Below are 144,179 nucleotides of genomic sequence, written 5' to 3'. Positions count from 1 at the left end.
AGCTGTCTCCAAGTATGATACATCCAAGGGGCAGACTGTGCAGGCACCAGAGTCTTCCTGAGGCATATCCTGCTCTGAACGATCAGCCCCTGCACAACAAATCTTCCACTGCAGAAAAGTCCAGTCCTCACAACCAGTGAGCCCAAGGGACAGTCCCTCACACTGATGTACAATTATCAACGAAGGCTCAAATATAGGAGGATGGCACACACAAAGGACACACCTAGAGTGCATTGCTAGGTGACCAGAAAGATTGCGCCACTGAGCCCCACAGCATACCTACTACATAAGTCAACTCTACTAAGACCGGAAGACATAGCAACCCTACCTAATACATAGAAACAAACTCAGGGAGGCAGCCAAAATGGGGAGACAAAGAAGAAACATGTCCTAGATGAAAGAACAGAAACATGTCCTAGATGAAAGAACAGAACAAAGCTCCAGAAAAAGAACCAAGCAAAATGGAGATAAGCATCTATCAGATGCAGAATTCCAAACACTGGCTATCAGAAGGCTCAATGATCTCATAAAAATGTAGATGGAAACCATAAAAAAGAACCAGTCAGAAATAAAGGATACAATAACGGAAATGAAGAATATATTACACGGAATCAACAGTAGATTAAATGAAGCAGAGGATCCAACCAGTAATGTAGCAAACACCCCAATGAGAACAGCAAAAATAAAAAAAAATCCAAAAAAACTGAGGAGAGAAAGGGCCTCCAGGACAATATTGAGCATACCAACATTCACATTATAGGGGTATCAGAAGGAGAAGAGAGAAAGCAAGGAATTGAAAACCTATTTGAAGAAACGATGACAGAAAACTTTGCTAAACTGGTGAAGGAAACGAACATACAAGCCCAGGAAGCATAGAGAATCCCAAGCAAGATAAACTCAAAGAGGCCAACACCAAGACACATCATAATTAAAATGCCAAAGGTTAAATACAAACAGAGAATCTTAAAAGCAGCAAGAGAAAAGCAGTTAGTTACTTAAAAGTGAGCCTCCATAAGACTGTCAGCTGATTTCTCAACAGAAACTTTGCAGGCAAGAAGGGAGTGGCAGGAAATATTCCAAGTGATGCAAAACAATGACATACAACCAAGATTGCTCTACTCAGCAAGGCTGTCATTTAGAAATGAAGGACAGATAAGAAGCTTCCCAGAAAATAAAAAGTTGAAGGAGTTCATCACCACCAAACCAGTATTACAAGGAATCTTAGGGGGACTTCTTTAAGATGGGAGGGTGATTAAGGATGGGTGAAAGGGGAAGGGATTAAGAAGTACAAATTGGGGGCCAGCCCGGTGGCGCAGGCGGATAGAGCTCCATGCTCCTAACTCCGATGGCTGCCAGTTCGATTCCCACATGGGCCAGTGGGCTCTCAACCACAAGGTTGCCAGTTCAATTCCTCGAGTCCCACAAGGGTTGGTGGGCTCCGCCCCCTGCAACTAAGATTGAACAGGGCACCTTGACCTGAGCTGCCGCTGAGCTCCCGGATGGCTCAGTTGGTTGGAGCGCGTCCTCTCATCCTCTGCCGGTTTGACTCCCACAAGGGATGGTGGGCTGTGCGTCCTGGAACTAGCAATGGCAACTAGACCTGGATCTGAGCTGCGCCCTCCACAACTAAGACTGAAGGACAAAACTTGAAGCTGAACAGCGCCCTCTACAACTAAGATTGAAAGGACAACAACTTGACTTGGAAAAAAAAAGTCCTGGAAGTACACACTGTTCCCCTTCCCCAATAAAATCTTTAAAAAATAAAAGAGAAGTACAAATTGGGTGTTATACAATAGTCATGGGGATATAGATTATAGCATAAGAAATATAGTCAACAATATTGTAATAACTAGATAGGAATGGCAGCAGTGGTGCGCACTTTTTGAATTCTCCGTCGGATCTTATCAGAAACGGGAAGCTTATAACCCATCAAAGGACTCTCTGCTCATCACGCAGAACAGCGAAGAGACTCGCGCAAGGATTACTTGCAGGTGGGGAAAATTGGGCGAGCAGCGGAAGAAGGAAGGGAGCAGAGTGGAGACGTGCCGCACCTGTGGCGGTGGGGACACGGGGTGGAATCGCGGTCCACACCTGTGCTGTGGGGACTCGGCGGCTGTAGAAATTCGGCCCACACCCTTGGGCTGTGGAAATCTGCCCCACACCTGTGCCTGTGAAAATCCAGCCCACATCCACGGCTACAGATATGCAGGAGATTCCAAGACGGAGGAGAGCGGAAGCCAGGAGGTGGGCGCTTTGCCCTGCGTCCCACAGCGGACCTCTCCCGCCACGGGGGCAGCATATCCAGCATTTGAGGCAATAACTTCAGCTGATACCTCCAGTTAAGCCTTAGGCCGGACAAAGGACACAAACTCCATCCATACCTGGGCCCCTCCCCCTGCTCTTCCAACCCTACCCCCGCCTTTCTAGAGACTTGATCTGGCCCCTGCACTAAGGAGCAGTGGCAAATTAAAGAGGAGCCTTGGTGCTCGGGCTCTGGGAAGACAGGCGGGCGGCTCTGGCCCAGGGAGGAGGCTGGGAGGAGTGTGGTTTTTGCTGGGCTGGGAGAGGGGAGAATCCTCCGTCCCCAGCCACCACCTTTTGTGGCCTGTGGGAAGAGTGTAAGACAGCGGAGCTGGGAAAGAGAAGACCCCTCCTTCCATCCCCAGCCCCCACCCTTTCTGGCCGGTCTTGGGCGGGGCAACCACATCCACAGCTGCAGAGATGCAGGGGTTCCCAGGACAAAAGAGAGAACACAAAAGCCAGGAGGCAGACTCTTTATCCTGCGTCCCACAGCAGACCTCTCCCGCCGCAGGGGCAGCATATCTAGCATTTGAGGCAATAACCACAGCTGATAGCTCCAGTTAAGCCTTAGTCCGGACAAAGGACACACACTCCATACCTGGGCTCCTCCCCACGCTCTTCCAATCCTACCCCCACCCTTCCAGAGACTGGAACTGGCCCCTGAACTGAGGAGCAGTGTCAGATTACAGAGGAGCCTTGGCACTCGGGCTCTGGGAAGACAGGCGGGCGGCTCTGGCCCAGGGAGGAGGCTGAGAGGAGTGTGGGTTTTGCTGGCCTAGGAGAGAGGGGACTCCTCCGTCCCCAGCCACCACCTTTTCTGGCCTGCGGGAAGGGTGTGACACAGCTGGGCTGGGAAAGAGAGGACACCTCCTTCTGTCCCCAGCCCCCACCCTTTCTGGCCTGCCTAGGGCGGGGCAATTACATCTGCGGAGGCACTCCCAGGGATCAGCAGTAAGCTGCAGAGAAGCTCCCAGCTTTCAGTAGCTGAGAAATCTCTCGCCCGCCACACACACACACACACACACACACACACACACACACACGCACACACACACACACAGGGAAGAGGTGCCCTAAGACTCAGTAGAACTGGACACAGGGCTGGTGGTGCTACTCTCAGTGTGCATATGTGCAGGCAAGGGCAGAAACTGCACTGGCTTTGTAAAAACTACCGTCCAGATCCCTCAGCCCCACGCATCTAAAGCTGCAGTCCCAACATAACTCTGGGCACCAGGTGACCGGCTCTGCCTGCACAATACGCAGGGGACTCTGTGCTACAGCAGAGGACAACCTGGAGATTACTTGGTGGGCTTAAGCCACGACTGGCGCTGCTCTTTGTTCTGTTTTGATTTGTCTTTATATCTTTGACATCTTTGCCTGTGTTGAGAGGGGGTTGTCGATTGTTTTTTACATGTGAATGTATTTGATTTTTTCTTTGTTGTTGTTGTTGTGCTTGGTGATTTGCTTTGTTCTGAAATTGCCCTACCAGGGCCCAGCTTAAGAGGCACAAGATTCAACATACCCAGAGGCCAACTCCATACCAAAAAAGAGTACTACTGGGTTTGACCTACAAGTGACAAACCCAGAGGGGATTCTTTACAGTCACAAGAGCCCATAGAGGCTAAACCACATTTAAGCGGTCAACCCTCACGCAGCAGAACACCCTGCGGTGGGCAGAGCCAAGTCTCACAACTAGTCAGCCTAGGAGTTAACCCCACCTACTCACAAGCGAAAAGCAATTAAAGATCTTCTTTAACAGGACAATATACACAACATAAGAGTTACTTTTGGAGCACACGCAGAGGAGAAGAAGTAGTGCAAGTCAAATATAAAGGACATTTATTACATACTAATCCAGCAAGAACTAAGAACTCCAGGGCATCTACCTAATACATCGAAGCAAACACAGAGAGTCAGCCAGAATGAGGAAACAAAGAAACATATCCCAAATAAAAGAACAGAAGAAACCTCCAGAAATGGAACTAAATGAAGCAGAGGTAACCAAACTATCAGAGACAGAGTTCAGAATACTGATGATAAGAATGTTTAAGGAGCTTAGAGAGGACATCAAGAAGGATGTAGAAATCATAACGAACAACCAGTTAGAATTAAAGAACACAATTACCGAAATAAAGAACTCACTTGAAGGAATTAACAGCAGGTTAGATGAAGCAGAGGATCGAATCAGCGACTTAGAAGACAAGTTAGCAGAGATCACCCAAACAGAACAACAGAAAGAAAAAAGAATAAAAAACAATGAAGATGGTTTAAGAGACCTATGGGATAACATCAAGCGCAACAACATGCGCATCATAGGAATACCAGAAGGTGAAGAGAAGAAACAAGGGATTGAGAACATATTTGAAGTAATAATGTCTGAAAATTTCCCTAACCTGATGAAGGAAACCAACATACAAGCCCAGGAAGTGCAGAGAGTTCCAACCAGGATAAACCCAAACAGGTCCACTCCAAGACACATTATAGTTAAAATGGCAAAGATTAAAGACAAAGAGAGAATCCTAAAAGCAGCAAGAGAAAGACAGAGGGTTACATACAAGGAAACTCCCATAAGACTATCAAATGACTTTTCTGCAGAAACATTGAAGGCCAGGAGGGAGTGGCAGGAGATACTCAAAGTGATGGAAAACAAAGGCCTACAACCTAGGTTGCTTTATCCAGCAAGGCTATCATTTAAAATTGACGGAGAGATAAAGAGCTTCCCAGAAAAGAATAAGCTAAAGGAATTCATTACCACCAAGCCAGCATTGCAAGAAATACTAAAAGGACTTCTGTAAATAGAAGAAAGATGAAAACAATCTAACCACAAATTTAAAATGGCAATAACTATGTACTTATCAATAATCACTTTAAATGTAAATGGTTTAAATGCTCCAATCAAGAGACATAGGGTGGCTGAGTGGATAAGAAAGCAAGACCCTTGTATATGCTGTATACAAGAGACTCACCTCAGATCAAAAGACACACACAGGCTGAAAGTGAAGGGTTGGAGTAAGATATTCCATGCAAATGGAAATGAGAAAAAGCTGGAGTTGCAATACTTATCTCTGACAAAATAGACTTTAAAATGAAGAAAATATTAAAAGACAAAGATGGGCACTATATAATAATAAAGGGATCAATTCGACAAGAGGACATAACCCTAGTAAACATCTATGCACCCAACATAGGAGCACCTAAATATATAAAACAGATATTGACTGACATAAAGACAGAGATCAACAGTAACACTATCATAGTAGGGGACTTCAACACACCTCTGACAACAAGGGACAGGTCTTCCAGACAGAAAATCAATGGAAACAACAGCCTTAAATGACACATTGGACCACTTGGATTTAATCGATATTTTCAGAGCATTCCACCCCAATGCTGCAGAATACACGTTCTTCTCAAGCGCACATGGAACATTCTCCAAGATAGACCATATGTTAGGCCACAAAGCAAGTCTGGATAAATTTAAGAAAATTGAAATCATACCAATTGTCTTCTCTGACCACAGTGCTATGAAATTAGAAATGAACTACAGGAAAAAACTGGAAGACACACAAATTCATGGAGGCTGAATAATATGTTACTAAATAATGAATGGGTCAAGCAGGAGATCAAGGAAGAAATCAAAAGATATCTCGAGACAAACAAAATGAAAATACAACGACCCAAAATCTATGGGATGCAGCAGTCCTAAGAGGGAAGTTCATAGCACTGCAGGCCTACCTAAAGAAACAAGAAACATCACTAATCAACAGTTTATCTTCACACTTAAGGGATCTGGAAAAAAAACAACAAAATAAGCCCAAAGGGATACAAGGAAGGAGATAATAAAGATCAGGAGTGGAAATAAATGAAATAGAAACCAGAAAAACAATACAAAAGATCAATGAATCCAAGAGTTGGTTCTTAGAGAAGATAAACAAAATTGACAAACTTTTAGCCAGACTCATTAAAAAAAAGAGAGGACCCAAATTAACAAAATCAGTAATGAAAGAGGAGAAATGACAACAGACACTGCAGAGATACAAAAAATTTTAAGAAATTACTATGAGCAACTGTATGCCAACAAATTTGACAACCTGGGAGAAATGGACAATTTCCTAGATGCGTACAACCTTCCAAGGCTAACTCAAGAAAAGACAGAGAACCTGAATAGACTGATTACCACCAAGGAAATTGAATCAGTAATCAACAATCTCCCAACAAACAAAAGCCCTGGACCAGATGGCTTTATAGGTGAATTTTACAGAACGTTCAAAAAAGAATTGTCACCTATTCTCCTCAAACTCTTCCAAAAAATCCAGAGGGAGGGAAGACTCCCAAACACTTTTTACGAAGCCACTATCACCCTGATCCCAAAATCAGACAAAGACACCACAAAAAAGAAAACTACAGGCCGATATCTAATGAACATAGATGCAAAAATCCTCAACAAAATATTAGCGAACAGAATTCAGCAATACATTAAAAAGATCATACACCATGATCAAGTGGGATTCATCCCTGGTATGCAAGGGTGGTTCAACATCCACAAATCAATTAATGTGATACACCACATTAACAAAATGAAAAATAAAAATCATATGATCATATCAATAGATGAAAAGCATTTGATAAAATTCAGCAGCCATTCATGATAAAAACCCTTAAGAAAGTGGGAATAGAGGATCATATCTCAACATAATAAAGGCCATATATGATAGACCCACAGCTAACATCATACTCAATGGGGAAAAGCTAAAACCATTCCCTTAAAATCAGGAACAAGGCAAGGTTGCCCACTTTCTCCACTTCTATTCAACATAGTGCTGGAAGTTCTAGCCACAGCAATCAGACAAGAAAAAGAAATAAAAGGCATCCAAATCGGTAAGGAGGAAGTAAAACTGTCATTATATGCAGATGATATGATACTATATTTAGAGAACCCTAAAGACTCCACCAAGAAACTATTAGAGCTGATAGATGAATTTAGTAAAGTAGCAGGATACAAAATTAATATTCAGAAATCAGTTGCATTTGTATATACCAATAATAAAACATCAGAAGGAGAAATTAAAAAAGCAATTCCATTTACAATTGCTCCAAAGACTATAAAATACCTGGGAATAAATTTAACCAAAGAAGTAAAAGATCTGTACTCAGAAAATTATAAGACACTGAAGAAAGAAATGAAAGAAGATACAAATAGATGGAAACACATACCATGTTCATGGATAGGAAGAATTAATATAGTTAAAATGTCCATACTGCCTAAGGCAATATACATATTCAACGCAATTCCTATCAAACTACCAACGACATTTTTCACAGAAATAGAACATATAATCCTAAAATTTATATGGGACAACAAAAGACCCTGGATATCCTCAGCAATCTTGAGAAATAAGAACAAAGTGGGAGGTATAACAATACCTGACTTCAAATTATACTACAAGGCTACAGTAATCAAAACAGCATGGTACTGGCATAAAAACAGACCCATAGATCAATGGAACAGAATAGAGAGTCCAGAAATAAATCCATGCCTATATGGCCATTTAATCTATGACAATGGAAGCAAGAATGTACGGTGGGGTAAAGACAGTCTATTCAATAAATGGTGCTGGGAAACTTGGACAGACACATGCAAAAAGATGAAGCTGGATCACCTCCTTACACCACATACAAAAATAAATTCAAAATGGCTTAAAGATTTAAATGTAAGATCTGAAACCATAAAATTCCTAGAAGAAAATATAGGAAGAAACTTCACAGACATTACCCGGAGTAAGATTTTTACTGATATATCCTCACTCAGGGAAGTAAGAGAAAAATAAACATGTGGGATTACATCAAACTAAAAAGCTTTTTCACAGCAAGGAAACCATCAATAAAACAAAAAGGGATCCTACTGCATGGGAAAAGATATTTGACAATGATATATCTGATAAGGGGTTAATATCACAAATTTATAAAAAAAACTCCCTGAGCTCAACTCCAAAAAAACAAACAACCCAATTAAAAATTGGGCTGAGGACATGAAGAGACGTTTTTCCAGAAAGGACATACAGATGGCAAACAGACGTATGAAGAAATACTCAACCTCACTAATCATCAGAGAAATGCAAATAAAAACCACAATGAGATACCACCTCACCCCAGTCAAGATGGCTATCATCAATAAATCAACAAACAACAAGTGCTGGCGCGGATGTGGAGAAAAGGGAACACTTGTGCACTGTTGGTGGGATTGCAGATTGGTGCAGCCCCTATGGAAAACAGTATGGAGGTATCTCAAAAATCTGAAAATGGAACTACCTTATGATCCAGCAATTCCACTCCTAGGTATCTATCCGGAGAAATCCAAAACTCCAATTCAAAAATCTTTATGCTCTCCTATGTTTATTGCAGCACTATACACAATAGCCAAGACATGGAAACAACCGAAATGCCCATCGGTAGATGACTGGATTAAGAAACTGTGGTACATTTATACAATGGAGTATTACTCAGCCATAAAGAAGAAAGAAATCTTACCATTTGCAACAACATGATGGACCTAGAGAACATTATGTTAAGTGAAATAAGTCAGACAGAGAAAGACAAATACCATATGATCTCACTTATATGCGGAATCTAAAGAAAAGAATAAGTGAATGAACTAATCAGAGACAGTTTTGGAAACATGGAGGAAAAACTGAGGGTTGCTAGAGGGGCAGGGGGTGGGGATAAGGGGAAGGTGAGAGGTTTAGAAAATAGTCGCTAACCTCAAGATGGCCATGGGGTTTTGAAAATTAATTTGGGGAACGTACAGAGGGATAGTGGATGGGGGAGGGGGCTTTACACAGTGAGAGGGATATAAATGATAAACGTCTAAGTTTTGCTTTGTCTTGTGCACCTGAAACTAATTAAAAAAAAACACAAAAAACTTAACAACCATTTGTAATAAATTAAATAAATATACATATATGCATCTAAAAAATATTGTAATAACTAGGTATAGTGCCAGATAGGTACTAGATCTATCAGAGTGATAGAAGGGAAGGGGGTTGGGGTCAGGGTGAAAAAGGCGAAGGCATTAAGAAATACAAATTGATAGTTAATGCAATATGGGGAACATAATCAACAATGTTGTAAAGATCATGTACAGTACCAGAAGGGCACAGGACTTATCAGGGGGATCACATCATGGACTGTGTAGATGCCTGACCAATGCACTATACCCCTGAAGAGCTGAAGTAAAATAATATTGAATGTCAACTATAACTAAATATATATGTATATATAGTCATGGGATGTTAAGTACAACATAGGGAAGATAGTCGATGGTATTGCAACAGCTATGTAAGATATCAGAGGGGTAGTAGCTTAGAGGTTGGGTTATCACTTTATGAGGGGTTTAAATGTCTAACTATTACATTGCTTTGTACACCTGAAACTAAAAATAAATGTACAATAAATAAATAATTGCAATAACCACAATTACTTTTGCACCAACCTAATATTTATTTTACAAAAAAATCCTCTCATTTAAGGAAGGGAGGACTCTGTGACTAACATTTCTTAAAGGTCTAGTATGTGGCCGACATTTTCTATATTTTATCTGATATTCTCCATAAAAATCCTGTTAGGCAGGATTTTTGCTACTTAGCAATATCTATTTCCTTCGTTATTATTTTCTACTTATATGCCCATATGACAAAATATTATATATATGTAAATATAATAATAAATGTAAAATTAACTATCCATGAAAACACTGCATTGATGAAAGGACTGGGGATGAAACGAAATAGTCACAGCCAAACTCTGTCACACCTCAACAGTCACCAGTGCAGGGAGCAACCTAGTGTTACAAGGTCAAGTAAGCCACCACTGCCCCTTTCCTCCCCACCTACTCCAGAATCATCCCCATATCCAAAATCTCATGATGGACAATGGTTGGATGGAGGGCAAGGCCAACCTGAGAGACTATGTGTATTCTCAAGAGGACAGAGAGTGCTGAACTAGGTAAAGCTGGGTGTAGTTGGATCCAATGAAGATGACCAGATCAGTTATACAGATATAAAGACCCTACATAGTTTTGCTCAGCTGAGTGCATTAGTGAGGAAATTTTGGCACCACTGTGCTAGAAGGTAATCAAATTGGAATTCTTAGTTTAATGCTTAATGTATAAGTTCATATTTTCTAGCAGAAAGTTTATTGCCTTTTCGTTGTGGAATTTCACCCCTTCACTTTAAACTAGCACATTGTACTCAAGCTTTCTGCAGAACCATTTCTGTTCCCAGTGCAGGAAAATGGATTGTCTCAATGGGAAAACAAAGATGCTTTGTATTCAGCCATATTAATTTTGAGAGTTAATAGTCAGACTGCTTTTTTTTCTGTTAAAAGTCCCTTAAATAGGAATGAAGGCAACCTAATTTCCTTCTCTAATTTGTATGATCTGAATTTATATTACCCCAAACAAGTACATTATCATTTAACCTTTCATTTGTCATTACATTACAATAAAAATATTTATTTCAAGAACAATCATTCAGTAGAAAATTATGTTTTTGAATGCCTCCTGCTTAGTTTTGAATAGATTTTGGAACTGGTAGGAGTTTTTTTTTGTTTTTTTCAGAGTCAAATAATAAATAGGTTTCTCTCTGCATAAACACTGTCCGTGCATTAGCAGATAAAACTTTATCAATGAAGGTAAAAGGTGTCCTGAGTCTTTCACATTTACCAGATTTTTAGAATAGTATTCAAGGCTCATCAAAGGCTGACATTCTGTATTAAAGACAACGGATTGATATTTCCAACTTCACTCTGTGAACTTGTAACTGAGATTTACATGAATAACAGATTCGTTATTCCTAGTTATTTCCTGTAAAATGGTTTATGCCCTGATTTCCTGATCTATGATATGCAGATCATAATTCCTTGCCAAAAAAATGGGACTATGTTCATTATACAAAAGCCTATAAACCGAGAATCCCTGTTCAACACAAGGAAGTGATATTTACACTACATATGGAAGGTCAAAACTAAGAACTGGACATCATCAAAATGGCGCGTGAGGTGAGCCACTGTGAAGCTCCCCTGGAATTTAAAACCAATCGAACAACAATAACTCCACAAATGACTCCCTGCACAGCACACAGGCAAGACGAAGAGGCCCACTACTAAATTCACTTAAAGGTGGGTGAATCAGGCTAGCAGGGGAGGAGGAAAAGGAGAAGTGCGGAGACGGAGCCGCGCGGGTGCAGGCCACAGACCTAGCTCAGTGCTCCGAGCTCGCTGCATCCTGGAACGACCGCAGCTGCGGGAGAGGGAAGAACTTGGATTGCTACGGCTCCGCTTATGCCCCGCAGGGCTGAGGGGGCAGCATATAATACGGCTGAACCCAACGCTCATGGCAGAGACCTCGGAGAAAAGACTGAGGGAAGAAGGCTGAAAACAGTGGTGTAAGCCCTCAATGCCAAGCAGAGAACGGAACTCTCAGGCACTGAGACTAGCCGCCCCCTCCTTACCCTCCCAGAGTTCGCCCCTCCCCCACTTGCCTGCTGCTAGAAGTGAAACAGTTGTAGTGTCAGACAAAAAGAACAGAATATTTGCTGTTCTGAGAACTGTGGACCACAGACACAGATTCGCAGCCCAACTAGCTCCAGCAAAGGGGAGGGAGATATGGAAGCAGGACCAGCTATGGTGGTGGTCACCGCCATTGCTCTGGGCCACCTTTCACAACTCACCCTGCCCCTGACCCCCCTATCTGGGTGGATAAACGCAGGAGTAAACAGAACTGCTGAAACATAAGGGGCTCTGAATCTGGTGCAGGAAGGCTTTGGAACTTCAAAGCTCTCCCCATATCCACACGGACACTGCGCCCTGTGACCCAGGTGAACTATTAACAGAGGAGAAGCCTGTCCCAGGGAATCCCCCCGTTGTATGAGAAGCTGGAATAGTGCAGAGAAAACATAGCACTACCCTGTGAGAGAGAAAAAAAGGCTGCAGTCAAAAAAAATTAAAACATTCTATCAACAATTACTGGAAAACAGAAGAAAGACCTCTTCCTATCACCCTGTTGCAGAAGCCACTCCTGTAGATGTCTAGGAAGAGAAATAATAAACCAGTAATTGCCATGAATAACCAAGTAAACAAGACAGCGCAGAAGAAAGTGAAAAGTCTCCAGAGGAACTTAAAGATAAAGAAATATGTGACTTAAATGACAGAGAATTCAAGATTGCAGTTCTGAAAAAACCAACGAGATGCAAGAAAACACAGAAAGGTAGTTTAATGAACTCAGAAACACAATCAAAGAACAACATGAGCATTTTATGGAAGAGATTGAAATTTTAAAAAAGAACCAGAGAATTTCTAGAGATTAAGAACTCAATAAGTAACTAAGAATGAAATAACCAACTTAGGTAGTAGAGATGGAGAAAAGAATCAGTGACAGATGGAGGAAAGAATCAGTGACATCGAAGATAGAAACCTGGAAAAGACACAGATGGAAGAAGAAAGAGACTTGAGACTTAAAATATATGAAAGAACTCTACAAGAACTTTCTGACTCCATCAGAAAGAGCAATATAAGAATAATGGGCATACCAGAAGGTGAAGAAAGAGAGAAAGGAACAGAGAATATATTCAAACAAATAGTTGATGAGAACTTCCCAAACTTGTGGACAGAACTGGATCCTCAAATCCAAGAAGCAAATAGAACACCTAATTACCTCAATCCCAACAGGCCTTCTCCAAGGCACATTGTATTGAAGCTGTCTAAAAACAAAGACAAAGAAAGAATCCTCAAGGCACCAGGGGAAAGAAGACGGTAACTTACAAAGGAAAGCCCATTAGATTATCATCCGATTTTTCGGCACAAACACTACAAGCCAGGAGGGAGAGGAACCAAATATTCAAACTATTGAAAGAGAGAAATTATGAGCCAAGAATAATATACCCAGCAAAGATATCCTTTAGATATGAAGGAGGAATAAAGACCTTTCCAGACATACAGAAACTGAGGGAATTTTCTAATATACAACCTGCACTACAAGAAATACTAAAGGAGGCTGTTCTACCACCATCAACAGGAACAATTTGTGGCAACCAAAACAAAAAAAGGGGAGAGTAAAGACCTGAACGAGAATATGGGAATGGAGAAAGGAAGCATGCCAAAGAACATGGAATACTCTAAATATCAAACTTTCTTTTACATAAACTTAAGGGTAACTACTAAAAAAAATCCAGAACTGAAATATATACTGTAATAAAAGAAGAAACAGAGGGAAACATCATAGAATACCACCACACAGAAATAATAGACAACAAAAAGGCAAAGAAACAATGGAGACACAGCCTTACCAGAAAACTAAAGATAGAATGACAGGAAATCCTCACATATCAATAATCACCCTAAATGTAAATGGACTGAACTCACCAATAAAAAGGCACAGAGTAGCAGATTGGATCAAAAAACTAAACCCAACCATATGCTGTCTCCAAGAGACACATCTCAGCTACAAGGACAAGCATAGACTCAAAGTGAAAGGGTGGAAATTGACACTCCAAGCAAATGGTACCCAGAGAAAATCAGGTGTAGCCATAATGATATCAGATGAAAGAGACTTCAGGGTGAAAAAGATAACAAGAGACAAAGATGGACATTTCATAATGGTAAAGGGGACTATAAAGCAAGAAGACATAACAGTCATCAATAATTATACCCCCAATCAGGGAGCACTGAAATATACCAAGCAACTACTAACAGAACTAATGGGAGAAATTGACCAAAACACAATTATACTACGGGACTTAAATACATCCTTGACAGCTATGGATAGATCATCCAAACAGAAAATAAATAACGAAATAGCAGCTCTAGATGACACATTGGATGAAATGGACATAATCGACATATATAGAGCACTTCATCCTAAAATATCAGACTATACATTCTTTTCTAGTGTACATGGAAAGTTCTCAAGGAAAGACCATATATTGGGACATAAAATCAGTCTCAGCAAATTTAAGAAGTTTGAAATCATACCAAGCATATTCTCTGATTACAAGGCTCTGAAATTGGACATCAACTGCGAAAAGAAAGCACAAAAAACACAAACACATGGAGATTAAACAACATACTTTTAAAGAACGACTGGGTCAAAGAAGATATTAGACAGAGCAAAAGATACATAGAAACAAATGACAATGAAAATATATCCTACCAAAATTCTTGGAATGCAGCAAAAGCAGTTTTAAGAGGGAAATTTATATCATTACAAGACTATCTCAAGAAACAAGGAAAATCCCAAATAAATAGCCTCATGTTACACCTTAAAGAACTAGAAAAAGAAGAACAAGTGAAACCCAAGGTCAACAGAAGAAAAGAAATAACAAAAATCACAGCAGAACTAAATGAAATAGACAAGAAAAAGACAATAGAAATAATTACTGTGACAAAGAGCTGGTTCTTTGAAAAGATTAACAAAATTGACAAACCCTTCGCTAGACTCACTAAGATAAAAAGAGAGAAGACACTAATTATCAAAATCAGAAACAAAAAAGAGGAAGTTATCATGGACACCACAGAAATACAAAGGATCATCCAACAATACTATGAGGGACTGTATGCCACCAAATTCAATAACCTAGAAGAAATGGACAAGTTCTTAGAAACATATAGCCTTCCTACCCTGAACCATGAAGAACTGGAAAATCTAAACAGACCGACCACCAGTAACGAAATTGAATCAGTCATCCAAAACCTTCCCAAAAGCAAATGTCCGGGACCAGATGGCTTCACCGGTGAATTCTAGCAAACCTTCAAAGGGGATCTAATACCAATCCTGCTCAAACTCTTCCAAAAAATTGAAGAAGAGACAGTACTCCCTAACTCATCTTATGAGGACAACATTACCCTGATACCAAAACCTGGTAAGGAGAACACAAAAAAACAAAACTACAGACCAATATCTCTGATGAACACAGATGCAAAATCCTAAACAAAACTCTAGCAAATCGAATACAACAATGCATTAAAAATTATTCAACACGACCAAGTAGGGGCACAATGATGGTTCAAAATCCCCAAATCCATCAATGTGATACACCACATAAACATAATAAAGGACAAAAATCATATGATTATATCAATTGATGCAGAAAAAGCATTTGACAAGATGCATCATCCATTTATGATTAAAACACTTAATAAAATATGTATAGAAGGAAAATACCTTAACATAATAAAGGCCATATACGACAAGCCCTCAGCTAATCTCATAATTAATGGTGAAAAATTGAAGCCCTTTGCTCTACGTTCAGGAACACGACAGGGCTGTCCCCTATCACCTCTGCTTTTCAACATAGTGTTGGAAGTCCTTGCCAGAACAATCAGGCAAGAGAAAGAAATAAAAGGCATCCAAATTGGGAATGAAGAAGTTAAATTGTCACTCTTTGCAGATGACATGATGCTATATATAGACAACCCTAAAGACTCCACCAAAAAGCTATTAGAAACAATCAACGAATACAGTAAAGTTGCCGGCTACAAAATCAACGTACAAAAGTCCATTGCCTTCCTATATACTAACAATGAAATCTCAGGAAAAGAAATAAAAAAAGAATTCCTTTGGCAATTGCAGCAAAAAGAATAAAATACTTAGGAAAAAACTTAACCAAGGATGTGAACGAACTATATGCTGAAAACTACAAGACATTTTTTAAAGAAATTGAAGAAGACACAAAGAAATGGAAAGACATTCCATGCTCATGGATTGGAATAATCAACATAGTTAAAATGGCCATATTACCCAAAGCAATATACAGATTTAATGCAATCCTCATCAAAAGCCCAATGGCATTTTTTAAAGAAGTAGAACAAAAAATGATTAGATTTGTTTGGAATCACAAAACACCCCGAATAGCCAAAGCAATCTTAAGAAAAAAGAACAATACTGGAGGTATCACACTCCCTGACTTTAGCTTGTACTACAGGGCTACAATAATCAAAACAGCATGGTATTGGCAGAAAAACAGACACATAGACCAATGGAATAGAATTGAGAACCCAGAAATAAAACCACATAAATATGGACAGATAATTTTTGACAAAGAAGCTAAAACATACAATGGAGGGAAGACAGCCTCTTCAATAAATGGTGCTGGGAGAATTGGATAGCCACGTGCAAAAGAATGAAACTGGACTGCTATCTGTCACCATGTACCAAAATTAATTCAAAATGGATCAAAGACTTAAGCATAAGACGTGACACAGTAAATTGCATAGAACAAATCATAGGTACTAAACTTATGTACCTTGGGTCCAAAGGACATTTTATGAATTTGACTCCAAAGGCAATGGAAGTAAAAGCTGAAATAAACGAATGGGACTATATAAAACTTAAAAGCTTCTTCACAGCAAAAGAAACCATCGACAAAATAAAGAGGCAACCAACTGAATGGGAGAAGTTTTTTGCAAACATTGCCTCCGATAAGGGGCTAATATCTAAAATATACAAGGAACTCATGCAACTCAACAACAAAAAAACAAAGAACCCAATTAAAAAATGGGCAGAGGACCTGAAGAGACATTTCTCCAAAGAGGACATACAAATGGCAAATAGACATATGAAAAAATGCTCAACATCACTAATCATCAGAGAAATGCAAATAAAAACCACAGTGAGATATCACCTCACCCCAGTCAGAATGGCTATCATCAACAAGACAAATAGTAACAAGTGTTGGAGAGGCTGTGGAGAAAAGGGAACCCTCATACACTGTTGGTGGGAATGCAGATTTGTGCTGCCGTTATGGAAGGCAGTGTGGAGGTTCCCCAAAAATTGCAAATGGAATTATCATATGACCCAGCAATCCCTCTCCTGGGTATCTACCCAAAAATATCTGAAAATATTTATCCATAAAGGCATGTGTGATCCAATATTCATAGCAGCTTTATTTATGGTGGCCAAGACATGGAAACAACCAAAATGTCCTTTGATAGATGAATGGATAAAGAAGTTGTGGTATATGTACACAATGAAATACTATTCGGTGGTAAGAAAAGATGATATAGGAACATTTGTGACAACATGCATGGATTTTGAGAGTATGATGCTGAGCGAAATAAGTCAGACAGAAAACGCAGAGAACCATATGATTTCACTGATATGTGGTATAGAAACCAAAAACAACAAAAGAACAAGACAAACAAATGAGAAGCAAAAACTCATAGACACAGACAATAGTTTAGTAGTTACCAGAGGGTAAGGGGGGGTGGGGGGTGGGAGATGAGGGTAAGGGGGATCAAATATATAGTGATGGAAGAAGAACTGACTCTGGGTGGTGAACACACATTGGGATTTATAGATGATGTAATACAGAATTGTACACCTGAAATCTATGTAATTTTACTAACAATTGTCACCCCAATAAATTTTAAAAAAAAGAACCATTCTTATTTGAGGAAGGCTCTTGGGGGCCAACCCACGTGTCCCCATTTTTTCCTTGAGTGTTATATTTATCCTTAGTAGTTCTGACTTTTTGTTAAACATTTTCATTAACCGCCATAATAACTTAAACAATTAATAGAAATAAACCCTCTTCTCTCCTATGTCAGCTTCTTTGTGTTTCTGCTCTTAATTTCATTTCCTTTTTCTACTTCTGATTCTCTAATTGATATCTTGTTTATATAAAGATAATCATAAAATAATAATCAAATCTCTCTTTAGTCTTTTGAATTTAGCTTATCTGGTTTTAAATGTCTTATATTCCTTCGATTAATATTAGTTCATGATAGAGGATAAAAATAGCTGATTTGAGGAACACAATTTTTTCCACGTGATGTTCAATTTTTAAATAGTTGCCAAGATCTACAAATTGGAAGATTTCATATATAAATATAGCTCCCTGGCTTATCTTGAAAAAAATGAGGTTTGGCCACATGGTGCCTACATTTTTACATTCCCTCAAGAAAACACCTGGCTGGAGTTGATAGCAGTTTTCCTCATCCCATTCACCACAGTTCTTACCACTCCCTATTGTATAACTTGCCACACTGACACATTAATTTCTGTTTTACAATTATTGTTATTGCTTTTCTTACAGTAAAGAGAAAATGGAAATAGTTCTTGCCTCCACTTAATCAATCAAAAGTGGGGGGGGCATGAAAAGTGCTGTTAATTCCAGAATAATGGAGGGAGAGCATTTACCTGTGGAAGCCAAGGCTCTTCACATGATTTTCATGTACACTTGCTTCCATTATTTACATTATCAGTGTGGCCCCCAGAGGTCTTTGATTCTGGCCTTCTTGGGGTTAAAAGTTTTCCATGTCACATCATCAATGTGCCACACACTCATTCTGAGGAGACTATAATAAATATGCACATTCTAGAATCTTTAAGCAAGTAAAGGAGAAGCATATTTCAAGCAACTTTTAAATGACATTAAAATAATATTTAATGAGATATAATGAACTTTCATTTGCCATATTTAGTGCTGTCATATTTTCTTGTCAGAAAAAATGGTTATATTATTTCTGATGGCAGGCCACAATGGGGTATCTGAAGATAATACACATTAAATAAATTCAGCTCTGTTACCTCTGGTCATGATATTTTCCTCTGACCCAGTGAGTGAAATTATTTGGGGATGGCATTTTGATCATGCCAGCTCCCTTTTAGAAGTAGATACTGGTTTGGACTAGGAAACTCTAAAACATACTTTGCCTCTTTTCAGAGTGGTTTGCTTTATGCCATTACAAAAATTGTGTTGCAAATAGTCAACATAACTCTAAGTGCCTAAAAGCTTAAATAATGAATTTAATGGATTTGGATTGTAGGTAACAGAAGCAACTCCTGCTGTTTTTTACATTTGTAACTTTTATTTGTGAACCATGGGAAAGCATTAACTTAATGGCCTCCTCTCAAAATTTCAGATATTTTATTTGTCCATATTCTCTGCTGGTCCTTGTTCATATGCAACCATTTGGTAATACCATGAAAACAGGTTTATTTGTTTGTCCATTTTTTGATCAGTTATGCAAGGTAGTATCAGCTTTGGTTTAAAAGTGAACACACAACTGAAATTCTACTCCTAGGTATATACAGAAAAGAACTTAAAACATGTATTCACATGAAAACTTACACATGCATGTTTATGGCAACATTATTTATAATAACCAAATGATGGAAATAACCCGAATGTCCATCAATGGATGAACAAATTAAGTGTGGTATATCTGTGTAATGAAATTTCATTCAGCTATGAAAAGTACTGATACATGCTGTAACATGGATGAACCTTGAGAACATTATGCTAATGAAAGAAACCAGACGCAAAAGGTCACATATTGTATGGTTCCATTTATATGATATGTACAAAATAAGCACAGCCATAGAAACAGAAAGTAAATTAGTAGTTGCTTAGGGGTAGGGGAAGAATGAGGGGATAGGAGAGTGATAGCTAAAGGGTACAGTGTTTCTCTTTATGATATTGAAAGTTTCTAAAATTGACTATGGTAATGGTTTCATGTATCTGTAAATATACTAAAAATTATTGACTTGTATACCTTAAATGAGTAAATTGTATGATGTGTGAGTCATATCACCACCAACTGTTACAAAAACATAAATTTTAAAAAGAAACACATAAGCTACTGGTTTTAATCACTTAACTTTCTTCTTTTTTTTTAGCAGTTAAAAAGTTAATTTATTAAGGTTTTTTTGTTAATTTATTGGGGTGACAATTGTTAGTAAAATTACATAGATTTCAGGTGTACAATTCTGTATTACATCATCTATAAATCCCATTGTGTGTTCACCACCCAGAGTCAGTTCTCCTTCCATCACCATATGTTTGATCATCACTTAACTTTCACTTCAAGGAATACTTGTGTCTACCATGTTTAAGTTTTCAGCTTGACACCCAGTGCAACTCCAGCAAGGCAGAAAGTTTTGTTTGTTTTGTTTACCACTATATGTGCTAAATCTAGAACAATTCCAATAAATTCCCTTTTGAGCACCATTGGTAATTCTCCCCTTAAAATCATTATCTGCCAGAACATGAGCTTCAGGGTGGCAAGGATTTGTATCTGTTTTCTCCACTGCTGATTCTTCTGACTTTGAACAATGCCTGGCATAAAGTGCACACTTAACAAATATTTGTCAAATAAATATACTGCTTCTTCTGTATCTGGCTCAATGGAAAACTCTGTGTAACAACCAACCAGGCAGTAGAATGGTGGGAGATGAAAGAAAAGAAATTAGCAATGAACAAAAACCGATCATTCAAAGAAGAAATGGCAATCAAATGTGTGAAAAGTTTTTCAAACTTCCTAATAAAATAATTAAAATAATACTCTCTGTGCACACACTGAAACTAAAGCTCCTTGTCATCACCGCACTAAGATATTAGTTTATGCCTCCCCTGCAGACACACAAGTACAGCTGGAGAGACGGACAGAAGAGACAACATGCTTAATGATGGTGGAGGTGCAACAAGGATGGTCCAGATAGCTGACTCTCCTGATGGAGGGACTTGTTTGTCACAAATCTCATGCATCAAGGTGTTCTCCACTCCTTCCCCATTAGGGTGTGTGTGTGTGTGTGTGTGTGTGTGTGTGTGTGTGTGTGTGTGTGTGTCTGCTGTGGAGTAAATCAAATCCAGGTCTTGGAAACCCACTTCAACCAGACTTCTAACCTCTAATCAGACATCTGTTCTTCAGGTAAGATTTGGTTTAGAAAAGGTCCAATCCTGATGTTCTAGAGTAGTCTACTTATTGTTATCCTCATTAACAAAAGGAGGAGACTGTGAAACATGGAGGGGACAATGAATCATAAAGCTGATGTAAAAAGTCATAGAATGTGAATATCCACCACAAATCCAGGGCTTTTATATGTAATTCAGCTGGGGAATGGAAGGTACAGTGAACTCTCCAAGATTATGCAGATAATTAATTGGAAAGGAAAGTCTGGAGCCAGATTATCAGAAATAAAATGTATCTAATTCCTCTGCACAGTGAGTCAGTACATTTATATTGTTGCGGAATCATCTCCCCAAATCCAGGTTCGAGTGCCATGCACAGGTAAAGCCAAAACATTGAGACACCGGTGCTTGGAGATAGAGAAAGGTTTGTTTGATTTGGCTAAAGCCAGAGGACAGGATAGCAAGATCTCTCAAATCCATCTCTCCCAAAAAGTATGCAGCTAGGGAGTAGGGGAGGAGGAATTCCGGGGAACTAAGAGAGAAGAAGTCTGTTTTCCTTTAGTTACAGATGATGCTTTTTTATATCAGATTCATGGGCATCAGGAGCTGGTCACAAATCCCTTGAAGATGTTCTTTTCTTCTGCATTACAAACTCAAATTCTCCTTGAGACTCTGAAGTTGTCTCCTCCTCCTTGACAAAGAAACAGTACATCAGCAACACAAAATTATATTGTGAGAACAAGGGCTACTGGATTGAAGAACCAAGATGCTGCGAAATATCTCATAATTGTGTGTCAGTAAGTTATTGTTAAAGCAAAAAGCAGAAACTAGATATCTTGTGACTATCGCCATTTTGAAAGCTATTGTTGTTTTGTGCCTAACTAGTTATGTTTTTCTGTTATCTCAAGAAAAGTGCAGTTATTTTCTTTCTTTAATTTTTTAAAAATTACAGCTGACATTCAATATAATTTTATATTATTTTCTTTAGATTCCACATATAAGTGAGATCATATAGTATTTGTCTTCCTCTGTCTGACTTATTTCACTTAGCATAATACACTCTAGGTCCACCCATGTTATCACAAATAAGATTTTATTCTTCATTATAGCTGAGTAATATTCCATTGTGTATACAAGGTCCTACAATTAAGTTCGCAAACTTGTTACAACGTTGCTAACTTTCTTTGATATCAGAGGGATTATTCATTATGAATTTGTACCAACTGGACAAAAAATTAACCAAGTTTACTATTTGGAAGTGCTGAAAAGGCTGCATGAAAAAGTTAGACAAAAACGACCTGAACTTTTCACCAACAATTCATGGCTCTTGCATCACAACAATGCACCAGATCACACGGCACTGTCTGTGAGGGAGTTTTTAGCCAGTAAACAAATAACTATATTGGAACACCCCCCCCTCCTGATCTGGCCCCCAATGAATTCTTTCTTTAACCGAAGATAAAGGAAATATTGAAAGGAAGACATTATGATGACATTTAGGACATCAAGGGTAAAACAAGGTCAGCTCTGATGACCATTTCAGAAAAAGAGTTCCAACATTGCTTTGAAGGGTGGAGCAGGTGCTGGTGTCAGTGCATAGCTTTCCAACGAGAGTACTTCAAAGGTGACCATAGTGATATTCAGCAACGAGGTACATAGCACTTTTTCTTTTGTTAATTAAAGTTTATTGGGGTGACAATTGTTAGTAAAGTTACATAGATTTCAAGTGTACAATTCTGAATTACATCATCTATAAATCCCATTGCGTGTTCACCACCCAGAGTCAGTTCTCCTTCCATCACCATATATTTGATCCCCTTTACCTTCATCTACTACCCCCCTCCCTCCTTACCCACTGGCAACCACTAAACTATTGTCTATGTCTATGAGTTTTTCTTTCTCATTTGTATGTCTTCTTCTTTTGTTATTTTTGGTTTATATATCACATATCAATGAAATCATATGGTTCTCTGCTTTTTCCGTCTGACTTATTTCGCTTAGCATTATATTCTCAAGATCCATCCATGTTGTCACAAATGGACCTATTTCATCTTTTCTTACCGCCGAATAGTATTCCATTGTGTATATATACCACAACTTCTTTATCCATTCATCTATCGAAGGACATTTTGGTTGTTTCCATGTCTTGGCCACCATAAATAAAGCTGCAATGAACATTGGAGCACACGTGTCTTTATGGATAAATGTTTTCAGAATTTTGGGGTAGATACCCAGGAGAGGGATTGCTGAGTGATAAGATAATTCTATTCAAAAATTTTTGAGGAACCTCCACACTGCCTTCCATAGCAGCTGCACCAGTCTGCATTCCCACCAACAGTGTATGAGGGTTCCTTTCTCTCCACAGGCTCTCCAACACTTGTTACTATTTGTCGTGTTGATGATAGCCATTCTGACTGGGGTGAGGTGATATCTCATTGTGGTTTTTATTTGCATTTCTCTGATGATTAGTGATGTTGAGCATTTTTTCATATGCCTATTTGCCATTTGTATGTCCTCTTTGGAGAAATATCTCTTCAGGCCCTCTGCCCATTTTTCAATTGGGAAGTTTTTGTTGTTGTTGTTGTTGTTGTTGTTGTTGTTGTTGAGTTGCATGAGTTCCTTGTATATTTTGGATATTAGCCCCTTATTGGAGGCACTGTTTGCGAAAATCTTCTCCCATTCAGTTGGTTGCCTCTTTATCTTGTCGATGGTTTCTTTTGCTGTGCAGAAGCTTTTAAGTTTCATATAGTCCCATTCATTTATTTTAGCTTTTACTTCCCTTGTCTTTGGAGTCATATTCATAAAATGCTCTTTGAACCCAAGGTCCATAAGTTTAGTACCTATGTTTTCTTCCATGCAGTTTATTGTGTCAGGTCTTATGCTTAAGTCTTTGATCCATTTTGAATTAATTTTGGTACATGTTGACAGATAGCAGTCCAGTTTCATTCTTTTGCACGTGGCTAACAAATTCTGCCAGCACCATTTATTGAAGAGGCTGTCTTTTCTCCATTGTATGTTTTTAGCTTCTTTGTCAAAAATTGTCTCTCCATATTTATGTGGTTTTATTTCTGGGTTCTCAATTCTATTCCATTGGTCTATGTGTCTGTTTTTCTGCCAATACCATGCTGTTTTGATTATTGTAGCCCTGTAGAACAAGCTAAAGTCAGGGAGTGTGATGCCTCCAGTATTGTTCTTTTTTTTAAGATTGCTTTGGCTATTCGGGGTCTTTTGTGGTTCCAAACAAATCTGATGATTTTTTGTTCTATTTCTTTAAAAAATGCCATTGGGATTTTGATGGGGATTGCATTAAATCTGTATATTGCTTTGGGTAATATGGCCATTTTAACTATGTTGATTCTTCCAATTCATGAGCACGGAATGTCTTTCCATTTCGTTTGTCTTCTTCAATTTCTTTTAAAAATGTCTCGTAGTTTTCAGCATATACGTCTTTCAAATCCTTGGTTAAGTTTAATCCTAGGTATTTTATTCTTTTGCTCCAATTGCAAAAGTAATTGTTTTTTGTGTTTTTTTTTCTGAGATTTCATTGTTAGTATATAGGAATGCAATGGACTTTTCTACGTTGATTTTGTAGCCAGCAACTTTACTGTATTCGTTGATTGTTTCTAATAGCTTTTTGGTGGAGTCTTTAGGGTTTTCTATATATATAGCATCATGCCACCTGCAAAAAACGATAATTTAACTTCTTCATTCCCAAATTGAATGCCTTTTATTTATTTCTCTTGCCTGATTGCTCTGGCAAGGACTTCCAACACTATGTTGAAAAGCAGAGGTGATAGGGGACAGCCCTGTCGTGTTCCTGAACATAGAGCAAAGGGATTCAGTTTTTCACCATTAATTATGAGATTAGTTGAGGGCTTGTCATATATGGTCTTTATTATTTTAAGGTATTTTCCTTCTATACCTCTTTTATTAAGTGTTTTAATCATAAATGGATGTTGTATATTTTGAAATGCTTTTTCTGCATCAATTGATATAATCGTATGATTTTCCTGCTTTATTTTGTTTACGTGATATATCACATCCATGGATTTGCGTATGTTGAACCATCCTTGTCTCCCGGGGATGAACCTCACTTGGTCATGATGAATAATCTTTTTAATGCATTGTTGCATTCGATTTGTTAGAATTTCATTTAGGATTTTTTCATCTGTATTCGTCAGAGATATTGGTCTGTAATTTTCCTTTTTTGTGCTCTCCTTACCAACTTTTGGTATCAGGGTAATGTTGGCCTCATAAAATGAGTTAGAGAGTACTGTCTCTTCTTCAATTTTTTGGAAGAGTTTGTGCAGGATTGGTATTAGATCCTCTTTGAAGGTTTGGTAGAATTCACTAGTGAAGCCATCTGGTCCCGGACTTTTGCTTTTGGGAAGGTTTTGGATGACTGATTCAATTTCACTTGGTGATCGGTCTGTTTAGATTTTCCAGTTCTTCATGGTTCAGCCTTGGAAGGCTATAGGTTTCTAAGAACTTGTCCATTTCTTCTAGGTTATTGAATTTGGTGGCATATAGTCCTTCATAGTATTCCTGGATGATCCTTTGTATTTCTGTGGCATCCGTGATAACTTCCCCTTTTTCATTTCTGATTTTGTTCATTAGTGTCTTCTCTTTTTATCTTAGTGAGTCTAGCCAAGGGTTTGTCAATTTTGTTAATCTTTTCAAAGAACCAGCTCTTTGTCACATTAATTTTTTCTATTGTCTTTTTGTTCTCTATTTCATTTAGTTCTGCTCTGATTTTTATTATTTCCTTTCTTCTGCTGACCTTGGGTTTCATTTGTTCTTCTTTTTCTAGTTCTTTAAGGTGTAACATGAGGTTATTTATTTGGGATGTTTCTTGTTTCCTGAGATAGGCCTGTAATGATACAAATTACCCTCTTAAAACTGCTTTCGCTGCATCCCAAAAATTTTGGTAGAATATGTTTAAATTCTCATTTGTTTCTATGTATCTTTTGATCTCTCCTCTTATTTACTCTTTGACCCAGTCGTTTTTTAAAAGTATGTTGTTTAATCTCCACGTATTTGGGGTTTTTCATGCTTTCTTTTTGCAGTTGATATCAATTTCAAAGCCATGTGATCAGAGAATATGCTTGGTATGATTTCAATCTTAAATTTGCTGATGGTGATTTTATGTCCCAATATATGGTCTATCCTTGAGAATGTCCCGATATATGGTCTATCCTATACAGTAGAAAAAAAGTATAGTCTAATGCTTTAGGGTGAAGTGCTCTATAAATGTGAATTATGTCCATTTCATCTAATGTGTCATTTAGGGCTGCTATTTCATTATTTATTTTCTGTTTGGATGATCTATCCATAGCTGTCAATGATGTATTTAAGTCCCCTAGTATAATTGTGTTTTGGTCAATTTCTCCCTTTAGTTCTGTTAGTAGTTGCTTGGTATATTACTGTGCTCCCTGATTGAGGGCATAAATATTGATGACTGTTATGTCTTCTTGTTGTATAGTCCACTTTACCATTATGAAATGTCCATCTTTGTCTCTTGTTATCTTTTTCACCCTGAAGTCTGTTTCATCTGATATCATTATGGCTACACCTGATTTTCTCTGGGTACCATTTGCTTGGAGTGTCAATTTCCACCCTTTCACTTTGAGTCTATGCTTGTCCTTGTAGCTGAGATGTGTCTCTTGGAGACAGCATATGGTTGGGTTTAGTTTTTTTGATCCAATCTGCTACTCTGTGCCCTTTTTATTGATGAGTTCTGTCCATTTACATTTAGGATGATTATTGATATGTGAGGATTTCCTGTCATTCTATCTTTAGTTTTCTGATAAGGCTGTGTCTCCACTCTTTCTTTGCCTTGTTGTTGTTGTGTATTATTTCTGTGTGGTGGTATTCTATGATGATTCCCTCTGTTTCTTCTTTTATTACAGTATATATTTCAGTTCTGGATTTTTTTTTTTTTGAGTGGTTACCCTTAAGTTTATGTAAAGGAAAGTTTGATATTTAGAGTATTCCATTTTCTTCAGCATGCTTACTTTCTCCATTCCCATATTCTGGTTCAGGCCTTTACTCTCCCCGTTTTTATGTTTTCGTTGCCTCAAAGTGTCCCTGTTGATGGTGGTTGAATAGGCTCCTTTAGTGTTTTTTTTGTAGTGCAGATGGTTTATTAGAAAATTCCCTCAGCTTCTGTATGTCTGGAAACATCTTTTTTCCTCCTTCATATCTAAAGGACATCTTTCCTGGGTATACTATTCTTGGCTCATAATTTCTCTCTTTCATAGTTTGAATATTTGGTTCCACTCCCTCCTGGCTTGTAGAGTTTCTGCTAAGAAATCTGATGATAATCTAATAATCTTTCCTTTGTAGGTTACCTTCTTCTATTCCCTGGCTGCCTTGAGGATTCTTTCTTTGTCGTTGACTTTTGACAGCTTCAATACAATGTGCCTTGGAGAAGGACTGTTGGGGTTGAGGTCATTAGGTGTTCTATTTGTACTTGTATTCGAGGATGCAGTTCTTTCCACAAGTTTGGGAAGTTCTCATCGACTATTTGTTTGAATATACTCTCTGTTCCCTTCTCTCTTTCTTCTCCTTCTGGTATGCCCATTATTCTTATATTGCTCTTTCTGATGGAGTCAGACAGTTCTTGCAGAGTTCTTTCATTTATTTTAAGTCTCAAGTCTCTTTCTTCTTCCATCCTTGTAATTTCCAGGTTTCTATCTTCGATGTCACTGATTCTTTCCTCCATCTGGTCAACTCTACTTCCTAAGCTGGTTATTTGATTTTTAATTTCTTCTATTGAGTTCTTAATCTCCAGAAATTTTATTTGGTTCTTTTTTAAAATTTCAATCTCTTTCATAAAATGCTCATGTTGTTCTATGATTGTGTTTCTGAGTTCATTAAACTGCCTTTCTGTGTTTTCTTGCATCTCTTTGAGTTTTTTCAGAACTGCAATCTTGAATTCTCTGTCATTTAAGTCACGTATTTCCATATCTTGAAGTTCCTTTTCTGGAGACTTTTTACTTTCTTTCTGAGCTGTCTTGTTGCCTTGGTTATTCATGGCAATTACTGATTTATTATTTCTCTTCCTAGACATCTACAGGAGTGGCTTCTGCAACAGGTTGATAGGAAGAGGTCTTTCTTTTGTTTTCCAATACTTGTCGGTAGAATGTTTTATTTTCTCTCCGACTGCATCCTTTTTATCTCTCTCACACGGTAGTGCTATGTTTTCTCTGCACTATTCCAGCTTCTCACACAATGGGGGGATTCCCTGGGAGACGGGCTTGTCCTCTGTTAATAGTTCACCTGGGTCACAGTGTGCAGTGTCCATGTGGGTATGCGGAGAGCTTTTGAAGTTCCACAGCTCTTCCTACACCAGATTCATAGACTGCATGTTTCAGCAGTTCTGTTTACTCCTGCGGGGATCTGCCCAGATAGGTGGGGCCAGGGGTGGGGTAAGTTGTGAGAGGTGGCCCAGAGCAATGGCGGCGACCACCACCACAGCCGGTCCTTCTTCCATGGCTCCCACCCCTTTGCCGGAACTAGTTGGGCTGCGAATCTGTGTCTGTGGTCCACAGTTCTCAGAACAGCAAATATTCTGTTCTTTTGTTCTGACACTGCTACTGTTCTGCTTCTAGCACTGGGCATGTTGGGTGCAGGCGAGTTCTGGGAGGGTTGGGAGGGGGCGGGTAGTCTCAGTGCCTAAGGATTCCATTCTCTGCTTGGCTGTGATGGCTTAAACCACCGTTTTCAGCCTTTTTCCCTCAGTCTTTTCTCCGAGGTCTCTTTCGTGAGTGTTGGGTTCAGCCGTTTTATATGCTGTCCGCTCAGCCTTATGGGCCATAAACAGAGCCCTAGCAGTCCGAGTTCTTCTGTCTTCTGCAGCTGCAGTAGTTCCGGGATGCAGTGAGCTCGGAGCACTGAGCTAGGTCTGCGTCCTGTGCCCACGTGGCTCTGTCTCCGCACTTCTCCCTTCCCTCCTCCCCTGCTCGTGGGATTCGCCCACCTTTAGGTGAATTCTGTAGTGGGCCTCTTCATCTTGCCTCTCTGCTGTGCAGGGATTCCTTTGTGGAGTTATAGTTGTTCGGTTTGTTCTAAATCCAGGGGAGATTTACAGAGGCTCACCTCATGCCGCCATTTTGATGACGTCTAATTTGATGTCCTTAATGCACAGATATATATCAATTTTGTAATTCAGAAAAGTAATTGAGATACAACTTTCAAAGCAAAGGAAAAATTTTGTTATGAATTGGTTCTCACAGCTAATGTTATAGAAATATTCACTTGGAACAGTACTTAGTACATACACTATGATCTCATTTATTGTTGATAATACAAGTACCTGCTATAAAGCAAATGTATCTCAAAGATATGACCCAAAATATAAAATATGCACACACATTCTTCTCCTCCCCCCCCCCACACACACATACACAGAAACTCCCTCAGAGACACACTATCGGCTCTCTTCATCTGAGACAGGGGTGGAACTTCCTGTCAAGAGCTAAGAGAACTAGACAGCATCTGATTCTGCAGGAAGGCCTGCCTGTGTCATTCAAGCCTCCAACAAGCCTTATTTGGTGGGTCAGGCCAGAAGCGCCTCCCTCCCCAAATCTTTACATAACCTCCTCCGATATTGAGAGATGTAGTTCTGAATCTGACCAGGAGGTGGCGATAACCTCAATATACGTACTACTTTTGCTGCAATAGAAAAGCGTCGATTTCTATAAAGAGAAACACTAGTAATCGGTGTGACTTTTTAATGACAGATTATGAAACACTATGTATGCTATGATACAAAATATACTGAAAAATGTGTATCGATAGGAAAATGTTGAAAGAGTGTATGCTTTTTTATTTCCTGATGATGACTCCTAAATTTTTGTACCTCTCTTGCTAATTCATTCAGGAAATATTTATTCAAAGGAACAGACACTTTCATCTGATTTTGTTGCATTCATATACAAAATGTCACTATGTACAGAGTAATGGTTTAGTGAATTATCTGGCTAAGCTCTATGTTTAGCTCCTTGCTCTGCTTTTTGTCTATCTATTTGTCCCATCTTTCCAAGCTGGGTTTGTGATCCATGAGTTTGGGGAACTTTATGGCCACCTTTATCAGAAAAGTTGCCACTGGATATAGTTGACTAAGACCCACAAAACCTTACAGAAGAGCCAGTCAGAGGCAACTAAATTGGGCAAATATTTATTGAGATCTAATCATGATCTGGACACAGACAATTCTCATAAGAGTGGATTACCGTGCAGCACTTTCTGACAGAACAGAGTGGTAGGTTTCTGGGAGACTTTTGGGCTTAACTCACCCCTGGGAGGGTGAACCATCCAATTTAGAATCTCTGTTGTCCTTCTTGCCCAATGTCCTCTCTGAAAAGGGGAACCAATTTTCTGCTTCAAGTCGGAGCTCCCTTCCCAAGGGCAGAGGAAATTCTAAAGGGGTGGAGGGAGGTAAAAACAAATAACATTATACATGCACTTCTTATGTCCCATGTGCTTCCCCGTCTTCTTAATTGCTTTCTGAATGTTAATATCAGATAATCGTTTTTCCTTTGTCCCTTAAAAGGCAAAACACTCATAGGGACAAAGCCAGTACTTTGGCTTCTGGAGAATTCTCTTAAGTCAGGAGACCTCTCTGGGTCCCAATGACAGACCTAACCCAGTAACTCTGTGACAACTTTGGGTAAATCGTTTCACCACTTTATGACCTCACCTATCTGACTATCACCCGCCCTGTCTCTCGAAAATTCTGGATTGTGCAGGACAAAAATGAGCCATATATCATAATCAAGTCCGTGACTGTAGGGAATCAATGTATGGTAGTTTGGTGCTAATTATTGCCAATTGTACAGGCCGTGGACTCATTATCCTGGATACTGCTCCAGTTTTAGGAGAAGGATGTGAAAGTACTTTTAAAGCCCCCTCAATTAAAGTTTTTGGTTATCATTTTACTGCCAAGTAGAGCCCCATTAAGCATTGTATTTAGAGTTCACTCATGTTCCCATCAAACCAAAGCATATCCTTTGTTTTCAGAGACACAATGTAGCTGTTCTCCCATATTATCTATTGTGTCCTCCTCTTCTAAAATGGAGGGCCATTTTCTATACTCAAGTGATAATAAAGTAATGAGGTGTAACTCTGTCCTTTCTCATCAACACCAGAAGTAAAAATGTACATCAGGATTGCTCTTCAAAATAGTCCTCCATTCCCATGAAGACATACACCTGTATAATGAGATTATCATCAATCAAAACTTTAGCAACTGGCTTTACAAGCAATTTATGATCCTCAAAAGAACACCAGGGTCATTATTTTATAGTCACAGCCAATACACTCAGGTTTTGCTTTATTTGTTCCATAAATTTTTGTCTAGTATAATCCCAACTCAAAGCCAAAAAATATTTTCTCTTTCCTGAACATTTCCAAATAAATAGACCCTGTATTACTCTATGTACATCTATGTATGATATTCTTTTATATAAAATCGATGATGTATAGTCTCGTTTTTTCATATTATTTTCTTATTCTAGAGGCTTCTTTTAGAGTCCAGTTCCCAAAGTATTTAGGGGCATCTTTGCACATTGTTTCCATTTAACATGAGAAAGGAGGCAGAGAAACACAAAGCTGAGAAGTAGTAGACAGTATGAAATAATAAATTATAGGAATATAAAATAGAGTTTGTGGCAATGACATCCAATTCACTTATTTACACAAATGGCAAAATGGAGCCCAGGAAGTTTCAATCACTTGCTTGAGATGACAGCTAATGAACGAAAGAGGAAGGACTAGAACCTATGTATCAGAAATAAACATGTATTTCAATTTTGTTACACATTAACACAATAAGAAAATACCCCCTCTTTATAAATGTGGGATTTACAGCTGAGGCTCTGTGGTATACTGAAAGATACATGGAGCTGACATTCAGGACACTTGTTTCCATCTCTGTTTACCCACTTGGAGAATGGCCCAAAACAAGGTACTTCATTTCTCTGTGCCTTAGTCTCTTAATCTGTTTCATGGAGTGAGGAATCACAGTGCCACACACACTGCAGATGCTCAGAGTTCTCTGAATTCCCTAGCAGGCAAAAATAAAACACCCACGTGAATCCCTGCCATGAACTAGGGTGAGGCTTGCTTAAAAGAGGCCCTACCTCTCAAGGAGATGTCAGTCTCCTTCAGGTGCAGGATTGGTATGTGTACAACCCTGAGAGTAAGTGTCCCTTTAAATTATGTGCCCAAAGAGCCTCAGTCACCTCACTAGCTTCATCCTAGCCCTGGCCCTGGTTGAGAGGACTATAAACAACAGTAATGGCTAAAATTTACTAAGCACTCACTATGTGCTGGACACTATGCTAAAAATGTTTCACGTGTTATCTCTTTAATTCTTCCTTACCACCATGTAAAATAGGTAGTAGTATTATGCCCTGTTTTGAAATAAGGAAACAGGGGCTTAGAAGGTTAAATAACTTGTGCAAGATCAAACAATCAGTTGTTGGCAAAGTTATGGTGGTGGATTGAGTACATCCAAAATCCGTATTACTAACAACTTACACACAGCATTATTCTCTTATAGAAACGAGTTTGAAAGAAGAAACGTGACTTGAATGTCATTGCAATTCAATGACCTGAATCTCAATGCAAATATCCCTCAAACAGATCCACTGTTGTGCTTTGTTCTTCTGTATCACCTTGTGTTTCCAGGATTCAATGGGAAACTTCTCCAGAATTAACCTAGAGAGTGAAACAAAGGGAAAGAGCTTGATTATTTTCTTAGTGTGTCATCTGTATCATGTACATATGGTAACAATCCTTTATATTAATGATTGTAGGGCTGCAATATGCCCCTGTGCTAAGATACCTAAGCAAAGAGTCACATGAATTAGCTGGTACCTGAGATGGTGAAGGGTTCAGGCAGAAGTGTTAGTGTTGCAGTTTGGGAAGGTGAGGTAAGAAGAATGTACATAAATTTGTGTAATGTCTACTATATGGGAAAACCATTATATTTCATCTCCTTTATTCCTAATAACCAGCATTCTAGGTAGCTAGTATTATCACCATTAGTAAGGTGAAGAAGATAAGACTCATAGGTTAAGTAACTTGCCTCCAAAAATCTCCAGACTTGTGACAGAGGAAAGAATCAAAGCCTGTACTATCCCTAAGACCCAAGATCTTCCCACAGTGACCTGCAGCTTCCTATCTTTTGAGTCTAATTGATCAGGGGGGTGGAATTTACCTAGAGATGGTCAGGATGGTGAAGAATGCCCCCCAGTGCATTTTCAAACATTAGCTTGTGTTGCCTTATAAATCAGAAAATCTACATGGAGATTAATAAATACTTACTGAGAGCCAGAAATCTCACAGGGAATACTACTGGCATTAAAATGCGAAAAAATTCAACATAATTATTATAGAAATGAAAATAAAAATAAATAGATATAAATTTATAATATTATGGCTATATGATCTCATTTCTGCTAAGGAATATAAAATTGTATGTGTATCTATATAATCTGTTGATATATCTAAGTTAATATCTAATCAGCAAGGAAAAATATCTGAAGGGCACATAGCCTGCTAGCAATAGAGGTTTCATGTAGTAAACAGCTGTGAGGTAAGAGAGATAGAGGTTAAATTTGGCCTTCTAATAATGTATTGTTATATTGTTTCATTTTACTTAAGTAACTGCACATTGATTTCATAAAATGAAAAAATAATTGTGTTGATACTTTCAACACAGAGAAAACTGTTGGTTTTAAACTAAATCATAAGATTAATAATGTAAAATATATGTATTAATATTATAAAGTGTTCACAATCTACTCTTCAGTGGGAAAAATATAAATACAAGCTATACAGTAAGATCTATTATTTCAAAATAAATGTATGTGTAAATTATGTTAAAATATATGACACCAAATATTTACACACACACACACACTCACACTCACAGTTCCTCCTAAGATGGTACTGGGGCTACCTGTTCCTCCTCTCTCTAGTCTGAGGCAGTGGCTGAGTTCCTTAGCAATATTCTTTCTCTAAAAGGCTTCCAGAAAGGTCTGTCTGGTTGGTGGAGCTCCTTCATTCCCCAACTTCTTGTTCTATGATATTCAAACTGCAACCTTCATTAATGTCGGTGGGTATTTTTCTAAATTTTATTGAAAAGAAAAATGACTTTCTAATAATAAAAATCAACACTACTTTAAAAAGTAGATTATGGAGCAGATATATAATGCAATCCCAATCTACGTATTTCAAAAGATAAATATGGATGGAAACACTTTGAAGAGATAAACACTCAGTTTTATTTTCTGCTGTCTCCAAAAGTCTGCCATTTTTTCATTCATTCTTTAACTTACTCATTAATCCTTCCATTTACCACATAGTGTTTGAGTGACCCCTATGTGCCAGCCACTGCCAGCGTAAATCTCTGCCTCCTGACCTCCTCTTTCCTGAGCTCCAGAACTGTAATAGTATACACTTCACTAGACCTGTCCAGTGTTAGTGTTCACCTGTACACACATGACCAGGCTTGGACATCATATCACACCAGCATAAATCAAAGAGTCCAGGTACCCTGGAAGACAGCCCACTAAAGGGAAGGGGAAGGGAGTAAAGACATCCTGATACATTGAGTATTTCAGCTATCTTCTCAGTCATACATTCACTTGTTTACATGTTAATGATTTGTTCCTTTCTCCTGATTGGAGCTCACTGCCAAGATGGTGTAAAAAGAGTTAAAAGATGAGACAACTCTTGAGAAGTCTGATTCTTGGTTTCTCTCATGGGCATGAACTACAAAGTCAGGCACTTTCTATAACTGAGCGATTAAATTTCACACAGTTTTCTGGACATGCCCGACTGCTGGGTAGTGAATTTCCACACAGGATTTCCCCAGGGATGAACCAGGTTATAGAGTATTTCCTGACTGTTATATCCAGATAGGGTCTCACATTAGCCCTGCCTTCTCTTTACCCAGCTAATTCTTCCTTATCCCTAATGTCCCAGCTTAAACAGCACTTCCTGTGAGAAGCCTCCCCAGCACACTCAAGACCAGTCAAGTACTTGCACTATCTGCTCTGCTCCCATCGCATCCTGACTTTCCCTATCATAGCTGCTATAATACTTCATCATTATTGCTGGCTTCACTATCTTCCCCTTTAAACTTCAAGCTCAAGGAGGAAAAGGACAATGTCTGGTTTTGTTTTATTTTTGTTACTATTGTAATGTGTCACACCTCTAATGCTTCATGTCTATATTTTTTAATTTAAGTTCAAAAATGATGTGGATTCTTAGTGATAATTTTTGCTATACCAAAGAATATACTCACCTCTTTACAATTTCTTTTTTTAAATTAAAGTTTATTGGGGTGACAATTGTTAGTAAAGTTATGTAGATTTCAGGTGTACAATTCTGTATTACATCATCTATAAATCCCATTGTGTGTTCACCACCCAGAGTCAGTTCTCCTTCCATCACCATGTATTTGACCCCCTTTACTCTCTTCTAGTATCCTCCCTCCCCTCTTACCCTCTGGTAACCACTGAACTATTGTCAGTGTCTATGAGTTTTTGTTTCTTTATTTGTCTTCTTCCTTTGTTGCTTTCAGTTTTATATCCCACATATCAGTAATCATATGGTCCTCGACTTTCTCTGTCTGACTTATTTCGCTTAGCATAATAATCTCAGGATCCATCCATGTTGTTGCAAATGGCACTATTTCATCTTTTCTTATGGCAGAATAATATTCCATTGTGTATATATACCACATCTTCTTTATTAAATCATCTATTGAAGGACACTTTGGTTGTTTCCATGTCTTGGCCACCATAAATAAAGCTGCAATGAACATCAGAGCACAGATATCTTTACAGATAAATGTTTTCAGGTTTTTTGGGTAAATACCCAGGAGAGGGAATGCTGAGTCATATGATAATTATATTCTTAACTTTTGAGGAACCTCCACACTGCTTTCCATAGCACTTGCACCAATCTGCATTCCCACCACAAAAGACCCAAAGCAATCTTAAGAAAAAAGAATACTGCTAGAGGTATCACACTCCCTGACTTAGCTTGTACTACAGGGCAACAATAATCCAAACAATGGAATTGGCAGAAAAAAACAGACACACAGACCAATGGAATAGAATTGAAAAACCAGAAATAAACCCACATAAATATGGACAGATAATTTTTGACAAAGAAGCCAAAAATATACAATGGAGAAAAGAAAGCCTCTTCAAAAAATAGTGTTTGGAGAACTGGAAAGCCACAAAAGAATGAAACTGGACTGCTATCTGTCACTGTGTACCAAAATTAATTCAAAATGTATCAAAGACTAAATGTAAGACTTGAAACAATAAATCGCATAGAAGGAAACATAGGTACTAAACTTATAGACCTTTGGTTCAAGCAGGTTTTATGAATTTGGATTCAAAGGCAAGGGAAGTAAAAGCTAAAATAAATGAATGGGACTATGTCAAACTAAAAAGCTTCTGCACAGCAAAAGAAACCATCGAGAAAAGAAAGAGGCAACCAACTGAATGGGAGAAGATTTTTGCAAACAGTGCCTCTGATCAGGGGCTAATATTAAAAATACGTAAGGACCTCATACAACTCAACAATTAAAAAAAAAAAATCCAATTGAAAAATGGGCAGAGGACCTGAAGAGACATTTCTCCAAGGAGGACATACAATTTCATTATAATTTAATTTGATTTTGATAATACCAAATAAGTTTCCACATGCTATTAAAATTACAAAGGCACGTGTGCTTATATCAATGAGAACCTTACAATTTTTGATTGATAGGCCTTCGTTCTTTAATTTTATGTTTTATCTTGTAACACCTATCCATGAAAGGCAAAATGAATGCGAAACATAAAAAGAACATAATACATTTTCTTAAATAAACAATGGTGAGATGAATGATATTCAGTTTCTATTGCTAAAGAAGGTATTTCATGTTTGCATTTAGAATAGATCTTGCTTGTTTTTGAGTTTGTCCTATTTGTGCTCCTGGGTAATTTTTGAAGCCCACCTGGGTAATTTTAAGGCTTTTGTGAATAGACCTTGATGACTAGTTTGATGTGTGTGTACATGAGTGCTTATGAATGTCTATTTGTGTGTTCCTAGAGCAATTATCTATGTTTCCATACACCCCTTCGTTGATAGATATCTTTTGTGCTCTCTTTATCCTTCAATAAATTTACATTTGTAGTAAAGACAAAAATCAGGTATTTAGGTTGATGAATCTTATTGTTTCCATACTCCTGTGCACATACTTAACTATTTCCTTAGGGTACGTTTTAAGACATGGAATTGCTGCCTCAAATGGCGTACTCACACTTAATTTAATTCTCCACCTGCCACCCAGAATAGTTGTACCAATTTAAAGTCCATAAACTGGAATTAAGTGAAAAAAAGCCTCAGGGAAGTGAGGAGCATGGCTGTACTGATGTCCTGCTGGGAATAGCAGGCCTTGGATTCCACTGAGCAGCAGCTTTAAGGCCACAATAACAGTGAATACACCTTAGAGTGGTCAGTAGCGGTAAGAGCACAGGACTTGGAGTTAGTAGCCCTGGATTACAGTTGCAGTTTGGTGAAGAATATATAAACCTGTTTTAAAATCATTGCATTATCATTATTATGAGACAAAGTGTAACCTCAGGCCAGCATCACATTTAGCCAGAGTTAATCCAAGATCTCATTGAGCCAATGTGTGGATCAGCTGCTCTCCTACCCCATCTCTTCAACAGAAGGAGACTGTTCTGTCCACTGACCACAAGTAGTTTCTAAAAGAAGGATCCTGGTCTCTTTATTGCCTTAACTCTCATTCCCAAAGATTCCTTGATAAAGAGAAAGATACTTGGACTTTGCAAGATGCTGCAGATGCCTGCTTTGAATGCTTAGCACCTCTCTTGAAACCTAAAAGTTGGTATTTCTGTGTTTTGGTGTACAAGAGATAGAAGGGCTCAAACAAATGACTTGGGCAGAAATTGTTGATTTTGGTGCTGGATTGGCCTGACTGGGTGTCCAAGAGAAACCTCTGAATAGTAAAATTTTTATATAAGAGTCGGATGACTGAAGCAAAAAGCAATTCCAGACACTCTGTCATAGACCCTGGAAAGACTGAGCCATTTTTTTTCCTACTTGAACTTAAAATCTTCTTTCTCTTTTTTCAGCAAATATAGTTTGGTACAGCGGAGTTCCTCTGAAAACAGTATAACTCAGCCAGATGCTGTAGAAAGCAGCCTGCAAAAGCAAGTTTGTTCCATTGAATTATATGAGAATTTGTGAGGGGTAGACACAGGTATTGATTGCATAGTAGTGTTTGGTCATGAGGGTTAGACTTTCACATTTTTCTTTGAACAATCTTAGAGGAATTGAATTTTTTTACAATTGCCATCAACATTTATCACAGTTTAATTATCGTATATTACTCTTTGTAATTTGTAATTAAAAATTAAGTTTTAAAATGATCAAGATATAAAATAAGAGGGAAAATTAGGAGAAAAAGCATTACCATGAACTAGGTTTTACACCAGTCCTCTCTAACCTTTGTTTAAGTAAAATTTCAGTGTCCACCAAAATGCCATTTTCTAGTGTTTAACTTTTTATGTTTTTCCATAGACAAATTGTATTAAGCTATCTCTAGTTATGGCTTTCTGAATAAATGAATTACAAACTGGCTATTCTTATTACTTAAAGATCTTTTTTTAAAAATTTATTTTTTAAATTTATTGGGTGACAATTGTTACTAAAATTACATAGATTTCAGGTGTACAATTCTGTATTACATCATCTATAAATCCTGTTGTGTGTTCGTCACCCACAGTCGGTTCTCCTTCCATCACCATATATTTGATCCCCCTTACCCTCATCTCCCAACCCCCAACCCCCTTACCCTCTGGTAACCACTAAACTATTGTCTGTGTCTATGAGTTTCTGTTTCTCATTTGTTTGTCTTGTTCTTTTGTTGTTTTGGGTTTATATACCACACACAGTGAAATCACATGGTTCTCTGCTTTTTCTGTCTGACTTATTTCACTCAGCAACACACTCTCAAGATCCATCCATGTTGTCACAAATGATCCTATATCATCTTTTCTTACCGCCGAATAGTAATCCATTGTGTATATATACCACAACTTCTTTATCCATTCATCTATCGAAGGACATTTTGGTTGTTTCCATGTCTTGGCCACCGTAAACAAAGCTGCAATGAACATTGGAGCACACGTGTCTTTATCTCTAAATGTTTTCAGATTTTGGGTAGATACCCAGGAGAGGGATTGCTGGGTCATATGGCAATTCTATTCGTAATTTTTTGAGGAACCTCCACACTGCCTTCCATAACGGCTGCACCAGTCTGCATTCCCACCAACAGTGTATGAGGGTTCCTTTTTCTCCACAGCCTCTCCAACACTTGTTACTATTTGTCTTGTTGATGATAGCCATTCTGACTGGGGTGAGGTGATATCTCATTGTGGTTTTGATTTGCATTTCTCTGATGATTAGTGATGTTGAGCATTTTTTCATATGTCTATTTGCCATTTGTATGTCCTCTTTGGAGAAATGTCTCTTCAAGTCCTCTGCCCATTTTTCAATTGGGTTGTTTGTTTTTTGTTGTTGAGTTGCATGAGTTCCTTGTATATTCTGGATATTAGCCCCTTATCGGAGGCACTGTTTGCAAAAATCTTCTCCCATTCAGTTGGTGCCTCTTTATTTTGTCAATGGTTTCTTTTGCTGTGCAGAAGCTTTTAAGTTTCATATAGTCCCATTCGTTTATTTTAGCTTTTACTTCCATTGCCTTTGGAGTCAAATTCATAAAATGCTCTTTGAACCCAAGGTCCATAAGTTTAGTACCTATGTTTTCTTCTATGCAGTTTATTGTGTCAGGTCTTATGCTTAAGTCTTTGATCCATTTTGAATTAACTTTGGTACATGGTGACAAATAGCAGTCCAGTTTCATTCTTTTGCATGTGGCTATCCAATTCTCCCAGCACCATTTATTGAAGAGGCTGTCTTTCCTCCATTGTATGTTTTTAGCTTCTTTGTCAAAAATTATCTGTCCATATTGAGGTGGTTTTATTTCTGGTTTCTCAATTCTATTCCATTAGTCTATGTGTCTGTTTTCTGCCAATACCATGCTGTTTTGATTATTGTAGTCCTGTAATACAAGACAAAGTTAGGAAGTGTGATACCTCCAGTATTGTTCTTTGTTCTTAAGATTGCTTTGGCTATTCAGGATCTTTTGTGGTTCCAAACAAATCTGATGGTTTTTTGTTCTATTTCTTTAAAATATGCCATTTGGATTTGATGGGGATTGCATTGAATCTGTGTATTGCTTTGGGTAATATGGCCATTTTAACTATGTTGATTCTTCCAATCCATGAGCACGGAATGTCTTTCTATTTCTTTGTGTCTTCTTCAATTTCTTTCAAAAATGTCTTATAGTTTCCAGCATATAGGTCTTTCACATCCTTGGTTAAGTTTATTCCTAGGTATTTTATTCTTTTTGCTGCAATTGCAAAAGGAATTGTTTTTTGTATTTCTTTTTCTGAGATTTCATTGTTAGTATATAGGAAAGCAATGGACTTTTGTGCGTTGATTTTGTAGCCAGCAACTTTACTGTATTCGTTGATTGTTTCTAATAGCTTTTTGGTGGAGTCTTTAGGGTTTTCTATATATAGCATCATGTCATCTGCAAAGAGTGATAATTTAACTTCTTCATTCCCAATTTGGATGCCTTTTATTTCTTTCTCTTGCCTGATTGCTCTGGCAAGGACTTCCAACACTATGTTGAAAAGCAGAGGTGATAGGGGACAGCCCTGTCGTGTTCCTGAACGTAGAGCAAAGGGCTTCAGTTTTTCACCATTAATTATGAGATTAGCAGAGGGCTTGTCATATATGGCCTTTATTATGTTAAGGTATTTTCCTTCTATACCTATTTTATTAAGTGTTTTAATCATAAATGGATGTTGTATCTTGTCAAATGCTTTTTCTGCATCAATTGATATAATCATATGATTTTTGTCCTTTATTTTGTTTATGTGATGTATCACATTGATGGATTTGCAGATGTTGAACCATCCTTGTGCCCCGGGGATGAACCCCACTTGGTCGTGATGAATAATCTTTTTAATGCATTGTTGTATTCGATTTGCTAGAATTTTTTAAGGATTTTTGCATCAGTATTCATCAGAGATATTGGTCTGTAGTTTTCTTTTTTTGTGCTCTCCTTACCAGGTTTTGGTATCAGGGTAATGTTGGCCTCATAAAATGAGTTAGGCAGTACTGTCTCTTCTTCAATTTTTTGGAAGAGTTTGAGCAGGATTGGTATTAGATCCTCTTTGAAGGTTTGGCAGAATTCACTAGTGAAACCATCTGGTGCTGGACTTTTGCTTTTGGGAAGGTTTTGGATGACTGATTCAATTTCGTTACTGGTGATTGGTCTGTTTAGATTTTCCAATTCTTCATGGTTCAGCCTTGGAAGGCTATATGTTTCTAAGAACTTGTCCCTTTCTTCTAGGTTATTGAATTTGTTGGCATATAGTCCTTCATATTATTCTTGGATGATCCTTTGTATTTCTGTGATGTCCGTGATAACTTCCCCTGTTTCATTTCTGATTTTTTTAATTAGTGTCTTCTCTCTTTTTATCTTAGTGAGTCTAGCCAAGGGTTTGTCAATTTCGTTAATCTTTTCAAAGAACCAGCTCTTTGTCACATTAATTTTTTCTATTGTCATTTTGTTCTCTATTTCATTTAGTTCTCCTCTGATATTTGTTATTTCCTTTCTCTGCTGACCTTGGGTTTTTCTTGTTCTTCTTTTTCTAGTTCTTTAAGGTGTAACATGAGGTTATTTATTTGGGAGTTTTCTTGTTTCTTGACATAGGCCTGTAATGAGATAAATTTCCCTCTTAAAAGTGCTTTCGCTGCATCCCAAAAATTTTGGTAGGATGTGTTTTCATTGTCATTTGTTTCTATGTATCTTTTGATCTCTCCTCTAATTTCTTCTTTGACCCAGTCGTTCTTTAAAAGTATGTTGTTTAATCTCCATGTATTTGTGTTTTTTGCCGCTTTCCTTTTGCAGTTGATATCCAATTTCAAAGCCTTGTGATCAGAGAATATGCCTGGTATAATTTCTATCTTCTTAAATTTGCTGAGGCTGATTTTATGTCCCAATATATGCTCTATCCTTGAGAATGTTCCATGTACACTAGAAAAAAATGCATAGTCTGATGTTTTAGGATGAAGTGCTCTGTATATGTCGATTATGTCCATTTCATCCAAAGTGTCATTTAGGGCTGCTATTTCATTATTTATTTTCTGTTTGGACGATCTATCCATAGCTGTCAATTATATATATATATATATATATATATATATATATATATATATATATATAATTATATATTATATAAATTATATATATATATAAATTATATATATATATATATATATATATATATATATATATATATATATATATATATAATTATATATATAATTATATATATATATATATATACATATATATATCCCCTAGTATAACTGTGTTTTGGTCAATTTCTCACTTTAGTTCTGTTAGTAGTTGCCTGGTATATTTCGGTGCTCCCTGATTTGGGGCATAAATATTGATGACTGTTATGTCTTCTTGTTGTATAGTCCCCTTTACCATTATGAAATGTCCATCTTTGTCGCTTGTTACATTTTTCACCCTGAAGTCTGTTTCATCTGATATCATTATGGCTACAGCTGATTTTCTCTGGATACCATTTGCTTGGAGTGTCAATTTCCACCCCTTCACTTTGAATCTATGCTTGTCCTTGTAGCTGAGATTTGTCTCTTGGAGACAGCGTATGGTTGGGTTTAGTTTTTTGATCCAATCTGTTCCTCTGTGCCTTTTTATTGGCGAGTTCAGTCCATTTACATTTATGGCAATTATTGATATGTGAGGATTTCCTGTCATTCTATCTTTAGTTTCCTGTAATGCTCTGTCTCCATTGTTTCCTTGCCTTTCTGTTGTTGTCTATTAGTTCTGTGTGGTGGTTTTCTATGATGTTTCTCTTTGTTTCTTCTTTTATTACAGTATGTATTTCAGTTCTGGATATTTTTTGAGTGGTTACCCTTAAGTTTATGGAAAAGAAAGTTTGATATTTAGAGTATCCCATTTTCTTCAGCACGCTTACTTTTTCCATTCCCATATTCCTGCTTAGGCCTTTACTCTCCCCCTTTTTATTTTTTGGTTGCCACAACTTGTCCCTGTTGATGGTGTTTGAATAGCATGTTTTAGTACTTCTTGTAGTGCAGGTCGTATATTAGAAAATTGCCTCAGCTTCTGTATCTCTGCAAAGGTCTTTATTCCTCCTTCATATCTAAGTGATATCTTTGCTGGATATATTATTCTTGGCTCATAATTTCTCTCTTTCAATAGTTTGAATATTTGGTTCCCCTCCCTCCTGGCTTGTATCGTTTCTGCTGAAAAATCTGATGATATTCTAATGGGCTTTCCTTTGTAGGTTACCGTCTTCTTTTCCCTGGCTGCCTTGAGGATTCTTTCTTTGTCATTGATTTTAGACAGTTTTAATACAATGTGCCTTGGAGAAGGCCTATTGGGATTGAGGTAATTAGGTGTTCTATTTGCTTCTTGGATTCGAGGATCCAGTTCTGTCCACAAGTTTGGGTTGTGTTCATGGACAATTTGTTTGAGTATATTCTCTGCTTCCTTTTCTGTTTCTTCTCCTTCTGGTATGCCCATTATTATTTTTGTTTGTTTGTTTTTAAGATTTTTTATTGGGTAAGGGGAACAGGACTTTATTCGGGAACATTGTGTACTTCCAGGCCTTTTTTCCAAGTCAAGTTGTTGTCCTGTCAATCTTACTTGTGGAGGGTGCCGTTCAGCTTCAAGTTGTTGTCCTTTCAGTCTCAGTTGTAGATGGCGCAGCTCAGCTCCAGGTCCAGGTGCTGTTTCTAGTTGCAGGGGGCACAGCCCACCATCCGTTGTGGGAGTCGGACCAGCAACCTTGTGGTTGAGATGATGCATTCCACCTAACTGAGCCTTCCGGGAGCTCAGCGGCAGCTCAGCTCAAGGTTTCGTGTTCAAGCTTAGTTGCAGGGGGCACTGCCCACCATCCCTTGCAGGAGTCGAGGAATCGAACTGGCAACCTTGTGGTTGAGTGCCCACTGGCCCATGTGGGAATCGAACCAGCAGCCTTTGCAGTTAGGAGCATGGAGCTCTAACCGCCTGAGCCACGGGGCCAGCCTGCCCATTATTCTTATATTGCTCTTTCTGATGGAGTCAGAAAGTTCTTGTAGAGATCTTTAATTTCTTTTAAATCTCAAGTCTCTTTCTTCTTCCATCCGTGTCGTTTCCAGGTTTCTATCTTCGATGTCACTGATTCTTTCCTCCATCTGGTGAATTCTACTTCCTAAGCTGGCTATTTCATTCTTAATTTCTTCTATTGAGTACTTAATCTCCTGAAATTTTATTTGGTTCTTTTCTTAAATTTCAATCTCTTTCATAAAATGCTCACGTTGCTCTTTGATTGTGTTTCTGAGTTCATTAAACTGCCTTTCTGTGTTTTCTTGCGTCTCATTGAGTTTTTTCAGAACTGCAATCTTGAATTCTCTGTCATTTAAGGCACATATTTCCATATCTTTAAGTTCATTTTCTGGAGACTTTTCACTTTCTTTCTGAGCTGTCTTGTTGCCTTGGTTATTCATTGCAATTACTGATTTATTATTTCTCTTCCTAGACATCTAAAGGAGTTGCTTCTGCAACAGGTTGATAGGAAGATGTCTTTCTTTTGTTTCCAGTACTTGTTGGTAGAATGTTTTATTTTCTCTCCGACTGCAGTTTGTTTTTTCTCTCTCACATGGTAGTGCTATGTTTTCTCTGCACTATTCCAGCTTCTCACACAATGGAGGGATTCCCTGGGAGACAGGCTTCTCCTCTGTTAATAGTTCGCCTGAGTCACAGGGCACAGTGTCCTTGTGGGTATGGGGAGAGCTTTTGAAGTTCCAAAGCTCTTCCTGCACCAGATTCAGAGCACATGTTTCTGCAGATCTTTTTACCCCTGCAGGGATCCGCCCAGATTGGTGGGGCCAGGAGCAGTGTGAGTTGTGAGAGGTGGTCCAGAGCAATGGTGGCGACCACCACCACAGCCGGTCCTGCTTCCACAACTCCCTCCCCTTTGCCAGAACTAGTTGGGCTGCGAATCTGTGTCTGTGGTCCACAGTTCTCAAAACAGCAAATATTCTCTTCTTTTGATCTGACTCTGCTACTGTTCCATTTCTAACACCGGGCATGTGGTGGCAGGGTGAGCTCTGGGAAAGTAGCGAGGGGGCAGCTAGTCTCAGTGCCAAAGGCTTCCATTCTCTGCTCGGCAGTGAGGGCTTAAACCACCGTTTTCAGCCTTCTTCCCTCAGTCTTTTCTCTGAGATTTCTGCCATGACTGTTGGGTTCAGCCGTGTTATATGCTGCCCCATGAGCCCTATGGGCCATAAGCAGAGCCCTAGCAGTCCAAGTTCTTCCCTCTTCCGCAGCTCCGATAGTTCCAGGATGCAGCAAGCTCGGAGCACTGAGCTAGGTCTGAATCCTGCGCCCGCGCGGCTCCGTCTCCGCACTTCTCCCTTCCCATCTCCCCCGTTCGCACGATTCCCCCACCTTTAGGTGAATTCAGTAGTGGGCCTCTTTGTCTTGCCTGTCTACTGTGCAGGACGACCTTTGTGGAGTTATTGTTGTTCGATTAGTTGTAAATTCCAGGGGAGCTTTATAGAGGCTCACCTCACACCACCATTTTGATCTGGAAGGCAAATAAATTTTAATAAAAGAAATAAATAGAATTGGGAATGGCTATAATAGAAAAAGAAACTAACATACATTTCTATTATGTAGGAAATACAGTATATTGTTTGTTATATTCAACAAAGCACATGAAATTGCAAATATTCAGTCATTTTTTACCTATAGAAACAATTTAATATTTTTCAATCTAATAGAATGATTTGTGTGTTAAGTTGAAAGAAGGGGACAATCTTCACCTTTTTTTCTGTTGAATTTTTTTCTCCCCCTCTTCTCTTTCTGGATAAAAGTAAACACCAGGAAAGCACATAATACATGTATCTCTGGTATCCTTTTAGCTCCAGAAAGACTGTGTGAGTACAAAGCTACAGTGATAGATCTGCTAGGCAAGATGCTAGAGACTCAAGAGTCCTTCCTGGATTCTTGGACTGGAAGCATCAGTCATCATAGGACCTTGGGTGAGTCACTTCTCTGCTAGCCTGGACTGATCACACAGATGAAATGGGGGAGCTTACACAGACATCCTGGAGTGCTATGGAAACCCATAAGACAGAAAATTGGCAAGCACTCTGGGTTCTCAACCTTAAGGCCAAATAAATATTTTAATAGAAATTAGTTTTCAGGAATAACAGAACACTACACAGTAGGCACTCAAATGGCAATTATTTATGAATTGTCAACAAACACTTGTAAAACACAAAAGACACACAGGTTAACATGGATCCTGCCCTCTACAGAACTAAGGAAACTCGTGTGAACTGTACCTGCTAGTGTGTTATGAGCTTTCCATGTGCTGTCTCCTTTAATACTTGAAGTAAGCCTATGAGGCAATATTTATTATTTCAGTTCTTCAGATGAGCATTCTTACATTTCATTCATTGAATCTTACAGAATGTAAGTGGCAGAGCCCAGAATTCACATCTGGCCTTTTTTTTCTTTGAACATCCACTTTATTTTTAAATTAAATTTATTGGGGTAACATTGGTTAATAAAATTATATAGGTTTCAAGTTAACAATTCTATAACACATCATCTGTATATTGTGTGGTCAGCACCGGAGTTAGTTCTTCTTCCATCACCATATATTTGACCCCCTTTACCCTCTTCTATCACCCCTCTTCCTTTTCCCCTCTGGTAACTAGTACTAAGCTTGTCTGTGTCTATTAGTTTTTATTTATTTGTTTGTTTTGTTCCTTGTTGCTTTCAGTTTTTTATCACCCATATGAGTGAAATCATATGTTTCTTGACTTTTTCTGTCTGACTAATTTCACTTAAAATGATAATCTCAAGATCCATCCATACTGTCTCAAGTGGCAGTATGTAAATTGGTGCAGCCACTGTGGAAAACAGTATTAAAGTTCCTCAAAAAACATGAAGAGTAGAATTACCATATGACCCAGCAATCCCTCTTCTGGGTGTCTTTCCCAAAATTCTGAAAACATGTATCCGTAAAGATTTATGTACCTCTATGTTCATTGCAGCATTATTCATGGTGGCTAAGGCATAGAAACAACTGAAGTGTCCTTTGATAGATGATTGGATAAAGATGTGGTACATATATGTAATGGAACATTACTCATCCATAAGAAAAGATGAAATATGTCTGGCCTTTTTATTTCCCCAATCTACGCTCTTTCCTCACCAGGACATTGGCATGGGGCTAATCACGTTATTGGAGTGTCCAACCCTTGACCTCTTAGCCCAATGACAAACATGATGTGTCTGTTATCAACACCACCAAGAAATCAAGAAACGTTGAGTGAGTGTTTGTGGGTATATGACACAGCATGTAGAGGGAACAACATGAGTAAGGAAATGGAATTTCAAGGGAATGTTTGGCCTGCTTGAGAACTGGATCTGAGCTGCTAGGGCTGGACACTGCAGAAAGGTGTTCTTAGGACTAGGATGATCCCATCAGTCAAAAAAATCCAACTATGTATCTCCGGCAACAGTATAGCACAACTGAAAGCCAAATCTATAAAAATTATTTGAAACGTTTTTCCCTTTTTAAAAAATTAAATTTATTGGGTTAACATTGGTTAATAACATTATATAAATTTCAGGTGTATAATTTTATAATATGACATCTCTGTACTCGATTGTGTGCTCATCACCCAAAGCCTAGCTTCTTTCTGTCACCATATATTAGACCCCCTTTACCCTCTCAGTCCACCTCCACCTCCTTTCCCCTCTCATAACTAACCATTCTGTTGTCTGTATCAATAGGTTTGTTTGTTTTGTTTGTTCATTTGTTGCTTTTTGTTTCATATCCTACATGAGTGAAATCATATGGTTCTTAATGTTCTTCACTATCAGTTCATACTCATAAATTTGTTCAAAAATTAAAAGCAGGGCTGGCCCTGTGGCTCACGCGGTTAGAGCTCCAAGCTCCTAACTCCGAAGGTTGCCGGTTCGATTCCCACATTGGCCAGTGTGCTTTCAACCACAAGGTTGCCAGTTCAATTCCTCGAGTCCTGCAAGAGATGATGGGCAGCGCCCCCTGCAACTAAGATTGAACACGGCACCTTGAGCTGAGCTGCCGCTGAGCTCCCGGATGGCTCAGTTGGTTGGAGTGTAGGCTCTCGACCACAAGGTTGCCGGTTTGACTCCCACAAGGGATGGTGGGCTGTGCCCCCTACAACTAGCAACGGCAACTGGACCTGGAGCTGAGCTGCACCCGCCACAACTAAGACTGAAAGGACAACAACTTGACTTAGAGAAAAAAGTCCTGGAAGTACACACTGTTCTCCAATAAAGTCATGTAAAAAAAATTAAAAGCAAATTTTAACATAAATAGAACTAAATATGGGTCAAATACTCCATTGGGTCTTTACATCTACCTAGAGCAGATGGGCAAAAATTTTTTTTCTTTTTTTTTCAGATGGGCAAAATTTGAAGGAAAAAGCTTTCTCTTTGTTGCTACCCTCTAGCTCAAATTGCAGATTGAATTTTTTCATCAGAATTGTGGAACATGTCTTCCTTGTTCCTCATAAAACTCCCTTGGATTAATAATAACAGGCTGAGAGATGAAAACTTCACTAGTGATAGGGTATGAGGTGCAGTGCTTATTTCTGCAGCTGTCTGGAACAAGTCCTGCTGCTTATTTCTCTGTGTTCCTGCCTAGAGCAATTCTGTGTCTTTCTTCTTCTTTGTTGTTGCCATTCTCTTCAAGTTTCTCTTTTGTTTTCTAATTCAGCCCTTTGTGAAAGAACTTAAGGCAAAATTTGAGTAGATACAGAAAATCATATTTTGCCTGGTTTCCTTGGCAGTTCTGTGCAATATGTCCTTGATGTCAATCTTGGTTAACTGAGGAGTGGACCCATAAAATGTTGATAGACATTATGGTGACAAGCTAAGACATCTGGCTGATGGCACATAACATTATAGAGCTCTAAGTCCAGGAATAAAAGGGAGAGTTTAAGGTCAAAAAAGTGGAGTTTCCAGGAAGCCAGTATTTGAATTCTGACTCTTCACTTAAGCAAAATGCAGTGTTTATTTGTTTTTCCTTATCCAGAGTATCCCCCATCATTCATTCACTTATCTCTTTATTTGTTTTTATGTTATTCCCAACCAAGTACTGAAAAGCATTCAGTACTTTTCACTGGAGATTTTGCTGACATTTTGCCGATACGTTTAAGTTGCTAGAACAACACTTGTATGTTGATATCATTTTTCTTAACAAATGCAAGGAAAGAGTCCAAAATACAAAATAATCACTGAGAGAAAAAGACCTTTTTATTCCCTCATTTCTTTTTCAAACTCACTCCTATAAACAAACAACTGCTCAAAACAATCCTGGCAGTCAGAGACATCATTTACAGACATTAAGCTCCAGACCCACCACCACCTGTCCCTGCTGTGACTCATAATGTAAACATAGACCCTCTGTGTAGCCTGTTTCCTAGAACTTTAAAGTATAACTCACAGCTGGCGTCTCCCTTCTGAGAGGCCCCTGTATGTGAGAGGCCCTTTCATGGAGTGAGCCAGAGAGCCCGTGTTCCAGCAAAGCCTTGCATGAATTTACAATCTTAAGAGTCTCTACAGACTTATTATTTTCTCCAAATGTAATGGTACATTCTGAAGCACGATCTTTCCCAGATACCTATAATGCCCTAAGGGACATCCCCATAATCCACTTCAAGCTTCTGCCAAAGATCTGACACCTTCTCCTCTCTCTCATCCAGAGGTAATCATGCTTTCCTCTCTCCTAGACATTTGTATTCTGTTGAGGTGTCCCCAGGCCTCAGTCATCCATATCTGTGAATTAGATGCTGCTTTCCTCAATGACAGAATGATCACATTCCGTTTCCTGTCATCCAGATTTGATACTGTGTATTTTTGCTTATTTATTTTTAAAATAGCCTTCAGAAAGAAAGGTTATATAAATCTCCTAAACCTATTGTCCCTGGGAAGATTTTAAGTCATTGAGAATGAAGATACGAGTCCCCAGGTTTGTGTAAACAAACCGGAAAAATAGAGGGTGGACAAAAAGAACAGAAGACCTAATATAGAATTTGTCAGATTGACCATGGAGTGGACCTACTGATAGAATCACATTGCTTGTTCTAGCCCAGGGATTGGCAACCTTTTTTTTTTTTAGTGAAAATCCAGATAATAAATATTTTGGTCTTTTGGGGCCATGTAGTCTCTGCCTCGATTATTTAATTCTGCTATTGTACTGCTAAAGTAGCGTGGAAGTGTTCTAATAAAACTTTATTTACAGAAACATAGGGTGGGCTGGATTTGGCCTATAGGCCATAGTATACAAATTCCTGATATAGCAGATGGTATAATCTATAAGTACATGTCCCCGCATATCCAAGTAATCGATATTCAAATCCTAAGTGTTGGTTAAGAGTTGGGGCTTTTATTCTTCAATTTAGTACCTATCATCTCAGTGATTAATGTTATAAATGTTATTGGAGTTGATGTTGCAATTCCATAAGTACTTTTTTCATAAGTAAATTATTAGAAATATCCCGTGGAAGCTGTAATCATGATCTCTTCACAAGTGGAGAGAAAGTGTTTGGAATACTAAAACGTAATGGAAAAAGAGGAGTTTTCATTTCCTAACACTTGGCACCACTCCTATAAATAACTCTTCAGTGCAGTAACAACACTCAGAAGTAATATTCCAGCCACCTGTTTCTGCTGCTACTGCAAAATGCAAACATGAATAACCTTTAGATTCATTTTCTAGTTGGCAGTATTTTTGTCTCCTTTTAAACTACAAATGTAGTTAATATTATGTTAATGTTAGAATAGAACCTCAGATTTTGAATGTTAAATGAAAAAGAAAACAAAATTAAGAAATAGTAATGATAAAAATTTATTTTGTTCCTTCCATTTATTTCGGGATTAACCTAATCATGCTACTATAATTTTTGCTCTTAAGTTAGGGAATCCTTCCTTTGGCATTAAACCCACTGGCTGCTATTTACATACATATTACTTGATTTTTACTTTTTACCTTTACCTTTAGATTGGTATTCCAAGTTAGAGGGAGGAAGTTTGTTTTAACAGTCACCCAGAAAGATGTTACCCCCTCTTTATTCTTAAGCAGGTCTTATTTTAGACTTAAGTATCCACTGATTATTTTCAGTCTGAGCACATTGTCTACATTGGGCCAGATAGATACCCAGCTCTTCTCTTATATCACTTTGCCCTAATTTTTTGTAGCTGGGCCTACATTCTGGGGTGTGGAATCTTCTACAGTATGAGGACATTGTTACGGGGAATCTTCTGGTCTCCAAATCTCTTGTCTAAGAAGGTATCTGCTGAAACATCTCTATCTCATCTGTCGCTTGGTCATCTGTTTATACCAGTGGCCCCATGGGTATTGATATTAATCATCCCACACGCATAGTCCTTTGCAGCAAAGTTCTGCCTACCGTTTCTGTACCAGGCTTCCTCTGATTACCTAGTAGTCTTTCTCACTACAGTCCTGCATTTATCCAAAAGGATGTTGTATAGTCTTGTACCTCACTATGGTCATCTTCCCTTGCAGACACCCTTTCCTTAAAGGCCAGAGATCCAGAAAATCTTAGATATGTTTGGTTCATTTTACATCTCCTTTCCCTCCCCCTGAATCTTTCCTAAGTTCTGCCACCTCATAAGTCATACTTATGCCATCCATTTTAGTTTTCTTCCAAAAATATCTTTCTACATTTTCCCTAGGACTTCTGATGTCTGTTTTTATCCCATGCCTCCTAATGTGCTTCCTAGTTATAGCTCAGATTTTGCTCAGTAAATGCAAGTGCATTTCAGTCCTGCCACCATGTGATTATTGCTGGTTCTCCTTGGTTGGAGGAGTGATACACAAATCCTTCAGTAATATGTAGTGATTATGTCCATCTTTAGTTCCAGAGCTGGGTAATAATCAATATTGCCAGTAAATTATTATTATTAAATTCTTGGGTTGTAAGCTTTTCTCCAAATTATTTTGGGATTTAGGAAAGCACCTCACTGTAGCTCCCATGTATTTATATTACTCTCCTTTTAAAAGTCTTCTTTTAAAAATGAAATAATTGATGAGGAACACGTGAGCAGTTCCATCATACTGGGTGAGGAAATGGTTGTGTATTCCTAGTCACTAGAGTCAGAGTTTGAACAAGTATTACTCTAATTACCTTTCTTGTTACAGGTTTTCTTGTTACAGGTCTGTGTTCAATCCAAAATCTCTCAAAGCATGCTCATTGTCGTCCATCATGCTAGTTTCCCTTGCAGAGGCCCTTTCTTGCAGAGGAAAGCAGGACATTCTGACAAGGCTGATTTAATGCAGCTGTTATGCCAAGTCTGCTTTAAAATGTCAGTGTTGAATGTCAAAAGACTGTTTTTGATTACCAAGCTATGTACGCAACAGCCATCCATGACCCTTACCCTATTCTTGAACCTTTCTCTCTGAGAACAGACCAGCTTTTCTTTTAACATTTTTCACTTTCAACGTCTGTGGTCAGTAAGCCTGTGGGACCTGGGGCTATTTTTCAAGCACTCTTTATTCAGTCAGCTTCTCAGCGGAAACTCTGACATGGTATTTCCCCCATCATTTGCATCTTCATGAGACCACTGGCATTTCTCCTGCCTCTAATATACATAGTCTAAGGGGTTACACTTTCCTTTTTTTTGGACACATTATTATTATTTAAAGTTCATACTTTACTCATATTTCCTTAGATTTTCCCTAATGTCATTTCTCTGTTCCAAGATTCTATCCAAGATACCACATTATTTTTAGTTGACATGTTTCTTTAGGCCTCTCTAGACTGTAACAGACAGTTTCTCAGACTTGCCCTGTTTTTGATGATGACTATGGGGACAGAGCCAGGAGTGCAGTTTCCAGGCTCTCAGCCTCACTTGGAAAGGGGCTGGCTCAGGTAGTAAATGGCCATCAACTGTGATTGGATGGCGATCAGCTGTGGCTAGTTGGCTGTCAGCTGTAACCAGTGAGCCATTGGCCACTAATATAACTGCTGTGGCTACGCTAGCAGAAAAATGGGGGCTAGCAAGAAGATGGTGGCTGATCCTGCAAGCGCGGATTGCAGAGAAGTGGATGCCACCAGCGAGAATATAGTGGTATGACTCCCCTATCTATGGCTCCATGCGTGTTCCTTTTTGGCCTCCCCATATCCTGCGCTCTTATGTGGGGAGCGGGAGCTGAGACCCTGCATAAGTCCCTGCATGACAATGACGTTGAGAGTTTCAAAGAGTATTGGAGAGGCATTTTGTAGAATATCTCTGAATTGGGTTTTCTTTCTTATCATTAAACTGGAGTTACAAGTTTTGGGGAAGCATCCTGTGGGGACAGAGCCAGCAGTGCAGTTTCCAGGCTCTCAGCCTCACATGGAAAGGTGCTGGCTCAGGTAGTAAATGGCCATCAACTGTGATTGGATGGCCATCAGCTGTGGCTAGTTGGCCATCAGCTGTAACCAGTGAGCCATTGGCCACTAATATAACTGCTGTGGCTACACTAGCATAAAGTGGGGGCTAGCAAGAAGATGGTGGCTGAGCTACCAAGCGCGGATTGCAGTCAGCACAGTGGATTGCAGTTACCAAGTGGGGTTGATTAGTTGACAGAGAAGCAGACAGCAGGTTGCAGGTCGTGTGGCTCCTGTTTCCTGTGTCTCCAACCCAGCTGCCAGCGAGACTATAGTGGTATGACTCCCCCTTTTGTGGCTCCGTGGGTGTCCCTTTTTGGCCTCACCATGTCCTGCATTCTTATGTGGGGAGTGGGAACTGAGAGCCCACCTGCCACCCTGCATGACGCATCCACAGAGGTAAGTTGTCATTCTCATCACATTAGAGCACGAAAGAGTTCATGCTACCAACATGACATCCTTATGGATATAAACCATGATAACCTGGCTGAGGTACTGTTTATCAGGTTTCTCCACTAGAAACTTACTCTTTTTCATTAGTTGGACTTTTTCTACAGAGTAAACTTGGTTATTCATCCCCATTTGTTTGTTTGTTTAATCACTTATTTATGTAAGTCTCTGAGCTCATGGATATTTCTTTTATATTTTACATTATAATCCAATACTATGCTATTTATTTTCCTTCAAATTGTTCCAGCTAGGGTTTCCGGGAGGGAATTCCTGCCCATTCTCAGGATTTTTTTTTCCAAAGTTTATTGGGGTGAAAATTGTTTGTAAAGTTACATAGATCTTAGGTGTAAAATTCTGTATTACATCATCTATAAATCCCATTGTGTGTTCACCACCCAGAGTCAGTTCTCCTTCCATCACCATATATTTGATCCCCTTTACCCTCATCTACCACCCTTCTCCCCCCTTACCCTCTGGTAACCACTAAACTATTGTCTGTGTCTATGAGTTTTTGTTTCTCATTTGTTTGTCTTGTTCTTTTGTTGTTTTTGGTTTATATACCACATATCAGTGAAATCATATGGTTCTCTGCTTTTTCTGTCTGACTTATTTCGCATAGCATTACAATCTCAAGATCCATCCATGTTGTCACTAATGTTCCTATTTCATCTTTTCTTACCACCGAATAGTATTCCATTGTGTATATATACCACAACTTCTTTATCCATTCATCTATCAAAGGACATTTTGGTTGTTTCCGTGTCTTGGCCACCGTAAATAAAGCTGCAATGAACATTGGAGCACACGTGTCTTTATGGATAAATGTTTTCAGATTTTTTGGGTAGATACCCAGGAGAGGGATTGCTGGGTCATACAGTAATTCTATTTTTAATTTTTTGAGGAACCTCCACACCGCCTTCCATAACGGCTGCACCAGTCTGCATTCCCACCAACAGTGTATGAGGGTTCCTTTTTCTCCACAGCCTCTCCAACACTTGTTACTATTTGTCTTGTTGATGATAGCCATTCTGACTGGGGTGAGGTGATATCTCATTGTGGTTTTGATTTGCATTTCTCTGATGATTAGTGATGTTGAGCATTTTTTCATATGTCTATTTGCCATTTGTATGTCCTCTTTGGAGAAATGTCTCTTCAGGTCCTCTGCCCATTTTTCAATTGGGTTGTTTGTTTTTTGTTGTTGAGTTGCATGAGTTCCTTGTATATTTTGGATATTAGCCCCTTATCGGAGGCACTGTTTGCAAAAATCTTCTCCCATTCAGTTGGTTGCCTCTTTATTTTGTTGATGGTTTCTTTTGCTGTGCAGAAGCTTTTAAGTTTGATATAGTCCCATTCATTTATTTTAGCTTTTACTTCCCTTTTGGTTGAGTCAAATTCATAAAATGCTCTTTGAACCCAAGGTCCATAAGTTTAGTACCTATGTTTTCTTCTATGCAGTTTATTGTGTCAGGTCTTATGCTTAAGTCTTTGATCCATTTTGAATTAATTTTGGTACATGGTGACAGATAGCAGTCCAGTTTCATTCTTTTGCACGTGGCTATCCAATTCTCCCAGCACCATTTATTGAAGAGGCTGTCTTTTCTCCATTGTATGTTTTTAGGTTCTTTGTCAAAAATTATCTGTCCATATTTATGTGGTTTTATTTCTGGGTTCTCAATTCTATTCCATTGGTCTATGTGTCTGTTTTTCTGCCAATACCATGCTGTTTTGATTATTGTAGCCCTGTAGTACAAGCTAAAGTCATGGAGTGTGATACCTCCAATATTGTTCTTTTTTCTTAAGATTGCTTTGGCTATTCGGGGTCTTTTGTGGTTCCAAACAAATCTGATGATTTTTTGTTCTATTTCTTTAAAAAATGCCATTGGGATTTTGACGGGGATTGCATTAAATCTGTATATTGCTTTGGGTAATATGGCCATTTTAACTATGTTGATTCTTCCAATCCATGAGCACGGAATGTCTTTCCATTTCTTTGTGTCTTCTTCAATTTCTTTCAAAATGTCTTATAGTTTTCAGCATATAGGTCTTTCACATCCTTGGTTAAGTTTATCCTAGATATTTTATTCTTTTGCTGCAATTGCAAAAGGAATTTTTTTTTCTTTTTCTGAGATTTCATTGTTAGTATATAGGAATGCAATGGACTTTTGTACATTGATTTTGTAGCCAGCAACTTTACTGTATTCATTGATTGTTTCTAATAGCTTTTTGGTGGAGTCTTTAGGGTTTTCTATATATAGCATCATGTCATCTGCAAAGAGTGACAATTTAACTTCTTCATTCCCAATTTGGATGCCTTTTATTTCTTTCTCTTGCCTGATTGCTCTGGCAAGGACTTCCAACACTATGTTGAAAAGCAGAGGTGATAGGGGACAGCCCTGTCGTGTTCCTGAACGTAGAGCAAAGGGCTTCAGTTTTTCACCATTAATTATGAGATTAGCTGAGGGTTTGTCATATATGGCCTTTATTATGTTAAGGTATTTTCCTTCTATACCTATTTTATTAAGTGTTTTAATCATAAATGGATGTTGTATCTTGTCAAATGCTTTTTCTGCATCAATTGATATAATCATATGATTTTTGTCCTTTATTTTGTTTATGTGATGTATCACATTGATGGATTTGGATGTTGAACCATCCTTGTGCCACTGGGATGAACCCCACTTGGTCGTGATGAATAATCTTTTAATGCATTGTTGTATTCGATTTGCTAGAATTTTGTTTAGGATTTTTGCATCTGTATTCATCAGAGATATTGGTCTGTAGTTTTCTTTTTTTGTGTTGTCCTTACCAGGTTTTGGTATCAGGGTAATGTTGGCCTCATAAAATGAGTTAGGGAGTACTGTCTCTTCAATTTTTTGGAAGAATTTGAGCAGGATTGGTATTAGGTCCTGTTTGAAGGTTTGGTAGAATTCACGAGTGAATCTGTCTGGTCCCGGACTTTTGCTTTTGGGAAGGATTTGATGACTGATTCAATTTCGTTAAAGGTGATCGGTCTGTTTAGATTTCCCAGTTCTTCATGGTTCAGCATTGGAAGGCTATATGTTTCTAAGAACTTGTCCATTTCTTCTAGGTTATTGAATTTGGTGGCATGTAGTCCTTCATAGTATTCTTGAATGATCCTTTGTATTTCTGTGGTGTCCGTGATAACTTCCCCTTTTTCATTTCTGATTTTGTTAATTAGTGTCTTCTCTCTTTTTATCTTAGTGAGTCTAGCCAAGGGTTTGTCAATTTTGTTAATCTTTTCAAAGAACCAGCTCTTTGTCACATTAATTTTTTCTATTGTCTTTTTGTTCTCTATTTCCTTTAGTTCTGCTCTGATTTCTATTATTTCCTTTCTTCTGCTGACCTTAAGTTTTGTTTGTTCTTCTTTTTCTAGTACTTTAAGGTGTAACATGAGGTTACTTATTTGGGATTTTTCTTGTTCCTTGCGATAGGCCTGTAATGATATAAATTTCTCTCTTAAGACTGCTTTCGCTGCATCCCAAAAATTTTGGTAGGATGTATTTTCATTGTCGTTTGTTTCTATGTATGTTTTGATCTCTCCTCTAATTTCTTCTTTGACCCGGTCGTTCTTTAAAAGTATGTTGTTTAATCTCCATGTATTTGTGTTTTTTCCTGCTTTCTTTCTGCAGTTGGTATCCAACTTCAAAGCCTTGTGATCAGAGAATATGCTTGGTATGATTTCAGTCTTCTTAAATTTGCTGAGGCTGATTTTATGTACCAATATATGGTCTATCCTTGAGAACTTTCCATGTACACTAGAAAAAAAATGTATAGTCTGATATTTTAGGATGACGTGCTCCCTATATGTTTCAATTATGTCCATTTCATCTAATGTGTCATTTAGGGCTGTTATTTTATTTTTTATTTTCTCTTTGGATGATTTATCCATAGCTGTCAATGATGTATTTAAGTCCCCTAGTATAATTGTGTTTTGGTCAATTTCTCCCTTTAGTTCTGTTAGTAGTTGCTTGGTATATTTCTGTGCTCCCTGATTGGGGTCATAAATATTGAAGACTGTTATATCTTCTTGTGTAATCCCCATTACCATTGTGAAATGTCCATCTTTGTCTCTTGTTACCTTTTTCACCCTGAAGTCTGTTTCATCTGATATCAGTATGGCTACACCTGATTTTCTCTGGATACCATTTGCTTGGAGTGTCAATTTCCACCCTTTCACTTTGAGTCTATGCTTTTCCTGGTAGCTGAGATATGTGTCCTGGAGACAGCATGTGTTTCAGTTTAGTTTTTTTTATCCAATCTGCTACTCTGTGCCTTTTTATTGGTGAGTTCAGTCCATTTACATTTACAGCGATTAATGATATGTGAGGATTTCCTATCATTCTATCTTTAGTTTTCTGGTAAGACTGTGTCTCTATTGCTTCTTTGCCTTTTTGTTGTTGTCTATTACTTCTGTGTGGTGGTATTCTATGATGTTTCCCTCTGATTCTTTTTTTATTATAGTATATATTTCAGTTCTCGATTTTTTTGAGTGGTTACCATTAAATTTATGTAGCTAAAAGTTTGATATTTAGAGTATTCCATTTTATTCAGCATGCTTATTTTCTCCATTCCCATATTCAGGTTCAGGCCTTTACTCTCCCCCTTTTTATGTTTTGGTTGCCACAAATTGTCCCTGTTGATGGTGGTCGAATAGCCTCCTTTAGTACTTCTTGTAGTGCAGGTCGTGTATTAGAAAATTCCCTCAGCTTCTGTATGTCTGGAAAGGTTTTTATTCCTCCTTCATATCTAAAGGATATCTTTGCTAGGTATGTTTTTCGTGGCTCATAATTTCTCTCTTTCAACAGTTTGAATATTTGGATATTTGGTTGCACTCTCTCCTGGCTTGTAGAGTTTCTGCTGAGAAATCTGATGATAATCTAAAGGGCTTTCCTTTGTAGGTCACTGTCTCCTATTCCCTGGCTGCCTTGAGGATTCTTTCTTTGTCGTTGATTTTTAGACAGCTTCAATACAATGTGCCTTGGAGAAGGCCTGTTGGGATTGAGGTAATTAGGTGTTCTATTTGCTTCTTGGATTCGAGGGTCCAGTTCTGTCCACAAGTTTGGGAAGTTCTCATCGACAATTTGTTTGAATATATTCTCTGTTCCCTTCTCTCTTTCTTGTCCTTCTGCTATGCCCATTGTTCTTACATTGCTCTTTCTGATGGAGTCAGAAAGTCCTTGTAGAGTTCTTTCATTTCTTTTAAGTCTCAAGTCTCTTTCTTCTTCCATCTGTGTCATTTCAACGTTTCTATCTTCGATGTCACTTATTCTTTCCTCCATCTGGTCAACTCTACTACCTAAGGTGGCTCCTTCATTCTTCATTTCTTTTATTGAGTTCTTAATCTCCAGAAATTCTATTTGGTTGTTTTATAAATTTCTATCTCTTTGGTAAAATCTTCATGTTGTTCTTTGATTGTGTTTCTGAGTTCATTGAACTGCTTTCCTGTGTTTTCTTGCATGTCGTTGAGTTTTTCTCAGAACTGCAATCTTGAATTCTTTGTCATTTAAGTTACATATTTCTATATCTTTAAGTTCCTTTTCTGGAGATTTTTCACTTTCTTTCTGAGCTGTCTTGTTGCCTTGGTTATTCATGGAATTACTGATTTATTATTTCTCTTCCTAGACATCTACAGGAGTGGCTTCTGCAACAGATTGATAGGAAGAGGTCTTTCTTTTGTCTTCCAGTACTTGTTGGTAGAATGTTTTATTTTCTCTCTGACTGCAGGCTTTTTTTGTCTCTCACATGGTAGTGCTATGTTGTTTCTGTACTATTCCAGCTTCTCACCCAATGGGGAGATTCTCTGGGAAATGGGCTTCTCCTCTGTTAATAGTTTGCCTGGGTCACAGGGCACAGTGTCCGTGTGGGTATGCGGAGAGCTTTTGAAGTTCCAAAGCTCTTCCTGCACCAGATTCAGAGCCCATATGTTTCAGTAGTTCTGTTTACTCCTGCAGGGATCCACCCAGATATGTGGGGCCAGGGGCGGGCTGAGTTGTGAGAGGTGGCCCAGAGCACTGGCGGCGACCACCTCCATAGCCGGTCCTGCTTCCACAGCTCCCTTCCATTTGCCGGAACTAGTTGGGCTGCAAATCTCTGTTTGCGGTCCACAGTTCTCAGAACAGCAAATATTCTGTTCTTTTCATCTGACACTGCTACTGTTCCGTTTCTAGCACTGGGCACGTGGGGATGGGGCGAGCTCTGGGAGGGTAGGGAGGGAGTGACTATTCTCAGTACTTAAGGTTTCCGTTCTCTGCTCAGCAGTGAGTGCTTAAACCACCGTTTTCAGCCTTCTTCCCTCAGTCTTTTCTCCAAGATCTCTGCCATGAGCGTTGGGTTCAGCCGTGTTATATACTGTCCCCTCAGCCCTGTGGGCCATAAACGGAGCCCTAGCAGTCCGAGTTCTTCCCTCTCCGGCAGCTGCGGTAGTTTTGGGATGCAGCGAGCTCGGAGCACTGAGCTAAGTCTGTGTCCTGCGCCCTCAAGGCTTCTTCTCCACACTTCTCTCTTCCTTCCTCCCCCACTCCTGTGATTCGCCCACCTTTAGTTGAATTCAGTAGTGGGCCTCTTCGTCTTGCTTGTCTGATGTGCAGGGAGTCCTTTGTGAGGTTATAGTTATTCAATTAGTTGTAAAATTCAGGGGAGATTTACAGAGGCTCACGTCACACCGCCATTTTGGTGACGTCTCCTCCATAAATTTAGAATATTAATACCTTATCATATGTATTATTGGCAAATATCTTCTCCCACTCAGTAAGATGTCATTTTGTTTTGTTGATGGTTTCCTTTGCTGTGGAAAACATTTTAGTTTGATGTAGTCCCATTTGTTTATATTTTCTTTAGTTTCCCTTTCACAAAAAGATATATCAGTAAAAATATTACTAAGAGTAATATCTCAGAGTTTATTTCCGATATTTTCTTCTAGGATTTTTAGGGGTCAGTTCTTATATTTAAGTCTTTAATCCATTTTGAGTTGATTTTTGTATATGGTGTAAGAAGGTGAACGAGTTTCATTTTTTTGCATGCATCTGTTCAGTTTTCCAAGCACCATTTATTGAATAGACTGTCTTTATCCCAATGTAAATTTTTGCTTCCTTTGTCATGCATTAAATGACCATATAGGCATGGATTTATTTCTGGGTTCTTTGCTCTCTTCCATTGATTTGTGTGTCTCTTTTTATGCCCATACCATGCTGTTTTGATTGTTATGGCCTTGTAGTATAATTTGATATCAGGTAGCGTGATACCTCCAGCTTTGTTCTTTTTTCTCGGGATTGCCATGTCTATTCAGGGTCTTTTATGCTTCCATATAAATTTTAGGATTACTAGTTCTAGTTCTGTGAAAAATGCCATTGGTATGTTGATAGGGATTGCATTGAATCTGTAGATTGCTTTGATAGTATGGACAATTTAACTACATTAATTCTTCCTATCCATGACCGTGATGTTTGTTTCCATTTATTTGTATCTTCTTTAATTTCTCTCTTCAATGTCTTATAATTTTCTGAGTACAGGTCTTTTACTTCCTTGGTTTAATTTATTCCTATGTATTTTTTGATGCAATATTAAATGGGAATATTTTCTTTATTTATCTTTCTGATAGTTCAGTATTGGTGTATAAAAATGCAACCCATTTCTGAACATTAATTTTGTATCCTCCTACTTTAGTAAATTCATTTATCAGTTCTAGTAGTTTCTTAGTGGACTCTTTGGGGTTCTGTCTATATGTCTCTATATAGTATCATGTCATCTGCAAATAATAATAACTTCTACCTTTCTTGTTTGGATGCCTTTTTTTTTTCTTGTCTGATTGCTGTGGCTAGAACTTCCAGAACTATGTTGAATAAAAGTGATGAAACTCGACATCCTTGTCTTGTTCCTTATCTTAAAGAGAATGCTTTCAACTTTTCCCCATTGAGTATAATATTAGCTGTGGTTTGTCATATATGGCCTTTATTATGTTGAGATATTTTCCTTCTATTCCCACTTTGCTGAGAGTTTTATCATAAATGGATGCTGGATTTTGTCAGATGCTTTTTCTGCATCTATTGATATGACCATATGCTTTTTATTATTTGTTTTGTTTATGTGGTGTATCATGTTAATTGATTTGCAAATATTGAACCAACCTTGCATACCAAGAATGAATCCCTCTTGATCATGGTGTATGATATCTTTAGTGTACTGCTGAATTCAGTTTGCTAATATTTTGTTGAGGATTTTTGCATCTGTGCTCATTAGGAATATCATCCCATAGTTTTCTTTTTTAGTAGTGTCTTTGTCTGGTTTTGGAATCAAGGTAATGATGGCCTTGTAAAATGTGCTTGGGAGCTTTCCTTCCTTCTGGATTTTTTTGCACTACTTTGAGGAGAATAGATGTTAGTTCTTTTTTGAAAGTTTGGTAAAATTCACCTGTGAGGCCCCCTGGTCCAGGATTTTTGTTTGTTGAGTGCTTGTTGATTACTGATTCAATTTTGTTGGTAGTAATTGGTCCGTTCAGATTTTCTGTTTCTTCTTGGTTCAGCCTTGTGTGATTGTATGCGTTTAGGAATTTATCCATTTCTTCCAGATTGCCCAATTTGTTTGTATATAGTTGCTCATAGTATTTGCTTTTTTTCTTTTCCTTTTTTTTTTTTTTTTTTTTTTTTTGTATTTCTGTGGTATCTGTTGTCACTTCTTTTTCATTTCTGATTTTATTTATTTGTGTCTTCTCCTTTTTTTTCTTGATGAGTCTGCTAAAAGGTTTGTCAATTTTGTTTATGTTTTAAAAATACCAGCTCTTGGTTTCATTGATCTTTTGCATTGTTATTTTAGTCTCTATTTTGGTTATTTACACTCTGATCTTTATTATTTCCTTCTTTGTGCTCACTTTGAGCTTTATTTGCTGTTCTTTTTTTCAGTTCCCTTAGGTATAAAGATAGACTGTTGATTTGAGATTTTTGCTTGTGTGTTTAGCAGGCCTGCATTGCTATGAATTTCCCTCTTAGGACTGTTTTCACTGTGTCCCATAGATTTGGGTCACTGTGTTTTCATTTTTGTCTCAAAGTATCTTTTGATTTCTTCCTTGATCTCATTGTTGACCCATTCATTATTTAGTAGCATGTTATTTAGTCTCCATGTGCTTGTGTGTTTTTCAGGGTTTTTTTCCTTGTAATTGACTTCTAGTTTGATACCATTTTGGTCAGACAACACGCTTGATATGATGTCAGTCTTCTTAAATTTATTGAGACTTGTTTTGTGGCCTAATATGTGGTCTATCTTGGAAAATGTTCCATGTGCACTGGGAAGGGATATATATTGTGCTACTTTGGGGTGAAATGCTCTAAAAATATAAATTAAAGCCATCTGGTCTAGTGTGTCATTTAAAGCCACTATTTCCTTGTTGATTTCCTGTGTGAAAGATCTCTCCATTTGTGTCAGTGGAGTGTTAAAGTTCCCCTACCATGATTGTGTTACTGTTCATCTCCGCCTTTATGTAAGTCAGTTATTTGCTTTATATATTTAGGTGTTCCTATGTTAGGTGCATAGATGTCTACTATGGTGGTGTCCACATGTGGGATTCATCCCTTTATTAATATGTAATGTCCTTCTTTGTCTCTTATTATAGTTTTCATTTTCAAGTCTGTTTTTTCCAATATAAGTATTGCTACTCCAGCTTCTTTCTCATTTCCATTTGCATGAAATATTTTTTTCTGTCCCTTTACTTTCAGTCTATGTATGTCTATTGATCTGAGTCAAGTCTCTTGTAGACAGTATATGCATTGGTCTTGTTTTCTTATCCATTCAGTTACCCTATGTCTTTTGATTGGAGCACTTACTCCATTTACTTTTAAAGTGATTATTGATAGGTAGATACTTACAGTCACTTTACTATTCATATATTTGAGCTTCATTTGTTTTCTCCTTTTTTCTGCTTAAAGAAATCCATTTAACATAGTTTGTAATACTGGCTTGGTGGTAATGAATTCCTTTAGCTTTTTTCTTCTCTGGGAAGCTCTTTATTTTTCCTTCAATTTTAAATGATAGCCTTGCTTGGTAGAGTAGTCTTGGTTGTAGGTCCCCATTTTTTTTATCACTTTGAATATTTCCTGCCACTCTCTTCTGGCCTGCAAATTTCTGTTGTGAAATCAGCTGATAGTCTTATGGGAGCTCTCTTGTAAGTAACTAGTTTCTTTCTCTTGCTGCATTTAGGATTCCCTTTTGTCTTTACCTTTGCCATATTAATTATGAAGTGTCTTGCTGTGGACCTGTTTGGGTTCATCTTGTTTGGGACTCTCTGCACTTCCTGGACTTCTATGTCTCTTTCCTTTGCCAGGTTAGGGAAGTTTTCAGTCATTATTTCTTCAAATGGATTCTCAATGCCTTGCTCTCTCTCTTCTGGTTCTGGTACTCCTGTAATGTGAATGTTGTTACACTTGAGATTGTCCCCCATTTTTAAAATTCTTTTTTCTTTTTCGTATTCTAATTTGGTGTTTTCTGCTACCGCAACTTCTAAATCATTGATTTGATACTCTGTTTCATGTAATCTGCTGTTGATTTCTTCTAGTGCATTCTTCATTTCAGTTATTGTATTCTTTATTTCTGACTGGTTCTTTTTTATGGTTTCTATGTCCTTCTTTATGCTTGCTATCTCTTTGTTGAAATTCTCACTAAGTTCCTTAAATATTCTTATAGCCAGTGTTTCAAACTCTGTCTCTGGTAAGTTGGTTGCCTCCATTTCATTTAGTTCTATTTCTGGAGGTGTCGCCTATTCTTTTATTTGGGACGTGTTTCTTTGATTCCTCATCCTGGCTGCCTCTCTGTGTTTGCCTCTATGTATTAGGTAGATCTCCTATGTTTCTCAGTCTTTGTTGGGTGGCCTTATGTAGTATGAGTCCTGTGTGGTCAAATGGCACAGTCTCCCTGATCTTCTGTGTGTGTGTGTTCCAGGAATATCCCTTGAGTGTGTTGTGTATATTCTCCTGTTGTAGTTGAACCTTGATTGCTTTTGGCACATCAGTGGGTGGGAATGACTCCCAGACTGAGTGTCTGTGAGGATTGGCTATGCCCATAGTGTATGAGCGGCTGTGTTGGGGCTGACCCCTTAGAGGGGATTTTGCCTCCATAAGATCTTGTGCCTGTTGAGACCCCCCTTTGACTGTGCCACTTCTGGGGCTAACCAGCTAGTGCTCTGATGTGGTCTGAAGCTGGCTTCTGGGTGTGTGCTTTCTGGTGTCTCTTGGAAGAGGCTCCCATCAAGGCCAATTTCAACTTTGCATGTTACCGGCTTGAGGTTACCTAATATGAGACACAAAGCTATACGTGCTTAGCTGCTGCCTGTGCTGGACCTGGGGGCGTGTGGGGGTGCCCTCACTGTGAACCGAGGCCAGCTTCCACCAGTGGTGGGCCTCAGGCAGCTTAGCAAGACGCCCAGGGCCCCCTAGGCCTATTGCTACCTGCCAACTGCCCATAAGACCCAGCTATTGAAAGAGCCTCCCTAGGTACATGGATCAGGGTCATTGACCTGGTGTTCAGAGTACCCTGGCAATATAGCACTAGCTTGGTAGGGCGGAGTCCCATGGAATCATGAGATGTGGCTGGTGGTTATTACATAGTTAATGCAGATTCCATTCTTATGCCAGTTTCTGGCCTGTGACCACTTTTCACAGTACCCTGAGAACACTGCAGCCAGCCACCGCTTGCCTTGGTGCAGTCCCTGGCCTGTGACAACTATACAAAATGCCCTTAGAACACCACAGCCAGCAACCTTTTACCTCAGGCTCACAAATCTTTGAGAGCTGCCCAAGAGTGGTTGCAGCGCAGGTTTTGGGTCACTCTCCACCACCTAAAGCTCGCCAGGCTTTCATGGGCCATCTACCATTGCAGAAGGCTTCCACTGCTTGTGGGGCAGGTCTAGCCACTCAAGTGCCGTGACTGCCCTTGACAATGCAACTCTAGGTGGGCAGGGTAGGCTTCCAGGGAGCTAACGAGTATGGTTAGTGGTTTCTACAAAGTTGATCCTGTCTCGGCTTCCACACTAGTGCTGGGCCACAACCACCCTGCAAAAATGCCCTGTGAACACCACAGCCAGCCACTGCCCACTGCAGGCCTGCAGATTGCTGAGAGTTGCCCAAGAGACATTGCAATGCAGGTCTTGAGTCACTGTCCCCCAACAAATATTTCCTGGCCTCTGAGGGAGTTCCACCACTGCAAAAATGCCTCTGCAGCCTATGGGGTGGGACCAGCAGCCCAGCAGTCAACAATGCCCCAGTGATGTTGCACCAGCTGTGTGGGGGTGGGAGGTTGGGAGGACGGGGACTCAAGGCGCCACCAAGGTGGTGTGCTTGTGGGGACTTTGCCCAACCAATGCAGTCCCAGACTTGGTCCTTTGGAGGAGGGCTCAACACTGAAAGCTGGCACCCTCCTGTAGGCAACGTGTGTCAAATTCCACACAGGAACAACAATGGCTCCTCTCCCTCCACCTCTTGCCTCTGAGGCTAAACAATTCAGTCTTTCCCCACACATCTCTGGGCCTCCTGAGATGTCACTCCTTCACCACAGACCAGGTAAGTGTCAGCAAGCAAGTGAGTCTGTGTGTGGGCTCCACAAGAGGGCATCTGCATTTCCAGCCGCCTCCTGTCTCACCAGTATGGACAGACAGAGTCCTCGTGGATTTTCACTGCCAGATGTTGTGTTTGCTTTTATTGTCTTTGTTTGTGGTGTCAGATTCAAAAAAATTATCACCAAGACTGTAAGGAGCTGACCACTTATGTTTTCTTCTAGGAATTTTATGGTTTCAGGTCTTTAATGTTCAAATCTTCAATCCATTATCAGTTAATTTTTGTGTATGGTGTAAGATAGTGGTCCAGTTTCATTCTTTTTTCATGTGGCTGTCTAATTTTCCCACCATCATTTATTAGAAAGACTGTCCTTTCTCCATTGCATATTCTTGGCTCCTTTTTCATAAATTAGTTGTCCACATATGTATGGGTTTGTTTCTTGGCTTTCCATTCCATTTCATTGATCTATGTGTCTGTTTTTATGCCACTACCACACTGTTTTCATTACTATAGCTTTGTAATATAGTTTGAAATCAGGAAGTGTGATGTCTCCGGCTTGGTTCTTTCTCAAGATTGTTTTGACAATTCAGGGTCTGTTATGAATTTACACTTTTAATCTATTTTTTTCTCTTATTTGCTGAAGTAATGTCAATTCTTGAAAATGGCTTTGGATACACTTTATACTTCACAAAAGTATGTCCTTAACCTTTTAAAACATATATAATTTCTCTGTAATTACACCTTCACCTGTACATTGCATGGATCCATAAAATAATTTACAGCATGTTAAATTTATTGGGTATTATATAACTGAGGCTTCCATTAATAGACCCTAATAATTTCTGATGAAAATATATTCTCATTTTAATTGTTTATTACACAAATAGTACATTTTCATTATAGAATATTTAGAAACACATAAAATCAGAAAGGGGAAAATCATTCTTTTCCACTTCCCAGTTAAACACATTATTAATATTTTATGTATATATTTCATTAATTCAAATGTACATTTACATATATTTTTAAAAACAGTTACAGATTTATTGCAAGATATTTTCCCAATTAATATAATTTGGGTATAGTATTGTCAATACAAAGAAATTTTCTTTATTCTCTTTAGATCTGTGGAATATTTGATAGTTTGAAAGTACTATACTTAAATATAACTATCCTTTCTCCCATTTGTAGACATTTGGTCATTTCTGTTTTTTTACAATTTTTTTCTCTTTTCTAATTTTTCTTCAATTTCACTCTTCTAATTTTTCAATATTATAAATATTGCTGCAATCAATTTTGTACAAACATGCTTGTATATTTAAAAGAGGATTTTGTAGGATAAATTATTCAAAGTGTAATTTCTGAATCAAATTTTATGAATACATTTCATTGTAGTAGATAGTGCCAAATTATCTTCCAAAAAAGATGCAGCAGTTTACATGCCTTCCACACAATATGAAAATGCCTGTTTTGCCACATCCTGCATGACGCTGGCTGTTATTTACATTTTTCATCTTTGTCCACCTGATAGATACAAAAGTAATTTTGTTTTCATTTGCAGTTTTTGAATTATTAATGCTATTTAGCATCTCTTTAAATTATTTTTTTCATTAGATCTCTTGTTCATTTCTTTTGGCCATCTTCCTGGGAGGAAATGTAAGAGATACTTACATATTAAATATATTAACCCTCTGCCTGTAATATAAGATGCAAATGTTTTATTACTGTTTTTCATATGTCCTCCAATGATGGTTTAAGCAACACATAAAGTGTTTTTTACTTATTTATTTTCTAATTAAAAAACACATCTTGTACAATATTTAACAATACATTGACATACATTCAAAACCGGTGTTATCAACTTCCAGATTTTGTAGTGTTTTAACAATCCCTATATAAAAGTGAGACTGGATCAAAAACTGGTGGTGATCAGAATGAGTGCCACACTAATCTTCTGACAGTCTCTGGGTGAATATAAGCCCACTGGGCTCCTGATTCATATTGATTATTAATTCCCTGCTCAGTCACTTCCTAGCTGGATGGCCTAAATCAAGGTACTTAAATTTTTAAAGTCGTAGTGTCTTCATCTACATAATGGAGATAATAATATCTATGTATAAAAGTTGTAAGAAGAGATGAAATTTAGGTGCCTCATAGATGTTGCTTTCCTTTCCCCCATGCCATCTTCCCTCTTTCCTAAGGTCATTGACATGTCTGAAGACCATGCTGACTGGAGACCATCTAATATACATGACCCACAGATCATGTTTCTTAGTCCAAGAGTCAAGATTGTAAATCCACTGTTGATATCAAGAGATGCTTATTCATTCAACAAATACTTATTGACCACTATGTGCAAAGTACCATTCTAGATGCTAAGGGTACAGCAGTTAACAAAATGGAAGAACATCTGCCCTCTTAGAGCTTATATTCTAACCAGGGGAAAATGCAATAAATAAATACCTATTTAATATGTTAGAGAGCAAGCCACTTTAATGTAGTAGCTCACAGAGAAAATTATGTTTTGTGGGATCAAACTATTCAGAGGGATAAGCATAGCACCTAATAAACATGATTCTATAAGCAAACAGAGTTGTGCAGTAGGTGTCTAGACAACTGAACCTACTAAAATATTTGTCTGCATACTTCTCTTATTTTACTCTTGCTCTATGAGTATTCATCCATTCATGCATTAAAACATATATATTGAGAGCATACAGTGTAGCAGGCACTGTTTTAGGCAAAGAAGATATACAAAAGGGATATATATATATATATATATATATATATATATATATATATATTCCTCATCCATCTGTGTGTTATTGTCTATTGTCTAGGGTAGGGACAGAAGGTAAAACAAAAATTTTAAAGTAAAAAGCAATAACTACTATAAAGAATATGAAACAAGGTAAAAACTGGAAAGTAACTTTGGGCTCCTTTAAGTTAGATGGTCAGGAAAACATTATCTGAGAGGGTGACATTTAAACTAAGCCCTGAATGACAAGGAATCAGCCAATTGAAGATTTGGAAGAAGAGGGAACATGAAAGGAACAAATATGCAAAGGCCACAAGGCAGGAAAGAAAAAGCCTGTGCATATAGAAAATAATGAAAGGAAATATACCAAAAACAGTAGTGATCAGTGGGTGCTGGGCTGAATTGTTATGTACATTTTCTTGACTAAACTTGAGCATGGTTTCTAGATAAGAATGAAGCATGGTTTTGTAGATAAGAATGAATTACTTTTGACCTTTGTCATCAAAATGGCAGCGTGAGGTGAGCCTCTGTAAAGCTCCCCTGGAATTTACAACTAATTGAACAACAATAACTCCACAAAGGACTCCCTGCACAGCAGACAGGCAACACGAAGAGGCCCACTACTGAATTCACCTACAGGTGGGCGAATTGTGTGAGCGGGGGACCAGGGAAGGGAGAAGTGCGGAGACAGAGCCCCGTGGGCAGGCACAGGAGGCAGACCTAGCTCAGTGCTCCAAGCTCACTGCATCCCGGAACTACCGCAGCTGCCGGAGAGGGAAGAACTCGGACTACTAGGGCTCTGCTTCTGGCCCACAGGGCTGAGGGGGCAGCATATAGCATGGCTGAACCCAACGTTCACAGAAGAGACCTCGGAGAAAAGACTGAGGGAGAAGGCTGAAAACGGTAGTTTAAGCCCCCACTACCAAGCAGAGAATGGAAGCCTTAGGCACTGAGTCTAGCTGCCCCCTACCCACCCTCCCAGAGCTCGCCCTGCCCCCACCTGGACGATGCTAGAAACGGAACAGTAGCAGTCTCAGATCAAAAGAATAGAATACTTGCTATTCTGAGAACTGTGGACCGCAGACACAGATTCCCAGCCTAACTAGTTCCGGCAACGGGGAGGGAGCTGTGGAAGCAGGACCGGCTGTGGTGGTGGTCACCGCCATTGCTCTGGGCCACCTCTCACAACTCAGCCCGCCCCTGGCCCCACTTATCTGGGCGGATCCCTGCGGGAGTAAACAGAACTGCTGAAACATAAGGGGCTCTGAATCTGGTGCAGGAAGAGCTTTGGAACTTCAAAAGTTGTCCGCATACCCACCAAGACACTGCACCCTTAGACCTAGATGAACTATTAACACAGGAAAAGCCCGTCTCCCAGGGAATCCCCCAATTGTGTGAGAAGCTGGAATAGCGCAGAGAAAACATAGCACAACCGTGTGAGAGAAACAAAAAGGATGCACTCGGAGAGAAAATAAAACTTCTACCAACAAGTAATAGAAAACAAAAGAAAGACCTCTTCCTATCAACCTGTTGCAGAAGCCACTCCTGTAGATGTCTAGGAAGAGAAATAGTAAACCAGTAATCGTCATGAATAACCAAGGCAACAAGACAGCTTAGAAAGAAAGTGAAAGTCTCCAGAAAAGGAACTTAAAGATATGGAAATATGTGACTTAAATGACAGAGAATTCAAGATTGCAGTTCTGAAAAAGCTCAACGAGATGCAAGAAAGCACAGATAGGCAGTTAAATGAATTCAGAAACACAATCAAAGAACAACATGAGCATTTTATGAAAGAGATTGAAATTTTAAAAAAGAACCAAATAGAATTTCTGGAGATTAAGAACTCAATAGAAGAAATTAAGAATGAAATAACCAGCTTAGGTAGTAGAGTTGACCAGATGGAGGAAAGAATAAGTGATATCGATGATAGAAAACTGGAAATTACACACACGGAAGAAGAAAGAGACTTAACACTTAAAATAAATTAAAGAACTCTTCAAGAACTTTCTGACTTCATCCTAATGAGCAATATAAGAAAAATGGGCATACCAGAAAGAGAAGAAAGAGAGAAGGGAACAGAGAATATATTCAAACAAATTGTCGATGAGAACTTCCCAAACTTGTGGACAGAACTGGACCCTCGAATCCAAGAAGCAAATAGAACACCTAATTACCTCAATCCCAACAGGCCTTCTCCAAGGCACATTGTATTGAAGCTGTCTAAAATCAACGACAAAGAAAGAATCCTCAAGGCAGCCAGGGAAAAGAAGACGGTAACTTACAAAGGAAAGCCCATTAGATTATCATCAGATTTTTCAGCAGAAACTCTACAAGCCAGGAGGGAGTGAAACCAAATATTCAAACTATTGAAAGAGAGAAATTATGAGCCAAGAATAATATACCCAGCAAAGATATCCTTTAGATAAGAAGGAGGAATAAATACCTTTCCAGACATACAGAAGCTGAGGGAATTTTCTAATACACGACCTGCACTATAAGAAATACTAAAGGAGGCTATTCGACCACCACCAACAGGGACAATATGTGGCAACCAAAACGTAAACAGGGGGAGAGTAAAGTCCTGAACCGGAATACGGGAATGGACAAACTAAGCGTGCAGAAGAAAATGGTATACTCTAAATATCAAACTTTCTTTTACATAAACTTAAGGGTAACCACTCAAAAAAAAATCCAGAACTGAAATATATACTGTAATAAAATAAGAAACAGAGGGAAACATCATAGAATACCACCATACAGAAAAAATAGACAACAACAAAAAGGCAAAGAAACAATGGAGACACAGCCTTACCAGAAAACTAAAGATAGAATGCCAGGAAATCATCACATATCAATAATCGCCGTAAATGTAAATGGCCTGAACTCGCCAATAAAAAGGAACAGAGTAGCAGATTGGATCAAAAAACTAAGCTGTCTCCAAGAGACCCATCTCAGCTATAAGGACAAGCATAGACTCAAAGTGAAAGGGTGGAAATTGACACTCCAAGCAAATGGTATCCAGAGAAAATCAGGTGTATTCATAATGATATCAGATGACAAACACTTCAAGGTGAAAAAGATAACAAGAGACAAAGATGGATATTTTTATAATGGTAAAGCGGACTATACAACAAGAAGACATAACAGTCATCAATATTTATGCCCTCAATCACGGAGCACCCAAATATACCAAGCAACTACTAACAGAACTAAAGGGAGAAATTGACCAAAACACAATTATACTAGGGGACTTAAATACATCGTTGACAGCTATGGATAGATCATCCAAACAGAAAATAAATAACGAAATAGCAGCCCTAAATGACACATTAGATGAAATGGACATAATTGACATATATAGAGCACTTCATCCTAAAACATCAGACTATACATTCTTTTCTAGTGTACATGGAACATTCTCAAGGATAGACCATATATTGGGACATAAAATCAGCCTCAGCAAATTTAAGAAGATTGAAATCATACCAAGCATATTCTCTGATCACAAGGCTTTGAAATTGGATATCAACTGCAAAAAGAAAGCAGGAGAAAACACAAATACATGGAGATTAAACAACATACTTTTAAAGAACGACTGGGTCAAAGAAGAAATTAGAGGAGAGATCAAAAGATACATAGAAACAAATGACAATGAAAATACATCCTACCAAAATTTTTGGGATGCAGCAAAAGCAGTTTTAAGTGGAAAATTTATATCATTAAAGGCCTAGCTCACGAAACAAGAAAAATCCCACCTAAATAACCTCATGTTACAAATTAAAGAACTAGAAAAAGAACAAGGAAACCCAAGGTCAGCAGAAGAAAGGAAATAACAAAAATCAGAGCAGATCTAAATGAAACAGAGAACAAAAAGACAATAGAAAAAATAATGAGACAAAGAGCTGGTTCTTTGAAAAGATTAACAAAATTGACAAACCCTTGGCTAGACTCACTAAGATAAAAAGAGAGGAGATACTAGTTAACAAAATCAGATATGAAAAAGGTGTTGTTATCAAAGACACCACAGAAATACAAAGGATCATCCAAGAATACTATGAAGGACTATATGCCACCAAATTCAATAACCTAGAAGAAATGGACAAGTTCTTAGAAACATATAGCCTTCCAAGGCTGAACCATGAAGAACTGGAAAATCTAAACAGACCGATCACCAGTAACAAAATTGAATCAGTCATCCAAAACCTTCCCAAAAGCAAAAGTCCGGGACCAGATGGCTTCACTAGTGAATTCTACCAAACCTTCAAAGAGGATCTAATACCAATCCTGCTCAAACTCTTCCAAAAATTGAAGAAGAGACAGTACTCCCTAACTCATTTTATGAGGCCAACATTACCCTGATACCAAAACCTGGTAAGGACAACACAAAAAAGAAAACTACAGACCAATATCTCTGATGAATACAGATGCAAAAATCCTAAACAAAATTCTAGCAAATCGAATACAACAATGCATTAAAAAGATTATTCATCACGACCAAGTGGGGTTCATCCTGGGGCACAAGGATGGTTCAACATCCAGAATCCATCAATGTGATACATCACATAAACAAAATAAAGGACAAAAATCATATGATTATATCAATTGATGCAGAAAAAGCATTTGACAAGATACAACATCCATTTATGATTAAAACACTTAATAAAATAGGTGTAGAAGGAAAATACCTTAACATAATAAAGGCCATATATGACAAGCCCTCAGCTAAACTCATAATTAATGGTGAAAAACTGAAGCCTTTTGCTCTACGTTCAGGAACACGACAGGGATGTCCCCTATCACCTCTGCTTTTCAACATAGTGTTGGAAGTCCTTGCCAGAGCAATCAGGCAAGAGAAAGAAATAAAAGGCATCCAAATTGGGAATGAAGAAGTTAAATTATCACTCTTTGCAGATGACATGATGCTATATATAGAAAACCCTGAAGACTCCACCAAAAAGCTATTAGAAACAATCAACGAATACAGTAAAGTTGCTGGCTACAAATTAATGTACAAAAGTACATTGCATTCCTATATACTAACAATGAAATCTCAAAAAAGAAATACAAAAAACAATTCCTTTTGCAATTGCAGCAAAAAGAATAAAATACCTAGGAATAAACTTAACCAAGGATGTGAAGGACCTATATGCTGAAAACTATAAGACATTTTTGAAAGAAATTGAAGAAGACACAAAGAAATGGAAAGACATTCCGTGCTCATGGATTGGAAGAATCAACATAGTTAAAATGGCCATATTACCCAAAGCAATATACAGATTTAATGCAATCCCCATCAAAATCCCAATGGCATTTTTAAAAGAAATAGAACAAAAAATCATCAGATTTGTTTGGAACCACAAAAGACCCTGAATAGCCAAAGCAATCTTAAGAAAAAAGAACAATACTGGAGGTATCACACTCCTTGACTTTAGCTTGTACTACAGGGCTACAATAATCAAAACAGCATGGTATTGGCAGAAAAACAGACACATAGACCAATGGAATAGAATTGAGAACCCAGAAATAAAACCACATAAATATGGACAGATAATTTTTGACAAAGAAGCAAAAAACATACAATGGAGAAAAGACAGCCTCTTCAATAAATGGTGCTGGGAGAATTGGATAGCCACGTGCAAAAGAATGAAACTGGACTGCTATCTGTCACCATGTACCAAAATTAATTCAAAATGGATCAAAGACTTAAGCATAAGACCTGACACAATAAACTGCATAGAAGAAAACATAGGTACTAAACTTATGGACCTTGGGTTCAAAGAGCATTTTATGAATTTGACGCCAAAGGCAATGGAAGTAAAAGCTAAAATAAACGAATGGGACTATATCAAACTTAAAAGCTTCTGCACAGCAAAAAATCCATCAACAAAATAAAGAGGCAACCAACTGAATGGGAGAAGATTTTTGCAAACAGTGCCTGTGATAAGGGGCTAATATCCAAAATATATAAGGAACTCATACAACTCAACAACAAAAAACAAACAACCCAATTGAAAATGGGCAGAGGGCCTGAAGAGACATTTCTCCAAAGAGGACATACAAATGGCAAATAGACATTTGAAAAAATGCTCAACATCACTAATCATCAGAGAAATGCAAATAAAAACCACAATGAGATATCACCTCACCCCAGTCAGAATGGCTATCATCAACAAGACAAATAGTAACAAGTGTTGGAGAGGCTGTGGAGAAAAAGGAACCCTCATACACTGTTGGTGGGAATGCAGACTGGTGCAGCCATTATGGAAGGCAGTGTGGAGGTTCCTCAAAAATTACGAATAGAATTACCATATGACCCAGCAATCCCTCTCCTGGGTATCTACCCAAAAAATCTGAAAATATTTATCCATAAAGACATGTGTGGTCCAATGTTCATTGCAGCTTTGTTTACGGTGGCCAAGACTTGGAAACAACCAAAATGTCCTTCGATAGATGAATGGATAAAGAAGTTGTGGTATATATACACAGTGGAATACTATTCGGCGGTAAGAAAATATAATATAGAAACATTTGTGACAACATGGATGGATCTTGAGAGTATAATGCTAAGCGAAATAAGTCAGACAGAGAAAGCAGAGAACCATATGATTTCACTGATATGTGGTATATAAACCAAAAACAACAAAAGAACAAGACAAGCACATGAGAAACATGAACTCATATACACAGACAATACTTTAGTGGTTACCAGAGGGTAAGGGGGGTGGGGGGTGGGAGATGAGGGTAAGCGGAATCAAATATATGGTGATGGAAGGAGAACTGACTCTGTGTGGTGAACACACAATGGGATTTATAGACGATGTAATACAGAATTGTACACCTGAAATCTGTGTAATTTTACTAAGAATTGTCACCCCAATAAATTTAAAAAATAAATTAAAAATAAATTAAAGATCTAAATAAATAGGGAAAAAAAAGGAAAAAAGGTGTCTAATACCTGTTAAGTTTAAAAAAAAAGCAAAGTGGTACACAATATACCCAATATGATCCTGTCGAATGTGTGTGTGTGTGTGTGTGTGTGTGTGTGTGTGTGAGAGAGAGAGAGAGAGAGAGAGAGAGAGAGAGAGAGAGAGAGATTGACATTTTGCTGGAAGAATGAACAGCAATAGCATTATTGATAGGGGAGGGGAAAGATACAGGGAAATTTCACTTCTTAATTTATGCAATTTCATGTAATTTGAATTTTTGCAGCAAGCGTATATATTCTGTAATCAGGAAAAAAAAATGCAGACTGGTGCAGCCGTTATGGAAGGCAGTGTGGAGGTTCCTCAAAAAATTACGAATAGATTTGCTATATGACCCAGCAATCCCTCTCCTGGGTATCTACCCAAAAAATCTGAAAACATTTAGAGATAAAGACACGTGTGCTTCAATGTTCATTGCAGCTTTGTTTACAGTGGCCAAGACATGGAAACAACCAAAATGTCCTTCGATAGATGAATGGATAAAGAAGTTGTGGTATATATACACAATGGAATACTATTCGGCGGTAAGAAAAGATGATATAGGAACATTTGTGACAACATGGATGGATCTTGAGAGAGTAATGCTGAGCGAAATAAATCAGACAGAAAAAGCAGAGAACCATGTGATTTCACTGATATGTGGTATATAAACCAAAAACAACAAAAGAACAAGACAAACAAATGAGAAACAGAAACTCATAGACACAGACAATAGTTTAGTGGTTTCCAGAGGGTAAGGGGGGTGGGGGGTGGGGGATGGGAGATGAGGGTAATGGGGATCGAATATATGGTGATGGAAGGAGAACTGACTCTGGGTGATGAACCCACAATGGGATTTATAGATGATGTAATACAGAATTGTACACCTGAAATCTATGTAATTTTACTAACAATTGTCACCCCAATAAATTTAATAAAATAAAATTTAAAAAAAAATTTAAATAGGAGGAAATATTATTGAATAGTGAGTGATCCATAAATGATGTATAAATATATGTATTGACCTGAAACATGTCCAGAGTTTATTGCTAAATGAAAAGAATAGTCTGCAAACATTCTAAGCATGTGATGGAATTAGAAATATATGCACAGAATAAAAGGTTTTTATTATGGTTTCACTTTTGCAATAGAATACATGTGTGTATTCCCAACGAAAATTCTCTGAAGGAATGTTCTTCAAGCTATAAACAGAGAATATTTCCACAGATTTGACGGTGAAGGAAATGCAAGGCAATTTCACTATGTATGTTATACGTTTTTGCTTTGTTTGATTTTTGTAAGGATGTTTTAGCTTTGAAATCATAAAAACAGATTAAAGTTTGAAACATGAAAAAATTGTTTTGAAGTGATTCAAACAATAAGATCCAAACATATTTATTGATATTAAAAGATATTCACACCACATGGTTAAATTTAAAATAGTGGTTATAAATTGTATGTACACGTATATTTGTGCATAGAAAAATGCTAAACTCTGCAAACAAACGTACAAATAAATACACAGCTGAACCTCTGAATTATAGGATTCTAGGTAATTTATATTTTCTTCCTTACACTCCTTTGAATCTTATAGATTTTTATCAATGAGCAAGTATAACTTTTATAATCAGAAAAAAAGCTGCAGACATCATCCTATTTTTACTTTAAACCCATGCAAGTACACACACAAACCCCCCCCAAACACACACACACACACACACACTCAGCTTCTCTTTAGCTAAGGGTAGAAGATTCCATAGGTCTGAGATGGCTCCCTGCCTTTTCTGAACAGTCCTTGGGAAGTTGTCCCCACCCTGCTTTGTGTCTGTTGTAGGAGGAGTAAGCTGATGAGGAAGAGAGAGGAGGAGAGAGAAGGGAGAAGAGTGGGAGGGAGAAAGAGAGGAAGGAAGGGGAGGAAAGGGAGGAGAGGGAGAAAGGGGAGGAGGGGAAGAAGAAGGGACAAGAGGAGGGGTGGGGAGTAAGGACAAGCCGAAAGCAAACAGGAGAGGCCTAGCTGACTTGCCTGGAGAAAATCTCAGCAGAGGCTGCCTGTCCCTGATTTATTTCCTATGCCATGCAAACTTCTGGAAAGCTCTATCTGGAGGTTAGAGCAGCAGTCCCTCCTCCCTTTACTCCCTCCTTCCTACCTTCCCTCCCAGCATTCCTGCTCTGTGATGTTCAAGCTGTAGTTCTGACTCTGGACTCCAAGTGGCACTCATTTGTCTTTTCTAAATATGTCCCAATTCACATGCATCATTAGTAGAAGGGGAAAAAAGTAATGTAAGTTATTTTCCAAGCAGGCTTTGAATAAATACATACAGAAATTATCATTTTTTTCTTTAAATAGATGTAAATAGAAAAAAACAGAAAGCTAAATATTGCCTAACTGATTGATAAGAGTTAAAAAGAAAATCAATGACAAGAGCCTACTTCAGTGTCTAGCATATACTTGGCACTTGGCTAAAGTTAGTAACCTTCACTATTATCCTGAACTCTTCCCATCTAAAACTGCAAATTTGTTAACAAATCTTACTATGCCATGGTAAGCCTCCAACATGTAACAGCAAAAAGGAAAAAAAAAAAAAACACTCTCATCCACTTTATGTAGGAGAGTCAGTGCCACTTCTGTAATTTAGACTGTGTTGTCTAATGGAGTAGACTGGGAGGAAATCCTCACCCTTTTCCTAATGAGTTAGGGTGACTTCCTGTACCCTTTAAAAGATTCACATGAAGTGGTTGTCAGTGTTATCCTTGTGTTACCAGCGAGTGGGCTCTTCTCGGCTCAATGTCCAGGTTCTTGGCATCTTGAGCAAATAAATGAATGAGACACAGAAATAAAGTGGTAAAAGAGTAGTTTATTAGAAGAGACAGTACACTCCAAAGAAATAGGAGCGGACCCGTGCAGCAGAGAATGGCTCAAGGGCCCAAGGTGGCATTATTAGGAGAAAAAGTACACTCCAAAGGGTTTGGAGCAGGCCCCTAAGCAAAAGCAAGGCTCAGAAAACACTAACTGGAGAGCACTTGGAGTTTTTATCCCTTTTTTTCTCTAGAATGGGCTGTTCTTTTCCTGGCATGGGGCCACTTGATTGACACCTGTGATTGACAAGAGGCTATTACCTCATCATTTTAGACTGTGCATGTTCCTTCCCAGAATTCAGTCTGTTATAATGATATTAATGAACTTCTGGGTATATGTATGATATTATAATGATTGTATAATGTGGCCCAGGTCAAATGAAGGTTGTTGTGGCCTTTACTGCGCAGGGGTGAGTGGCAGGTTTAATCTAGTTGAGTATTTTGTACCCATTTGTTCCTCATATGGGGTAGGTAATTACAATGAAAAGGGGAAGTTTTGGGCAGAGAAGGGAGGTCTTTTGGGAGGTTGCATTCTGTGGGTTATGCGGGAATGCCGAGACCCAATGCCTGTCTCTAACTGCCTGCCTTGTTTTCACCTTGAGAGACGTGATCCCCATAAAATCTCTATGGGAAGTTGAGGGACAGAAGGTCTTTTCTTCTGTATCTGCTTCCTGCTAGGCAGGGGTGTAGAGCTGTCCCTACCTATTGGGGGATTCACGGAACTCCCACCCTATCTGATCTTAGATGAGGGGAAGGGGTCCAGAGATCCCTGGACGATCGTGTTGGCTTCTTTGGTTGTGACTGACAATCTTGCTGGGGTATTCCCTGTATCCGCAAGGCCCCTAAATAAGGAAAAATAGATTTTAATTAATAAATCCATTAGCTCTGTAGAGCCTGTGGCCATTCAACCAGTCATTCAGTTGCCGTTAATTGTCCAGCAGTTAGGCCCAGAATGGGTAGGAGAGAACATTAGGCTTTAATGATTATAATCAACAAATATGAATCATAAGTTTTAGGGTTATTATCTAAAGCAAGGAGTAGGAGCTGAAAAACTGGGGGAAACGAAACTTGAGAAGGAAACTTAAAATTTCTATGGGAAAGAAAACTTAAAAGTTTTTCAGTGGGTGTGGGGGCTACTCATTGGCCCATATCACCTGAACCCCAGAATATTAAGATACTATAGGGTCACAAAACACAGTCAATGGTTTGATGGACAAGATATTGGAATGAGAGTCAGATGATGTAACTATGTCCCTGAGTCTTTGAGTTATCTTACTGTTAAAATTATTTTACTATGCTGTACACCTTAAACTAACATAATATTGAATGTCAACTGTAATTATACAAATAATTTGAAATAATTAAAAATAAACAAAATAAAATTACTTTATGTTGAGTTTTTTTTCCTATGACTCATTTTACTCCCCTCTCTTTACACAGCATATTGTTGTAATGAAAAGGCGTGTTTCTGATGCTGGAAATAATAAAATGGGTTACACCACAGTACACAAAATCAACTGAGTCTATAAAGATGTCGACAAGGATTCCCAAGACCCAGGCAATGGCCTGTTCTCAAGCATTACTTGTTAGCCATGTTAATGATTAGGTAACCATAACAACCGTTAGAACTCTGACATCAAACCCACGCTCTTTCCCTCTAGTTTATACTGCATCTTAATATACATGTCTAGAAATTCCCCGCTGGCAGCCTCTGGCAGACAGAACTAAACAAACAGCCTGGAAGAGGAAAAAAGGAAAAAGAAGCTGCCTTCCTCAAAAGAGGAGAAACACCAAGAGACCCAAAGAATACAAGCAGAGTAAAAAGATGACCCCACCCCCACGCCAGCCTGCCCCACCTCCAGAAACACAGATACACAGTAAATAGGAAACTAAAGTTGTAACGAAAGAAATGTTATTGACTTTGGAATGTTAGAAAAGTCCTTCTTCTTTTCCACACCAAGTGACACACATTTGACCTCTGCTGCCTTAGCCTCTGGTTTTCTCCCTTTCCCCATTTCCCTTCTCCATTTTCATGGTCTGGCTTCCTTTAGCCAGCTGATCCATCCTTGGGGATCTGTAAGCTGAAGAAACCCACACCTTGATCTCCCAGTGCAGAGCTCGTACAGAACTCCAGATCCGTATGATCAACTGTCCATTTGGACAACTCCCAGGTTCCGAAAACTCAACTTTTCTCAACCCGAGCTCCTCCACTTCCTCTTCCAACTCTTCCTTCTCCTCCTCTTCCTCCCCCTCCTTGCCTTTCCCCTCCTCCTTCCCCTTCTCCTCCAAAGGGTCTCTGCGGCTAAAGAGATCTCCCTGAAATCCGAGTTCCTTCACATCTGACTTAAAACATCTCAATGGCTCTTTCCCACAGCATTGGGGATAAGGTCCAAACAACCAAGCATTCCACAACCTTGTCCCTACCCCTACCTAATCTTCCTTCTTCACTGTTTTGGCCATTCTGAATTTTTTTTTCATGTTCTCTGAGCACATCATGCTCTCTCTTATCTCCTAGGTTTGGAACATATTATCCCTTCTGCCTGGAACAAGCCCTTTCTTCCCCTTCATCAGGCTGGTCCCACCCAACATTGACTAGACTGTTGGTTTTGTGATATTCTGCTGTTATAAGAGGGCAAGCAGTCCTTTGATTGGGTCCTACAGTCTACTCTTAACCATTGTGGCTGGCTTTTACTTGTTTAGCTTTTAAAAGGAAACCTTATTTCAAAACTCTTGAATGTGTGTGTCTATATTTCCCTCCTTAAAAAAACTGACTTGGTTATAGCGTAATTTAATAAGTTATTGCTAGAGACTGAGTTTAGCCCTTTGTCTCTAGTCAGACTGCATAGGTACAAATCCTGGTTTATTGCTATGTGTATGACTTTGAAGAAGTCACTTAACCTCTTTGTGCATTTTCCTTATGTGAATAATTAGGAAAACAACATCCTTTCTCGTAGGATGTTTGTGAGGTGTAAATGATACAAGGAATATAGAACAGTGCCTGGAACATAAGTGCTCAGTAAATTTTAATCAAAGTTGTCACCCAGGATGCTGCTTTTTCCTGCATATGCTTTTTTTTCCCAGAGAACAGAAGAGCTACTCTCTCTGCATTTCAGTCTGTAGTCATTGAGTCTCTTCCAATCGTATTTTTTTCAAATATACCTTACTCTCTCAGCTTCCTGATCATTTAAAAGTTGAGAGTTAAATACCTCCAAAGACTATTACAGCTTCAAAGACCACAAAGGAATTAAAAAGAACTAGTCAGTGCCTAACTGAGAAAGCACTAATTTGGGAATCAATTGTTCTTATGATTTTGCACATTATGAATCTAATGTCTGGCTAGGGTGAGAATAATAGAAATTCAGTCTTCAAATAAAATTGGGTATGTAATATGTTTTTGGTTTATTTTGTTGAAGTATAATATCAATAATCACAGTGAGGTCTGATAATAAGGTTTAAGTACTCAAGCAAAACTTCTCTCTCCCAGCATCTCCTAATTAGTTGACATTTTAAGGTAGGATGATTTTGAATGACCATCCAACTGCAAAATAGGTTTCTTTTGTTCCTTTCATTCCCTGCTAATTGAATTAGAATAATCACATCATTAAGAAGCTTCTCTGGGCAGCTAGCCCATAAGGGGGGGGGTGGATATAGGTGGGCTACAGGAAGAGCTGTTGGAAGCACCAGTATTTAAACTACTCTCCTTATCCGGTGACTCAGTATATCAAGATGTCAGGATTCTCTGGAAACCAGGAAGACTTGGTTTCAGAATGCACCTTAGTTCATCAATCATATTGCTTCTTTCAGGTTTACAGATGGCTTGAGGCCATATTTTTGAAGAAGGAACTCTTGATATTAAGAGAGGCAAAGAGAAAGAGATGGGAGGGAGGAAGGGAGAGAGAGGGAGAGGGAGAGGGAGGGGAGAGAGAGAGAGAGAGAGACTACTTTAGTTAGGTTCATGCTGTATACTTCCCTTATCTTATAATTTGGGCCTTTGCCTTGTTGATGCCTAGTAAAATACCTTGATTACCTTCAAAATTATGAATTGAAATATTTTTAAGTCTTTCTAGGGAAGTGGCTGGTAGCAGAGAAGCCTGGAGTAAGGTTTAGGGGTACAATGGGTGGACCTTGAAGTAGAATGTTTCAATCAGGAAATATTTGTAATAACATTTGTATCCTGGGCTTGACTGAGTACTTGGATACTCACTGAGTACCCGATCTTCACTTTCATATGCATTTGTCTGTGGAACAGGGATGACTGAGACTAGGTGGGATCCTGGGACAGCCATGGCCTCTTCTGCTCTGTGCTGCATATCCTATTTCTTCTGAATACCTCTGCAATCTCCACTGTCCTATTCCGTCTGCTCGGGGAGTGAAAACCAGCTCAAAGTCTGACCTCCCACTCTTGTCTCCCACTCCCATGATTACTTTCCTATTCTCACTCCTGATTATGACTGTTGGGTGTGTGTTTCTTGTCAGTGGGGTGTATGAAGGGGGATGTGTTTGGAGAGCCATGAAAGGAATCAACTTCCAAGTGGGAACAGTTGGACAAGTATGGCCATGAATGAAGAACTGCAAGTTCTTCCCCCAAACATTTAATACTCAATATTTGTTTAGTTGTCTTTCATGGGAGGGGCTGCCCCAGACCCTCCCCTTTTTCTTTTTCTATCCCCCTTATACAGTTTCTGACCTTATGTTGATCTGTGGAGAGAGGGGAAATGTAGATAGGAACAGGTGTCGTGTAATCCCCTAAAAGCAAGACCACAAAGTAGGAAACAGTGGAAAACCAGGGCCCTAAATCAGAATGACAGGTATTGACACCAACGGCTTAGGAAGAATCCAACCATGAAGTGATCTCCAGTGTTACCTACTTGCTGTGCATCTGTAGATGAAGAATAATCTGGACATCTCTTCATGGTTTGATTTCAGATGACTGCAAGTCTCACAAGGGCCCAAAATTAGGACTGAATTCTAATCTAGGGTAGAGGGCTAAGGAAGAGAGGGATGAGAACAGAGATTCAAGGCGGGGAGGGAGAACAGATGAATTGGGTTTTGTGTGAGTGCCAGGTCCTCTGCTAAGTCTTGTCCCATCAGGACACTGAAAATCTTCATAACCTTCAAGAAGATTCCTGGTTCACTGCTCCAGATAGCAGTCCAGCTGTATCCTCAACAGCTTTCTCTCCATCCGGGAGCACTAGGTTTGCTTTTCTATCTGAGGCTCCCCTACTCTGCCATTCTGCTTCAAGAAAAGTCTTACTATATGCTCCTAGACTTGGTTTTTTATTTTATTTTACCTACAGGTTTGAATTTGAGTATTTAGATCTATTTTGGTTTTCATTTGCTTAGTTACCAGCCTCAGTGCCTCAACCCAGTGACCAGGCAATAGGATACCAAGGCAGTTTAGTAAGTATAATGAAGTATAAGAAGAAGAAATTAATTCCACGTTAGTCTGCTACAATCCAGGGACCTTTTTATGTAGTTGAAAACATTCTGCACAAACAATCCCAGTTTCTCTTTAACTGGAAACTTCCTGGGTTTCTGGTTAGGAAGAGTGGAGACCAGACATTACCCCTCCAGCCACTCATAACTTTATCAATATATGTTGTGAGTGTGTGTTTGAGTGGGAGAATATATGAAGGAAAATTAAACAGGGATAATGGTGAGATGATAAACATTTGAAGATCGCTATCCAGAATCAGGAGTATTGCAATCAGTGTTCTGGGATGATTTTTTCACTGCTTTCTGCTCTGGGTGTGGAGATAGACACTCTACTTTCAAGTACTGCTGTCAATGAGTTGTTAAGCAGGTGCAGATATAAAGAGTCCAAATCCCAGCCATGCCCTTAACAGGTTCATTCATCCACAGGCACCAAAGAAAGCTCCTGTTCCATAAGAGACCTGTAGCAGATCTTACTTGGGCCTTAGTTCAGGGTTTAGTTCTAATTTGCAGGGGTGGAGGGTGAAGTCAGAGCTTCCAGAAGTAAGGAAATAACTTTTACTGAGCCTCAGCTGGATGCCAGTTCACCACATCAGGATACATTATTGTTTCTTAATCTCCAAGAAAATTACTGATTTTCACATATTCAGGCAACAGAGCCTTAGTAGACTTCTCAGGAAGTACAGTAATAAAGCCAAACCTCCTTGTTCTTTTTTCCCAGCTGGTTTTTATTTAGTCATAGGAAAGCTATTAATGTTTATGTATTAATTTTGTAACTGGCCACTTACTGAACTGGTTTATTGCTTCTAATGGCTTTCCAGTTCTTTTTCTTAGATTTCTTCCAGGTATTAAATCATATCATCTACAAATAAACATAAAAGTTGCTTCCTCTTTGCTAATATATATACCTCCTTTTTCTTTTCTCATATCTAATTGCACTGGGTTGGTACTTCCAGAACCACATTAAAATATAATGATGATAGATAACACTGTTAACTTGTTCCTGATTTTGCTGAAAATGCTTCTTAGTGTTTCTTCATTAATGACTCTGGTTTGATTTAAGATATATTTATCAATTTTATAAAAGTCTTCTTAAAAGTCAATAGTAGGTAATAAATGTTAGCACATTCCTTTTCTGCATCTATAAGGATGATCATATGATTTTCCTTCTTTAACTATTGTTTTGATTAATTATAGCAATAGATTTCTTAATATTGCTAACATGTTTATACTACTGAAGTGAAATCTAACAAGAAGCATTATTTTTTAATGTAATGTTGGATACTATTAGCTAATATTTTAAAAGATTTATTGGGAAAGCATATTTATAACTTATTTATAATTGATATATAACATGTTATAATTAACTTAGGACATTTATAATTATTGCTAGTTTTATTGAAAGGAATCTGGAAGCCTTTTTATTTCTTTATGCCGGAGAATAGATTAAATAACATGGGGATTATATGTTTCTTAAAGAACCATTTAAAATTTTAATCTGGAACCAAAAGCTATTCTGGCAGCGATGTGCAGTGGAGAGAGATTGTACACAGGAAAACATTCTGAAAGTTATTGTAATGGTACAAGCATGAGAGGAATAAGACCTAATATAAAGAAGAAGAGGTGAGAATGCTGGGATTGGAGGAGAGGTTATGGGAGTGAAAAACATTTTGTTAAAAGGAGGGAGAGAATTTGGTAACTGATAGGGTTGCCAAATAAAATACAGGATGCCAAAATTAATTGAGTGACAGAGTGAGAAGATTTTATGACCCAATGCACATTTTGATCAGTAAATGCCCCTTTTCTTGGGAAACTCCAGTGATTGTGTATCTGAAAAAAATTATCATTTTGAATAAAGAGACAAGAGCAGTTGTGGAAAGAATAACTTTTAGTGTTCACGCATGATTTGTTTTATGAGATTATGTAGCCGACCCCCTTGTGATTTTAATGCCCCTAGTATTTGGGACAGCTAGAATTAAATAATTTAATTCTTAATTAGGCTATAGGTATAGGCTTCAAATGTTTCAATTGTTTTGGTTGTCACATAGCTTATAGCCAAAGATTAATAAACTATGTTAGTCATGTGCTGAAGTACTGTCTGTAAAGCAAGTTCCAGGAGAAATGTTTAAGAGTACACTTTACTTGAGATAATAGAAAAAAAATATAGCTAGTTAAGCACAAAACAATGATAGTTTAAACAATGGTGGTAATCACAAAATGTCTAGTGTCTGTTTTTTGCTTTAAAGATAACGCACTGACGCACAAGTATGATATATTTTGCAGAATCTTGGTTCGTCAACCTAGCACCCCTTCTTCTCACAATATAATTTTGTGTTGCTGATGTACTATTTCTTTGTCAAGCAGGAGGAGGTAACTCCAGGGCCATAAGGAGAATTTATGAGTTTGTTTTGCAGGAAAAAAAATGTCTTCAAGGGAGCTGAGACCAGCTGCTGACGCCCAGGAGTCTGATAGGAAAAAGCGTCATCTGTGACTAAAGAAACAGACTTTTCTTTTAGTTTCCTGGAACTCCCCCTCCCCTACTCCTAAGCTGCATAAAAGCTCCCTACTTTTGCTTTATGGGAAGGAATAGATTTAAGAGCTCTTGCTCTCCTGTCTTCTGGCTTTGGACAAATCAAATAAACCTTTCTCTTCAGGCACCAGTGTCTCAATGTTTTGGCTTTACCTGTGCATTGTACACCAACCTGGATTTGGGGAGGTGATTCTGCAGATAGAAGTTTGTCTGTTTTCTTTTAGAACAGGGACAATAGTGAGACCTTTTAAGACACCCCTGAGTTTATTTAAGGAAAAACGATTCATCTTTCTTTTTTCCTTTTCTGATCCCCTGAAGTAATGAAAGGATGGTAAGAAGGCAGAACATATGAACATGATATAAAGAAGTTGAAATGATTTTTCTGAGTGATTTGGTTTACACAAGAAAGAACTTCTTTATAGAAAAAGATATTTGTTATTAAAATGTTTAAGTCCTCCTAACTTTGTGACTTTTGGAAGAATGATGGAAATGTTAATGAGTGGTACACTCTATATTCTTGACTCTTGGAGCCATAGGATATTTTTTCAAAGATTAGAGATGTGTTTTGAGCCACAGATTATTTTTGCAATATTGAAAAACTTTAAATAATACTTTATATTACATTAAAAGGGAAAATGCAAAATACTCTGTAAGTATAGCTGTAAATTTCTGAAATAAAAATAATGCATGTCTGTAAAAGAAATAGTTTAATACTTATTAGTAGCAGCATCTCATTGCTGAGTTGGAGACATTTACTCAAAATTTCTATTTGAGCTTTTATTTATTCGTAACTCTTTCGTTATTCCTGTCCAAGATAGAAATGTAAGTTTAAAGAAACTGCAGTGAGTTTCTAATATTCAGTCTAAATATGTTAAATATTTAGTTCTCTTGGGATTTTATACTTAATTGAGTCACTGAAACAAATGAGCTCAAACTATTTCCGTGCACTTTTTATCATCTCAAATTTCATCCAGAAAAGATTAAAATGAGTGCTTCTCTTCATTTAATTTGGAAATCAATTACATTTCAAAACTATTTGGAAAATAAAATCCCACATGACAAATAGGTGTTTAGAGACCCTACCTTGTCAAGAAAAGAGAAAGCAACAAATACCAGAGATGACACTAGTCTTTATTAAAACATGTGTATCTTGCTCTATCCAAGAGTGACTAACTGCCCTCCTAGATTTTCTCTAGTGTCCTATGATAGTTCTGATTTGTACTGTCCACTAACTGTCAGCAGGGAATTCTGAATAGAATTCCCCAATGTCCTTCCTAGGGGCTTTCTGCCTTTCCTCTCTATCAGACTAGTCAGTAGCAAGGGTTTTATAAAGTAAAATAAGACTTTGGAATCTTCCAAGATGCAGGAGCTACCTGTTGTGTGTGCTTAACCCCTTAACAGCAAACCAAAATCAGATGCTCTCAGACTGTGGTGTCCAACAACAAGCAGAGTACAGACCCATGATCCTGACAGAGACTGTTTCTTCTCCTGAAGCTATTCCCCTGCTAGGGGAGCTCCTGCTGCAATAGCCCAGAACCTAGAGAATTCTCTTAGGTAAAGTGCTGAATAGTCTTAGGAAGGAAGAAATACCCAGTATGTTAGCATTGGATTAAGAGAATGAAGGGTAATGGAGAAAACTATTATTCATTTCCATAGTGCTCTTCCGTGAACTCTGGAAAGAGAAAACCATTTCCTATATTGTTAGAGAATGAACATTTGATTGTGAAATGAAAAAGGTTATTATAGTGGAGTTAGTAAACTCAACTAGCAAAGAATGTTCCATCTAGTTGGCCCTACTACAATATAATTTATTTATAGCTTTGCCCTTGCATTTTAAGACACATAAATATTAATCTTGTTTTCCAGAACTGTATTGACAGTGCAAATGTTACATGTGACACTAAAGTCAAGAGACTGACTTTCTTTTTTAACAAACATGAGAACTTAAAATGCAAACAAGTACTGACCTTCACAATAATTACCTTTGAAAGAAGCCATACACTTCTGTTGTCATTGCTTAAAATACATTAGGAAATTGCTTTCAGATCTGGTTCCAAAGTTATACAGGCAAAAGAAAACAAGTCAAAACAAAACCAAAAACCAGTGTTATGCCAATATAAATATATCTTATAGCATAGCTATGAGCTATTTTATACTTTACATAAATGACTTTCCAACTTCCTGAGTTGCTGAATCTTCTATTTAAAGGGAGTGTTATAATAAGTTTCATGTTAAAGAGATAAAAAGGAAAGTATACTGGAGAAAGCTGTGCTACGGGATGCCCAGGCTCTTGCAGACTCCTGCCAACTTGCTACCCCCTCAATCTTTATGCAGGTCTATAAGAAACTTGCTTGGAACCCAGAGCTCTGTAGAGCACAATTTGAAAGCCACTATTCCATATGGCTATTAGTATTATGTTAAAAATGTTACTACAGCAGAGAAAGCTCTACCAAAAAGTGGTGCTCACAAACATGGGTGGGCAATTCTTTCACAGACTCAAGTGGGCAGTCTTTTTTTTTTTTTAAGAATCTACAAATGAACAAGAAATAAAACTTTTACTAATTCAACCTAATTTCTATTTTTAGCCTATCACTCCCCTGGGGTGGCAGAAATTTAACTCCCATAAAGTTTGGGTTCTCCCATTTTAGCAGGGTTGTGTTTAAATTCTAGTGCAGACAGGAGAGAGGAGCAAAAATATTGGTAAAATGTGGACATCTCATCCTTCAGTCATAGGTCACACAGGTCTGGGTCATTGGTTCTTGGGGATTGCTGCTGAAGGTCCTCATTCCTTGCTGATGGCTCCTTCAACTCTGAAACCTTGTCAGATGCTTCCTCTCCATGTCGAAGCACAGGAACTTCGTAAAGTTGTTCAGGGCCTCATCCACCTCCACATAACCTGCATTCATTTCCTCTCAGGAATCTCTTCTCTTATCACTTCCTTTCCTTCTCTCCCCTCTCCACCGGTCTGGGGGAGGGTTTTTTCTCTAATCTTGGAAAAATCCTTCTCGCTATTATTCTTGTTGTTTTCCTCCTAGGCTCCCAGAAGAATGGGCTCATATTTTTATAGAAACACAAAAACCAGGAAACCCTGCTACAAATCGTCACTGAAGCACGGATATCTGCATGAATTGCAGGAAGGCAATAGAGTGAAATACCCAGAAAAACTAGAAGAATGTAGGTTAATATCTCAAAAATATTATTTCACACATAGCTGAGGCAGAAGAATGGATACAAAATTATGTGTGTATTGTTAACATCAGTTAGGGGGCATCTAATTCAGTAACACAGCATTTGGATCAAGTTATGTAAATCATCACAATGCCATTTTAAGAGGGAGATTTTTCTGTTTTGTTTTGTGAAACCCCACGTGCTCTGTTCTGCCATAAACCACAGCACAGAAAGATGACTTGGACTAAGTAAAATTGTTGTAGGGACAGAGAGCCCAGCTGAACTTTGGGCTCATAAATGAATAAATAAAGTCCCTGAGAACCCTGTCATCAGGATTTTCTCCAGTGGTAGTGACTACAGTAGTGGAATCTGGGAACCCTTTGGAGCAGCAGCAGAGGAAAATTGACCCTGGGCTCTGGAGTGGCAGAGGGATGTACATTAAAATGCCGATGAGCTCGGGGAACTGAAAGTAATATTGAGATGACCATTATCCATGAGTCCAGACTAAGTTAAGATTAAAACAAGATAGGAAGAACCTGCCAGTCTGAGAGAATAGGCAGGCATGTTAGTTTAATGCGAGAATATACTGGGGAGGTGTTCAGACTGAGGTAGGAGATGGGTTGAAGTATTCTTTCTTAAAGAGTAGTTGTGGCTTCTAGGGCCTTTGGATAATATAAATTAAAGAGAGAGACTGCTGACAAACAAATTGTTTTTACTGTCAATATAACATTCTTTCATGTTACAGAAGTGAGGTTCACTCCCAGCCCAAGTTGCCTCAGAGAGGAGCTGTAAATATTCTGTCAGGCCTGTTTTTATCAGCTCCATTGCCAAGAATTCTGTCTTCACTATAGCCATGCAAATGATCAAATGGAGTGAAGATGAAAAGAGTGAATGGAATATTATAAGCAGACATCAAATAAATCAATAATTTCTACAAATTTTGCCTTTCCCCCCCGAGTGTGTGTGGATGATGGTTTCTGATCCTTTCTTGCCCAATGAATGACTGTCTAACACTTTTCTATTCCATATAAGCCATGACCATATAGAAACTCTTTGATTACTCTGCCAAATATAAATTACCAGGTATTTTCTATGTAACCACTATAATACAATAGCTAATACTTGTATGGCACTTACTGTGTGTCAAGCCCTGTTCGTAGTGCTTTCCATATATTAACTCATGTAATCCACACAAACCGCTTCCCCACAGGTACGTACTGCCATAATCATCATCATTTCACGGATGAGCAAGTTGATGCACACTGAGGTTAGCTACCTTATCCAACACCACACAGCTAGTAAGTGCCAGTTCTGGGGTTTGAAAGGTAGACAGGCAGACAGGCAGGCAGGCAGGAAGAATGACTCCAGAATCCACATGCTAAGCCACTTCACCTTTGCTATTTATGCACTTGACTAACAGAGGGCTGTAACTGACTCCAAAGCCTGAGGCATGTTTGCTTAACAGAAATATTCTAACTCCTTTAACTGGGAAGTAAAGGAATAAAGGAATGCCTTATGCAGATGATTGACCATTCAGAGCTATCTTGCTTTAAAGGCCAGCTAATGAGGGAGGGAGTAAAGTTAGAAAAGTTTTCTTCCTCTGAGTTTACTGCCAAAACCATCTTATTAGCAGTCTTCCACACAGTAATATTCCACCTCAAATTATAACTTAACAAGAGTTAAGAATATATTATTTAACCAAGATGTTAGAGATTTTGCCAGAAATAGTTTTATGTAGTTAGGTCAGTGTGAAAATGGCATGGTTTAGCTATAGGCAGATGCCTGTAGAGCTGTTGCTGGCAGGGTCATTTGCATGGGAAGAAGGTGGGTAGTACATCACGGCAGTGCATGGGACAAATGGTTACTAGTTAGTGCTTTCTGCAAACACAAGTATCCATGGCTTTTTTAAAGACTTGGCTTGCTTTGAAAATTGTTTATAACTTTTATGGAAAAAGATGGGGAAGAAGAGCAAGAAAACGGGTATGTAAGCAAGCTCAGCATGAAGGTGGAACCTGAGAAAGGCTGGGGAAAAAAAGAGGAAGTGCAGAAAAAATGGGAGGGGAGAAAATCACCTTTTATATTATATGATTTTACATTGTTGAATTTTTATCATAGAGATTACCTTTGCGACTTGAAATAATAACAAAGAAGAAAATTGACAATCAATGTTCTTTTTAAAGGGAGAATTTTTTTGAAAAGCAGTAGCGACAGATTGCCATTATAAATTAAGTTTCTCTTGGATCTTGCCCTCTTCCCCTGACTTTTTCCAACTATAATACCAATGCCCAACTAAACACCACACTCTACATTTTGAATACAGTTTGGTAAGGGCAGGAGGAAGTTGTCCCATGGCAATTTTACATTCTTGAGTTTGGTTTGCTGCACCACCCCTTCTCCCCAGTTCCATTTGTTTCTAAGTTTCAGATTGTTTGACTTTTCTATAGTGTCTGTTTTGCTGTGTGGACCAGACTAAGAGAGGGAATACAAAACCCAGAGCTCTCTAGGCAGCCATGGGAGAAAAGACCAAGAGAAGACTTGAGCCCTTAGAGCACCCAGAGAGACTCTCAGCTTTGCCAGTCCTTGCAGGTTCTCTCACAGGGCATGGGGTTGTGGATGTAGCTCGCCAATAGTTTTGAAGAGGAAAGTGTCATTGAGAGTCCCACTAAGTGAAACACTTTAAGCTTTGGAGTGGATGTAAAATTACAATGAAACACCCATTTTAAGGATGAAAAAAATGGAAGAAGGGACCTCAATGACAAAAAACTTAAACAAAAATCATTAAAAACAAAACTGGGCCTAATCACACTAACTTGCCCAGATGGTTTCATTAAAGAATTCCACCAAACCTTTAAAGAAGAATTGACATCAATTCCAGAAAATAGAAGAGGAGGGAAAAATTTCATTTTATGAAGCTAGTATTACCCTGATACCAGAACCAGTACAAAGATAGTGCAAAAGAAAGAAAGAAAGAAAGAAAGAAAGAAAGAAAGAAAGAAAGAAAGAAAGAAAGAAAGAAAGAAAGAAAGAAAGAAAGAAAGAAAGAAACAAAGAAACAAAGAAAGAAACAAAGAAAGAAACAAAGAAAGAAACAAAGAAACAAAGAAAGAAAAGGAAGAAACTACAGACCAAAATCCCCCATGAATATAAGGACAAAAACCTTTAACAAAATATTAGCAAATAGAATAAAGCAATATACTATAAAAAGAATTAAACACAATGATCAAGTGTGATTTATTCCAGGGATACAAAGCTGGTTCAACATTCAAAAACCAACCAATGTAATCTACCATACAGAGAGTCTAAAGGAGAAAAATAATATCATATCAATTGACGGAGATAAAGAATTTGACAAAAAACCATTCATGACAGAAAAAAAATCTCAACAAATTAAAGATAGAGGGGGAAGTTCCTCAGCTTGATACAGAGCATCTACAAAAGATTACAGTTAATGTTGTACTAAATGATCAATGAATGCTTTTTCCCCTAAAATCAGGAGCAAGGCAAGGATTTCTGCTCTTGCCACTCTTATTCAACATAGTGCTGGAAGTTCCAACCATTGTGATAAGGCAAGAAAATAAAATAAAGGCATGCAGAGCAGAAAGGAAGAAAACTGTCACTATTTGCAGATGATACGATTGCCTACGTAAAAAATTCCAAAGAAATTACATGTTGTTATCCTTCACCCTTAGTAAGAATTGTACTTCAAAGAAGAATATGTAAAAACTAAAACAAGAACATTATTTGCTGATGTGTAAAGAATTCCTATACTCTACACAAGTGTGTCATCAGTCTACTTATGAAATGTTAAGAGGCTTGGTTTTCTTGATTCAGCACCAGGCTACAGTCTCAAAGTTCATGTTAAGCTAAGGGGAAAGTGAGGTGACCAGGAGAAACCATCCCATCTCATCAAGTAGTACACCAGAACTACAGAAAACTGCCACACCGTCTGCCCAACAGGGAACACCCTAAGGGTTGAGAGTGCCTGACTGGGGGTCATATGGTCTGGGTTTGAGTCCCAGCCTTGCCGCTGATAATGAGCTGGTGCTTCAGACAAATGCTTTCAGCCTCCATTTCCTTTCCGATAAAACAGGGATAATAGTACCGACCTCACAGGCTTGTGGTGAGGATTAGATGATGCAAGTAGAGTTTACCACAATCCCTGTCACATAGTAAAGAGTACTGACAGTGAAAGTTACTTACAAAACCTGTACAAAATGAGAAAATTTTAGGTAGAGGATGACAAAAATACATGGAGGCAGAGACAAGGAAATTTGCCATATCTTTATGTTTTCTGTTGTTATGCTAAATGGCATGGAGATCCATTGTTCTGTGAGCAAAGCCAGATCCAGCGATTCAATACCAAAAGGTGATAGTAATGGACTACATGACCTTCTCCTTTTTAGTGTGGCCTTTGTTCTTTTCTTTCTGAGAGGTGCAGATGTCAAGTGAGTTTGAGAATCTTTCTTAGAGAGGCTGAATCTCCAGGAGTTAAGTTGTCCAAAGTTATTTCCAAGTTTGAAAGGCCATGTGTAATGCTAATGCGATGAGGAGCAGAAGAGAGAAGATTAACTGCAACATGAAACAGTAATAAAGAATCATATCTGACCAACCACCCATTGTGATGGACAGATTTTCCACCCAAAGAAGATTCTCTCTTCACTCTGCCAACAGCCAGGAGTTCATCATTTTGAAGCACTTGAAGAGGAGCCGTCCCACGACCACAAACCCTCCAGGTTGTCCTCTCCTATTTCACTTAGTTCACAGTGATGGTTAATGTGGGCCAGAGGTTTAAAGGGAGCCTGACCAGAGAAGCTCAATGTCTGTTGACCTGGTAACAGGGTGGCTTCATTATTACCTGCCTCTTGTGTTCCCTCTGGAACCTGGAACCTGGCATCCAGAACTGCTCTTCAGACTTGGTTCCCAGTTCAATCTTGGGTGGAGGAGCTACTGTTAGGTTTCCTAAGATCCTTATTCACTTGCTGATGTATTTGATGTTCCCCATTTCATATTGGAAAACCATTTGCGATTCTTTTCTGCCCGTGTGCCAGGAGGGAAGGGAAATGCTGTCGCTTTCATAAAATACATCTAACCACTGCTTTACCATATGTGGTTATCTCCTTTTGGATTTTGCCTGCACATCCTTACTCTGGCTTTAGGTAGATTATTATGGACATGGAGTTCCTCTTCCCCCAGGACCCTTGAGGAGAGGCCTCATCCAAGGACCCTGGCCTCTATCCTCCTTCCCACTTAGTCTCAGGGAGTGGGGGGTAATTTCTGAGAAGCCCTTTACCCTAAAAAGAGGTAGCTCCCTTTACTTTTCCAGGAGGCCCAAATTAATTCCTTTAAAATAATCTACCTCATGAACTGCTTTACTCTATGACAAAGTCTCTCTATGTCTTAAACTGCTAGACTGAACAGAAATTGTGAGCTCCAACTCTTGCTCAGAAATAGCCCTCTCCCAAAGAAGGATCCTGCCACCTCCCTGATCTCCTGATCTGATCCACCAGGCTCAGAAAGATGCTCTTCAGGTGACATCCAGTGCCCTGGGAGTGCAGAACTGTACAGTTACTGTCTGACTTGGAGCCATGGCCCCATTCCCTTCCAGCCTCAGTGGGCCTTTGAAGACAGGCTGAGTGGTACATTAAAAGGGAAAGTGAAAAGGGACTTACACTTATCAAGGACGAATCTGGCAAGAGTCAGGAATCTGGCGGAGCTTTACCCCACTAGTAGTAAAGAGACAGGAGGGTGTCAACTACAAATGTGAATATATTTGAGGGGCAGCATGATCTGGACAGCATGTGGAGAAAAGAATAAAAACACATACATTTTATTTTGACTGTGAGTCAATGCCATTTCTATGTGGTGGAATGAGTGCTCTGATGGCGATATGGGAAGGGACGAGCACGATTACACCAGTTCCATTCAACTGAGTCATGTACCCCATGAATGGTGTTTGAGGTAAGGGAATGAAGTCACCACCCACCCCATTCCCTGTGTTTTCCTATCTGCTTATCTTACCCCCTTGTTTTACATGAGAGAAGAGTGTTTCCTTTAGGTCCTGAAGAGTGAGATCAAAGCCCACACCACAAAACAGCCACTGCAGAAAAGGCAACTTAGAAATGTAAGAGTGGGTAGAGGAGGTGGTACATGGAACCAAATCCAGAAAATAATACATTACTATAAAGACAGTATCCTTCTGCCCTTACCAAGTTGTCCAGCATCTTCCAAATAGGACAGGCAGTCAGCACTGCATTTCTTGTGCACATATTTTCAAGAAAATCTTCACTACCTCCACCCTGTCACGTTTTGAAGATGAATGTGTATAATGTGGTCTAATTAAAAAATTCAAAGAACAAAATCCATCCATAGGAAATAGTATAAAGGGTAAACAGAAACTTGCTAACTCTGGAGGAAAGTTCGGGGAGTTGAGGGAGAGATTTGATTTTTATTATAAGAGTGTTCCAAAATATTTGTTATAACAGCAGAAAATTTGCTAAATTTCTTTTATGCCTTTATTGCATTGTATGACATTTTATAATCTGTGCAACAAAAAGGTATTTCTTCCATAAAGGAAGAAAAGACCTAGAATTACAAAATTAAATTTAAAATAAAACTTTCAAAGTTCATTCTGTTACTTTGTATGACTATATTCTAATTTTAAACAGATTTCATTAATAACTGTTTGAAAAAGTTTCCTTTCACATGTTTTGTTTAATTGAAAAGAGATTGATTTTTATGGCATATATTTAAAAACAAATCTATACTGATTTAGAATTTTTCTAAAAAAAAATTACACTAAACATGTCAACAAAAATATGCTCAAATTCATCGATAATCAGAAATATAAATTAAAACAATGTAATACTGGTTTTCTTTCTGATAGGCAATGTAAAAAGCAAAAAACAAATAGGGAAAATATTTGCAACAAGTGCATTAGTTATTGTCTTTAGTATATACATAAAAAACAACCTTACAAAAGGAAAAAGAAAATAACATCTCATGGGCAATTCACAGAAGTGGAAATACAAATGGCCAATAAACATGGGGAAAATACTCAACTTCACTAATAATCAACAAACAGAATAATTCTTTTTTGCTTATAGATTAGCTAAGATGAAAAAGAAAGACAATACTCGATATTGATAAGAGTGTGAAAAATAGGTTCTCTTATTTTCTGTTGATTTAAGTGTAAATGCATACAGCTTTTTCAGAGGTAATTTGATATTATGTACCATAATTATAAATGTACTTATACTTTGATATATTGATAACACTCATCCAGCAAATTTGCTAAGAAATGATCAATTGGGTACCCCCAATGTATGTACAGGATGTTTAGCTAAGAGTTTCTTGTAGTAGGGAAAAATCTAAATTACTGTAGATAATGGTTAGAAATATTATGGTATATTCATACAATGGAATACTATGAAGCCATGTAAAAGGATGGTTTAAACCTATACTTATAGACATGATAGGTGTGTACAATACCACATTACATGAGAAAAAGATTACAAAACTATAAGTACTACATAGTAATTTTCTTTCAATTAAATTTTAAATATTATTAGTATTGCTAAATATGCACAGAAAAAATTCTTGCAAATTATACAGCCAACTATTTATCTATGGCTGTAGAGACTATGGGGATCTTTTACTTTATACTTCTGTATTTAATTTTTTATATTAGTTTGAAAAACTTCTGAACAAAAATAGTAAAGCTATTGCCAATGTGAAAAAATAGATTATGTAAATGTGGAAGCATATACAGAGGGTGTCAAAAAATTGTATACACATTTTAAGAAAGGAAAAAACTATTAAAATTATAATGCTCAATATACACCAATAACAAAAGATGAATACAAGTCACGTTTGACTTCTGCAATTACAAGAGGTGCTCAAAGTGGTTACCATCAGCATCAAGACACTTCTGATTACGGTGAACTACTGCTTGAGCAATAGTGACCAAAGTGTCCACTTGTATACATTTTTTTGGTACCCTGGGTATAAAAGAAACAATTCTGGAAGGTTTAAACACAAAAATAATAATAACAGCTATCTCTGGGTAAGGAGATTATGGATGTTTGTATGTTTTCCATTTGGTTTATCTTTATTTTCTAGTTTTTCTGCAATAGTTAATATTTAAATACTTCTAACATTTTTATATTCAAAATATGCAGAAAATCATGTTTAGCAAAATGGTGCTTTCTTTACATTTTATATTTATTCTCTATATGTATATTTATATTAATCTTCCTTTCTGTATGGTTTAGGGCAGCTAACTAGGCAAATTAGCCAAAATCACAGACCTAGAAGCGAAACAACCGAGTTTCATACACAACTTCACAACTTACTGTCTCAGTTTGTATTTCCCAGAAGTCGACCTTGGTAAGGATTCACATGCAAGTGATTTATTAGGGAAAAACTCTCAGGGAAACCAGGAAGGGAATGGGTGAGGCAAGACAGGAAAAGGAAGGAAGCCAAACAAGAAGGGTAAGATTTGCAAGTGGAAGGAAGCCTCAACCTGATCCTGATGGAAGCTCTAATGTGTAAGTTGTGCCAGTTTGTCCTGCCTTGAGGCAAGGCAACTGGGCTTTGCTATCTCCAAACCAGTCAGTTACTGCCTATGGGGCCACCTTGGGGAACAAAAACTCCCAGGATTTCCAGTTTTCTGTACAGTCAGATTAAGCAACTCCATTTAGTCCAAGGACAAAAGAGTCACAGGTGTCAGTCATTAGAAGCAAAGTATGCAGAAGATGGGTGTGGGGACAGAGCCCCAGAAAGCAGTTTCCAGGCTCTTGGCCTCAAATAGACAGGTGCTGGCTCAGGTAGTAAATGGCCATCAGCTGTGATTGGATGGCCATCAGCTGTGATTGGATGGCCATCAGCTGTGGCTAGTTGGCCGTCAGCTGTAACCAGTGAGCCATTGGCCACTAATATAACTGCTGTGGCTACGCTAGCAAAAAGTGGGGGCTTGCAAGAAGATGGTGGCTGAGCTAGCAAGAGCGGATTGCAGAGAGGCGGATGCCGCCAGAGAGAATGTAGTGATATGACTCCCCTACTTATGGCTCCGTGGGTGTTCCTTTTTGGCCTCACCGTGTCCTGCGTTCTTATGTGGGGAGCGAGACCAGAGATTCCGCATGACACCCCGCACGACAAATGGTGCAGCGAACAGGGTACCCTGCACGACAATGGGGGACAAATGCACAGAAACAGCAAAAGGATTAAAAGGAAATCTGGATGTGGCAATGACAATTTCCCCTAAACACCTTGGGTTTTTTGCCCTGTCTATTGCTTTTACCTGAAATCTTTCCTCACCTAGATATCTGTATGGCTCAATCCCTCCCCTCCAAATCTTTACCTAAATGTCAACTTCTCAATGAGGTCTATTTACTTCTTTCATTTGTAAATTTGCAATTCCTCTTCTGATCTTCCATTCCTTTTAACATGTTTCATTTTTATTCCATAGTTCTTATCAGCTTCTAACAGATTCCATAATATATTCATTTGTTATATTTACTGTTTAATGTCTGCCTACCCCCACTACATGAGGATACAGTTTTTTTGTGTGTGTTTTGTTCGCTGTAGATCCTCAGCACCTACAACAGAGCCTGAAACATAGTAGGCAGTCAAATGTTGTTTGAATCAATTAGTGAACGAATCTAGGAATTTATCCTCAAAAAATATAATTAAAACTTTTGAAAAAGCAAACTACTTAATAAATACAAGTCTGTCACTGGATGACTATGGTTTTGCTGACATCTATCAATTTATAAATCAATATACTTACTATTAACTCCCTATTCTCAATCTCAGAATAACTATTTCATGCAGAATAAGTAATGAGTTAAAAAATAAGCCCACACAAGGGAAGGAAAAGAAAAAATAGACATGTGGGACTACATCAAACTAAAAAGTTTTTTCACAGCAAAGGAAACCATCAATAAAACAAAAAGGCATCCTACTGAGTGGGAGAAGATACTTGTCAATGACACATCTGATAAGGGGTTAATATTCAAAATTTATAAAAAACTCATTCAACTCAATACCCAAAACAAACAAACAAATAAACAACAACAAAAACCCTATTAAAAAATGGGCAGAGGACACGAAGAGACATTTCTCTAAAGAGGACATACAGACGGCCAACAGACATATGAAAAAATGCTCAATATCACTAATCATTAGAGAAATGCAAATAAAAACCACAATGAGATACCACCCCACTCCAGAGTGGCAATCTTCAAAAAAATCAACAAATAGCAAATGTTGGCAAGGATGGTGGAGAAAAGGGAACTCCTTGTGCACTGTTGGTGAGATTACAGATTGGTGCAGCCACTATGGAAAACAGTATGGAAGTACCTCAAAAAATTGAAAATGGAGCTACCTTATGACCCAGCAATCCCTCTCCTGGGTATCTACGAAAAAATCTGAAAACATTTATACATAAAGACACGTGTGCTCCAATGTTCATTGCAGCTTTGTTCACGGTGGCCAAGACATGGAAACAACCAAAATGTCCTTCGATAGATGAATGAATAAAGAAGTTGTGGTATATATACACAATGGAATACTATTCGGCGGTAAGAAAAGATGATATAGGAACATTTGTGACAACATGGATGGATCGCGAGAGTGTAATGCTGAGCGAAATAAGTCAGAGAGAAAAAGCAGAGAACCATGTGATTTCACTGATATGTGGTATATAAACCAAAAACAACAAAAGAACAAGACAAACAAATGAGAAACAGAAACTCATAGACACAGACAATAGTTTAGTGGTTACCTGAGGGTAAGCGGGGTGGGGGGTGGGAGATGAGGGTAAAGGGGATCAAATATATGGTGATGGAAGGAGAACTGACTCTGGGTGGTGAACACACAATGGGATTTATAGATGATGTAATACAGAATTGTACACCTGAAATCTATGTAATTTTACTAACAATTGTCACCCCAATAAATTTAAAAAAAATAAAGAAAAAAATATATATATATATGCACCCCTATGTTTATTGCAGCTCTATTCACAATAGCCAAGATATGGAAACAACCTAAATGCCCATAGATAGACGATTGGATAAAGAAACTGTGGTACATTTATACAATGGAGTATTACTCAGCGATAAATAAGAATGAAATCTTATCATTTGCAACAACATGGATGGACCTTGAGAATATTATGTTAAGTGAAAGAAGTGAGACTGAGAAAGAAAAATAACATATGATCTCACTTATATGTGGAATCTAAAGAACAGAATAAATGAGCAAACAAAACAGAAATAGACTCGAGATATAGAAAAAAAACACCTGTTGATTGCTAGATGGGGGAGGGGATGGGTGAGAAGCTGAAGGGATTAGTAGCCACAATGTAGTCATGAGGATATGAAATACAGTATGGGGAATACAATCAACAATGTTGTAAAGTTTATGAAAGGTGACAGATGGGCACTATACTTATCAGTGAGATCACTTCATAGACTGTGTTGATGCATGACCAATGCCCTGTACAACTGGAGCTGAAGTAGAATAATACAGTATTGTATGTCAATTATAAGAACATATATATATATATATATATATATATATATATATATATATATATATTCATGGGAGGTGGAGTATAGTATAACAAAGATAGTGAATGGTATTGTAATAGTTATATAAGATGTCAGAGGGAGTTATATAAGATGTCAGAGGGGTAGTAGCTTGGGGTATGGGGGTTGTCACTTTGTGAGGGGTGTAAATGTCTAACTATTATGTTGCTTTGTGCACCTGAAACAAACAAACAAACAAACAAACAAATAGAAGTCTATAAAGTAAAGTGATGCTTAATTCCTCTATGTCCTTATTGATTTCATTTTTGGTCTGCTTGTACTATCAAGTACTAAGAGGTATATTAAAATCTCTCACTATTATTGTGGATTTGTCTATTTTGAATTATACTTCTGTCAAGATTTGCTTATACTTTTTGAGGCTATATTATTAGGTGCAAACAAATTTAAAATTGTTATTTTAGTGCTGGTGAATTGAACTATTATCCTTACAAATATCCCTCTTTATCCCCATTTTTTTTTTCGCTTTTAAGTGTACTTTGCTTATAGTAATATGCATTTTTTTTTCTTGACTATGAGGGTTTTGAAACTTGGGTTGCAAATTGCATGAGACCACCACTAGAGTCTGCAACATCCTAAGAACCTCCCATTTGTTCAGTGCCAAAGAAACTTTCCTTGAAGTGTGGAAGATCACCTTTATCATTTTAGCATCCACAACTTTATCAGGAGATGTCTTCTTTTAGATTATTAGACTGCTCACCATAAACAGATTCTAGGCTTTTTCTTCTGTTCCTTAACAATCATGAGCCCATGAAAATTTCAACTCCAGTTCACTAGCTTGGTAAATACCCTCAGGGTAAAAACAGTTTTGGTGTTTTGCTTACCAATTGGGCTTTTCTTTTCACTTAGATTTTGGTTTGGTAATTTTTAAAAATCTTGTTAACTCTTTGATACTTTTAAAAGAGTTTCAAAATATTTATCTCTCCTGTTTCATTGTTCATAGGTGAGATTTGGTAGTCTGAATAATTGGGAACAGAATTCCATCATGTATCTTCCTTTGACATGAACTTGAATTTATAGAATAGTGGAGAAACCACAAGAGGAGTGCAGCAATGAAAGCACAGAAAGAAACAACAGTAACCTGTCTGAGTAGTCAATTTTTCTTTTGTCAATTACAGTAGCTCCCTAAGAATGATAATAAAATCTGATGTGGAAATACACACAAATGTATGTTAAAGATTTTTGCACTGGTGTTGAAGGCTTTGAAGACCAAGGAGATGATATATAGTGTTTTAGAGATTAGGAAAGAAGGATTTATTAAGGAAATGTAGTAGGATTGCCAGGCAATGTTGTATCCACTTCTCAAAATTTAAAGGGGGAATAGTTAGCAGAGTTTAGTGATTTTAACTTGTCAGGAGCAGACAAAGAGTAGGAGGAGAGTTGGGTTTAACCAAAGTTAAGATTTTCCCAGATATGTAAAATGGTGGTAAAGAGGGGAAAGGGAATTAAGGGTGTATGCAAATGAGTGGTTAGGAATTGCACCACAGATATAAGCGGGGTATAGAGGAAAGTAAGAATAAAAGGAGGGTGATGAGCAGTGAAACTTAGTAGGGCCAATGGATTAGAGATTTCAGTGGAATTGAAGAATTGTTGGAGTAGGTGTATTAGAGTAAGTAACCTGGAAAGACAGACGAGCTGGTTAGAGAATGAGTTTCTTGAAATCAATATTTAAGAGATGGTATCATTGTTGATGATGACAAGGTCTAGAGTATGACAAATGGGAGTAGTTAGGTGATGTGACGTGGAAGATAAGATGGGAGGTGTTTGATGGATTGTTTACATGGGATTGAAATCACCAAGAATAACAAGATTAGTAGGGAAGAGAAAATAAGACAGTTAACTAGATGCTAAAATCTTCAATGAACAAGAGGTAACAACCAGGAGGATTGTAGATTATTGTAACAAAGGATAATGGGTAATTTGGTCTAATAGCTTGGACTTCAAAGGAACTGGAATGTGTGAAAAATTAGAAGAGATATGGACTGGAAATGGCAAGGAAGAGCAAAGAAAGAAAAACACCTCACCTTCAGGGACAGTGGTACCATGGGCATAGAAGAAATAAATAGTGGTAGAGCATATTTTCTGTAATTCATTCATTATTTCATTTACTTATTTAATAATGTACTGAGTAGCTACTGTGTGATAAGCAGTTTGCCAGACCATAGAGTTAATGAGATGAAGACACAGTCATAATTTGCTAGTGACTTTGTCTAGTGGAAGCTAGAATGGATTCTCCTCTGATGGACAAATAATTTGGTCTAGCCCACATACTATCATGCCTGGTTGAGTTGTCCCTAGCCTTAAAATGTTGCTGCCTAAGGGTAAAAATAATAATGAATTTGGCATTTGTTCAGTTCTGAAGGCAAGGAAGTAAATTATCTTCTTTAAGTACAGCCGAACTTGATTTTAAAATTTAACTATACAGCTACAGTACACAAAATAGTGTGGTATTGGTGTAAATATGGACATATAGCTCAATAAAACAGATTAAAAAATCTAGAAATAGACATACATTCACAGGGTCAATTGAACTAATTCTCCACAAAAATTTTAAAGCAATTTTATGAAAAAAGATAGTCTTTTTACAAGTGGTGTTAGAATAATTGAATATCCATATACAACACCCCCAGACAAAAACAAAGAAAACTGACCTTTGCTTCACACACACACACACACACACACACACCCTCAAAATGGATCATTGACTTAAATGTAAAATATAAACTCTAAAATTCTTAGAAAAAAAAAAGCATAGAAAAAAAATCTTTGTGATTTTGGGTTAGACAAAGTATTCTTAGACAGACATCAAAAGCATAATCCATTAAAAATTGATAAATAGTGTCCAGTCAAAATTTTTTAAAAAACTATTGCTTTGGGAAACACACTGTTAAAAGATGAAAAGACAATACACAGGCTGGGATAAAATATTGAAAATCATATATATAATAAAGGTCTTGTATCCAGAATACCTAAAGAATTCTCAAAATTCTATAGTAAGAAAACGAACAGCCCAATGTTAAAATGGGCAAAATATTTGAACCACACTTTACCAAATAAGTTATACAAAAGGCAAATAAACAAGTGCAAAGATTGTCACTCCAGTAAATTTCAATTAAAAAAAAGAAATTGCAAAAAGATTCTCAACATCATTAGTCATTAAGAAAATGCAACTGGAAAGCCACATGCAAAAGAATGAAACTGGACTGCTATCTGCCACCATGTACCAAAATTAATTCAAAACAGATAAAAGACTTAAGCATAAGACCTGACACAATAAACTGCATAGAAAAAAACATAGGTATTAAACTTATGGACCTTGGGTTCAAAGACCATTTTATGAATTTGACCTCAAAGGCAAGGGAAGTAAAAGCTAAAATAAATGAATGGGACTATATCAAACTTAAAAGCTTCTTCACAGCAAAAGAACCATCGACAAAATAAAGAGGAAACCAACTGAATGGGAAAAGATTTTTGCAAACAGTGCCTCCGATAAGGGGCTAATATCCAAAATATACAAGAAACGCATGCAACTCAACAACAAAAAAGCAAACAACCCAATTGAAAAATGGGCAGAGGACCTGAAGAGACATTTCTCCAAAGAGAACATACAAATGGCAAATAGACATGAAAAAATGCTCAACATCACTAATCATCAGAGAAATGCAAATAAAAACCACAATGAGATATCACCTCATCCCAGTTAGAATGGCTATCATCAACAAGAGAAATAGTAACAAGTGTTGGAGAGGCTGTGGAGAAAAAGGAACCCTCACACACTGTTGCTGGGAATGCAGACTGGTGCAGCGGCTATGGAAGACAGTGTGGCGTTTCCCCAAAAAATTACGACTAGAATTACCATATGACCCAGCAATCCCTCTCCTTGGTATCTACCAAAAAAATCTGAAAAAATTTATCCATAAAGACTCGTGTGCTCCAATGTTCATTGCAGCTTTATTTATGGTGGTCAAGACATGGAAACAACCAAAATGTCCTTCGATAGATGAATGGATAAAGAAGTTGTGGTATATATACACAATGGAATACTATTCAGCGGTAAGAAAAGATGAAATAGGACCATTTGTGACAACATGTATGGATCTTGAGATTATAATGCTAAGTGAAATAAGTCAGACGGAAAAAGCAGAGAACCATATGATTTCACTGATATGTGGTATATAAACCAAAAACAACAAAAGAACAAGACAAACAAATGAGAAAGAAAAACTCATAGACACAGACAATAGTTTAGGGGTTAACAGAGGGTAAGGGGGGAGGGAGGTGGTAGATGGGGGTAAAGGGGATCAAACATATGGGGATGGAAGGAGAACTGACTCTGGGTGATGAACACACAATGGGATTTATAGATGATGTAATACAGAATTGTACACCTGAAATCTGTGTAATTTTACTAACAATTGTCACCCCAATAAATTTAATAAAAAAAAAAAGAAAATGCAAAGTAAAATCACAGTGTAATCACACTTACCGTTTAGAATTACTATATTTGATGGAGAGGATATGGAGCAACTTGGATTATTACATATTGCTGGTGGGACTGTGAAATTGTGCAGCTGCTATGTAAAACAATTTGGCAGTTCCTCAAAATTTTAAACATAGAGTTACCTACAATATGACCCAGAAATTCCACTTCTACGTATATATATATCTAGAAGAAAAATGAAAACATATGTCTACACAAATACCTGTACATAAGTGCTCATAGCAGCATCATTAAGAACAGCCAAAAAGTAGAAACAACCCAAGTGTTCATCAATTGACAAATGGATAAATAAATGTGGTGTATTCATACAATGGAATATTATTTGGCAATCAAAAGGAATGAAGTACTGATACATGTTAAGCATAGGTGAATTTTGAGAACGTTAAGGTAAGTGAAGGAAGCCAGACACAAAAGGTTACACGTTGTATGATTCATTTATATAAAACATACACAATAGGCCAATCTATAAAGACAGAAAATACATTGGTGTTTGCCTAAGGCTGCGGGGGTGGAACTGAGAGGAGATGGGGAACAACTGCTAATGGGTTACTTTGGGAGTTATGAAAATATTTCATGTCTTAATTGTGGTGGTTTTTACATGACTGAATATGGCTGTCAAAGTTTCTCAAACTGTACATTTAAATTTCATTGTATGTGAATTATATGTCAATAAAGCTTATTACTTTTAAAAAAGGATACAAAATTAACCAACATTGATTTATAGACAAGGATCCATGCTCTTGCATGACAACTCTTTAAAAATTATTTTTCAATTACAGTTGACATTCAGTATTATTATATATGAGTTTGAGGTGTACGGCACAGTGGTTAGACATTTATATAATTTATGAAGCAATTCTTCCAACTAGTCTCGTACCCACCTGGCACTATACATAGTTATTACAATATTATTGACTGTATTCCCTATTCTTTACTTTACATCCCCATAACTATTTTGTAACTACTAATTTGTACTTCTTAATCCCTTAAACTTTTTCACCCAGCACCCCAACTCCCTTCTCATCTGGTAACCATCAGTTTGTTCTCTGTATCTATGAGTCTGTTTCTGTTTTGTTTTAGGGTTTTTTGTTTGTTTGTTTGTTTTACTTATTTTGTTGTTTAGATTCCACATGTAAGTGAGATTATATGGTATTTGACTTTCTCTGTCCGAATTATTTCACTTAGCATAATACCCTCTAGCTCCATTCATGTTGTTGAAATAGTAAGATGTCATTTTTTATGGCTAATATTCCATTGTATATATGTACCATACCGTCTTTATCCAATTGTCTATTCATAGGCATGTAAGTTGCTTCCATATCTTGGCTATTATAAATAGTGCTGCAGTTGAATATAAGGGTACATCTTTCTTTTTGAATTAGCGTTTTGGATTTCTTCAGATAAATACCCAGAAGTGGAATTGCTGGGTCATAAGGTAGTTCTATTTTTAATTTTTTGAGGAATCGCCATATGGTTTTCCATGGTGGCTGCACCAATTTGCAATCCCATCAACAGTGCACAAGGGTTCCCTTTTCTCCACATCTTTGCCAACACTTGTTGTTTGTTGATTTACTGATGATAGCCATTTTGACAGGTGTGAGGTGGTATCTCATTGTGGTTTGAATTTGCATTTCACTGATGCTTTGTGATGTTGAGCATCTTTTCATATGTCTATTGGTGATCTGTATGTCCTCATTGGAGAAATGTCTGTTCAGGAGCTCTGATCATTTTTTAATTGCATTATTTTGTTTTTGCTTTGGTATTGAGTTGTATGAGTTCTTTATAAATTTTGTATAGTAATCCCTTATCAAATGTATCATTGGCAAATATCTTCTTCCATTCAGTAGTCTGTTTTTTCATTAGTTTCAGGTGCACAAGACAAAGCAAAACTTAGACGTTTATCATTTATATCCCTCACACTGTGTGAACCCCCTTCCCCCATCCACTATCCCTCTGACATCGCAGAGCCATTACATTTCCACTGTCTCTATTCCTAATGCTGTACTCTGCTTCCTGTAACCATATATATACATACATACATATATATATATATATATATATATATATATATATATATACTTGTAGTTGACATTCATTGTTCAGCTTCAGGTGTGCAGTGCAGAGATCAGGCATCTACATCATCCCTGAGGTAGTCTCCCAAATGGGACAAGTGTCCATCGGATACCCTACAAAATCTTTACATTATTGATTACGTTCCCCAAATTAATTTTCAAAACCCCGTGGCCATCTTGTGGTTACCGACTATTTTCTAAACCCCTCACCTTCCCCCTTATCCCCACACCCCTGCCCATCTAGCAACCTTCAGTTTTTCCTCTATGTCTCCAAAACTGTTTCTGATTAGTTCATTCACTTATTCTTTGCTTTAGATTCCACATATAAGTGAGATCATATGGTATTTGTCTTTCTCTGACTTATTTCACTTAACATAATGTTCTCTAGGTCCATCCATGTTGTTGCAAATGGTAAGATTTCTTTCTTCTTTATGGCTGCGTAATACTCCATTGTATAAATGTACCACAGTTTCTTAATCCAGTCATCTACCGATGGGCATTTCGGTTGTTTCCATGTCTTGGCTATTGTGTGTAGTGCTGCAATAAACATAGGAGTGCATAAAGTTTTTTGAATTAGAGTTTTGGATTTCTCTGGATAGATACCTAGGAGTGGGATTGCTGGATCATAAGGTAGTTCCATTTTCAGATTTTTGAGATACCTCCATACTATTTTCCATAGTGGCTGCACCAATCTGCATTCCCACCAACAGTGCACAAGCATTCCCTTTTCTCCACATCCGAGCCAGCATTTGTTGTTTGTTGATTTATTGATGATAGCCATTTTGACTGGGGTGAGGTGGTATCTCATTGTGGTTTCTATTTGCATTTCTCTGATGGTTAGTGAGGTTGAGCATTTCTTCATATGTCTGTTTCCCATCTGTATGTCCTTTTTAGGAAAATGTGTCTCTTGTAGGTCAAACCTGGTAGTACTCTGGTTTGGTCTGGAGTTGGCCTCTGGGTATGTTGAATCTTGTGCCTCTTAAGCTGGGCCCTGGTAGGGCAATTTCAGAACAAAGCAAATCACCAGGCACAACAACAACAACAGCAAAGAAAAAAATCAAATACATTCACATGTAAAAACAACCAACAACCCCCACTCAACACAGGCAAAGATATCAAAGATATAAAGACAAAACAAAACAAAACAAAAAGCAGCGCCAGTCTTGGCTTAAGCCCACCAAGTAATCTCCAGGTTGTCCTCTGCTGTACCAAAGAGTCCCCTGCATATTGTGCAGGCAGAGCCGGTCACCTGGTGCCCAGAGTGACGTTGGGACTGCAGATTTAGATGCGTGGGGCTGAGGGGTCTGGATGGTAGTTTTTACAAAGTCAGTGCAGTTTCTGCCCTTGCCTGCACATATGCACACTGAGAGTAGCACCACCAGCCCTGTGTCCAGTTCTCCTGAGTCTTAGGGCACTTCTTCCGTGTGTGTGTGTGTGTGTGTGTGTGTGTGTGTGTGTGTGTCTGTGTGTATGTGGCGGGCGGGAGATTTCTGAGCTGCTGAAAGCTGGGAGCTGTGCCTGCGGCTTACTGCTGATCCCTGGGAATGCCTCCGCAGTTGTAATTGCCCTGCCCTAGGCAGGCCAGAAAGGGTGGGGGCTGGGGATGGAGGGGGTCTTTTATCACCCAGCCCAGCCGTGTCACAGTCTTCCCACAGGCCAGAAAAGGTGGTGGCTGGGGGCGGAGGAGACCCCTCTCTCCTAGCCCAGCAAAAACCACACTCCTCCCAGCCTCCTCCCTGGGCCAGAGCCGTCCGCCAGTCTTCCCAGAGTCCAAGCACCAAGGTTCCTCTGCAATCTCACCCTAATCCTCAGTTCAGGGGCCAGTTCAAGTCTCTGGAAGGGCGGGGGTAGGGTTGGAAGAGTGGGGGGAGGGGCCCAGGTATGGAGTTTGTGTCCTTTGTCCAGCCTAGGACTTAACTGGAGGTATCAGCTGAGGTTACTGCCTCAAATGCTGGATATGCTGCCTCCTCGGTGGGAGAGATCAGCTGTGGGACGCAGGGAAAGAGCCCACCTCCTGGCTTTTGTGTTCTCTGTTCCGTCCTGGGATCCCCTACATCTCTGCAGCTGTGGGTGTCGGCGGCGTTTCCACCGCCTCAGATGCAGGCCGCATTTCCACAGCCACAGATGTCTGCCACACCTCCACAGCTGAAGGTGCGGATCGCGTCCCCACAGCCGCAGATGCAGATCACGTCTCCACTCCGCTCCCTTCCCTCTTCCCCTGTTCGCCCAATTTTCCCACCTGCATGAGTAATCCTTGCACGAGTCTCTTAGCTGTTCTGTGTGATGAGCAGAGAGTCCTTTGATGGGTTATAGATGTTCAATTTGTGGTACGTTCCAGAGGAGAACTCAAAAAGTGCCCCCCACTGCTGCCATTCCTATGACATCATCCTCTGTTTTTTCATTTTGTTGATGGTTTCCTTTGCTGTGCAAAACCTTTTTTGTTTATTTTTAAACTTTTAATTTTAAGTGTATTTTTCCAGGACCCATCAGCTCCAAGTCAAGTAGTTGTTTCAATCTAGTTGTGGAAGGTGCAACTCACAGTAGCCCATGTGGGGTTCAAACCAGCAACCTTGTTAAGAGCACTGCGCTCTAACCAACTGAGCTGACCGGCCACCCTGTGCAAAACCTTTTTAGTTTGATATAGTCCCATTTGTTTATTTTTCTTTTGTTTCCTTTGCCTGAGGAGATATATCAGAAAAACAATATTACTAAGAGCAATATCAGATAGTTTACTGCCTGTGTTTTCTTCTAGGAGTTTTATGGCTTTGGGTATTACATTTAAGTTTTTAATCCATCTGGAGTTTTTTCTTGTATATGGAGTAAGAAGGTGGTCCAGTTTCATTTTTGCATGTAACCCCCACTTGCAAGACAGCTCTTGACTATACATATCACAGACCACCTTTAGAGAATAAACTGAATTGGATTATGAATTTTTTTTTCACATTCACTATACACACTAGAATTTTTTCCAAAGGATTACCACTGTTTTCATCATTTGGCAGTCTTTCTAAGAAGCAAAACATCTCTCATTCAAGAAATAGTAATTGGAAAATCTGAACTATTTATACTTTTTCAGTGAGAATAACTATGAATGCTATTGATTCATATTGATTGAATAAAACTTACCTTTTCACATGTATGGAGTTATTTTAACCTGTATAAATGGTGGTTTCATATGTTTTGAAATATTTTGAAATCATTTTGAAATGTCAGTGTAATCGGAAATTTACCATTTGAATCAGAATTTAGAGAAATTGGAATTTAAATTGAGATAAAATAGTCTTGTAATTTAAGTAGCTACCAGTGGCACTAGAAATGGCTAGATTTGTTTGGAGGGTGAATAAATAAAAATCCATTCATCTGAGAATAAATTTCTTATTATAGCTGGAGGCCAATAGAATACGCCTTCTATTTGAGTAGGTTTGATAACCATTAGCTTGACCTCTGTTAGTTTGATTTTCAAAATAAATTCATTACTAAGAACTTTTTAATATGCTGAGGGTCTTATTATCCTGTAAATTACAATAATTATTTTATTACAGGCAATGAAAAACTTTAATTGCAAGCTTTTAATATTAGACCCATAGAGTTAATGGAAGTTTTACTATGAATTTAATTAATAATGTAGGGTGGTCATACTAATTATGTGCTGCCAAATTAATTATGTATGCAGTTCATCATGCAAGATTTGAAATGGTGTGCTTTGAGCTATGACAACTCCAAAATTTACAATAGGGAGACTGGCACATTTGGTAAATGCATTGTACATTTCACTCAGAGAAACTTTAATGTCTTTTAGACCTTAGTATCTGAGAACACTCCAAACTGCTGTATCTTAGGATGTTCAAGTCTTTTAACTCATAATCTAAGTCGGTGGTTTCTAAAAGTTTTTTTATTACGGATCTCTATTGGCAAAACAAACAAAAAAATTAACATGCACATCAATGTCTTTATATTTGTCTATTTATAAATAATATACATAATATCGTACTAATATGTTATATACATTATAAAACAGAAAACATAATCATTTGAAAGGGTAAGAGAAAAAGTAAAAGCATCTTATACATCTATTAGGGCATACAGACCCCTCTTGGAAGACAGTGGTTCTAAATAAGACAAGTACATAGTGTTAACCTTGCTCGGGAGCAAGAGACAGGCATTAGTCCATTTGGGAAGAGTAACACAAAAATTAATGTCAAATCTAGAAAACAGGGAAACTGAAAATGAAAGATTTGAAGTAAGCTACCATTAAATAAATAATACACTTTAATCAGAAATAAGAGAGTCCTTATATTAATGAGAACATTGTTTTACTTGCTTGTGAAACCAAAATATTCTATTTAGAACAATCTATCAGAGATGAGGGTATAATTTTAGAAATGAATTAACTGGGACTTCACTGGAAAAGAATTTATAAGAGGGATAATTTAACTGGTAGCTAGGGTAAGATAGTGTCAAATTTGCTTTATAAATGTTAAAAACTAAGAGTAAAAAAGGAAATACAAAGATTAATTGTGCCTAATGGCATTCCCAACACAGAAAATCAGATTAATAAACAATGCCACCTATGTAGCAAGGTATTTAATATAGGAGAGGCCCCTGCTTGAATACCTGTAAGAAAGCAAAAAGGAAGGGGATTTGGATATAAAAATAAAACAAAAGGCTACTCATAGACTTGATGACCAAAGACTCTAGAGGTAAAAGTTTCAGAAAATACAGCTATGGGATCTTGAAGATAAGTCACATCAAGTGGTGAATGTGGCATCCAGGCTGACAATGTTGATACAACACAGATATGAGTTATTAGCTCATAACATATCTTTGAGTATCAATAATGACCAGTAATAAGAAAGCACACTGGATAATTAAAGGAATGCTTGGACTGAAAAAATGAGCTAAAATCTGCGTCTGGCATCAAATTGTGAAATCATTCTGTCACCCAGTTTGATGAAATAGATGATGTTCCTACAGCCAATTTTTTTAAGAACTGAAAGGAGTGGTATTATTTTGGTAGATTGGAGCTTCAGTGAAGTAAAATACGCATACAAATAAAGGGCTTGGGAATAAGGATTCCCTCTGAAAGCTAAACAAAGGCTTGGTTGTTTGGACCTTATCTCCAATGTGGTGGGAAGCTGTCTTTGAGGTGTTTTAAGTAAAATTTGAAGGAAGTCAGATTTTAGGGAAATCTCTTTGGCTGCGGAGACCTTTTGTAGGAGGAGGAGGGGGAAGACCATGAAGGGGAGGAAGAGGAGGAGAAGGAAGAGTTGGAAGAGGAAGTGGAGGAGCTCGGGTTGAGAAAAGTTGAGTTTTCGGAACCTGGGAGTTGTCCAAATGGACAGTTGATCATACGGATCTGGAGTTCTGTACGAGCTCTGCACTGGGAGATCAAGGTGTGGGTTTCTTCAGCTTACAGATCCCCAAGGATGGATCAGCTGGCTAAAGGAAGCCAGACCATGAAAATGGAGAAGGGAAATGGGGAAAGGGAGAAAACCAGAGGCTAAGGCAGCAGAGGTCAAATGTGTGTCACTTGGTGTGGAAAAGAAGAAGGACTTTTCTAACATTCCAAAGTCAATAACATTTCTTTCGTTACAACTTTAGTTTCCTATTTACTGTGTATCTGTGTTTCTGGAGGTGGGGCAGGCTGGCGTGGGGGTGGGGTCATCTTTTTACTCTGCTTGTATTCTTTGGGTCTCTTGGTGTTTCTCCTCTTTTGAGGAAGGCTGTTTCTTTTTCTTTCTTTTTTTTTTCTATTTTCCTCTTCCAGGCTGTTTGTTTAGTTCTGTCTGCCAGAGGCTGCCAGTGGAGACTTCCTGGACATGTATATTAAGATGAAGCATAAACTAGTGGGGGAAAAACATAGGCTTTGGGGACAGTTCAAACTCTGTCTCCACTAATTACCTAACTGTGTACACATTAGCAAACAAAGATGCTTAACTTTTCTGAGTCTCTATTTCCTCATCTCTAAACTGGTACCTATCCCCAATGAGACTTTGTAAAAATTGAAATAGAATGCACATAGAAAACCTTCATCACTGTAATTATTATTATTATCATTTCTGTTTTTATCATTCCTCCTCCAGGACAGTCTTCAGCCTGCCATCCTAGGGCTTTTATGACAGGAATCAAGAGGGAAGAGTGCCTGAGAAGCATATTGTATGCATGATCAATAATAAACTTTGTACTTTCTAGATGAAGAGGAAGCCACGGGGCAGTACTGGGTGTTGATTCTGAAAGTACAAGGTAAGGGTTCCCTTTCCCAAGATACTATCTGAGTCCCAGAATCCTTGTTGAGGAGGTTTTGATTGTAGCGTAAACCAGTTCTAGACTCCTCGTTTCAAATAGAACTAAAAAGGTGAAACACAGTTTTCTGGACTTCAAAGCCCTGGGGGTGAGATGAGAAGAGGCTCTATATCCAGGTAACAGAAAGGAACTTCTCCATTTAGTAGTCAGGATTGTCCTGGTAATCTAATGATTCACATGACTCACAAATACACCCAAAACAGTGTTTGCATTTCAAAGAAACCCACATTTCCCAAAATTCCCTTCTAGAAACACTTGTTTCAATGGGAAAAATGGATTTAAGGTCTGGAAAAGTTGAGACTTGCAATAGCAAAAGTAATGTTTGCTGCAGGAATTTCAATAATAAAGGTTTATTAGCGCTATAAGTATATAGCTATAAAAACTGAACTTCAGTAAACAAATTTAGGGTTTGAGTACATGGAGCATTCGCTCAGGAGTAATGGTTTTTCTTTTCCTTATCACCAAAAGTTCTATCATTAACACAATGCTTTTACACATTTTTATCCATTTTTATCACCCACTGTTAAGATAAAGTTTAAAGGCATCCTAACCTATAGTACTACCCATGTATGACGCACATCCTTATTTTTTCCTCACAAATTTGGGCAAAAAAAAGTGCATTACACATGGCAAAATATGGTAGTTCATGTGTTCTTAACCTTAAACAAAAATTACAGGTGATAGTGGCTCTTGATTTTGATGGCATTAATACCAACAACTCTTTACATAATGTAAATTAGGTTTCTTAGTTTATCTATCACCTATATCCAATTTTAATTATGAAAACATGGTTGTAAGAGAAATGTTTGCACTGAATAAAAATAGTCGATGAGCCAGAACTTGGGAATCCTTGTTATGTAGACATTTTTTTATAAAGTTTTACATGCTATCCTATGAGTATAATGTGCTGTAATATTCAATTACCTCATAACATTAAAAGGTATAAATTTCCATTATAAATGAAACTGGTTGGAGAGAGGAGAGGAGAGTAATTGAATTATAATATAATTTCTCAATATTTGATTATTTTAACTAGTTATGTTTTTAAAACGAGAGAGGACATATCCAATAACCCATCACTATTTATAGGGTCTTGGATAAGTTATTTACCCTCTCCTGACCTCATCTGTCAAGTTGAGCAAGATAACTTATGGTTTAAAGAGACAGGAATTTAGGACAACAAAGATGACGCAGTAGGTAATGCTGTGTTTACTTTCTCTCACAACCACATCAAAATTACAACTAATCTACAAAACAACCATTATTGAGAATCACCTAAAATCAAGCTGAACTGAAGCCTTTCAACTGAGGACTTGCAGAAGAAGCCACCTCCAGACTGGTAGGAAGGTCAGAGATGAGGAACAGGCTGGTCCCACACCCGTGTGTGACCATTAAAGATCAGGAGCACTATTTTGGCTGTGGGGATCCCCCTATCCCCTAAAGGAGAGAAGGATCCCAGCCCCACCCCAGCCCAGGGTTCCAGTGCCAGCAAGAGACGTCACCATGATTTTGTATTGTGAAAACCAGCAAAGATTGTGACTGAGTGAGACTGAGTGCAGCTGCACTCACAGGTGTTCCTCTTACATGGACTGCGATGGACTTACCTACCAACGGAATCACTCGCTCTGAGCTCCAGCGTTGAGTCAGCAGCTGGAAAGGCAGCAGGGACATATGGGGAGGAACTGAGTTGTCTGGCTTGGAACGGGGGCTGGAGAGATGGCTTTCTTCTGGATGGGGGAGCTGGCAGAGGCCATTGATTATTTGCTGAGCCTTCCCCCTTCCTGGCGTGCAAACACAGGCGGCCGCCATTTCTGAGTCTCTGTCGTTTGTTCACCATGCCCTGGAGATTTGAGACCTGGCCGCGCCCAAATTTGGGGCACACCCATGCTGCTTTCAGTGGCTTTTTCATGCAGACTGCCTTCCTTGCTGCAGACTTTTCTAGGGTCTCCCAAAGGTTCACAGAACCCAGACAAGCCAGCTTGAGCATGTCCTGTACCTCTGGCTGAGCAGCCCTAAGCCGGCACTAGCGGCAGCCAGCCTTGGTTCGCAGCTTAGCCTCTCAAGGCACTTTCAAGCACATCACGGGCGTCACCCATCTGCAGATTTCTTTCTGGCTCTCGCTAGGTGGCCCCTGGTGGGGCACGGGCTGTGGCTGAAGCAGACCTACAGAAGATCCCCTCCAAGGTGATTCTGGGCCTGGCGCCTCCAGTGTCCAGCTTCAAAATGAGCTGGAACATCAACCAGCCTCCTCCAACTATGACACACACAAAGGGCAGAGTGGGCAGACACCAGAGTCCTGCTGAGGCAGATCCTGCTCTGTCGGATCAGCCCCTGCACCACAACTCCACTGCAGTCACGACCATTCCTCACAAACACTGAACCCAAAGGTCAGTTCCTCCCACTGATGTGCAATTATCAACCAAGTCTCAACTACAAGAGGAGAGCACACACAACCCACACAAGGGACACACCTGGAGTGCATGACTCAGGTGCAGAAAGACTGCATCATTGAACCCTTACAGCACAACTACTATATAAGGCCACTCTAAGACCGGAAGACATAGCAGCTCTACCTAATACATACTGTATTTCTCCAAAAAAAAGACCTAACTGGACAATAAGCCCTAGCATGATTTTTCAGGATGCTCATAATATAAGCCCTACCCCAAAAATAAGCCCCAGTTAAGATCGTCAGCCAGACAGTTGCATTTAGTACATCCATTGCAACACACGATGGATGTATTAAACTACAAAATAATATTAATATATAATTAAATATAAATAAATAATATTATTGACATTAATACTTAAAATAAATGATAATATAAATTATAATTAAGTATTTGTAAATACCCAAGTGGGGGCGTTTGGACGAGAGGTAAATGCCTATGTAAACAGATGCACTAGAGACTTATTGCCAAATAACCAATTGGAGTACAGACACAACTCACGAATAATGTGCACACTTGATAACGAACGGACGTGGTTGTGTCTAACATGAATCTTCAGAATTCAGTACATCGTGTGTTGTAACGGACGTACTTAATGCACTTCTGTGAAATAAAGAAACGTTTTCCGAATTTTGGTGCCTGCAATTTTTCATCATTTTTGTGTGGACCATTATTCTTAACTGTCATCATTTTTGTTGCCATTCCTCTCTCGTACGTTTTCAATTAACAGTTGATTTAATGGTAGATTTAAAGGGAATAATATTTTGATCCCCAGACAAGATCAGTGCAAAAAGAAAGAGGTATTCCATTGTGTACAAGGGAGGAATCATGGAGAACTCCCGGGGCAAGAATCTTACGGCTTTCTGCAAAGAGAAGAAGTTGGATCTCCAAATGGTCCAAAAGTGGCAAACAAAGTACGATAACCTCAGTCAACAGGTGGAGGAGGGAAATGCTAAGAAGTGCAGTGTGGATCAGGTCGGCAACCATTATTTCCTGAGCTGGAAGACATCATCTGTGAATGGATTGCTGACAGGAGAGCAAAGGCTTTGGTTGTAATCAGGGCTGATATTCAAGCATTTGCCCTTGCAATGGCACCACAGTTAGAAATATCCCCAGAAGAATTCAAAGCATCACAACACTGGCTGGATGGCTCCTTCTGTGATATGAACTGTCTCTAGGATCCACAACACTGTTCAACCTAGAAGATACTGAAGTTATTAAACATGCACTTGCATTCAAGTCCTTTGTTGATGGCATCGACTTTTCTAAATACCAGCTCTCCAACATGATTGCTATGGATGAAACTGCAGTGTTTATGGGCCAAGGATCTCAAATGACAATTGATCAGAGGGGAGCCTCGTCAATCTACATTCCCTCCACTGGTTACAAAAGTGCACGTGTTACCTGTATTTTGGCAATTTGTCTAGATGGACAGAAAGCCCCACCTCTAATCATCACTAAGGGCAAGAAAGATAAGGTTGAACATGTTTCAGGCATTTATGTTCTTGAAACCAAAAAAGCCTGGTGCACACAAGCAGTAATAAAGAAGTGGGTCGATTTAATGCTTCCACTTGTTTTGCAAGGTGGCCAAAGAGGTCTGCTAGTCTGGAATTCAGCCAGCACCACCATGCTAAAGACATGAAGAACTTCCTTGCAGAGAGAAGAATAGATCAAATAATGATTCCAGCAGGAATGACTGCCTATCTCCCGACTCTTGATATTGCAATAAACAAGCCATTCAAGGACAATTTACACATGGAAATCAATGACTATATTGAAAATAGAATGGAGAGAAATCCACGTGGAAACTTTGGGAAGCCTAACCTGCAAGAGGTCGTGACTTGGGTGAAGAATGCATGGGATAAAACCACTGACAGCTGTGTTGCCAATGCACTATGAGTAGGCTACAAGGACAAAAAGTGCTCATTTAAGGAGAACTCAATTGCTGGACATGAGAAATTGGGGCCAATGGTTCTACAAGAAATGGGGTCACAAGAAAGTCAAGCTGAAATTTGGGATTTGGAGAGTTATGATGTTTCAGAAAAAGATGACATGAATGTATTTGAATAAATGTAGATTTTTGTACATGAATAAATGTAGATTGTTGTACACGAATGAATGTCGATTGCTGTACATGAAAAACTAAGACATCCCCTGAAAATAAGCCCTAATGCATCTTTTGGAGCAAAAATTAATATAAGACCCAGTCTTATTTTGGGGGAAATACAGTAGAAACAAATACCGGGAGACAGCCAAAATGGGGAGACAAAGAAACATGTCCCAAATAAAAGACCACAACAAAGCTCCAGAAAAAGAACTAAGCATAACAGAGATAAGCAATTTGTCAGATGCAGAGTTCCAAACATTGGTTATAAGAATGTTCAATGATCTCAGGCAGAATTTCAACAGAGAGATAGGAAGCATAAAAATGGAGATGGAAACCATAAAAAAGAACCAGCCAGAAATAAAAGATACAATAATGGAAATGAAGAATGTCTTACAGGGAATCAACAGTAGATTGGATGAAGCAGAGGATCCAACCAGTAATGTAGAAGACAAGGTAGCAGAAAACACCCAACCAGAACAGTAAAAAGAAAAAAGAATCCAAAGAAATGAGGAGGGTTTAAGGGGCCTCCAAGACAATATCAAGTGTACCAACATTCACATTATAGGGTACCAGAAGGAGAAATGAGAGAGCAAGGAATTGAAAACCTATTTGAAGACGTAATGACAGAAAACTTCCCTAACCTGGTGAAGGGAGTGGACATACAAGCCCAGGAATCACAGAGAGTCCCAAACAAGATAAATCATAAGAGGCCAATACCAAGACACATCATAATTAAAATTCCAAAGGTTAAATACAAAGACAGAATCTTAAAAGCAGCAAAGAAAAGCAATTAGTTACCTACAAGGGAGCCCCCATAAGACTGTCAGCTGATTTCTCAACAGAAACTTTGCAGGAAAGAAGGGAGTGGCAGGAAATATTCCAAGTGATGAAAAGCGACATACAACCAAGATTGCTCTACCCAGAAAGGCTGTCATTTAGAATTGAAGGACAGATAAGGAGCTTCCCAGACAAGAAAAAGCTGAAGGAGTACATCACCACCAGACCAGTATTACAAGGAGTCTTAGAGGGACTTCTTTAAGATGGTAGGGGGATTAAGGATGGGTGAAAAGGGAAGGGATTAAGAAGAACAAATTAGTTGTTATACAGTAGTCATGGAGATGTAGGGTATAGCATAAGGAATATAGTAAATAATATTGTAATAACTAGTTATGGTGCCAGATAGGTCCTAGATCTATCAGGGTGATAGATGGGAATGGGGTTGGGGATAGGGTGAAAAGGGTGAAGGCATTAAGAAATACAAATTGATAGTATTATCGGGAATACAATCAGCAATGTTGTAAAGATCATGTAAGGTGCCAGGTGGGCATTGGACTACATGTCATAGGCTGTGCAGATACCTGACCAATGCACTACACACCTGAAGGTGAAGTAGAATAATATTGAATGTCAACTATAACTAAATATATAGGTATATATAGTCACAGGATGTGGAGTACAACATCGGGAAGATAGTCAATGGTATTGTAACAGCTATATAAGATGTCAGAGGGGTAGTAGCTTGGGGGGTGGGTTATCACTTTATGAGGGGTTTAAATGTCTAACTATTACATTGTTTTGTGCACCTGAAACTAATACAAAAAGTAAATTTAATAAAAGAGAGAGGAATTTGTCCCAAGGCAAAAAAATAAAAAATATGTATTTGAAAGAGTTAGTGAAGATGAAGAAATGAGGGGCTTCTAAACAGGGAAATACCTTTGCCCTACTCCAACAGTGTCTCAAAGATGTGGCAAACCTCAGGTAGGACAGCCATGACATGCTCAGTGACTCCAGCTTTGACAAAGATTTCTGTTTCTCTAGCATAGAGAGAGAGCACCAGAGCCATCAAACCTAAAATGAATTTGCAATCTGGAACAATGTGTATCTCAGTAGACCGTGTGGATGGGCCTGCCTTTCTAATACTCTAGCTCCCAAATTTTTACAACACTTGAAGAGTAAGGGAGTCACAAAAATAAATGAGGCTGATTTTTCTTCCCTTTCAGCAAGATGGGAGCTCAAAGTTTAAATTCCTCCAAGGTACCTTCTATCCCCCAGAGTCCTAGACTACCACATGGACAGTAGATTAATGGGCAGCCCATTTCTCAGGCTAGCAAGGTCCCTTTGCCTTGACATCTTCCTATCTCTGCTTGTGTCATTTTAGATTGTCTAGGTGAAAAACACCTGCCTTTCCTTTAGCAACTTCTCTGCTAAGTTCAAGTAATTTGGATGAGAATTGTATGGCAGTCAATTTAACACCTGCTAAAACCTGTTTGAAATGGGCCAGAGCCACACATACTATGTCCAAACGTCCCTCAACATTTGTACCAACCTCTAATCTCATTACAGGCAGAATACATTTTCATGAGATGCTAAACTGTGTGCCACACAGTCCCCCTCCAAAATTTATACACTGAAGGAGGAAATTTGACTATTTGTCAGGTTAGTGAGAAAAATAACTAGCCTCTGAGGGAGACTGTTTCTGAGACAACCACAAGATGATTAGAGAATAACAAGCACTCTCCTCTTTTTGTTTTGTTTATGGAGAAAGTGGGCATATCCTGATATAGTGCACCATAGCCAGTAATGCCGAAGTTAAGGCCTGGTGGGAGGAACCCACGGATAGGAATACATTTTCGTTGAAAAAATACAGACTGGCTTGTTATAGAAGAGGTAGTAGGCACTACTGCTACCCTGTCCAGTTTCCATTTACTGGGCTAGTACATCCATCCCCTAGCTGCTCTGAGCATTGGCTACTGAAGATTCATAGTTGCACCATTGTCAGAGGATACCTGGGAACTGAAATCCCTCGCCCCTCATGCCACCTCACCCATACACCCTGGCTTGCAGTGAATATAAAAGTCTGGCCCCTTTGTTTCAAAGTGGACCAATTCTGTAGTGCCCTTCACATCCCAGAACTGCCCTGGGCTCAGTCTGAGGCTGTACTTCAGCTGAACTACATCTGTGCCTAGTTTCTGCCCCTGTCCTATGCTGCTCTCCTCATCTCCCTACAGGTTTCACCTGAGAACACAGTCTCAGTAAACCACTTTCACGAGTATCCCCATCTCAGGCTTTGCTTGTAGGGAACCCCACTTAAGACACAGTGGTGTTAATTTACATTTAATCTCTATGTCCATCTGTGTTCTCCACTTTCCCTTTCTCAGATAAACCCAGTTAGTATTTCCTTGCTTCAGAGAAAATTTGTGACAGGATTTTCCAGATTTGTTGCCCCCAAAACACAAATCCATTGTTAATAATGGAGTTTGACCTGGCACAATAAACTCATAGAAGAAAACATAGGTACTAAACTTATGGACCTTGGATTCAAAGAACATCTTATGAATTTGACTCCACAGGCAAGGGAAGTAAAAGCTAAGATAAACGAATGGCACTATATAAAACTTAAAAGCTTCTGCACAGCAAAAGAAACCATCGACAAAATAAAGAGGCAACCAACTGAATGGGAGAAGATTTTTGCAAACAGTGCCTCCGATAAGGGGCTAATATCCAAAATATACAAGGAACTCATGAAACTCAACAACAAAAAAACAAACAACCCAATTGAAAAATGGGCAGAGGACCTGAAGAGACATTTCTCCAAAGAGGACATACAAATGGCAAATAGACATATGAAAAAATGCTCAACATCACTAATCATCAGAGGAACGCAAATAAAAACCACAATGAGATATCACCTCACCCCAGTCAGAATGGCTATCATCAACAAGACAAATAGTAACAAGTGTTGGAGAGGCTGTGGAGAAAAAGGAACCCTCATACACTGTTGTTGGGAATGCAGACTGGTGCAACTGTTATGAAAGGCAGCATGGCGGTTCCTCAAAAAATTACGACTAGAATTACCATATGACCCAGCAATCCCTCTCCTGGGTATCTACCCAAAAAATCTGAAAACATTTCTACATAAAGACACGTGTGCTCCAATATTCATTGCAGCTTTGTTTATGGTGGCCAAGACATGGAAACAACCAAAATGTCCTTCGATAGATGAATGGATAAAGAAGTTGTGGTATATATACACAATGGAATACTATTCAGCGGTAAGAAAAGATGATATAGGAACATTTGTGACAACATGGATGGATCTTGAGAGTATAATGCTAAGTGAAATAAGTCAGACAGAAAAAGCAGAGAACCATATGATTTCACTGATATGTGGTATATAAATCAAAAACAACAAAAGAACAAGACAAACAAATGAGAAACAAAAACTCATAGACACAGGCAATAGTTTAGTGGTTACCAGAGGGTAAGGGAGGTGGGGGGTGAGATGAGGGTAAGGGGGATCAAATATATGGTGATGGAAGGAGAACTGACTCTGGCTGGTGAACACACAATGGGATTTATTGATGATATAATACTGAATTGTACACCTGAAATCTATGTAATTTTACTAACAATTGTCACCCCAATAAATGAAAAAAAAAAGGAGTTTGGGGAGTAAAGGATTTTGCTCACACTAAATAGAAATCCCCATTCCCACTGGAGGGGAAAAGAGAGAGGTCTCTGAGTCTCTTGAGTAGATGGGAACTCTAGACCACTCCCTGACAGCCCAGAGAAGAAGAACTCAGAGATGATGGCCATATGGTGCACCTGAGAGACTGGATCCTACCGAGGGCTCCCAGCGTCACCAAATTCCTGTGCCCTCTATGCCAACTATAGCACAGAAGCAGCCTAACTGGCCCATCTGGAAACTTGGATAATGCGTATCACAGCTATGAGTGTGAAACAATATCTCCTGGTAAGTCCATATAGACTTTAGTTTACACAGAGTTATTTTTTTAGAAAATAAAAAACATCTAATATTTCTTTCACACCTGAATCTGAGAATTAAGTTTCATACCTGCTACATGAAAGGCCAACAAAAGGGGAAGATTATGATTATTATATTTTGTTATTATGAAATTATCCATTGAAAGAATATTTATGAAGCATTTTCACTAACTAACAAAAAGCATAACCTTCAGTGTAACCTGAAAAAATAATTCCAGGATAACATATACAGTACAATTGCAATAACGTTCAAGACACACATCCACATTCTTACAAGGAGAGAAAGACAAGGAATGGTAATTATTGGTGGCTTATGTTTATTTTCTTCCTTCCAGTTTTCTGTATTTTCTAAACTTTTTGTAGGTACAATTAATGTCTTTAGAATCATCTGGTCTCTTCTTGTTCTGCTCTCCACCACAGGTCAGCTGATATGTGCAGTACCAGGCACCAGCCCCAATAACCAGTTCCTCTGCCATCAAGCCAAAATTTTGAGACTAGCCCATGCTGCAGCTGTCGTGAGTATCTCAGGCTAGTGAGAGCCTGTGGGAAGCGGGAGTCTGAAACTGCAGTCAAGCTGGATCTAGGGGGCGGAGTATTGGGGATAAGGGAAAAAGGAAATGAGGCATTGGGCTTCTCCTACTTTTGCATGGATAATCCCCACCGATGGACACGGATCGGCAGACATGGCCTGCCCAAAGCCAGAATCAGACAGGAACAAACAGGAGACAACGGGACTTAGTGCTCTGGTAGATGCACCAACACCCGAATATGGGTCCAAACCCGGCCCTTTCCCTGTTCTGGGTCCAGGTTGTCAGGCCTGTCTCTCACCTAACCGTTCCTTCTCTATCCTCTCACCAATAACAGCTTCCTCCCCTCCGCTTTCTCAAGTCACCGACGCCAACCATTTCTCCTTTCTGCTGCTGGCACTGCCCTGCCTTTGCAAGGCAGGAAATTAAAAAGAGGCTGGCTTCGGGTGTCTATATGGGGAATCAGAGAAGCGCCTCCAAACTGGAAAATTGTGCTGCTACTCTCCATCCTCACTCCAGGAGTCTCCAATCAACATCCACCCGCACACTGACCTAAGGAATCAGGACGGGTTACCTCCTCGCCCTCCTCCATCCGTGCCCCCCCCCCCTCATCACGCCACCTCCAAGGAAATAGGGAGCTGCTTACCTGAGCAAGAACCGCTATCTGAACTGAGACTTTGGCACAAAGGCTCCTGGTCACGTGAGGTCACATCACTGGTGAGTTCGGCCCCAAATTTCCTTTCATATTATTAGCAAAGCAGAGGACTATATGCCTTCTCCCTCCTTCTCTCCTACCACCTTCTCTCCTACCACCACGCAAGATTCTGTCGCCCATTTTGGTCTTTGAACACCCAACAAAGGTATTGTCTTTCTCTGACGACTGGAAAAGGCAGCATCTTCTCCAGAGCTACTGACCAATTATACCGAGCTACTGACCAATTATACTGCTTCTCTCGTGGAATTGTTCCATCCTTTTCTGGGCGCCCTCCTCCTTTCTTTTTCTTTGGAATCACTAATATTCATCTCTGGAGTCCTGAGAATACCTGGAAATGGGGGTGGGGAAAGGGGAGTCAGGAAAGGAAGCAGAAAGTAGGAATGAATTTTTGTTATTTTCTTGTTACCACTATTCTGTTTCTTTTTTTAATACAAATATGCACCTTTTTATCAGAAAATATGATAGGAGCATTTTCATTTAAGAAAAAAAAAGATTCACTTTCTTTTTTGAAAAGCATGCATCCATTTTAACAGGTGTGAGGTGGTAACTCATTGTGGTTTTGATTTGCATTTCCCTTATAACTAGTGATAACTGAGCATCTTTTTATATATCTGTTGTCTATCTGTGTATCTTCCTTGGAAAAGTATCTATTAAGGTCCTCTGCCCATTTTTTTTTTTAGATTGTTTGTTTTGTTGTAGAGTTGTATGAATTCTTTATATATTTTGGATATTAGCCCCTTATAGGAGGTATCATTTGTACATATCTTCTCCCATTTGGTTAGTTGCTTTTTGTTTCGTTGATGGTTTCTTTTGCTGTGCAGAAGCTGTTTTCGTTCTATGTAGTCCCATTTCTTTATTGTTTCTTTTACTTCCTTTGCTTTTGTGGTCAAGTTCACAAAAACCCCTCTGAGATCAAGGTCCATAAATTTAGTGCCTATATTTTCTTCTATTTATTTTATTGTTTCAGGTTTTATATTCAAGTCTTTAATCCGTTTTGAGTTAATGTTTGTGTATGATGTCAGATAGCAATCTTGTCTTCTTCTTCTTCTTCTTCTTCTTCTTCTTCTTCTTCTTCTTCTTCTTCTTCTTCTTCTCCTACATCTTTTTAATTTTTTTCATACAGCTTTCCAGTTCTCCCAACAACATTTATTGAAGAAATTTTCCTTTATTCATTGTATATTTTTGGCTCCTTTGTCGAAAATTAGTTGCCCATGTATGTATGGTTTTATTTCTGGGCTTTCAATTCTGTTACATTAATCTGTGTGTCTGTTTTCCTGCTAATACCATGTATTATCAATAAGATTATCAATATTATTTCTTAATAACCAGTTTTGGAAAGGATTTGGAGAAAAGGGAACCCTCATACACTGCTGGTGGGAATATAAATTGGTACAGCCAACATGGAAAACAGTATGGAGGTTCCTTAAACCTACCATATGACCCAGCAATCACTCTTCTGAGTATTTACCCCAAATTGTTGAAAACACTTATTTGTAAAGCTATATGCACCCCTATGTTCATTGCAGCATTACTCAGAATAGTCAAGACCTGGAAACAACCTAACCTCAGTGGATGACTGGATAAAGACATTATGTTACATATATAAAATGGGATACTACTCAGCCATAAAACAATGAAAGATTGCCATTTGTGACATCATGGATGGATCTTGAGAATATTATGCCAAGTGAAATAAGTCAGACATAAAAGGACAAGAACTGCATGATTTCACTCATATGTAAGATATAAAATAAAAAGCAGCAAATTAACAAACAAACAAAACAAAAAACTTATAGATACAGACAACAGAATGGTGGTTACCAGAGGGGAAAAGGGTGAGAAGAGGATGAAGAGGGTAAAGGGGATCAAATACAAGGTGACAGAGGAGACTAGGCTTCAGGTGGTATGCACACAGTGGAGTATAGAGATGTTGTATTATAAAGTTGTACACCTGGAATTAATATAATGTTATTAACCAGTTACCCCAATAAATTTAGTACAAATTTAAAAATGTAAAAAGGCATGTATCATAAACAATCATTTTCACTGACTAATGAGTTTTATACATGCCACGCAAAGCAATCTTAATGTCTTCTCCCTCTTGTCACCTGACAAGACCCTGATTTAGTTAATCACTTATCTGAGAATTTACAAATATGTTCATATGGTATAACCAGCTAGGCTTTATTTCTGGAATGCAAGGGAGTGGTTTATTGTTGGAAAGCCAGTCATTCATTTATGCATTTATTCAACACATTTACTGAGTACTTACTACATGCTATGCATTGTTCTCAATGCTGTGGTTAATAAAACAGTGAATAAAACAGACCGAAATCTCTAATCTCATGGTCTTTACATTATGGTTAGCCAAACAATAAATGAGATAAATAACAAAATGTATAATATATTGTTAGTGATATGTACTAAAAAGTAAAAATTAAAGGCAGGAAAAGATACGAAAAGTCGACATGGGTTGGCATTTCCAATAAGGTGGCCAGGGAAAGAGTCACTAGAAAGCTGACCTTTGAGTAAAGACCTGAAGTCAGTGAGGGAGCTAGGTATGTTAATATCTGGGGAAACAATGTCCCAACCAGGAGGACAAACAAATGCAAAGGTTCAGTGAAGGCATTGAGCCCAGTATGTTCCAGGTACATCAAGGAAGCAGCATGGCTGAACTAGAGGGAGAGTAGTAGAAGATGAGTCATATGGGTGATAGAGTAGAGCCTTGTCAATTGTCATAAGAACATTTGCATTCACTCTAAACATTGTGAGAAGTGAGTGGGGAATTTGAATGTGGAGGATGTGTTGAGAATGGACGATAAAGAGACTAAGTGACAGGGAGGCTGGTCTGTCTACACCACTACAACAACAACTGACGAAGACAAGAAACCTTACAATCAAAGCATTTGATAAACTTACCCATTCCTAAATTTAAAATATATATATATATATATATATATATATATATATATATATATATATATATATATATATATATATATATATTAGTAAAATAGGAATAGGAGGGAACTTCATTTATGCAGTAAAGAATTATACATAATTTACTTAATCATTTTTGGTTAAATTAAATTAGATATAAAAGAAAATATCCTTAACCTGATCAAGAATATATCAGAGTCTGTTCTGACCTGGCATATTCCTCACTCCTGTGGGCTACCAAGACCACAGAACTTATGACTTGCCTCCACTCACGGACATTATTTCTTTGTGCTGCTTTCTTTGTTTTTTTTTGTTTTTTTGGTTTTTGTTTTGTTTTGTTTTGTTTTTTGCAGTACTGATAAACATAAGTGAAAGTACAGTTGAAAAAAGGAAAGAATATATCAGAAACAGCAAAATTTACACTAAATGATGAAATAGAAGAAGCATTCCAACACCCTTCAAGAACAAGATAAAGAGGCACTCAAGCACCACAATTACTCAACATAGTTCTGGATGTTCTGGTCAACATAACACATGCAGAAAATGAAAGGAAAAAAGTATAAATATTGGAAAGGAAGAAATGAAGAATATCATTTGCAGATGGTTATGTATACATACATCAAAAACCAAAGGTAGCACCTGAAAACTACTGGAATTAGTAAAACAGATCACAAAAGTTTGCAAATTATATATATATATATATATATATATATATATATATATATATATATATATATATATATATATATACACATTTTAAGAAAGGAAAAAAACTGTATTAAAATTACACTGGTGGTAACCACTTTGAGCACCTCTTTTAATTGCAGAAGTCAAACGTGACTTGTTTTCATCTTTTGTTACCAGTGTATATTGAGTATTACAATTTTAATAGTTTCTTCCTTTCTTAAAATGTGTGTACATTTTTTTGGCTATATATATTATATATATGAATTATATATATGAATATTTTTCTTAAACAGAAAATTACCTATCAGAAATTCTAATTGGAGAAGGGAATAGCATTTCAGCAACAAAAACTACTAAATACCTAGGAAAACCTGAACAAGTAATAAGAAATACTTAGCTAAAGAAACTTATGAAATTTGATTAACAACCATAAAAATAGAGCTGAGCAAAGTGAAGACATACCTTATTCCTGAAGAGGAAATCTCATGGTTAAGATGTTAGTGTTCCTCAAATTAATTTGCAGATTTACTGCAATTACGATACAAATTCCAAATACTTATCATTAGTTTATTGTTACTCAATTTGGAACTTGATTTATAAGCACAAATGCACTTACCAATATGTGCATAAAAAGAAAGGTGGAAATTGTTAGTGTTGGCTGGGAGTGGAAAAGATATTACAGAGCTCTTTTCCTGTATACTTTATATATTTGTATTTCCTTATTGTTGTGAATATTTTTAACTACTAATGTATATCACTATTATCACCAGAAAAAAAACCTCAAAAGATTCCTAATCTGAGCTATTATATATAACACAGACTTTCTAGGCCATTGTATTGGTTCTCAATATCTAGGGGGAGTGGTAACAGACCCTTTGAGAAACTCATGAGGTCAACGACCTCTATTTCCAGAAATACACTTAACCACACACACACTCACAAACAAAAGATTGCATAGAATTTCAGGTAGACCACAGAGGTAGCTAGTTAAGAATGCCTACACTAGGTTAATCGCTATGTGCAGTGGGGAAAAGTATATCCCTTGGGCCCTGGGGGGAAAAAATTGGCTGAGGGGGCACCAAAGCGGGCATAGGCTTCAGGCCCTGATCCTGCAGCAAGGCTAGGTTCTCCCTGGGTGCGCTATGGTGAGCAGGCCAGACGTGAGGAGGCTGCACCAGGCTGCACCTCTCAAGCCAGGTGGTAGCCACAAACAGTGTTAGGAGCAATGTTAACTTGAGCGCCGAGGATGAGGGCAGAGCAGGAGGACCTGGGTGCTTCCCCCAGCTATCATTTCTCCAGGCTTCATGGAAACCCACAGCTGCAGGGGTAGGTGGGAACAGCAAGCCCTTCTATGCATCCCTGAGTGAATTGGGAGGCGGGAGGGAGGGAAGAAGCAGGCACCTACTTAGGTTAGTCATGTGACTAAAGGTGGCATTTACCACCTTGGTCACCTGTGCATGTATACCTTTGGAGTGCGCAACAGTCAGGTGCCTGACTGCAGGAGATGAGAGGCTTTGGCATATGGGAGGGGGTAGAGGGGCAGCGCCTCCCCCAACCCCTTGACAGGACAAGGAGGTTTTCACCATCTCTGCCTCCCTCACGTCTGTCATTTCCTTGGCCTGACAGCTTTTCTTTTTGCCAGAGCTGAATCACAAAACTGGAACCTAATCCAGGGACAGGTGTTCAAAACTGTCATGGATACAGCCATCAAATTACAGGAGGTTCACACAGCAGTCAGCAATGGTTTGGGAACATTACATAAATGTATTTCTCTAACAAAACAAGACAGGATCATTTATTTATCTAACTTAAAAGCTGTCCCAGAAGGAGAAAAAGTAAGATATTATTTGTCTAAATAAAAAACATTGGACAACTGAACATCTCTCCATGGACCAATTTGCAGATCATATGGAGACATGCTTATCTTATTGAGAAAAATCCCATTTTCAGATGTCCAAGTACCTCAGCATGTTTTGAAACTATTTCCTACATGGCCAGTAAAATTCATTTTCCATGTGGTAAAAGTTAACCAAGATTAGTGGTGCCTGCCAATATTAGTGGGAAATCTTTTTTATAAAGCATGCCTGCTCTTTTTGTGTTGCTGCTTCCCCCACTGAACTCTTGTTTTGCTGTATTTTCTTACTATAATAATAAGGGTGGTGATAGCTTTAAAAACAAAATAGAGGAGTGTTACAGAAGTACAGACCCCACTCCCACCTCCTGTTTCCTTTCTCACACTCTGCCTCTTACTATACTGGAGCAGGGGCCCAACTGCATGGGAAATGATGGGCCCTAGTGGACCAGGGATTGGAAGTGGAACAAGGAGCAAGTGTCCAGTTGTCCAGGAGAGGATGAGACAATTCCCCAACAACAACAAAAAATAAGGTAAAAATTGTCAATAGCCAAAGAAGATGCATCCCCTCCGCCCAACCAGAGAAAGGCAAATTCTAACACACGGAAAAGGGGCTGCTTTTGGCTTCCAGGACTACAAAGAGAAAAAACTGAGTGACAGGACCTGATGTGGTGGGGTGAGGTGGGAGTGGGGGTAAAGGAGGGGGCTCGTGCTTTTAGTGGGAGTGGAAATTGGGAACCCAAGCTTACTGGCGATGCAGCTCCCACGTGACCAGGAGCTGACGTGGGCAAAGGTATTTAAAGCCCTAACCGCCGTCCTCCGTCCTCCTCTGGGTACCAACTCTATTGCGCTGCGCACTGCCGTGCGTTTAACCCAGGCGAGGAGGAGGAGGAGAAAATTCCCCCAGATCCGGGCAGGTGGGTGTGAGGGTGGGCATGGCCGGCACCCCTGAAAGGGGTAGCCCCATGATGCGGAAGTCTGAGGCCGCGGGCGCCTCCGCCTTGCCGGCTCCTGGCCGCCTTTCCAGATCCCCGCGCTTAGTCGCGGCTCATTTTGGTGGGCGGTGGGGAGAGGGGGAGGGGGGACGTAAAGATTCTAAGAGAATCCGCTTACTTCCTCTCCCAGCCAGTGTTTTTGGCTTTTGTTTTTTGACACTCAGGCCCTGCACCCCACATCCCATCCTGTTTTGAGAGGAGGGAAGAGAAATAAACGTGGCAGAGCGTATAAGGCCACTGGGGAGGTTGGAAAGGGTGACCGCAATTTGGAAACAATCCAGTCGGTTCACTCCCACCCTCACTTTGAAGATACCTCCCCTGGACCACCATTTCCGCACCCTCTCCTCCCCATGGTGGGGCCCCTGTCATTTGGGGGTGCTGGGAAATGGGTGTGCCATCCTATATAGGAGAGATGGCGGGTTTGGCGCTGTCTGGGCTTCACAGGAGGGGGGACCCTAAAGGAATCCGGTATTAAACCACCGTGCTAACTTCCAGGCTGCTTTCAAGACACCTCCATACAGCCCTTCACCCCCATTTTTTCAGTCCTGGAAAAGGATTTTGGGTACCCTAGCGGGAGAAATGGCGGTTAACTGGCAATTTTGGTGGGGGGTGGGAAGCGGAGCCCAGAGCGGAGAAACGGGAAAATCACGACCCTCAAACCAAAAGGGCAGGCATTGGGGCTCCTGTTCTGTAGGCTACTGCTAGGCCTGGGTGCTGGGGACTGAAGGACGAGTGGTCCTCGGAGACGGACACTAGATTGTTTGGCAGTACTCCCTGGTCCCGCGTCCCATCCAGCTTTCCCTGCACCTTCGCCCCGCCCCCTTTCGCTTCGGTGCAGGAGAAGGGGTGTGGCTGTGTGTCTCCGAGAAATGGCGGACGGGGGGCGGGGCAAGTGAAAGGAGGGGTTGAGTGCCTGGCGAGTCTGCGCGTGAGGGTGGATTGGGGTGGAGGGGAGGGGTGAGAAGAATTGGAATTGAGAGGTGGAACCATTTGTTATTCTGGTATGTGAACGCTAAAAGCCATTATTGAGACTCTTGTCCTGGGTTTGTTCAATCCACCAGGCTCCAATGTCTGCTGTCTATATTTCTGCTCTCTTCAGTCTGTCTTTAGAATGAAACTTGAACTAAACTGAAGGAGGGAAAAATAGCCCTGAATCCTTGGAGGTCAGTGTGGGGGATGGGAACTGTCTGGGAACCCCTACTGTGGGTGTGGCAGAAACCAGAGCAGAGTCTGGGACCAGAAGCTCCTTTCCCCCCATCTTCTCCCTCTTTACAAGACACCCTTGCCCTGGACCTGCCCCTTTTGGTGCAGGGAAAGGAGTGTGACATCTGCCTTCTTAATAAATGGTTAGAGGAGGAAGGAATACGGATGGAAAGAAGAGAACTGTGAGGAAGAAACTTGGCCCACAGGGGTTCAAATCAGGAAAAGAAGAGGAATCCATCTACCAAAGTCCCCAAAATGCCCTTTTTGGGATCTCTCCACAGGTCTCTCTGCCTTTTTGGCCTTGCACAGCAACAAGCTTGGTGGAAAAGGGCAAACTGCTCCTGCTCCCAGCAGGTTGGTATGTGCATGAGCACCATCTGGAGACCCTTGGGGTTGGGGTGGGAGGATCAGAGCAGAATCTGAGATCGCTACTGTCTTTACTGCTCTCCACCAGCTTTCCTGACATCAATACAGCCTCTTGTCTCCCATGTAGGTGCTGGGAAATTGTGTATGTTGGCATTGGACAAGGCAGGCTAGGGATGAAAATGTAGAGAACATTGGACAACCAGGGTCCTGAATCAGCAAACACAGGCCTCCATACCTGTGTTTGGGTACTAGCCAACCCATCAAGCATTATGTCCCCAAATTCTCCTCTAAGTAGATCTGGTTAGGCATGAAGTGAGCCACAGTCCTAAGCCTCATTTCTATCCTTTACCCCAGGTCCTGCTTGGCTTGCAGTCTCTGCAGAACTTGCGAGCCTGAGCTGAAGTGCCTTGCCCTGACGTATACACATCCCGCTTGGGCAAGCCAGCTCCACGCCTGATCAGAGAATCATTCCAGCTATACCATGAGCCGAGTTCGGGATGCTGGCTGTGTAGCCGCGGGGATAGTGATCGGGGCAAGTGCTTGGTACTGTGTCTACAAATACACCAGGCGAAGAAACCAGACAAAGAAGAGACTGGCTAAGCCCAAAACCAGGGCTTTGACTGGGACTGGAGCCAAGGCTAGAGCCGGACTAAGGGCTGGATTCACAATCGACCTTGGACCAGGATTTGGTCCCCCAACCCAAGTCCGTGGTGGGGCAAAGGACAGGGCCCAGGATGAAGCCTCTGCCCTGGATGCGACTGGAGCTGAGACAGTGGCCCCAGCTGCATCCAGTACTGAGGCTCAGAGTGGAGCAAGAAGTCTGGCGCAGGAGGCAGAAGGGGTCTGCATTGAGCCTAAGGCTGAATCAGTAGTTGAGGTGGAAGTGGCTTCTATAATAGTACCACCTCCTGGGGAGGCAGAGGCCGCCAAAATGGCTGGGGCTCCCAAATTTGCAGAATCCCCTAACACAGCAGAAGCTCCTGGAGCACCAGTGGTGTCTCCCAGGACGCCAGCACCTACTGAGGCAGCAGCACTTACTGAGGCTGCAGAGACTCCAGTACCAGCAACGCTTACTGGGGTGGCAGCGCCTTCTGGAGCCACAGCGCCTTTTGGAGCAGCAGTGCCTTCTGGGGCGGCAGCGCCTACGGGGGCTGCAGAGGCTCCTGGGACCTCAGTGTCCCCTAAAACAGTGGCAGCCACCAAGAAAGCGACCCCTGGTGCTCATAGTGGGGCTATACCTAAAGCCGGGTCAGCGACTGGAGCTGTACCCAAAGGTGGTGCCAAGGGTGGAACCAGGTCCCGGACTGGAGGCAGGGGGAAGGGGAGGAAAACCAACAAGGTTGAAGTAGACGAATTGGGGCTGGGCTTCCGCCCTGGGGATGGAGCTGCAGCAGCTGCTGCAGCCTCAGCTAATGGGGGACAGGCTTTCCTGGCAGAGATCCCTGATTCTGAGGAAGGGGAGTCCGGGTGGACTGATACAGAGTCGGAGTCAGACTCTGAGCCTGAGACCCAGCAGAGAGGAAGAGGGAGGAGGCCTGTTCCCATGCAGAAGCGCCCCTTTCCTTATGAAATTGATGAGATTCTGGGTGTCCGAGATCTCAGGAAAGTCCTTGCTTTGCTTCAGAAATCAGATGATCCTTTCATCCAACAGGTAGCTTTGCTCACTCTGAGCAACAATGCCAATTATTCATGCAACCAAGACACAATTCGCAAATTGGGAGGCCTCCCAATTATTGCAAACATGATCAACAAAACTGATCCCCACATTAAGGAAAAAGCCTTAATGGCCATGAATAACCTGAGTGAGAATTATGAAAATCAGGGCAGGCTTCAGGTGTACATGAATAAAGTAATGGATGATATCATGGCCTCGAACCTGAACTCAGCAGTACAGGTAGTTGGACTAAAATTTTTAACAAACATGACTATTACTAATGACTACCAGCACCTGCTTGTCAATTCTATTGCAAACTTTTTCCGTTTGTTATCTCAGGGAGGTGGAAAAATCAAGGTTGAGATTTTGAAAATACTTTCAAATTTTGCTGAAAATCCAGACATGTTAAAAAAGCTGCTCAGTACCCAAGTGCCATCATCATTTAGTTCCCTCTATAATTCTTATGTGGAATCAGAAATTCTTATTAATGCCCTTACTCTATTTGAGATCATCTATGACAATCTCAGAGCAGAAGTATTCAACTACAGAGAATTCAATAAAGGTTCCCTTTTTTACTTATGCACTACATCTGGAGTATGTGTTAAGAAAATTCGAGCCTTAGCAGATCACCATGACCTCTTGGTGAAAGTGAAAGTTATAAAACTAGTGGACAAATTTTGATTGGCTATGTGCTCTCAAAAGACTTGAAATAATTTCTTGGTTTTGCAGTCTGGAAGCAATTAAAATCGAAAGTTACTGCTTTTCCACTTGCTCATACAGTAAAGGGATCCTTTCAGCTGCCAGTTGTGAATAATGTATCATCCAGAGTGATGTTATCTGTGACAGTCTCCAGCTTTAAGCTGAACCATTTTATGAATACCAAATAAATAGTCCTCTTGTACTGAAAACACATTTGTGACTTTAATCATGCTGCTTGAATGGAAATATTTTTACTGGTTCCTCTACGTTAATTGACAGTGAACCTGTCGATCATGAATAGCCTACACTTCTATCATTTGTTTTGACTTGAATTTATCCACCAAAGACTTCATTTGTGTATCATCAATAAAGTTGTATGTTTCAACTGACAAAAATTTGTTCTCATGCTTGAATCTAAAATCTAGCTGGAGAGATAAGGTACATAAATAGAAAAGGATTGCTAACAGTACCTGGGCATATGCCCATCGTCAAGTATATGCTGCCTGGTTAAATTAAGCAGAAGTTATTAGAAGGCTTCAAGGAGGAGGGGCACACTTAAGCTTGGCCCTGGAGGACAGCATGAGAAAACAGAAGGGCATTTCACGAGGGAGAAATGGCTTGAAGAAAGGCACAGAAGTGGGAAATCTGTTCCTGTGATAGAAAGGTAAACACCTTGCCTGAAATGGAAGATGTAGGAAGAAGAGTGACGAAACAGGAAGGTGGAAATGTAGAGTGAGGATACTTTGGGGAAGACTCTGACCCCAAGCTGAGATATTGAAATACCCTGCCATATTCTGGGATTTAATGGATATTTTTGACAAAAGGAACAATAATTTGATGGCAAAGAGCAAAATGGATTAGTGCTGGGCTGGAGTTAGGTGTGGAGATGAGAAACAAGAACATTTGTTAGGAATTTATGATGAACCAAGCATGAGATGATGATGAGTGAAGTAGTGTGGTGACTACAGGAACCATTAGGGAATGATGGTAATAAGAGACTTTTACAAAAAAAAAAAAAAAAAAAAAAGAAGAAGAAGAAGAAAAAAGAAAGTACCAAGATCTGTTGCTGACTTGGCTGTAGGTTGACATACAGGGAGGATTGTATAATCTGATGCAGGCCTTGACAGAGAAAGCCCTCTTTCTCGGGCAGTTCTGGTGACTAAGAAATGCCAAAGTGAGTTACCATTTCTAATGATAAAAAAAGCTGTGTGACAGGTAGAATGATTTTTGGTGCAAAGAGTGTTTTTCTTTCCCTAGGGTTAGAGGTCTAAGACTGTCTTCTTTTAGAAGAGGGACAGTGGTGAGGCCTTTATGGGAACCCCATCCCCACCCCCTGAGTTCACTTTAGAGCAAATGCATCTTCCTACTTCTTCTCCCTGTCCCACTGAAGCAATGAAAGAAGAAAATGGGAAACATCCCAGAGATTTTCCAAACCCAGCCCACTTTCCTGTCACCTCTCACAAAATCCTCATTTTTGTGCAACTGTATGGTAGGTTGTAGCAGGAATAGAGATAAGGACTCTGGGGAGGTGGTCACATAGGAAAGGGACAGATTGGTATTATATATTGGTACAACTTATCTGGAAGGCAATTTGATAATCTTCATAAGAAGCCTTAAAGATGTACATACCTTTCAGCCAAGCATTCCACTTATAGGATTTTTTCCTAAAGAAATAATCAAATAATTGTACACAGAGGAATATATAAGGATGTTCATTTGAGTACTGTTTCTAAGAGAGAAAAATTAGAAGCAACTTAAATGTCTAACACTATGGAATTGGCTAGACAATAGGTAGTACGTCCACACAGTAAAATATTGTGCAACAATTAAAAACTCAATACTTCTATATTATTTGCATGAAAGGATATTAACCATATGTAGGAGTTTTTGGCATCAGTCAAAAAAGGCTTCTGCAATTGAAAGCGGGTGAAAATTCTTTCAGATGTTTATTATATAATCTCTTGTGTTTTTACACAGAATTGGGATCATATTGTATATCAGCGATTCTCAATATGCAGTTCACAGAACACTGCAGGTTTCTGAAACTGTAAGGTCACAATGATTTTCAAAACAATACTAACAGATTATTTGCTATTGTCACTAAATTGACATTTCCACTAATGGTACTGTAACTCCTAGTGCCTTAGCATAGATCAAGGCAGTGTCCCCAAATTGTACTAGTAGTAATTGATTTCTTTACAGACACACACACACACACACACACACATTTTAAATCCAGTTTCATTTTAAAATGTCCTTAATAGAATCCTTATTTACAATAAAATTATAAATTTTATTATATCTCGATGCTTGAGTGCACGTCTCTTTAATATTCTGTGTGATAAAATAGGAAATGTGTACAAAGAACTATTCTACATAGCTTAATACAATGGTTATCTCAAAAAAAATATTTACACAGTCATTTGAGTTGTACCCTGAATTAGCTTATTTTCTCATGGAATACTATTTTTACTTGAAAGAATGACTGGCAGAATGGTTTTTCAGACTTGGATATTGGGCAGACATTTTTTTGAAAATGAATGAGGTGAGCCTTTAAGGAAAACAACTGACAATATTTGTCATCAACAATAAAATTTGAACTTTCAAGCAAAATTACAATTTTGTAAAACTTGTATCCGCAGCTGTAGGCTTCACAGCTTGTAATAGTTAAGGATTTTTCTGAAGATATAAGTGATGATGATAAAGGTGAAACCCTTTTTCCTTTTTCTCCTTTTCTCCTTTTAGGAGAGAAATGATGGAGGAGTCTTGGGCCTAATTTTTATCTTACTCAGTTTTACTGTGACCATTATAACCCAGATGACATAGAACCCCAGGCCATTTAATAAAGAGTATCACTACTGTGGTAACAAGGCGACCCTGCGTGAGGCTAGACCTAAGATTGTTTGAACCCTTAAGAAGGAGAAGCTGAAAAGATGTCTATCCTGGAACAGTAAAGACTTCTTCTGGGTGAGGTAGAAGTGGTATCTGAGCTCATATACTGAAGATGGATGCATCAGCGTCTCTTGGCTTGATCCCAGCTATTCCGGTAATCCAACCAGATTTCTTTCCTCTAATTAACAGTAAAAACTTCCATCGCCTTCAGATGAAACCTATTCCCATGCAGAGATAATGTAGTCTAGCCTTATGAATGAGCTAAGACTCACACAATAGGTAAATATCTCATTTCCTAAAGTCTAAGCTTTTGTGTCTTAAATGACATCACATGTGAAGGATCAACAGCATAGTCCGGATGTGTTGAGATTTTAAAAGGGTAGTTCTTTGGAAATATTTAACTTAGTAAAATACTAAAAATAGGCACCAGGAATTAAATATGAGCTACATAGTGTTCTATAATTACTGAAATGTGACTGTTGAAACATTCCTTAGACATTCTGTACTATAGTTTTTACCTTTTATATTGTGTGTCCAGAGCATGGGTAAAGTGGGACAGTCCTCACAACAATGTTTGCAGTGAATACTCCTGCCTTCCTTCCTTTAATTTATTGGTCTGGGTAAAAATTAGATCAAGAAATGATCGTGTTCTTTAAAAAAAAAATAAACTGATTAATGGAAGGACTGATAACACAGCACTGTCATTTTAGTGATAGAGCACAAGGATGAAGTGATACATACTTGTGCTCTTTTTTTTTTTATTTTATTGGGGAAGGGGAACAGGACTATATTGGGGAACAGTGTGTACTTCCGGGACTTTTCCAAGTCAAGTTGTTGTCCTTTCAATCTTAGTTGTGGAGGTCACAGCTCAGCTCCATGTCCAGTTGCCATTGTTAGTTGCAGGGTGTGCAGCCCACCATCCCTTGAGGGAGTCAAGGAGTCGAACCAGCAACCTTGTGGTTGAGAGCATATGCTCCAACCAACTGAGCCATCTGATCACCCAGGACCTCAGCGGCAGCTCATTGACTTCATTCCAGTTGTGGAGGGCGCAGCTCGCTGGCCTATGTGGGAATCGAACTGGCAGCCCTGTTGCCCAGAGCTCACGCTCTAACCAACTGAGCCACCTGTCCACCCCAAGGAATGAACTATTGATACACACAACAACTTGGAAGGATCTCGAGAGTATTATACTGAGTCAAAAGAAGCCAATCTCAAAAGGTCAAACTGTGTGATTCCATTTATATACCATTCTTTTCTTAAATTTTTAAAAAATTTTATTTTGAAATTACAGTTGACATACAACATCATATTAGTTTCAGGTATACAGCATACTGATTAGACATTTGTTTAACTTATGAAGTAATCACCCCAACAAATCTAGTACTCACCTGGCACTGTACATAGTTATTACAATATTATTGATTATACTCCCTATGCTATACTTTGCATCCCCATGACTCTTTTGTAACTACCATGTATCCCTGAAAATAAGACTGGGTCTTATATTAATTCTTGCTCCAAAAGACGTATTAGGGCTTATGTTCAGAGGATGTCACCCTTAAAAATCATGCTAGAGCTTATTTTCTGGTTGAGTTTTATTTTCGGGGAAACATGGTACCAATTTGTACCTTTTAATCCCTTCCCCCTTCACCTATTACTCCAACTCCACTCCCATCTGGCAATCATTAAAATGTTCTCTATATCTATGAGTTTGTTTCTGTTTTTATTTGTTCATTTATTTTGTTTTTTACATTCCACATATAAGTGAAATCGTGTGGCACTTGTCTTTCTCCGCCTGACTTATTTCACTGAGCAAAATACATTCCAAGTTCATCCATGTTTTTGAAGATGGCAACATTCTGGAAATGAAAAAAATTATACAGATGAAAAAGAGAATACCATATTTCCCCTAAAAATAAGACCTAACCGGAAAATAAACCCTAACATAATTTTTCAGGATGCTCGTAATATAAGCCCTACCCCAAAAATAAGCTCCAGTTAAGATCATCAGCCAGACAGTTGCATTTAGTACGTCCGTTGAAACACAAGATGGATGTATTAAATTATAAAATAGGTGGGGAGACGTCATCAAAATGGCGGCGTGATGTTAGCCTCTATAAACTCCCCTGGAATTTACAACTAATCGAACAAAAATAACTCCAAAAAGGACTCCCTGCACAGCAGACAGGCAACATGAAGAGGCCCACTACTGAATTCACCTACAGGGGGGCAAATTGCATGAGCAGGAGAAGAGGGAAGGGAGAAGTACACAGACGGAGCCCGCACAGGCGCAGGATGCAGACATAACTCAGTGCTCCGAGCTTGCTGCTTCCCGGAACTACCGCAGCTGTGGGAGAGGGAAGAACTCGGACTGCTAGGGCTCTGCTTATGGCCCACAGGGCTGAGGAGGCAGCATATAACACAGCTGAACCCAAAGCTCATGGCAGAGACCTCGGAGAAAAGACTGAGGGAAGAAGGCAGAAAATGGTGGTTTAAGCCCTCACTGCCGAGCAGAGAAGGGAAGCCTTAGGCACTGAGACTAGCCACCCCCACCCTACCCTCCCAGAGCTCGCCCCATCCCCACCTGCCTGGTGCTAGAAATGGAACAGTAGCAGTGTCAGATCAAAATAATAAAATATTTGCTATTCTGAGAACTGTGGACCACAGACACAGACTCGCAGCCCAACTAGTTCTGGCAAAGCGGAGGGAGCTATGGAAGCAGGACCGGCTGTGGTGGTGGTCGCCGCCATTGCTCTGGACCACCTCTCACAACACAGCCTGCCCCTGGCCCCACCTATCTGGGCGGATCCCTGCAGGAGCAAACAGAACTGCTGAAACATAAGGGCTCTGAATCTGGTGCAGGAAGAGCTTTGGAACTTCAAAAGCTCTCCGCATACCCACCGGGACACTGCGCCCTGTGACCTAGGCAAACTATTAACAGAGGAGAAGCCCATCTCCCAGGGAATACCCCATTGTGTGATAAGCTGGAATAGTGCAGAGAAAACATAGCACTACCTGTGAGAGAGAGAAAAAGGCTGCAGTCAGAGAAAAAATAAAACATTCTACCAACAAGTACCAGAAAACTAAAGACCTCTTCCTATCAATCTGTTGCAGAAGGCACTCTTGAAGATGTTGAGGAAGAGAAATAATACATCATTAATTGCCATGAATAACCAAGGCAACAGGACAGCTCAGAAAGAAAGTGAAAAGTCTCCACAAAAGGAACTTAAAGATACGGAAATATGTGACTTAAATGACAAAGAATTCAAGATTGCAGTTCTGAAAAAACTCAACAAGATGCAAGAAAACACAGATTGGCAGTTAAATGAACTCAGAAACACAATCAAAGAACAGCATGAGCATTTTACGAAAGAGATTGAAATTTTAAAAAGACCCAAATAGAATTTCTGGAGATTAAGAACTCAATAGAAGAAATTAAGAATGAAATAACCAGCTTAGGTAGTAGAGTTGACCAGATGGAGGAAAGAATCAGTGACATCGAAGATAGAAACCTGGAAATGACACAGATGGAAGAAGAAAGAGACTTGAGACTTAAAAGAAATGAAAGAACTCTACAAGAACTTTCTGACTCCATCAGAAAGAGCAATATAAGAATAATGGGCATACCAGAAGGAGAAGAAAGAGAGAAGGGAACAGAGAATATATTCAAACAAATTGTCGATGAGAACTTCCCAAACTTGTGGACAGAACTGGACCCTCGAATCCAAGAAGCAAATAGAACACCTAATTACCTCAATCCCAACAGGCCGTCTCCAAGGCACATTGTATTGAAGCTGTCTAAAATCAACGACAAAGAAAGAATCCTCAAGGCAGCCAGGGAAAAGAAGACGGTATCCTTACAAAGGAAAGCCCATTAGATTATCATCAGATTTTTCAGCAGAAACTCTACAAGCCAGGAGGGAGTGGAACCAAATATTCAAACTATTGAAAGAGAGAAATTATGAGCCAAGAATAATATATCCAGCAAAGATATCCTTTAGATATGAAGGAGGAATAAAGACCTTTCCAGACATACAGAAGCTGAGGGAATTTTCTAATACATGACCTGCACTACAAGAAATACTAAAGGAGGCTATTTGACCACCATCAACAGGGACAATTTGTGGCAACCAAAACTCAAAAAGGGGGAGAGTAAAGGCCTGAACCGGAATATGGGAATGGAGAAAGTAAGCATGCTGAAGAAAATGGAATACTCTAAATATCAAACTTTCTTTTACATAAACTTAAGGGTAACCACTCAAAAAAATCCAGAACTGAAATATATACTGTAATAAAAGAAGAAACAGAGGGAAACATCATAGAATACCACCACACAGAAATAATAGACAACAACAAAAAGGCAAAGAAACAATGGAGACACAGCCTTACCAGAAAACTAAAGATAGAATGACAGGAAATCCTCACATATCAATAATCACCCTAAATGTAAATGGACTGAACTCACCAATAAAAAGGCACAGAGTAGCAGATTGGATCAAAAAACTAAACCCAACCATATGCTGTCTCCAAGAGACACATCTCAGCTACAAGGACAAGCATAGACTCAAAGTGAAAGGGTGGAAATTGACACTCCAAGCAAATGGTACCCAGAGAAAATCAGGTGTAGCCATAATGATATCAGATGAAACAGGGTGAAAAGATAACAAGAGACAAAGATGGACATTTCATAATGGTGAAGGGGACTGTACAACAAGAAGACATAACAGTCATCAATATTTATGCCCCCAATCAGGGAGCACCGAAATATACCAAGCAACTACTAACAGAACTAAAGGGAGAAATTGACCAAAACACAATTATACTAGGGGACTTAAATACATCATTGACAGCTATGGATAGATCATCCAAACAGAAAATAAATAATGAAATAGCAGCCCTAAATGACACATTAGATGAAATGGACATAATTGACATTTATAGAGCACTTCATCCTAAAACATCAGACTATACATTCTTTTCTAGTGTACATGGAACATTCTCAAGGATAGACCATATATTGGGACATAAAATCAGCCTCAGCAAATTTAAGAAGATTGAAATCATACCAAGCATATTCTCTGATCACAAGGCTTTGAAATTGGATATCAACTGCAAAAAGAAAGCAGGAAAAACACAAATACATGGAGATTAAACAACATACTTTTAAAGAACGACTGGGTCAAAGAAGAAATTAGAGGAGAGATCAAAAGATACATAGAAACAAATGACAATGAAAATACATCCTACCAAAATTTTTGGGATGCAGCAAAAGCAGTTTTAAGAGGGAAATTTATCTCATTACAGGCCTATCTCAAGAAACAAGAAAGATCCCAAATAAATAACCTCATGTTACACCTTAAAGAACTAGAAAAAGAAGAACAAGTAAAACCCAAGGTCAGCAGAAGAAAGGAAATAACAAAAATTAGAGCAGAACTAAATGAAATAGAGAACAAA

At 38.8% G+C, this 144,179-nt stretch overlaps 1 protein-coding gene and 1 long non-coding RNA gene across 4 annotated transcripts; one reads left to right on the top strand and one right to left on the bottom strand.

The window, feature by feature from the left end:
* Positions 1–30,205: 30,205 nt before the first annotated feature.
* LOC141569673 (uncharacterized) lies at positions 30,206–126,453 on the bottom strand. Its single transcript, XR_012493408.1, has 3 exons — positions 125,369–126,453; positions 32,603–32,708; positions 30,206–30,407 (listed from the first exon to the last, which is right to left on the bottom strand). It is a non-coding gene; the product is annotated as an uncharacterized LOC141569673 (long non-coding RNA).
* A 5,240-nt stretch (positions 126,454–131,693) lies between these two features.
* Positions 131,694–136,243, top strand: ARMCX2 (armadillo repeat containing X-linked 2). 3 transcript variants are annotated; one of them, XM_074323636.1, is made up of 4 exons: positions 131,699–131,833; positions 132,973–133,074; positions 133,396–133,468; positions 133,835–136,243. In XM_074323636.1, the coding sequence occupies exon 4, from the start codon at positions 133,962–133,964 to the stop codon at positions 135,813–135,815; it is 1,854 nt and encodes a 617-aa protein (XP_074179737.1). In that variant the 5' UTR covers positions 131,699–131,833; positions 132,973–133,074; positions 133,396–133,468; positions 133,835–133,961; the 3' UTR covers positions 135,816–136,243. The 3 variants fall into 3 exon arrangements, with proteins under 3 accessions (XP_019572241.2, XP_074179737.1, XP_019572242.2); XM_019716682.2 differs by lacking the exon at positions 132,973–133,074 and having other exon boundaries at positions 131,694–131,833; XM_019716683.2 differs by lacking the exons at positions 132,973–133,074; positions 133,396–133,468 and having other exon boundaries at positions 131,735–131,833.
* The last annotated feature ends 7,936 nt before the right edge of the window (positions 136,244–144,179 follow it).

The sequence above is a fragment of the Rhinolophus sinicus genome, chromosome X (assembly GCF_036562045.2).
Source record: "Rhinolophus sinicus isolate RSC01 chromosome X, ASM3656204v1, whole genome shotgun sequence".
Classification (NCBI taxonomy): domain Eukaryota; kingdom Metazoa; phylum Chordata; class Mammalia; order Chiroptera; family Rhinolophidae; genus Rhinolophus; species Rhinolophus sinicus.
This window is presented reverse-complemented; position numbering and strand designations above follow the sequence as displayed.

Coding starts and splice junctions, on each gene's coding strand:
- ARMCX2 (XM_019716682.2), top strand. CDS start 133,962: ATGAGCCGAGTTCGGGATGCTGGCTGTGTAGCCGCGGGGATAGTGATC.